The sequence below is a fragment of the Staurois parvus genome, unplaced genomic scaffold, assembly GCF_062004578.1.
Source record: "Staurois parvus isolate SC_StPar_1 unplaced genomic scaffold, SC_StPar_1.0 ptg000172l, whole genome shotgun sequence".
Classification (NCBI taxonomy): domain Eukaryota; kingdom Metazoa; phylum Chordata; class Amphibia; order Anura; family Ranidae; genus Staurois; species Staurois parvus.
Genome location: NW_028317968.1, coordinates 13,560,552 through 13,704,730, shown reverse-complemented (window position 1 = coordinate 13,704,730; position 144,179 = coordinate 13,560,552). Strand labels below are relative to the sequence as shown.

General features: G+C 43.4%; 1 protein-coding gene and 1 pseudogene across 1 annotated transcript; one reads left to right on the top strand and one right to left on the bottom strand.

The window, feature by feature from the left end:
• The first annotated feature begins 29,151 nt into the window (after positions 1–29,151).
• On the top strand, positions 29,152–128,830 carry LOC149462676 (protein phosphatase 1H-like). Its single transcript, XM_089676729.1, has 11 exons — positions 29,152–29,402; positions 38,788–39,369; positions 75,837–75,972; positions 77,569–77,886; positions 86,695–86,807; positions 93,658–93,742; positions 105,072–105,190; positions 113,431–113,494; positions 116,985–117,092; positions 124,785–124,936; positions 128,379–128,830. Exons 2-11 carry the CDS (start codon positions 39,113–39,115, stop codon positions 128,539–128,541), a joined length of 1,515 nt encoding a protein of 504 aa, XP_089532855.1. The 5' UTR covers positions 29,152–29,402; positions 38,788–39,112; the 3' UTR covers positions 128,542–128,830.
• Positions 110,164–112,453, bottom strand: LOC149462677 (uncharacterized; annotated as a pseudogene).
• Positions 128,831–144,179: the final 15,349 nt, after the last annotated feature.

Genomic DNA, 144,179 nt, shown 5'->3' with positions numbered 1-144,179 from the left:
ATAATGCCCTCTCTCCTCAAACTCTCTCTTCTTTACCCCTCCTCTCCACCCCACAACCTGTACATATCACCCTCACTTCTGCCCTCTCAATATCATTGCACTTATCTCCTGCTCTCTCTTAGCCCACATAATGTCACTGCTCAAAAAATCACTGCTGCAATTTCCCTCATATAAATCCTGCTCCCACCTCACCTCCCTCCCCCTCCTATTAATACTAACTTTCAGAGACATGGCCCCAAACCTTGTCCCTCCACCATCAAACTCCAACCCACAGAAGCAGCAGCCTCCCCTCTGGCTTCAGCCGCAGCCCTCGCTCAATTCTCCTGCTTCCACGCGCCAGCCCCTCCCTCTTATGTGCCCTCTGGGATGCCCCCTCAGTCTCTAACAAACTTTCTACTATCACTGACCTCTTCCTCTCCCACTCCCTCAACCTACAGTTGTGTTCAAAATAATAGCAGTGTGTTGAAAAAAGTGAATAAAGCTCAAAATACTTCTAATAGCTGTTATTTCCATACACACAAATGCATTGGGAACACTACACATTCTATTCCAAATCAAAACATGAAGAAAAATATATAAAATTTGTGTTGTTCCTCTAAAAAAATTGAAGAAAAGTGAATATTAGACTGTTCAAAAAAATAGCAGTGTTTGTATTCTTCTTTACAAACTCAAACATTCACTATATAAACTGAAAAATCTTTGAAGATTTTGTTTTCCTTTGAATTTCTTAATTAATATTTAGTTGTATAAGCACTGTTTCTGAGAACTGCTGTACATCTGTGTTGCATGGAGTCAACCAACTTCTGGCACCTGTGAACAGGTATTCCAGCACAGGATGATTGGACTACATTCTACAGTTCTTCTCTATTTCTTGGTTTTGCCTCAGAAACTGCATTTTTGATGTCACCCCACAAGTTTTCTATTGGGCTGGCCTGGGTCATAATGTCAATCTTGTTGGTCTGGAACCAAGATGTTGCACGTTTACTGGTGTGTTTGGGGTCGTTGTCTAGTTGGAACACCCATTTCAAGGGCATTTCCTCTTCAGCATAAGGCAGCATGACCTCTTCAAGTATTCTGATGTATTCAAACTGATCCATGATCCCTGGTATGCGATAAATAGGCCCAACACCGTAGTATGAGAAACATCCCCATATCATGATGCTTGCGCAACCATGCTTCACTGTCTTCACAGTGTACTGTGGCTTGGATTCAGTGTTTGGGGGTCGTCTGGCAAACTGTCTCCGGCCACTAGACCCAAAAAGAACAATCTTACTTTCATCAGTCCACAAAATGTTGCGCCATTTCTCTTTAGGCCAGTCAATGTGCTCTTTGGCAAATTGTAACCTCTTCAGCACATGTCTTTTTTTCAACAGTGGGACTTTGCGGGGGCTTCTTGCAGATAGCTTGGCTTCACATAGGCGTCTTCTAATTGTAACAGTACTCACAGGTAACTTTAGACCTTCTTTGATCTTCCTGGAGCTGATTGTTGGCGGAGTCCTTGCCATTTTGGCTATTCTTCTATCCATTCGAATGGTAGTTTTTCGCTTTCTTCCACGTCTTTCAGGTTTTTGTCGCCATTTTAAAGCATTTGCGATCATTTTAGCTGAGCAGCCTATCATTTTCTGCACTTCTTTATATGTTTTCCCCTCTCCAATCAACTTTTTAATCAAGGTACGCTGTTCTTCTGAACAATGTCTGGAATGACCCATTTTCCTCAGAATTTCAGAGAGAATTGCACTGTAACCAGCATGTACAACATTTGCTGCCTTCCTTCCTTAAATAAGGGCAATAATTGCCACCTGTTTTTCAAAGAATGAATGACCTCACTAATAGAACTCCACACTGCTATTATTTTGAACTTGCCCCTTTCAATTAGTGATTCAATTACACAGAATCAGCAGCATGCATGTCATGACTGTTGGGTCTGTTGGATTTCTATTACTCTACTACACCTGCTAGTAAATTATTTGCCATGTAGAAATATCATTTCTACCAAAAACAGTGATTGATCAGGTTAGTGATGTCTGACTGCTATAATTTTGAACGCAACTGTATGTACTGTGCTTTTTGCAATAAAAATTCAAAAAAGTGTATTTTTCCCAAAAAATGCATTTGAAAAGCCACTGTGCAAGTACCATGTGGCATAAAAAATGCAAAAAACACCAATTTATTCTCTGGTCTCCACTTTAATAATGTTTAGGGGGTTCTAAGACATTTTCTAGCAAAAAATACTGATTTTAAAATGTAAACAAAAAGTGCCAGAAATGTTTGGGAGCTAAAGTGGTTGGAGAAAAGGCAAAAAAAAGAAAACTAATGTAACCACCACATCTCAGAATTGTTAAGTCACAATATAATTCTGCCAAGTTTTTGGTTTTAATGCTGCTTTTCAAAAAAACTGCCTGGAGTTAAGTTGAAAATATAGTATGTATATTTTAGCTGTTTCAAGTATTTTTTTTTAAGTACTTCTTTGTCTACCATCAGAATGTTCTTCCAAATAAAAGCAAAATAAATATATAATGAACATAGCCCTAAATTTAGCAGGAAGTTTCCAAACCATCTTCAATATCTTCCTGGGCTTTCAGTGGTATTGATTTGTAGTTTCTGTTGTAACACAGCCAATTTCCCTTAAATTAAAAAAAGGTGATGCTGATTTTGCCTTACATGAAACCTAAAATATTTTAGTAACAAGAGTACTAATTAGAATTATTATATTTTTGCTTTATTCACATGGGCACTGAGGCCTGTGCACGATAAATACGCTGGTTGTTTATGTGGCTAAACCCACCAGGTGCTGCATGCAGGAAACCTATGTATGTCATTGGGGACGCAGTGGCTGCAGAAACAGTCATTTGACCTAACTTGATAGGTGAGTTTATGAGCACCCCCGAATGCAGACAGCGGGGTTGAATTACTAAAGGAACATAGGCTGTAGGAAGTGCACTGCAAGTTGGCAACAATTCAGAAAAATATTTAGGGAAACTATTTTTTGTATGTCCAGAAACCCAGTGTAGGTGGAGGATTATGATAATTAGGGGTGGGGTATTCATTTGTGGGCGTGGAGAAACTGGAATTTTCCAGAAATGCAGTGCTCAAAGCATGACGAAACATGGGCATGGTTTAAATTACGCTAAATTTTAAAAAAAGTAAAAGATTAAATTTTTTTAAAAAGGCCTCCATCAGCCTTTAGTACCCATACCACCCACAGCTGCTCCCCCCCCCCCCCCCCAAAAAAAAAAAATGAAAATATCACAGACCCCCAGTGGCAGGCACAAAGCCCCTCCCCAGATCACATGAGCAGCTGCATTTAAATGACCTGACTTGGGCTTGGCAACAGATGGCTACTGGCCTCTATGCTCCATCCAGGTGGCTGGCTTGCCTCTGGCCTCCACAGTCTTCTGCTCTGACTCATGACACCCCTGCTTTAATTAAGACTCAGGCCTCTGGCTGCCCCACTTGCTCCGGGTCTCTCTCCTCCTTTGGCTGGGCTCTTAGGCCAGCCATACATGGGTCAATTTTCGAATGATTTTTTGTTTGAAAATCCGACCTAAGAATAATCGGCCTTGGGACAATGGCACCGACCGATTTTTTTTTTTTTGTGGTTCCTTCCCATTTCGTTTATTGGACATGCTGGAAAATTCCTGAACAACTACAGATTTTCGAAATAATTGGTGGCACCATTGCATTACAGAATGAACAATGTTTTCGATTTTCAGTGATCACATATATTGTAAAGCGCTGAGCAAACTATTGGTGCTATATAAATCCTGTATAATAATAATAATAATACCCTCTGTTCCCAGCTGCATAAGTAACTCAGGGAAGAGAAACAGCAGTATACTGATCTTCCAGGTGAATAGGCCGTGCGGGAGAGGGGGTTGGTCAGGACACGTCTGATCATTGGAGGAGAGCAGCTAGAGAAATAAGCACAGTGTGTTCTCCTGCTTAGTGTGGTTAGTTTTTTTTTATAAAAAAAACAAAGGGAATGGCACACCAGGGATTTCACATAAAGGAAGCAATACAAAAATAATAGGATACATTTTCATACAAGTACATGGTACAGCAGCCACATGTGTGGAACATGAAATGTTGGGTTTACATATTCTTTAAGGACCTGTTCACACCAGATGTGGTGGGGCTGCGCTAGCAGCTATTTCCATTGCAGCTCCAATGCATAGACAAGGCCTTGTTTCCTATGCTGTCAATTGAGATCACAGTGTTGTGACATAAACCGGTGTATCGTAGTTCAGTGTCCAGTCACACATAAACTTAACTCAGAGGAAGTTGGATGAATTTAGATGGTCATAAAAGCTGGCTAAGTTATTTTACCTTTTAATTGGTGGAGCAATAGTGGTGACGTTATCACGCACATTGGCAGACCAGAGCTGAGCTATTTTTAAATACTTGTTTTTAACATGTTTGTGAGTATCTACCATTTTATTAATAAACCTGGAATTTTAAACTATTACACTGTGGGCCTTTCCTCTTCTATTATTTGGCTCATCTATTGGCTGTGGTTTTGAATAGAGTTTGAGGTTACTGGAAAGATCTGCCAAATGGGGAGACAATAGAGTACAAGATGACCTCCATTACACTGAGTTCCAAGTTTCTGGTAAGAGGGGTTTTTTTTCAACGGTGGTGGAGACAGAACACTTTGCACAAGGATTGATTGAAGTCACTTTGGGACATTTATTTGCACTAATATAGTTCACTTATGATTGGATGGACTTTTTATTCATTAGAATAAGTTGTAATATCTCTACACTGGATTTTTGATTCTAATACTGGTATGATGGTTATTGAATAACAGCATAATGGCATACAATTTTACCTAAAGGTGTGGTGCAACACAATTTATTTTTATATTCTATTCATTTTTAACCTGCTATTTTTGGTTGAAATTCCATTTTTAATCTTCTCCAATTTAAGGCACAATCAGGGGCCATGTGTGTAAAGTTCAGGTTTGACTCAGCTATCATATACAATCACTGTGCAGGGCCATTCCAGCTGCAATTGCTTTGTACTTACTTGAGGCATGTGACTGTGGTTGGTGCTTCAGAGGAAACCAAGGCTCAATGGAGGAAGCTGCCCCTTTCTCTCCCTGGCTTTGTCCTTCCACCTCTTCTAAGTGTGGCCAGTATGGGGTGATAGATGAAATTAGCTACCATATTTGGAGTGAGGAAGGAATATTTTACCGCTCAGGGACATTTTATGTACTGTGTGTGTGGAGGTTGAGGTTACCTTCCACTGGATTCAAATTAGGTTTACTCCAAAAAAAACGCACATAGATAAGCATAACCCCTTAACGCCGAGTGCACACAAATATATGGCCTCTCGGTGTCTGGGCCTTGATGCCGAGCGGCCGTATATTCGCATACAATTTGAAAATACATATGTTCTGAGAGCCTGCCCTGTGCACTCCCAGCACATATGTCCGTGACTCACGGAAAGGTCTCGATCTCCCCTTGAGATCGGGACCTTTTCCAATCATGTGGCACCGGTGCAAATGGGTTAAACAAATTACGGTGCACTCTACGTTGCTGTGTCTGTTGCGTTGATGTGCTTAAAGTGTTGGTAAGCAACAATGCACAATATAGAGGGGTTGATTTACTAAAGGCAAATAGGCTGTGCACTCCAAGTGTGCTTGGAAGTGCACTGCAAGTGCACTGAAAGTGCAGTTGCTCTAGTTCTGAAGGAAAAATAAAAAAAAGCATATTTGCTTGCACATGATTGGATGAAAGAAATTAGCAGAGCTACGCCTCATTTAACAACTTCAACTCGGATATGAAGCACTGCACTTGCAGTGCACAGTATATTTACCTTTAATAAATCAACCCCAAAGGGTAATAAATGGTTTGTATAAGGGAGGAATACACTTATTACAGGATATATGCAATATTTCTGGTAGAACATATGAAGTTAAGGGATATACTTCAGGTTTTCAATCGCCTTTTTCTTTTGCAGTGTACAAATCAGATCCTGCACATTAGTGCACAGTAGACCCTGAAAAACAGGTGCCCTCAATGTGCCATGATGTAGGACGGGAGAGCCACTTTCCACAACATTGTAATTACATCTAGCTCACATTGGAGGTGATTGCACATTGGAGGTGAAGAATATTAACTGCTTTCTCATCTACCGCCATCATGTGGCCTCACATCATTCAGAAGACAGAAGTCAGAGTAAGAAGTCCTACTGAACTAATGGTAAAAACTTGAAGAATCTAGCATTTAGCCCAACGCAGTGGTCCAGTATGATCCATTGTAGGCAGGGCCAGTGCTAGACTATTTTGCACCCTAGGTACGACCAGCTACTTGCGCCCCCCCCCCCCCAAAAAAAAAATTATAAAAATGATTAAAAATAGTAGAAAATATTAAATAAACAGAACATAAAACTGTTAAATTTCTTTTACTTTGCCAAAATAGGTGTCATAAGATAGCTCTGACAGATCCCAGGCTGGAATTCCCCAGCCAATGGGGGGGAGATAAAACGCTGTGACAGCAGGCAGCCCAGCCCAGCCCAGCCCAGCCCCCCCCACACACACACACACACACACACACCTAACTTGAGCAATCCCACACAGTGACAGATCCGACACAACACCACCACAACCAACACTGACACAGATCAGCAGGCATTAGAAGAGCAGGCTGTGGGATTGTGATGATGTCATCACTCAGTGACACATCGCACATGTGATGGATGGCCAGCCAGGTCACACTCACCCAGACACAAGAAATCAGAGTCAGACATTACCTTCCTCCGCAGGCGCAGCTCCGCCTCCACTGATGAATGGGAAGAGAAGGGCTGGAACCCCACAGTGATCAGCAGCTGCCAGCCAGCTTGCACTAAGGGACTGAGTCTGAGAGGAACACTGGAAGGAGTGAAAGCTCAGCTGCTACACTGGCCCCAGACACCTAGCATCTTGCTCTGTTCTTTCTTCCTCCCCCTCTGCCGCCCCTCCCCTCAGCTGAAGAATAATTCATGATGGGCGGCATCCCACACAGAGAGATTGCTGGCCTGTGCTGCGTCCAGGCACCCCTAGGTGGCTGCCTACCTAGTGGAAGCACCGGCCCTAATTGTAGGTGGCCAAAGAAGGGACATTGAGACCTACACCCAGCAAACAGAACAATAGCTATGCTAGTGTGCACTGTTCACATAAAGAATGAGAACCAATGCTCAGACCTATGCCCAAGATTGTGATGTCTATTCATATGGAATGAGATCGAGTGCTGACACTCTATGAAGCACAATGCACAATTGAATCACCAATGTATGACTACATCTTGCATAACGGACAAGAGAATTGCTAGTGTGTAGTTTTGTTACATGGAATGAGATAGAAAACTGTGCTCATTATACAGGACAAGAAAGTGCTGGGGCACAGTGTCTTTTCTATGAGGAATTAGAATGAGTGCCAAGAACTGCACCAAGCATATAGAGCAAGGGTGTAGAGATCACTACACCCAGCACAAAAGGTAAACAGGCATCACTCATAGTTACACAATCCAAACTAAGCAGTACTGCTCCAGAAACAGAGCCTTCCATCCACCACAGCCACATCAGGTGCCAGCAAATCTATTTAAGGGACAGCTGACAATGGCTCTGAATTTCTAGCGCCATGAAACACCCATCAGCTCCTATTGCCCCTTCATTGTTGAGGCTTCCTCCTCTCCCCATGTAGCAGCTGCTCTCTGACATAGGGGACCATGTCAGAGAGCTAAAAGGTTACATAGAACCCTCAAATATTATATATTTTCTGAAAGCAGAAGAAGTAGAAGAAATAGTGGCAGTTGCAATTCTTTATGTCTCTGTGCTGCATAACTGCACAGCTGTTTATCAAATGCATATTTCTGGGAAAAAATTAAATAGCATGAATTTTAGTGCACGCAAACACAATATAAAACAAAATGTTTTGGCAAAATATGAAAGATAGGGTTTCATAGAGTAAATAGACACCAAACATGTCAAGACTCAAAATAGTGTGTGCCCATGCAATGGTGAAAAACTACAGTAGCTACAATTTTTAATTGGTGACACTTTAAAAGCCTTTAGACGAGGGTTGTACAAATCAAACTGGGACGTTTGAATTTATATAATAAAAGAACACATTTCAAAGAGTGGAAACATACTCCCCTGCTACATTTATACACTAATCCCAGCTTTTAACTACACCGTGTTCCAAATAATTATGCAAATTATATTTTTCTCATTTACCTAAATAACTGATGTAAATAACAGTCAGCATAATTCTCATGTTATCAACTATTAAGAGTACAATTCACATTTTATTGAACAAACCTCCTAATGATAACAGTATTTTTGTTAAACATAAAAAACTTACAATGCACTGTTCCAAATTATTACGCACAGTAAGTTTCAAAACACTTTATAGGTTGTAAAGAACTGAAAATTGTCATTTGTTGTGTTTGCAGCATATTTACTGAAATCAAAAGCTATTTCAATTAAACTTTTAACAACATTTTAACTTTTTAAACATTTTAACAGGTCATGTTACATTTTAACATAGGCCCCTTATTTGATAATGGCTTCACAAGTCTTGCATCCATTGAACTTGTGAGTTTTTGGACAGTTTCTGCTTGAATTTGTTTGCAAGATGTCAGAATAGCCTCCCAGAGCTGCTGTTTAGATGTAAGCTTCCTCCCACCCTCATAGATCTTTTGCTTGAGGATGCTCCAAAGGTTCTCAATAGGACTGAGGTCAGGGGAGGATGGAGGCCACACCATGACTTTCTCTCCTTTTATCCCCATAGCAGCCTTTGATGCAGAGGTATTCTTTGCAGCATGAGATGGTGCATTGTCATGCATGAAGATGATTTTATTACGGAAAGCATAGTTCTTCCTTCTGTACCAGGGAAGAAAGTGGTCAGTCATAAACTCCACATACTTTGCAGAGGTCATCTTTACACCTTCGGGAACCCTAAAGGGGCCAACCAGCTCTGTTCCCATGATTCCGGCCCAAAACATGACTCCACAAACCACCTTGCTGATGTCGCAGCCTTGTTGGAACAGGGTGGCCATCCACCAACCATCCACTACTCCATCCATCTGGAAAATGGAGCTCTGCTTAATAATGTGGAACACCCTCCTTTAGTAGTTTTTCCTTAAATTGGGCTCACCGGCCAATCTAATTATCACAGGTGTCCGAGATTGTTTTCAGTGATCAAAAGAGCCCTGACACACAATGTGATCCATGAGTTACACTGAAAAACAAAATATTTAATCTTTGTGACACTAAAATAGAATTTGCATAATAATTTGGAACAGGGTGTAATGTCTGGAAAGCTTTGGCATAGAAAGATTTGTCAGTATGCCTGAACCATCCTAGAATAGCCTGCTTCACTTCATCATCATTTTGTTCACTGTTCCCATAGAAAGATTTGTCTCTTGTGCAATTTTACGACAGCTTATACATCGATTATCCAGGATCAGGCATTCCACTAGGCAAACTAAGCAGCCACCTAGGGTGCACTGCCAAATAGGGGCACCTGGACACAGCACAGGACGGCACTCTGTGAGAGACGCCGCCACTTCATGAATGATCCTTCAGCTTAGGGGAGGGGTGGCAGAGTGGAGGTAGAAAGGTTAGAGGAAGATTCTGGGTGTCAGGGGCCAGTATAGCAGTTAAGTTGCCACTCCTTCCAGTGTTCCTCTCAGACTCAGTCACTTACTGCAAGCCGGTTGGTGGCTGCTGATCACTATGGAGTTCCAGCCCTTCTCTTCCCATTCATCAGTGGAGGCAGAGCTGTGCCTGCAGAGGAAGGTAATGTCTGACTGTGATGTCTCGTGTCTGTGTAAGGATGACCTGGCCAAACATCCATCACATGTGCAATGTGTCAATGAGTGATGACATCATCACGATCCCACAGCCTGTTCTTCTAGTGCTTGCTGGGCCTGCTGATCTGTGTCAGTGCCGGTGGTGGTGTGTTGTGTCGGATCTGTCACTGTGTGGGATCGCTCAGTTTAGGTGTTCTCTGTGTGGGCTGGGCTGCATACTGTCACAGCGTTTTATCTCCCCCCATTGCCTGGGGAATTCCACCCTGGGATCTGTCAGAGTGTGGATCCTTCATCCTTCACTCACTGCAACTGTCACCCTGCCACTGCCAGCCATAGATACAGTCCATCCGTGACACTGATTTTCTCTTTAATAAATGTGCTGGTGGCCTCTTATGGCACTTATTTTTGCAAATGAAAAGAAATCAAGCAGTTTCATGTTTTGGGGATTTAATATTTTATACTGTTTTTTTAACATTTTAATTAATTTATTTGTTTATTTTGGGGGGAGCAAGTAGTTGGTCTTGTCAAGGGCGCAAAATAGTCCAGCACTGGCCCTGCCCATGCTGAAAGTTCACAGGAATGACTGCTGTGGACAGGGAACCACCACAGCCGGAATCGTCACTGACAGACATACGGCCATCTTTGCAATGTTTACACCATTGAAATGTCTTACTGCAGCTGAGTCTCATCACCGTACTGTGCTTGAAGTCTTCTATAGATATCCATGGGTTTTAGACCTTCATTCACAAGAAACTTCATCATCACATGCTTTTCCATGCATCCACTAATACTGTTGTCTGCCATCTTGATTAATTGTTCCTGGACTGGCCCGCAACATATGCTCCACCTATCCGTAATAGGACACACTTGCCACTTTCTACTGCATATTGTACCAATGCCGTCACATATATGGGGGGGAGGGGTATGCTTCTCGATTTTTTTTTTATATGTTTATTTATTTTTAAACATTTTCTTTACCCTTAGGGCAGGAGCACACAACATGCAGTCTAGTGCATTTTTTCTGCATCCAAAATGCACAGAAAGTAGGTTACATGGTTGTCAATGGCATGGTTCACACCAGTGCGTTCCAGTTTCAGCAAAAAGAGTAGAACATGCAGTATTTTTCCTGCACTGAACTGTACTGAGACATGGTAAAATGCATAAAAAACACACTGAGACGCATCAAAACTCACCAGAGCAAACTGGAAAGCATAAAAAATGCATCAAAAACACAATGGACCCTGAATGACCCCAAAAAAACAAGGAAAATAAAACTTCTGAAACATATAAAAAATGCATAAAAAATGCACTGGAATGCGTCAAAATGCATAAAAAATGCACATACAGAAAGGCATCCAGACTGCATTTCTAGAGTGTGAACCAGCCCTAAATGTCTTCCTTGCCTTCCAATGCAACTAATCAAGCACAGATTAGCAGCCATTCTCACCAATATAAAAGAGATCAGGTGGCTGTAGAGCCACTTGGATCACTGTTACTGAACAGCTGTTCTTTGACTGAAAAAATTATACTAAGCTGCAGCTTTGAGCCTAAAAACATGAAGTGGTTACAGAATCTATCTACCATGTTATGTACTCTACTGAGCTAACAAAGTGTTTGCATTGAACCTGTCAGTGTTGCAAAACCTTAGAAGCGGTTGGTTCAGAGGTGGTGTATGTGCTTTACCATTACATTCAAGAAGAATGCTCCAGAAGTAAACAAGAATGGACTATAGGGGTACTTTTGAACAAGTGATCCACACTAGGGGATTCAGTAAACATCAGCTTTTCTAAATGTGTATATACAAGAAACACTGATTCAGCACAAGCATTTTATACAACTGCTACCAGTAAAGACTTTTACAGGTTTTACAGGTTTTGTTTGATCAGGAAAGACACAGGTATCAAAGCAGCAACAGAACTTCTAAGTTGTATTATTGATAGTAAAGCAGCTGTAATAAAGACGACATCAGAGAACTGACTTTTAAAATTACCATGCTACATACAGTACATCACAGAAAGCTCATTCCACTCAAAACTGATTTTATTAGTCTAAGGGCCCATTTGTACTTTTTTTTTTTTTTTTTTTAAAGAGGAGGTTTGACTTTTTACAGACTGTTTCAGGTTTGCATGCTTGTAATGGGATGTTAGTCTCCATTGTTTCCCTCTAGTGAGATTTTGGTGTAGTTTGATGTAGTTTATCCAATAGATGCATCCACATGTCTTTTGTTACCAAATTGGAATCATTTTGCAGGGGCAAGTGCTTCCTTTTTGTTTTATCAAAGGGAGAGCTAAGCATGGCAATAGTGTGTCCTCCACCATGGACTCTAGGGGCCAGGGGCGGACTGACAACTCATGGGACCCCCGGGCAATAGGGGATCATGGGGCCCCTGTGTCCTTGCCCAAACTCAAAAAAGCCTATGAAAAAGGTACCAGGGGCATCTCATGGGGCCCCCTACTGACCTTGGGCCCTCGGGCAGTGCCCGAGTTTCCAAATGGTCAGTCCGCCCCTGCTAGGGGCCATCCTGGGAGAGTCCATGTCTGATTGGACACTGAGCTCTCTCAAGAGTTGGGCAGACATCTTTGAGACAGGGATATATACAGGGCTTTTTTTCTCAGAGAATAGGTGCAGGTACTCCCCCCCCCCCTCCGCCCCTTCCGAGTCACTCCTCGACTCCACCCCCTACCCACATCTGAGCACTGTCCCTTGGTCCCACCCCTACCCACCTAATAGTACCACCCCTTTTAGAGAATTCAGAACAAATTCGCATTTTTTGGTGCCAAGTGATTTGAATGTAATTTGTTAATGATAACAAAAAAAACAGTAAAATATATCCCCTACAGCCAGCAACAATAGATCCACCAAGCAAGAATAGGCCCCCCAGCAGCAGTAGACCTGCCCAGCAACAACTGATCCCCCAGCAGCAATAGACCCCAAGAAAATATAGGCCCTCCCAGCAACAATAGATCCCTGTGGCAACAATAGACCCCCTGCAACAAAATACCACCCCACCAACAATAGATCTTCCAGCAGCCAGCATCAATAGAACCTCTAGCAGCCAGCAACAATAGATACCTCCCTCAACAGTAGTTCCCTCCCAGAAACATAAGAAACCCCAGCAACAATAGATCCTCCAGCAACTAGCATCAATAGACCCTCTAGCACCCCTTGCCATTACATAAATTCAGTGCTGGAGGTGCCGAAACTATGTTCACCCACATTCTTGATAAAAAAAAAAGCCTGGCACACTACACAGCAGAGAGGGACAAAACACCCGCTGCGGCTATTGTGTGTTGACAGCCAAGCCTGAATCTACTCCACGTTCTGTCAGGAAACATGGAGAAAAAAAGAAGCTATAATAGACAGTGCCTGAATTACACTTACTCTCCTGGCAGAAGCTAGAATGACTAACAATATGTTTTTCATTGTCCTATGGATTCAAAAAAGGCCCGTTGAAATGCTTTTTCAACTGCTGCTAGGTCCCACTGTGGATAGGCCTTGGGGCAGAGAATAGATGTTAGAGAGGGATAAAAATCTTTTGAACAAAGGATGACTGCTAATCATAGATTCATAATAGAAGATAGAGCAGAAACCTGCACACTAATGTACCAGCTGAAGGGTGTTTGTCTGCTCCTTGCAGGAATTCTAAAACCAGGTTACAAGGGCCTTATTATAACAATAAGTGATATAGATCTGCATTACCCTTTCCTATCCCCTCTAATTGATATATGTAGCACTATCCCCTTAGGGGCTTCTGGATTTGATTTGGGTCCTCCTATGCTCTGCACAGCCAAGCATCACGCATTTCCCACACTATGCACACTGGAATCAAAGAACAGTCCTTGAGCTTGGTTTTGTGATTTACTTAAGGGGTTAAGAACTTGGATGGGGTCTAGGAGTATATGGGATGCCCCAGGAACTTCAGAACCATTTGCCCTCCTGAGGATTTACCCCCCTTCCTGACCAGGCCATTTTTTGCATTACGGTGCTGCATTACTTTAACTGACAATTGCATGGTCATGCAACGCTGCACCCAAATTAAATGTACGTCCTTTTTTTCCCATGAATTGAGCTTTCTTTCGGTGATATTTGATCGCCTGCGTGTTTTTTATTTTTTGCGCTATTAAGAAAAAAAAAAAGGCAGAGGGCGCACACCTGGTGATGTCCGTGATCGCTGTGTCCTATGGTCCTATGATGTGGTAAAAGGCTAATCACAGCGGCATTTTACCACGTGATCAGCTGTGTCCAATGACACAGCAGATCACCAGTAAATGCAGTTGCAGGTTATCGGCTGTACTTTCCTCACGCTGTGACAAAGTACTGCCGATAACCGGCAATTGTCAGAGGATGGATCGGCACCGATCATCAGGGCACTGATCATCAGTGCCCTGATGATCAGTGCCCAGCAGTGCTGCCCACCTGTGCCCAGCAGTGCCGCCCATTAGTGCTTTGTAGTGCCACCCACCTGTGCCCAGCAGTGCCACCCATCAGTGCTGCCCAGCAGTGCCACCCATCAGTGCCCAGCAGTGCCGCCAGTCAGTGCCCATCAGTGCTGTCTATCAGTGCTGCCTATCAGTGCCCATCATTGTTGCATATCCGTGCAGCATCATCAGTGCCAGCTCATCAGTACCCACATATCAGTGCCCATCAGTGCTGCCTATCTGTGCCACCTCATCAGTGCCGCCTATCAGTGCCCATCAGTGCTGCCTATCAATGCAGCCTCATCTACGTACATCAGTGAAGGAGAAAAATGACCTGTTTGCTAAATTTTATAATAGAAACAAACAAAAACTTTTTTTTTCAAATTTTTTGCTCTTTTTTCATTTATAGTGCAAAAAATAAAATACCCATCAGCGAGTAAATACCACCAAAAGAAAGCTCTATTTGTGTGAAAAAAGTTATACAAATTTCATATGGGTACAGTTTTGCATGACCGCACAATTGTCAAAGTGCGACAGCGCTGGAAGCTGAAAATTGGCCTGGGCAGAAAGGGGGCATACAGTCAGGTCTATAAATATTGGGACATCGACATAATTCTAACATTTTTGGCTCTATACACCACCACAATGGATTTGAAATTATGTGCTTTAACTGCAGACTGTCAGCTTTAATTTGAGGGTATTTACATCCAAAAAAGGTGAACGGTGTAGGAATTACAACAGTTTGCATATGTGCCTCCCACTTGTTAAGGGACCAAAAGTAATGGGACAATTGGCCTTACTTTTGGTCCCTTAACAAGTGGGAGGCACATATGCAAACTGTTGTAATTCTTACACCGTTCACCTGTTTTGGATGTAAATACCCTCAAATTAAAGCTGACAGTCTTCAGTTAAAGCACGTCTTGTTTGTTTAATTTCAAATCCATTGTGGTGGTGTATAGAGCTATAAATGTTAGAAATGTGTCGATGTCCCAATATTTATGGACCTGACTGTATATATATATATATATATATATATATATATGTATGTGTGTGTGTGTGTGTGTTTGATTTTGCATACCCATGCCACCCTGTAGCAGTATATCTGTGTGTTGTACTAAACCCACAACAGTGAAATCAGTCTGTATGTGCATTAAAGCATGCTTGTTATACTTGTGACGATCGCGGCGTCAGACCCCCAGCTCTTCTCACCAAACTCGCGACCGAAGGACTAGCCAATCTAAAACTGCGCTGTCACATGCGTAACAATGCCACGCCCAGCTGCACCCTGCACACAGATCTTCCAGCTAATGGACCACAACCTGTGTACCTGCAGCCTGAGAGCGATTGTTACTGGGTCAGGTTAATTACGCAATTAACCCTTCACACTGCCACCACCTCCTTTTTGTACAGAGAAAGAGGAAACTCGGCAATATCAGCAATAACATTGAACATTGAATAAGCATCGGTATAGCACTGTCACCGCAGGCAGCGATATACCGAAGTTTAAAACACACACAATAGAGCTTTTCAGAGGCAGGAGTTCTTTAGTTTGCATTAAAGAGATTTAGAAACAGTTCAACACTTTCAGAAAGTAAGATTTATTACTAAAAGATCAAAAGGGTGCAATAAAAATTTTTACAGAAAAAGATGTAGCCAATATATATAAATATACAGAGAACAATAGCACAGCAAAGAGATAACAGAAAGGAATTTAGGGAGGTAAAGTACTTGCCAAACGTTCTGGTTTAAGCAGATCAGGTTTCATGAGCCAAAAGGATGCTGTATCTCTCAAAGTTAGTTCCGATGTTAAAAAGGGAGAATTTAAAACTTTGCTCAACTCAGCTCAGCTTAGCTTTTTCTAGGAACTCCACAGGGTGTCTCCCTGAAGCAGAGAACCAATCGCCTCATTTGGGGAGGGGGTTGTGTAGGCGGGGAGCTTAGGCTATGACCAAAACTCTCACAGTTGATGTCATGGTTCATAACTTATTCTCGGTGCATTTAGCAGCATTTCCACTAGTAGATTAATATGCAGACGCATCTGCTGAACGGTTAGATATGAAATATGACTGTCAGGGATGCGGGTGTGACCAGAAGTGTGTGGACTGACACAGGGAAACATAGGCTTCAGATATAGTAAATAATATAATTTATTGAGACTAACAATACAAATATAAACGCAGTGCACCAAACCCCAAGCTAACACAAATACATACAACAAGGTGAAACAAACCCAAACCTAAACTGATATAGATACACAGGTACATACACATATAGAGCACAACGTAGTCAGGCAGGCCAGGTCGATAACTATTGGGCAGGTAGGTATAGGAGGAGCAGGCGGAGAGAATGGTCAGGGTCACAAGCCAGGAATCAAACAGGAGAAGTCAGCAGAGGTCAGGATCAGGCAGGGTCGGCAACAAGTCAGGCAGAAACAGGAACAGGAACAGGAATGCAGGTTACAAGATACAGGGGCCCATGGAAAAACACACACCAAGGCCCTGACTGTGAGTCTGGCCATTCCTTAAATACAACCCCTGCAATCAGCTTCATGTGTTTTGGCTGGCTGCAGGGGTGAGTCTCTGATTGCTGAGAGCACCCGCTGGCCAGCCCTGGTACTGCAGCCCACAAGGCAGGTGAGTCCCACCGTTATTGGCAAGTCCATTCCTGACAATGACATATCTGCTTGAATGGTTCAGGAGATATCATTTTCTGCTCTCCTGTATATGCCAGCTAGGGGGTGTAATATACCAGGCAACGTGTCTTAAAGTGAGCCGTCCGAATATGTGCTCCCTGTTTATGTAATTATGTCCTATTTGAAGATTATATAGAAAAGTGAGTTTTTAAATGTAAGTGCATTTTTACGACTACCTGGAATGCTTTTGAGCTCAGTGAAGGACTTGGTTTATGGCTTTACGATATCCCAGATTGAGAAGTTAACAGACATCTAGGCCCCAGCTCGGTTGGAGGTTTTATAGCCAGGACGCCCTCCCATTGAGTTTGCTTCCTGTGATCTCTGCAACAAACAGACCACATGTCACTCAACAGAGAGGGAGGGGGGATGTCAGAGGAATCTGATTTGGGAGAGAAAATGATACAAAATGGAAGATTCTTAACAAGAGGGATGACCGCGTCCATCTCTGTATGCACAATTGCTACAATACTCACTGTGGAACCTAAGCGGTTAATCATCTGCATTGTGTAAAAAGGCCATTGATCCTGACTTCTCTGCCCTTCCTCTTGTTCAGATGTCCACCTGAAAAGACAAATTGTACCCATAGCCATTCTGCACATGATCAGTTTGCTAGAGAGGTTTTTTTTTTCTTGGGAGAGTGCATGTGATCAGCACAGGGCCAATCAGCACTGTCCAGACAGAGGTCAGGGTTCTGCATCCTTCTAGAGCAGAAAGAAAACTCCTCCTACAAGCTTTAACCAGTGCTCAGCTGAAGTTACAAGAAGCTCTATACTGCTGATGAGGAAAGGTATTTATCAGTTTATATTTACTAAAATAATTGAATTTCCATGTTGTGTGTACTGTGGGAGACCGGATACAGTGAATGCAGGGTCATGGGTTTAGTAACACTTTAAGGACAAACTCCTTAGCAACTATGTACAAAAATGTGTATAGCAACAGCCTATCCTTGAAGTGCGCCAAAGTCTTTTTGGTGTACCTCTTCAGACCCCGGATGATTCCTCTTCTTCACCCACCTACCTGAAAGGGGGCCCAAGAGCTGTAAATATAGAACAGTCCCAGATGAGAAGCTAGTTGGGTCTTGCACTTGACTGCCCTCTCCCCTTATCCTGCCCAGGGGGTGTAAGAGTATTTGCACTATCCTCCCCTGTTGGTTTGGCAGGTTGGTAGCTGCCTTTAGGCCTTACACTGGGCTGGCTCCTTATCTGCTACACAAGCTGTCTTCCCTGAGAGACGTTGAGGCAGTGAAGATCCTCTTTTCCCTTGACCTGCCTGTAGGTGTACTCCAGACTCCTTCCTCAATCAATCTTCCACCCTACACTGCACCCCCCTCCCCCAGGTTCTGCCACATTTGAGGGTTGCCCTGGTCATCATGCTCAGCCTCCTACCAGGGGATTGACCAGGGTCCCAGGTTTCTGGAAAGGTGGGAGGGCTTCAGAAGCCCTGACCTAATAGAGCCTCCTAGTCTGTCCTGAGGTAAACTCACTACCTCACTCCCCAGGCTGACTCATCCCCAGGCTGCTACTCAGCCTCTATCTAAAAAAAAAAAAAACTATCAAACTAAAATGGAGGACGTTACATATTACTGCTACAATCCAAACATATGCAGTGCTCCCCTACCCAAAATATATAACATACCCTAATCTATAATATCCCATCAAATGCCAAATAGTGTGTGCAAATGTATATTCAACAAATAAACAACATTTCACAGTAACATGCTAACATATACTATACATAAATCAACAAATAGAAAAAAATCAAAGCATCAAAACATTTCATATGCGAATAGTGTGCAAAGGTTATACCACATAGCATACATAAGTAATTATCTGCGTCAAGTCAACACAACTGACAGATGTTCCATAAAGTGCAACAAATATAATTGTGACAGATCTTCCATAAAGTGCAACAAATATAATTGTGACAGATCTTCCATAAAGTGCAACAAATATAATTGTGACGGATCTTCCTTAAAGTGCAACAAATATAATTGTGACCGGTCTTCCATAAAGTGCAACAAATATAATTGTGGCGGATCTTCCATAAAGTGCAACAAATATAATTGTGACAGATCTTACAAAACAATGCAGTTACAAGTATGTCAGACATCTTCAATCTCTGACTCCAAACTCAGCTGGTAACACTTCAACTCCTTTGAGGGATCAACTCAACAAAAATCTAATTCAAGAAGCAACCACATTTATGGGTATTTTCATATTTATTTATTACAAGTACTTATATAGCACTGTCAATTTACCCAGCACTTTACACATATATTATTGTACATTCACATCATTCCCTGCCCTCAAAGAGCTTATGATCTAAGGTCCCTAACTCATATTCATACATACACATACTAGTGTCAGTAAACCTACCACTAAGTCTTTGGAGTGTGGGAGCAAACCAGAGCACATGCCAACTCCAGGAAGGTAGTGCTGTGGTTCGGATTCAAACCGACAACCCTAGTGCTGCTAGGTAGAAGTGCTAACCACTTAGCCACTGTGTGGCCTTGTATGACAGACAATAGGATTCTTGTCCTCTACTTATTTTAATCTACCAGCTTCAGCGGTATGCATGTGTAGTTATTATAACTAAGAAGGGGGAGTCCATCATAATGCTAACTGCTGGACCTGCCCGATTGTCCATAATTTGTAGATCCAGGTTTAGATTGTCAAGTATGTTTAAGGTAAAATTTCTGGCAACCCCAGGTGAAGCTCTACTTTTTTAAAAAAATAGATGCAGGAACTCCCCCCTTCTGAGTCACTTCTTGTCTGCCCCTCCCACCTCCAAGCATGCCACTTGGTTCCACCCCCTACCCACCTCCCAGTACATCTCCTTTTAGAGAATACCGTGCCAAGTGTCATTTTATGGTACCAAATAATTTGGGATTTGTTAATGATAACAGGAAAAGCAGAAAAATAGATCCCCCGCAGGCAACCACCATAGCAATATAAGACCCCAGCAGCTACAACAGATCTCTCAGCAGCCAGCATCAATAGATTCTCCAGTAGCCAACAATAGTCAATAGACTCCTTTCTCAACCGTGGATCCCTTCCAGCAACAATTGGCCCCCATCAACAATAGATCCATCCCCAGCAATAATAGACCACTACACAAAATTAGGTCCCCTTCAGTAACAATATATCCCCAAGCATCCAGCAACAATAGATCCTCCAACACACCCCAGCACTCATTACCATTACATACATTCAGTGCTGGAGCTGCCGGAAATGCATTCCCCTGTGTTCCCGCTGAAAAAAATGCCCTAGTTATCAGATTCTCTCTCTTTAGCAGCTGTAAAGCATAAGATACAGTTGGGGTTAATTTACTAAAGGTAAATATACTGTGCACCGCAAGTGCAGTTGCTTTAAATCCAAGGGGAAACTCTGAAATGAGGCAAAGCTCTGCTGATTTCTTTCATCCAATCATGTACAAGCAAAAATGCTGCTTTTTTTTTCCTTGCATGTTCCCCTCAGATCTAGAGCAACTGTACTTTCAGTGCACTTGCCTATGTGTCTTTAGTAAATTATTATTATTATTATTATACAGTATTTATAAAGTGCCAATAGTTCGCTCAGCGCTGTACATTACAAAGGGGGACAGAACATGTGACAGAACAATACCAGTACAATTCAAAACATGAGGGGATCGAGGGTCCTGCTCTTTCGAGCTTACAATCTAGGAGGGAGGGGATGGTGGCACAGGAGGAGATAGCTGTGGGGGATGGAGTGGTAGGAAGAGTGGAGGAGGTCGGCAAGTTAGCAGGGGGTGGGGTAGGCTTCCCTGAAGAGATGGGTTTTCAGGGTGCGCCTAAAGGAGAGGAGAGTAGGTGATAATCTGATGGGTTGGGGCAGGGAGTTCCAGAGGATGGGTGACACCCTGGAGAAGTCCTGGAGGCGGGCATGGGAGGAGGAGACCAGGGAACTAGAGAGAAGGAGGTCTTGTGAGGAGCGGAGTGTGCGTGCTGGGCGGTACTTGGATATTAGGTCAGTGATGTAGTTCGGGGCAGTATGGTGGACAGCTTTGTACGTCAGCGTTAGGATTTTGAATTTGATCCGTTGCGCAATCGGAAGCCAGTGGAGGGATTGGCAGAGGGGGGTGGCGGAGACAGAGCGGTTGGAAAGGTGAATGAGTCTGGCAGCCGTATTCAGGATCGACTGAAGCGGGGATAGCCAGCGACGAGGCAGGCCAGTGAGGAGGGAGTTGCAGTAGTCGAGTCGTGATATGATGAGGGAGTGGATGAGCTGTTTAGTGGTTTCTGGGGTTAGGAACGTGTGTATTTTGGCGATGTTGAGGAGGTGGAGTCTGCACGAGTTTGTTAAAGATTGGACTTGGGGTTGAAAGGATAGGTTGGAGTCCAGAATTACACCAAGTACTCTGGCCTGCAGGGTGGGTTTGATGGTAGCGTTGTTGGATGTGACGGAGAAGTCAATGGGGGGTGGTGTCCGGGCTGGGGGGAAGACAAGAAACTCGGTTTTGGAGAGGTTCAATTTAAAGAAGTGGAGCGACATCCAGTCTGATATGTCGCTCAGTAGGTGTGTGATTCGGGCTGAGACCAGGGGGGTGAGGTGGGGGGTTGAGAGATAGATTTGCGTGTCGTCAGCATAGAGGTGGTAGTTGAAGCCGTGAGAGTGTATGAGTTGGCCAAGGGAGGAGGTATAGATGGAGAAGAGAAGGGGCCTGAGGACAGAGCCTTGAGGGACCCCAACAGAGAGGGGGAGTGAGGGGGAGGTGGTAGCATTATAGGTAACGCTGAAAGAGCGTTGTGACAGGTAGGATGAGAGCCAGGAGAGAGCAGAATCTCTGAGGCCGAGGGAGTGTAGTTTTTTGAGGAGGAGGGGGTGGTCGACTGTGTCGAAGGCTGCAGAGAGGTCAAGGAGTAGGAGCACTGAATAGTGGCCATTAGCTTTGGCGGTTAGCAGGTCATTGGAGAGTTTGAGTAAGGCAGTTTCGGTGGAGTGTAGGGGACGGAAGCCAGACTGTAGGGGATCGAGGAGGTTGTTGTCGTTGAGGTGAGAGCATAGGCGGGTGTAGACTAGGCGCTCGAGGAGTTTAGATGTAAATGGGAGCAGGGAGATGGGTCTGAGGTTGTTCGGGTCATTGGGGTCCAGGGAGGGCTTTTTAAGTATGGGGGTGATGTGTGTATGTTTCAGAGGGGAGGGGAAAGTGCCGGAGGAGAGGGAGAGATTGAAGATGTGGGTGAGGGAGCGTAGGATGGAGGGGGAAGGAGGTCGTAGGAGTTGTGAGGGGATAGGGTCGAGGGGGCAGGTGGTGAGGCAGGCATCAGAGAGGATCTTGGAGACTTCCTCGATGGTAGTAAGGTCAAAGGTGCGGAGTGTTGGGGTAGCTTCAGTATGAGGAATGTAGGGTGGGGTGGAAGAGGAGGTCAGAGCAGTGGTGGGGCCGTGGGAGAGGGGTGATGAGGGGGTAGCTGAGTGAGGGTGAAGGGGGTTGGAGAGAGTTTGAGCAGCGATGAAGTCCCGGGGGGTTATGTCGAGGGGGAGGGGGGATAAGGGGGTAGCTGTGTGAGAGGGGACGGGTTGAGAGGGTGTGTGAGTTGCGGCAATGTCCTTGCAAATGGTGTCAATCTTGTTTTTGAAGTGATTGGCAATCTCAAGGGCAGTGAGTGAGGTGCTGGGTGGAGGTGGGGGTGGAGAGAGTAGAGAGTTGAAGGCGGAGAAGAGTCGGCGAGGATTGGAGGAGAGGGCCTTGATGAGGGTCAAGAAGTAGGCCTGTTTGGCAGCATGGAGGGAGGAGGTGTAGGTGTGGAAGGCAGATTTGTAGCGGGTGAAGGCTTGTTGGGATTTGGTTTTGCGCCATAGTCGCTCCAGGGCACGACTGTGTCGTTTGAGGGTTTTGGTGTGATCAGTCTGCCAGGGCTGGAGCGGTCGGGGTCTGATATTGCGTGTGGTTAAAGGCGCTAGTGAGTCAAGGGCTGTTGAGAGTGCGTTGTTGTAGGCAGTCATAGCCAAGTCGGGGCAGGACAGGTGGAGGATGCTGTCATGGGGTTGATCAGCTGCAGAGTGGAGGGAGGCAGGGTTAAGGTTGCGGAGGTTACGGCTGGTAGTAGTGTGACATTTGGAGGGGTAGGCGTTGGAGGACGAGGAGATAGAGAAGGTGATCAGGTTGTGGTCAGAGAGAGGGAAGAGGGTGTTAGTGAGGTTGTGGGGAGCGCAGCGGTTGGAGAAGACGAGATCAAGGATATTACCGTCGGAGTGGGTGGTGGATTGTATGCACTGTGCAAGTGTAAAGGAGGAGGTTAAGTGGAGGAGACGGGCTGTGTCCGGGTTGTTGAGGTTGACAGGGATGTTGAAATCCCCAAGGATGATGGTGGGTAGCTCGGAGGAGAGGAAGAAGGGTAGCCAGAAGGAGAAGTCATCCAGGAAGCGGGGTATGGATCCAGGAGGCCGGTATATCACAGCAATCTTCAGGGGGGTTGGGGAGAATAGTCGGACGCAGTGGGCCTCGAAGGAGGAGAAGGATAGGGAGGGGGGGTTTGGGAGGACTCGTAAGGTGCTCTGCGGTGAAAGGAGCAGACAAACCCCACTACCTTTACGACCGTTAGGTCTGGGTGAGTGGGTCCAGGTGAGACCTCCGTAGGAGAGTGCAGCAGGGGAGGTAGAGTCAGTGGGCTGGATCCAGGTTTCCGTGATCGCTAGGAGGTTGAGGGAGCGGGAAACAAAGAGGTTGTGGATGGCGGTAAGCTTGTTGCACACCGATCGAGCGTTCAGGAGTGCACATGAAAGCGGGGGGGAGATTTTAGGGAGCAGGGGGACAGATACTAAGTTGCAGGGGTTGCGGCGGGATGTGGAGGCGGGAGGGTGTTGTGCGGGTGAGGGAGGTGGTGGAGGGCCAGGATTTGGGGAGATGTCCCCCGTGGTTATGAGGAGGAGAAGGGTGAGAAAGGTGGCATGGGAGCTGGATGTGCAGGAGCGTGAGAAACTACTAGTGGAGGTGTTCGGGTCAGTGGGAGAGTGGAGTAATAGGAGGAGGTGGTGGGTGCCATAGAGGGGCGAAGGAAGCAGTGAGGACACAATATACAATTGTTTGGGAGGAGCAGAGGGATATAGTGAATGGATTTTGGGAACGGAGGAGAGGAAAATGAGAAGGAGGAGTGGAAGAGGCATTTTGGGGAGGTGAAGAGAGCAATCAACCCCAAAGCATGGATCTCATGCGTGTCCTGTGTTAGCTCTCCTTCTCCCGTACCATAGTTAGGCTGAGGACCTCTGTAATGCTGGTCTGCCCCCAGGTGCTATGGGAGACAGACCACTAGGAAGGGAGCCCGAATAGTGACTGGAGGGCACCTCACCTTGCCCAGGGACCACACCTCAACTGGTTGCTTCATGTCCTTAACTTATGCTTGGTTACTCTTAGCAACGGCATTACTCTTCCTTAGTATACTATTAAACATGTCCAGTAAAAAAAAATAAAATTTCGTCATACATTTAGGCCAAAATGTATTCTGCTACATGTCTAGTTTACGTGAAAGTTATATACAAATGGCGGTATATATTGGAAATTTTTTTTCTACTAGTAATGGCGGTGACTTATAGTGGGACTGCAGAGGGCATTCTGACACTGGGGGAAAATGACTTGGTGACACTGATATCCCCAGTGACACCAATACAGTGATCAGTGCTAATAAAAAGCACTGACACTGTACTAGTAGCACTGGGCAGGAAGGGGTTAACATGTGGGGCGATCAAAGAGTTAACTGTGTGCTGTGTGTGTACTTTATACTGTAAGCACACTGCTTTGTATGGCTCTGCTATACAGAGCCATACAAAGCAGTGTGCAGGAGCTGACAGGGGAGATAGTGTTGTTTACACACAGGTCTCTCCCCCGTCTGTGATACTCGTCGATCGCCAAGTGCCGGAGGGGAATCACAAGCCGAGATCGCTGATTGAACGTTGAGGCTGCGAATGGCCGGAATGGCCAGAACAGCCAGAACTGCAAAATCACATATATATATATATATATATATATATATATATATATACGTAATTTTGCACACCTGTGCCGCCCTGTAGCAGTATTTCTGCTATAGGGTGGTACGGAAGCGGTTAACTGATAATTGTGCAGTCAAGCAATGCTGTACCCAGATTAAATTTATATAATTTCATTCACACAAATAGAGCTTTCTTTTCGTGGTATTTGATTACTATTGTTTTTCTTTTTACTTTTTTGCGATATAAACGAAAAAAGACCCAAATTTTGAAAAAAAACCCAAAAATATTTTCTACTTTCTGCTGTAAAAGATATCCAATAAAAAAATCAAATTTTTTCATAAATGTTGGCCAAAATGTATTCTGCTACATGTATTTGGTAGAAAAATCGCAATATGTGTATATTGATTGGTTTGCGTGAAAGTTATAGCGCCTACAAACTATGGTATAGATACTGGCTTTTCTTTTATACTAGTAATGGCAGTGATCAGTCACTGATTCATAGTGGGAATGCAGTAATGCGTGTGTGCAGACCCAGAAGAAAGCCACAATGTCCTGGTACATGATTGTGTCTGTATGTACTGCGATGGGTCAGCAAATGGTTAAAGAATAACTAAACTCAACAACAACAGTGCTATAGATTGCAGCTTCCAGTCCTTAGGCTTTATGTACACATGAACTCTCCTAGACATGAAGCTCTCCTGGCACCAGAAAAATGCTAAACACGGCAAAAATGTGTGTAAACGCATTTACCTGCATTTAGGGCTTGGACGTTTATTCATTTGATTGGCCAGAGTATTTTCCACTGACATGGATAAATGCCCAAGTGCTAAACACGGCCTCATTTACACGTGTTTTTGCTGTGTTTAGCATTTTTTGGCCAAATATTCCTCTTTGAACGTGATTCTTCTGTGTTCAGGAGAGAAATGTTTACCTGCCCCTAAACTCTGGTAAAAGCCTATAGGCTTTCATTGAGTTGCGTTCAGGGGCTTTGGCAAAAAACAAATGCCAAAAGATCCTGAGTTTAGGAGCATTAGATGTGGTGGCTGCATTTGTTTTCTATTTTTTTTTTTAATGCTAAGAGCATTTTCTCCTAGATTGTAAACTCGAAAGAGCAGGGCCCTTGACCCCCTCATGTATTGTATTGTTTTGTTACTTTATTGTTTCATGTTCTGTCCCCCACTATAATGTACAGCGCTGGGCAAACCTTTTAGCACTATATAAATACTGTATAATAATAATAATAATTTTCTTCAATTACAGAAAATACCCATTGGTCTTTCCAGACCAATCCCAATCACTTCCTGTGATCTTCACTGAATAATATATTCCTTCCTGATTATCTTCTGTAATCTACCAATTGCCCTTTCATGTAATGGTGATGAGGAGATACAGACATGTTTGTAGCTCATATCAGGAAAGCAGCTTAGGGCAGCGTTTTTCAACCACTGTGCCGCGGCACACTAGTGTGCCGTGAGATATTGTCTGGTGTGCCGTGGGAAAAATTCCAATTTCATCTGTAACATGTGGCTTCGGCTCACAAATAGACCAATCATTAGAATCTAATGATTCAGTGGTCGGCAAGCCGCGGCTCGCGAGCCACATGCGGCTCTTTACCCAGTCTAATGCGGCTCTTCTGTGTGCCGGGCGCCTGCTCCCCTCCCTCCTCTCGGTCGGCCGCTCCCCTGCCTCCTCTCGGTTGGCAGCCCCAAAAGTCCGCGCGGACCTTTTAATCCGGCTTGCGGATGTGGCTGTCAGGATGTGTGTAGGCGGGGCAGCGTGCCGAACGTGAGGGGAGGGGAGCTAGGCTCCTCTCACAGTCCACCCTGAAGACCCGAACGGCGCGGGAAGACAGCGAGAGGAACGCAAAAGGTAAGTGAATTGACACGGGGGACTTGGCTTACTAGAAGGGGGGGGGGGGAATAGTACTGTGGGGGATGAAATACTATATGAGGGATGAATTACTTTATGAGGGATGAAATACTATATGGGGGGATGAAATACTATATGGGGGATGAATTACTATATCAGGGATGAATTACTATATGAGGGATGAAATACTATATGGGGGGATGAAATACTATATGGGGGGATGAAATACTATATGGGGGGATGAATTACTATATGAGGGATGAAATACTATATGGGGGGATGAAATACTATATGAGGGATGAAATACTATATGGGGGATGAATTACTATATGAGGGATGAATTACTGTATGAGGGATGAAATACTATATGGGGGGATGAAATACTATATGAGGGATGAAATACTATATGAGGGGATGAAATACTATATGGGGGGATGAAATACTATATGGGGGATGAAATACTATATGAGGGATGAAATACTATATGAGGGATGAAATACTATATGAGGGATGAATTACTATATGAGGGATGAAATACTATATGGGGGGATGAAATACTATATGGGGGGATGAAATACTATATGGGGGGATGAAATACTATATGAGGGATGAATTACTATGGGGGATGAATTACTATATGGAGGATGAATTACTATATGGGGGATTAATTACTATGCTTACTATGGGGGAATATTACTATACTTACTATGGATGACACATACACATCATTCATCTACTCTTGGTCCGGCCCCCGGGTCCAATTATAAAATACTTTATTATTTCATAATAAAGTAATTATAAAATAATTTCTTTGTGTTTGATTCCTATTCAAGAGAATTACTTTATATATAGTCAATATAGGCACAGAGGTAAATTTTTTTAACATTTTCTAATGGTGGTGTGCCTCGTGATTTTTTTCATGAAAAAAGTGTGCCTTTGCACAAAAAAGGTTGAAAAACACTGGCTTAGGGTGACAACCATGGTTCCCTTCATAGATACAGTGAAGGAGGGAGGTAGCCACCCAGGGTCTGGAAATGTATTACTTGCAGGATTACCAGGTGAAAATAAAGCAAAAGAAGCTTGGAAAAAAAAGAAAAGGAAACAAATGCAGCCACCACACCAAGAACTAATAACCGTGCATTATCTTACATTTTTGATTTGAGGCAGGGGCGGACTGACAACTCATGGGGCCCCCGGGCAATAGGGGATCATGCGGCCCCTGTGTCCTTGCCCAAACTCAAAAAAGCCTATGAAAATAGTACCAGGGGCATCTCATGGGGCCCCCTACTGACCCCGGGCCCTTGGGCAGTGCCCAAGTTTCCAAATGGTCAGCCCGCCCCTGGTTTGAGGTTTAATTTTTTTTTGGGGGGGAGGAGGGAATTAGGCTCCATGTACACTGCAGCTGATAAACTCACGTTTTGGAGTTTTTCTGTGTTTTTTTCAGCAGCCCCTGAACTCTCCCTAATGTTTTCCTATGTGTCCATATACACTATGTTGTTTACAGTCATTTACAGGCAATTGAGTTTACAATCATTTTTTTGAACGCACCAAACTTGCGTTCAGGAGTAGATTTTATCAGCATTTCAAACGCTTGTAAACGTGGCTAACCGCGTTTATAAGCATTTGCGTTGAGAACATTTTTTTTACCTTTCCATTTCCAGATGCTGTCCAGAGTCTTTTTTCATCTTGAAAAATGCATGCAAAGTGTTTTCCCGGTACTCAAATGGACCTGGTACACCATACTTTGAGGTTTCGCATGAAAGAAAATATGTTAGACACTGCTGCAATAATTTCTGCAGCGAAATGAGCTGGAACACATCCAAACACCACAAAAAAAAAAACACAGCTAATTTCAACAAATACTGTTATCTCTGCTTCTGCTCTCTCTATTTCTCTCAAAATGTCTGAAATAGTTAATTTTTTTTTACTGTTTTTCAGTGCATTCTGGGCATTTTGGAAGGTCTCCTGAGGTTATCTTTAAAAAACGCTTCTAAATTCAAATGCGCATAAATGCGGTATGGAAATGCGGCTAAACAGACGTTTTTTAACCTACGTTTTCCAGCAGTCGGTTTCCATCGTTCAGAAGTGTCCTGTGTACATGGAGCCTTACAGGGGTTGTCGATGTCACGCAATTCAGACACGCTATGTATTTGAAATAAGCTAGTGCCCTGCGTTTGGATGAGCAAACTGGAAGACCCCGCGCCATCCAATGAATATTATCTGAATATATATTCTCCAAAGGGTACAGTAATATCCCTCTGTGAGCTGCCAGAAGCAATCAATGACTATGTTTTTGCTATGAAGGTGAAATGTGTTTGTCAATATTTTCGGTGACTTTACAGTACATTTCACCTACAGTTTTCCTGTGCTATCCAACTGCAATTAGCTTGCTGGAGGAAGGAGGAGATAAGAGTGTGTTGGAAGCAGCAAAGCACAGTATAGTGCAGTAGTGGGGGCTGGTGGCTAAGCTCCTCCAGCCCAAGGACAAGCAGAGTGCTGCAGCTCTGCATGCAAGTGCAGTGCTGGTCCCAAAGCACTCAGCAGAAAAACACAGAGGTCATTGGACATCAAATCAGAGAACGCTGAAATCGGACGGATTGCGGCAGGGTGACTCGTCAGCCATCTGTATTTCTGCTGGAGGTCTAAAAAGTAGGCTGCAGGACAGGGAGGAGAGGACAAGGTGAGTCAATGGTCACAAGCCATTCCAGCTATAGGACATGGGCAGAGCCATGTATAGATAAGCTAGGTGTCACCTAGCAGCATATCCGGGTGTCCTTATGCAGAATGCGTGGTCAGTGCAGTTATGTCCCTCTGTGTCAGGTCCCACAAGCTACGCAGATAAGGTTCTGACTTCTCGCACTTCCTATGCACTAAAGTGGTGAAAATTCACTTTGCAAAGAATATCCAATTGTACGTGAGTTATTATAAAACAGGATTTTTGCTTGCATATGATTGGATTTTTTAATAGCTTCAGCTTATTCACTAAGCTAAGGAAAAATTCCCTTGCAAAGTGAAAATTTGCTTTGCAAAGTCAACATGCCTTTAGTAAATCGGGGTCATTGTGACAGCCCTACAAACCCCCCAACCCCCCAATCAACTCCCAGGCTGTTCTTCTATGTACAGAGGGGTCCTGCAGCGTCAGTGCACGCTTGTCGCTCCTTGCAGCCCTTCATCCCTACTCCAGGCAAGGGATCAGATACAACGACGACACCTTCTTCTTGTAGATTTAAAAATATACACACAGATACGCATCACATTCGTCAGCCCAGCCCGACATGTTTCCTCAATAGACTTTTTCAAAGGCTGTCATGTGACTTTCTCTCCTTCATTTAAAAACCCCTTTCAGATGCCCCTCCCTCCTCTGTAGAATTAACCCCGTCTTTACTCTTCGCAGTAAGATGATTGTAGCTGTATCTGTGCGCTATTGTTGAGTACTGTCTGTGATAGCTAACTAACCAGGGGCGGACGGACAACTCATGGGGCCCCCAGGCAATAGGGCCCCTGTGTCTTTGCCCAAACTCAAAAAAGCCTATGAAAAAGGTACCAGGGGCATCTCATGCGGCCCCCTACTGACCCCGGACCCTCGGGCAGTGCCTGAGTTTCCCAATGGTCAGTCCACCCCTGTAACTAACTAAATAGCTAACTAAAGTGGTTGGAAGTCCTCATGCACACTGGACGAATTTACAGCGGCTGTTTTTGGCTTTTGATGGTTTTGATGTTTTTTTCTACAGCCAGTAAACCCCCCAGCATGTTATCCTATGTGTCCATGCACATATAGACTGTAATCAACGTTTTTTGGCTGGAAAAAAAAACAGGACTAGTGGGTTTCTAGAGGAGTTTTTTAGCGGTAAAAATGCTCTAATGCTGCAAAACACGGTAAATCGCTGTAAACTATCGCAAACCGGCGTTTTTGGATGTTTTTTTTCACCCCCCAAATTTTTGGGTGGTAAAAACCACTAAAATATGCAAATGCAGAAAAACGTGGGAAAACGTCACTAAACGCAGCAAAACACCACTAAACGCTAATGCAAAAATGCTAAAAAAAAGCTGAAAAACTCAAGTTTTTAATGTGACTTTACACAGCTAATGTTACCAGCGTTATCAAAACATCCAGTGTGCATGAGGGTTCAGTCATCATGCACACTGGATGTTTTTACAGCTACAGTTTTTGGCTTTTGACATTTTTCTACAGCTAGTGACCCCCCCAGCATGTTATACTATGTGTCCATGCACACATAGATTGTAATCAACGTTTTTGGCTGGAAAAAAACTCAGAACTAGTGGGTTTCTAGAGGAGTTTTTAGCTGTAAAAATGCTCTAATGCTGCAACACACGGTAAATCACGGTAAACTGCCGCAAAGCAGTGTTTTTGGACGTTTTTATTACCCCCCAAATTTTTTTTTTCTAAAAAAACGCTATTAATTGCAAACACGGAAAAACGTGGGAAAACGCCACTGAACACGGCAAAATGCCACTAAACGCTAATGCAAAAATGCTAAAAAAAAGCTGAAAAACTCAAGTTTTTAACGTGAGTATACACAACTAACATTTTGTCGTGGTAAACCACTGTAAACCAGCATTTTTGGATTTTTTTTTACCCCCCCCCAGATCCAGCGATATGAACGACAGCCTCGGCTGTCCCGGGTCTCTGCCTCCTTGTTGGCTGAGACAGCAAGTGAGAGCCATTGGCTCCCACTGCTGTCAATCACAGCCAGTCAGCCAATGAGGAGAGGGGGCAGGGCCAAGCCGCTGCTCCATGTGTGAATGGACACATGGAGCAGCAGTAGGGTTGCCACCTCATCCCTTTAAAACCAAACACATATTAATTACACAGGTTCTGAGGCAAATTTATTTCAGATAAGGCACTATGTGAGTTTAATTACCACCTTAATCAGCCACAGAACCTGTGTAATTAATATGTGTTTGGTTTTAAAGAGATGAGGTGGCAACTCTAAGAAGCGTGTGCCCCCAAAGCAAGCTGCTTGCTGTTGGGGCACCCAACAGACAGGAGGAGCCAGGAGAGCCTGTGGGGGGCCCGAGAAGAGGAGGATACATGCTGTTTCATGCAAAATCACTCCACACAGCAGGTAAATATAGACATGTTTGTTATTCCCCCCCAAAAAAAATGCACCTTTAAAATTGCTTTAAAGTGTATGTAAACTCTGAACAGATCGAACAATAAACTGGATTAATGTTCACTGAATAATTTATTTTTCAAAATTTGGTCACTGCATGGCGGTAGTATCTTTAATACTGCCAAACATTGTTTTGTTTTTCGAAAGCACCAGCAATTTTTGCATAGTGTATGGCCAGCATAACAATAAACATCTCTTATTTGCTCCCTGTCGGTCTAAGTCACGCTAACAACTAGTTTTGACTAGTGTTAGCAGTCTGATGAGTAATACATTTATTACAGGCATTTATATAGTGCCGTAAATTTACGCAGCGCTTAACATATATATTGTACATTCACATCAGTCCCTAACCCTCAAGGGGCGTACAATCTAAGGTCCCTAACTCACATTCATACATACACATACTATTTTATATTTATTACAGGTACTTGTATATCGCCATCAATTTACGCAGCGCTTAACATATACATTGGACATTTACATCAGTCCCTAACCCTCAAGGGGCGTACAATCTAAGGTCCCTAACTCACATTCATACATACACATACTAGGGCCAATTTAGGCTCCGTTCACACCAATGCAGTTTTTTTAGTGCTTTTTGCAGAAACGCACTACAGTTCATTTAACATGCTTTCCTATGGAACATGCTCACATCTATGCTTTTTTTGAGCTGCTGCATTTTTGGAAATGTTCAGGGACTTTTTTAAAAGCAAAAAGCAGTGTTTTTTCGACAATGGAGAAGCTGCTCAAATGCATGGTAGTGCATTTTTGCTGCATTTTGCATTTTGCACTTTTATTCTGCCCAGCAACAATAAAAATTCCACTTTAACAAAAAAAAAGAGCTGAACAAAGTGCACAACACAGTAAAAACTCAAACACGCATCAAAAATGCATGCAGAAAAATGCAAAACAAACTTCAAAAAGCACTGGAAAAAGCATTAAACTCAAAATGCATATATGTGAACCAAGCCAAAGGCTGGACATACATTATACAATTTTCTTGAGAAATTTGCTTTAGATTTACCAAAAAACATATAATAGGAGGTCAAACTTAAACAACACTTTCAATTGTATCCAATTAGGCCGGCCCTTGCACTACTTGAAGGTAAATATAAAGGAAATTGAGCAGACATTGGACAGAAAATTGTATCGTTTATGGTCAGCCTTATGCAGGACATAGACGGGTCGAAAACCGTCCGTTTAAAAAAAAATATATATATATTGGTCGTTCAATAGGCCGACGTTACCACCAATGGTAAAAAAAGTCGGCCGATTTTCATCCCGTCTATGGCCGGCATTTAATTACTTCTGTCCCTTGCAGAGAGCTCCGCTATTACTATATTTGACATGAAAAAGTATTGCGGTTGTAACAATGTATCTATTTGTATACATTTCGGATACAGATCTTTTTATTCAGATACAAATAGATACATTGTTGCAACCACAATACTTTTTCATGTCAAATATAAAAGCGGACTGGAATTCTTATTTTTCTTCTTCTCCTTCTTCTTCTTCTTTTTCTTCTTTTTGCAGGTCACGGCTCATGCGCAGATTTAAAAAAAAAAAAAACGATTGGCCGATTTGCCCATCATTGCCGGGAAAATCGGCTGATCGGCAAAATTGGCCGATTTTTTCCAACTTTACCGATAAAAAAAATGTGCCAAAACCCCGAAAAATGGCCGACCAATTAACCCACTAACGGTGCAAAAATTGGCCGTTTTTTTTTTTCTTGGACGATTTTCGACCCATCTATGGCCTGCATTAGACAGGAGCCAATTAACCTACCAGCATGTCTTTGGAGTGTGGGAGGAAACCCATGCAGCCACAGGGAGAACATGCAAACTTGGATTCAAGCCAATGACCCTAGTACTGCCAGGTGGAACTGCTAACCATTTAGCCACTGTGCTGCCCATAAGTCCCTGCTTACACTGGATGCGAATTGGCATGTGATTTACAAGTCATGCGACTTGCAAATCACATGCCAAGTCACGCCCTATTGTCCGCAATTAGACCGGTCATATCAATGAGGTTCCAACTTGGTCAGAGCCACACCGATTTCTAAAGTAGTACGTGCACTACTCTTGGTGCGACTTGCATAGACATCTGATGTCTTGCAAATCGCACCTGAAATCGGCATGTCATCCAACGTTGAAATTGTGCGACTTCACTGTACGCCACATGATTTCAAAGTAGGTTTTGTTGTGACCAGGGTGTTAGAAGGCCTGTTTCTAAACAGGGCTGACTAAGCCCTACACATACAGCCACTCACAGTCCCATGCAGGCTGTTCTGCAGATGGTAGGGAGGTGTTATGTCACCTCCTGTTTTAACCCCTAAAAATCTGCATTGCACCTAGTTGTGGTGTGGCCTCATTCACTTGAATGGGTCGCATTCAGCAGGCAATACTGCCTTCCAAGAGCACGAGGGGGTTTAATTCTTCATGATTTAAATCACTAGTGAAAAGGCTCAATTTAATTCATAATTTTTAAAAAGCACCTGTCATCTCTGTCCTGCAGTGGCTCCTCCTCTGACCCACTGTTGACTCACCAACAGTCCCATTCACTTTAATGAGACAGCTGGTGCTGCTGCAGTGACACAACAAGGTAAGGGACATGGTGGCAGCAGGTGAGTGCATGCCCGCTAACAGGCGCTGCCATGATGGATCTAAAATGACAGGTGCTCTTTAAATGTAAGGAATCCGACTTATTCTTGCTGGCAGTTAGAACCTTTAATATTTTCAAACCAAATGAAGGTTTCCTTTTTAGAATATAAGCTGTCAGGTTAGTAAAACAGCGATATCAGAACCAATTTTAGGTTAATAGGTTATTCACACATAGCTGGAGAACTACTCAAATTCTTTTATTTCATGTTTTTTTCCCATGGTTACTAATACTATGAGATTGTGTGAATGCATCAATGCAGTGCATGTTATCTCAGCTTGCAGAGCTTGGATTCATTGAATGAGTTTACCAAAAATGTAAATATTGCAGAATATACAGCCTCATGCTACATAACTAAGCTCCATTTCATGCTGAGTAAACTAAATTATTAATGTAGCTTAGGCGGAGCTCCACCCAAAAGGGGAAGTTCCGCTTTAAGCTTTTGTCCCCCACTCCCCATTAAGGATTGGCACCTTTGGGGAGCAGGTACCAGAATTTGCAGGTACCCGCTCCCACTTCCGCTGTGATCACCTAGGCGATTGGAAGCAGAAGTTCTCCTCCCCCCCCTCCCTCCACATAGTCTTCTGGGACATGTGACAGGTCCCAGAAGACTACAGGGTCATTTACAAAGCGCAGCGCTTCTCGCACATGCGTTTTGTGAATGCGCTGGCATCTTCAGTGTGGGCGCCCGGCTGTGACAGCTGCAAGCTGTTGCAGCCAGGTGCCCACACTGAAGATGCTGGCGCCAGGGATAGAAGACAGCCGGTGAAACCAGCCATGGTGAGGACACCGCTGGGCCGAGGGACAGGTAAGTCTCTGTATTTTAAAAGTCAGCAGCTTTTTGTATCTGTTGACTTTTATTAATTTTTTTCAGGTGGAACTTTGCTTTAAATAGAAAACTATCTTTAGATTTTTACTCCAAAAGCATGTTATTAAAATAAATTTGATAAAAATAAAACAAATCTGATTTAAATAAAAAAAATCTATTTTTTTTAATACAACAATTTTTATCAACCCTGCAAAGAAAACATTGCATCTGTGTTGTGTACACCCCTATCTGCTGCCTTTATAGTTTAAGGTGGGGCAGTTGTGGGTCGGTGTTAAAAAAAATGCAAGCTCCTGAACCTCTCCATTTCCCACTCTTTTCCAATTGTTTGGCATAAACAGTGCATGTTAGTTGTTGTCATGTACAGGGGCGGACTGACAACTCATGGGGCCCCCGGGCAATAGGGGATCATAGGGCCCCTGTGTCCTTGCCCAAACTCACAAAAGCCTATGAAAAAGGTACCAGGGGCATCTCATGGGCCCCCTACTGACCCCGGGCCCTCAGGCAGTGCCTGAGTTTCCAAATGGTCAGTCCGCCCCTGGTCATGTACACTGCTTTATGCACACCAGTAATACCATAGTCCAGGGGTGGCTAACCTGTGGCTCTCCAGCTGTTGTGGAACTACATTTCCCATGAGGCATTGCAAAGATGGGAAGTTACTGACTTGCAGAGGCATGATGGAACTTGTAGTCCTGCAGCAGCTGGAGAGCCGCAGGTTGGCCACCCCTGCCATAGTCTATAGTGAATCTTTGAAGCAGGCAAGAGGTGATAGCTATGTTCCTACATACAGCGGGACCATGGCATACAAACATAGCCACCGTCTAACAGGAAGTCAGGTCACAGCAGCAAAAAAAGGGAATTAGGAGGAGGCTGAGAGCAATAGAAAGACTTTTTTTTTTTTTATTTAAGAATACCAGTAAGTTGCAGTGCTATCACATTTTGTTCTTGGGTTTACATTTTTGGACATGCTTGGACCTAAGAAAAAGGGGAAATGCAACCCAAAAGCATGAAAATGCCTGTAAAGTAACTGCAAAATTAAAAAACGTTCACAGAGTACATGACTGTGCTCTTAGCAATAAACATCTTTTCTTTGCCATTTTATTTATGCAACAAAGTTTCTTTTTTCAAAAAAAACATCTACAAATGGTAACCGTTCTTCAATCATGGAGTCAATTACTTTGTAAACTATTACAATACTTACATGTCCGCTACAAAATACAGTATGTGATCTACAAATACCCCTTACCATTCTTCACACATCATGCTAGTTACTTTTGAATCTGTAACAAGACTTATAACTGACAATATTTGCATTTTCTTTAATACTTCTGCATCTAATATACCTAGATCTACTGTATATTTGCTCAATAAAGCAACTGAGATCCAGTTCCATATTTAGACTGTTTGGGGTTGATGTAATGATCTGTGTATCCAGTCCATCGCTTACCTGCATTCTTTTCATACGTGTCCCTCGCCAATGTTTTTCCAAATTGTAAACTATGCTTTATGTTCAGCCAGGAGGTGGTAAAAACAGGCAGTTGAGCCAAGGTATTACTGCCACTGACTTTCCACCTAAAGAAGAATAGCCACTCAGAATTGTACAGATGCTGTGATGCTTTGCTTTGGAAAAAATCATCATGCATCACTTTTCAGAGGGGAGGCATGTCTAAAGGAGGTCACCTCCTCTACGCCAGGGTTAATACAGGCTAGAGGAGGTGACATCAGAGAATAATGGATCACTTTTCAGAGGGGAGGTATGTCTGAAGGAGGTCGCCTCCTCTACGCCAGGGTTAATACAGGCATAGAGGAGGTGACATCAGAGAATAATGGATCACTTTTCAGAGGGGAGGCATGTCTGAAGGAGGTCACCTCCTCTACGCCAGGGTTAAAACAGGCGTAGAGGAGGTGACATCAGTGGATTATTGATCACTTTTCAGAGGGGAGGTATATCTGAAGGAGGTCACCTCCTCTACGCCAGGGTTAATATAGACGTAGAGGAGGTGACATCAGAGAATAATGGATCACTTTTCAGAGGGGAGGCATGTCTGAAGGAGGTCACCTCCTCTACGCCAGGGTTAAAACAGTCCTAGAGGAGGTGACATCAGTGGATTATTGATCACTTTTCAGAGGGTAGGCATATCTGAAGGAGGTCACCTCCTCTACGCCAGGGTTAATATAAACGTAGAGGAGGTGACATCAGTGGATCATGGATCACTTTTCAGAAGGGAGGCATGTCTATAGGAGGTCACCTCCTCTACGCCAGGGTTAATACAGGCATAGAGGAAGTGACATCAGAGAATCATGGAACACTTTTGAGAGGGGAGGCATGTCTGAAGGAGGTCACCTCCTCTACGCCAGGGTTAATACAGGCGTAGAGGAGGTGACATCAGTGGATCATTGATCACTTTTTAAAGGGGAGGCATGTCTAAAGGAGGTCACCTCCTCTACGCCAGGGTTAATACAGACGTAGAGGAAGTGACATCAGAGAATCATGGAACACTTTTGAGAGGGGAGGCATGTCTGAAGGAGATCACCTCCTCTACGCCAGGGTTAATATAAACGTAGAGGAGGTGACATCAGTGGATCATGGATCACTTTTCAGAAGGGAGGCATGTCTATAGGAGGTCACCTCCTCTACGCCAGGGTTAATACAGGCATAGAGGAGGTGACATCAGAGAATAATGGATCACTTTTTAGAGGTGAGGCATGTCTGAAGGAGGTCGCCTCCTCTACGCCAGGGTTAATACAGGCGTAGAGGAGGTGACATCAGTGGATCATTGATCACTTTTCAAAGGGGAGGCATGTCTAAAGGAGGTCACCTCCTTTACGCCAGGGTTAATACAGGCGTAGAGGAAGTGACATCAGTGGATCATCGATCACTTTTCAGAGGGGAGGCATGTCTGAAGGAGATCTTAAAGCCCAACTCTGGGTGGAATAAAAAAAAAAAATTTTTGTAGTGGATTCCTCGCATTACAAGTACTTTTTACAACTAGGAGAAGATGAGAAAGCTGCATTACGTACCTTAGCCCTACTCTGGCACTGTCATGCTCTCCCCCTGGCTCCCTGGGCTGTGAATAGTCCTACAACATCATTGCGCACGATGTGCTATTAACCCTGCATTGTACCAGAGGAGGCAGGCACGTGACAGCAGCCATAAGTGCCTTAGAGATGAGCATTTAACCCCTTCAGTGTGTCTGGGCCTACTGCAAGTGTAGTATTTCTTTTGTGCCTAAAGTTGGGCTTTAAAAAATGTGCTGAGAAACGAATTCTTTTTTTTTCCTGTTTTTAGTAATAGTAGTTGTGGTTCTTCCTACATAATACTTCCCACATGAGCATTCCACATACTGCATGTTCCATGTGATGATGAATTGTTTCATTTCTCTTTCCTCATCCCCATCTTGAACTGCAATGATCTGCTTTCCCTTGTCTTTACATTGACTTTGCAGGACCTGAGAGTACACAGAGGAACAGCCCAGGAGCTGACAGAGGAGGAGTTTTATCAGGCTCTGTATGACTGACACTGGGTGTGCATCCACTACTGTTGGTAAGCTGACTTGCTTTGAGCAGTGCGGGAGCTTAGGACATCTCAACCAGCATGACTTGTGAGAATTAACACTGTGATCTGAGCTGGAGCATTAGTATACAGCTGGGAGCCTGCTGCTGGAGGAGACTTCATATAGACTGACTGTACACCTGTGCCTGCGTCTCTAGAGCACAGCTGGATGTCCCATTCTGCCCCCAGCCTTCCTTCTCCACTCTTACTGCCTGGTGATGATTAGTAAGGTCAAAGCGGCTGTATCAGGGCTGGTGGGGTCACTGTCCAACAAGCCCAGTGCATTGCCTGGCCCCTCTACCCCTGAGAAGGAGCCCCCCGTGACTGCTGTTGTTGCAAAACCTCAGCCCCCCTGCAGGCCCCCATTCTTAAAGTTGTCTCCGGAGGAGATCCACAAATTGGGCGACCACAATAGTCGGATTGTTCTGTGTCTGAAATCCCCTGAAGAGCTGTACTGGGGCACTGGCTACGCTGAGTAAGTACACCTTCAATATATTATTTTATATGCTTGTGTTTCTCAATATTATAATAGCATGTGATGATGATGATGACGATGTTATCTGATAAGTCGTGTCTGAATCAGGTGCCACATTGGGGCCACAATTTTTGATCTTTTTACTGCTTCTTTTTTTATGTATGATTGTTGAGTACACCAGTCACCTATTGTCATTAGAACTTGACATTTGCAGCTGTGAGTGTCTAGGTGCAGCCATAGGCCACGTCCAGGTCTCCGGCAGCAGCAGGTATTCATGGCTGTCCGCACAGCCAGCGAATACCTGCGGTGATCACTGCTGGACCCACACAAAGGGGTTGATTTACTAAATGCAAATAAATGACGAATGCCATGCATCTCTGCCAGCGGAACCTGTTAAATATGTTTATCAAGTACATATTGGGACTGATTTACTAAATGCAAATAAATGACGAATGCCATGCATCTCTGCCACCGGAACCTGTTAAATGTGCTTATCAAGTACATATTGGGGCTGATGTACTAAAGGCAAATAGGCTGTGCACCGCAAGTGCACTCTAAGTGCACTCAAAAGTGTACTGCAAGTGCAGTTGTTCTAGATCTGAGGGGAACATGTAAGGAAAATAAGAAAAAAAAGCATTTTTGCTTGCACGTGATTGGATGAAAGAAATCAGTAGAGCTTTGCGTCATTTCAGAGCTTCCCCTTGGATATAAAGCAACTGTGCTTGAAGTGCACAGCCTATTTGCCTTTAGTAAATCAACCCTAAAGTGTGTCCAGCAGCAGTCGCTGCAGGTAACCTCTGGCTGTACAGAAAGCTGCAAATAGCTGTGGCCAACAGCGACCTCTCATTATAATGAACAGTGCTGTGGTCCGCACCTAACCGATTAGAGCTGCAGCCTAAATTGCCAGTGTGAAGGTGGCCTCAACCTCACTATACAGGTGAAACTCGAAAAATTAGAATATTGTGCAAAAGTTCATTTATTTCAGTAATGCAACTTAAAAGGTGAAACTAATATATGAGATAGACTCATTACATGCAAAGCAAGATAGTTCAAGCCGTGATTTGTCATAATTGTGATGATTATGGCTTACAGCTCATGAAAACCCCAAATCCACAATCTCAGAAAATTAGAATATTACATGCAATCAATAAAACAAGGATTGTACATAGAACAATATTGGACCTCTGAAAAGTATAGGCATGCATATGTACTCAGTACTTGGTTTGGGCCCCTTTTGCAGCAATTACTGCCTCAATGCGGTGTGGCATGGAAGCTATCCACCTGTGGCACTGCTGAGGTGTTATGGAAGACCAGGATGCTTCAATAGCGGCCTTCAGCTCTTCTGCATTGTTCGGTCTCATGTCTCTCATCTTTCTCTTGGCAATGCCCCATAAATTCTCTATGGGGTTCAGGTCAGGCGAGTTTGCTGGCCAATCAAGCACAGTAATCCCACGGTCATTGAACCAGGTTTTGGTGCTTTTGGCAGTGTGGGCAGGTGCCAAGTCCTGCTGGAAAATGAAGTCAGCATCCCCATAAAGCTCGTCTGCGGAAGGAAGCATGAAGTGCTCCAAAATCTCCTGGTAGACGGCTGCGTTGACCCTGGACTTAATGAAGCACAGTGGACCAACACCAGCAGATGACATGGCTCCTCAAATCAACACAGACTATGGAAACTTCACGCTGGACTTCAAGCATCTTGCAGTGTGTGCCTCTCCATTCTTCCTCTATACTCTGAGTCCTTGGTTTCCAAATGAGATGCAAAAGTTGCTCTCATCAGAAAAGAGATCTTTGGGCCACTGAGCAACAGACCAGGTCTGTTTTTCTTTAGCCCAGGTAAGACGCTTCTGACGTTGTTTGTTGTTCAGGAGCGGCTTGACAAGAGGAATACGACATTTGAAGCCCATGTCCAGGATCCATCTGTGTGTGGTGGCTCTTGATGCACTCACTCCAGCCTCAGTCCACTCCTTGTGAAAGTCCCCAACACTTTTGAATGGCCTTTTCCTGACAATCCTCTCCAGGCTGCGGCCATCCCTGCTGCTTGTGCACCTTTCTCTTCCACACTTTTCCCTTCCACATAACTTTCTATTAATGTGCTTTGATACAGCACTTTGGGAACATCCAACTTCTTTTGCAATTACCTTTTGAGGCTTTCCCTCCTTATGGAGGGTGTCAATGATGGTTTTCTGCACAACTGTCAGGTCAGCAGTCTTTCCCATAATTGTGATTCCTACTGAATCAGACTGAGAGACCATTTAAAGGCTCAGGAACCCTTTGCAGGTGTTATGGCTTAATTAGCTGATTAGAGTGGGACACTTTGAACCTAGAATATTGCACCTTTTCACAATATTCTAATTTTCTGAGATTGTGGATTTGGGGTTTTCATGAGCTGTAAGCCATAATCATCACAATTATGACAAATCACGGCTTGAACTATCTTGCTTTGCATGTAATGAGTCAATCTCATATATTAGTTTTACCTTTTAAGTTGCATTACTGAAATAAATGAACTTTTGCACCATATTCTAATTTTTCGAGTTTCACCTGTAGAAGCTCTGCAAGCCATGTAGTGAGCGGGCATAGCAGCCCTTTCATTTGAATGAGTTGCCGGGCTCCTGAAAATGTAGTAAAAAGGTCCCTGCATCATTTTTGGAATTGCAGCCTGCACAGAAACCACAAGTTAGTACAGGTTTAAATCTGAATTCTGTGAAAAAGGAAAAGCCTTCCCTTGCAATGGGGTTGAATCTGCACTGGATGCACTACTTACCTCATTTGCTGCTCCCACAGATTCCTTCATGTTGCAGCCTCTGGCTGTCTAAGGTCCTCTGATGTCATCAAGATTGATGCAAGTACCATAGCCCTGCATTGGAAGTGAGAATGCCAGTGGACAGCCCACTGCTAGAGCATAGGGGATAGGGGAACACTGTTTGCTGGGGAAATGAGAATCTGGCAATTAACCACTTTAGCACTGCCCTATAGCAGAAATACTGCTACAGGGTGGCAGCTGTGTGCAAAATTATGCATATGCATGTGATTTTGCATTTCTATTCGTGGCCGCAGCTGTCAATCACCGGGTCCCAGACGGTGATTACTTGCCAGCGCCGGTGATTGACGAGCATATATAATGGGGGGGGGAGAACTGTTTGTAAACAAAAGAGTTCTCTCCCCTGTCAGCTCCTGCACACTGCTTTGTATGGCTGTGCATAGCAAAATGCACACAGTTAACCCTTTGTTTGCCCCACATGTTAACCCCTTCCTGCCCAGTACCATTAGTACAGTGTCAGTGCTTTTTATTAGCACTGATCACTGTATTGGTGTCACTGGGGATGTCAGTAACAGTTAGTCAGTTCCCCCCCAGTGTCAGAATGCCCGCCGCAGTCCTGCTATAAGTTGCTGATTGCCGCCATTAGTAGTAAAAAAAAAAAAAAAGCCCAGTATATATACCGCCATTTGTAAACGCTATAACTTTCACCTAAACCAATTAATTTACACGTATTGGGATTTTTTTAGCAAGGACATGTAGCAGAATACATTTTGGCCTACATTTATGAGGACATTTGATTTTTTTAATTTATTGCTGTTTAATAGCAAAAAAGTAAAAAATATAATTTTTCTCTCAAAATTGGCGGTCTTTTTTTATAGCGCAAAAAAATAAAAAATACCCAGGTGATCAAATACCACCGAAAGAAAGTTAAATTCGTGGGGAAGAAAGGACGTAAACTTCATTTGGGTGCAGTGTTGCATGACCACGCAATTGTCAGTTAAAGTAATGCAGCGCCTGAACACAAAAAATGGCCTGGTCAGGAAGGGGGGTAAATCCTCAGGAGGGCAAGTGGTTCTGCAGTTCTTTGGGCATCCCATATTCTCCTAGACCCCATCCAAGTTCTTAACCAAGCTCAAGGACTGTTCTTTGGCTCCAGTGTGCAAAGTGTGGGAAATGCGTGTTGCCTGGCTGTGCAGAGCATAGGGGGACCCAAATCAAATCCACAAGCCCCTAAGGGGATAGTGCTACATATATCAATTAGAGGGGATAGGAAAAGGTAGTGCAGATCTATATCACTTATTGTTATAATAAGGCCCTTGTAACCTGGTTGCCTGAGATTTAGAATTCCTGCAAGGAGCAGACAAACACCCTTCAGCTGGTACATTAGCGTGCAGGTTTCTGCTCTATCTCCTATTATGAATCTATGATTAGCAGTCATCCTATCAATTTGTGGGGAAAAAAGGACGTAAATTTCATTTGGATACAGTGTTGCATGACCGCGCAATTGTCCATTAAAGTAACGCAGCGCCGTAATGCAAAAAATGGCCTGGTCAGGAAGGGGGGTAAATCCTCAGGAGGGCAAGTGGTTAAAAGGGCTTTTACTGTCCCCTAGCCTAGACCAAAGAAGTAGTTAACCCTTGCAGTGCGAGGGCAGTCCCACTGCAAGGGAAGACATTTAGGCTCCATATACACAGGCAGAAGCGGCGGACTGACAACTCATGGGGCCCCCGGGCAATAGGGGATCATGGGGTCCCCGGGCAATAGGGGATCATGGGGTCCCTGTGTTCTTGCCCAAACTCAAAAAAGCCTATGAAAAAGGTACCAGGGGCATCTCATGGGGCCCCCTACTGACCCCGAGCCCTCGGGCAGTGCTCGAGTTTCCAAATGGTCAGTCCGCCCCTGACAGGCAGTTACACATACTGCAATTTCTAGCGGCAAGAATCTGTGGATTTCTGCAGCTGGAACTGACAGATGTGTCCGAATAGCTGTGTACAATGTGTTTCCAGCCAAGATCATCACAGGTAATCATTTGCCGCGTGAATAGTTACAAACAGCTGCAGACACCAACAGTCTGTCATTGCATTGTACCTTCTCAGCTGCCGAATCTATTCTCATGCATTTGTCAGTTCCAGCCGCAGGAATCCGCAGATTCTTGCAGATGGAAATCAAAGCATGTGTGCGAATAGAGCCTTAGTCTTCCTGGAGTTCAGCTTTAAAGGGATAGGTCACCTTCACCAAAGACCTGCATATGCAGGTAAGGGGTGCCTGTGGTTAAAAAAAAATTCTGTGTCTCTGACTAAAGTTGAATAATGTCTTTGCTATAGGTGTAGGCCATTTACGTACCTCCCGAAGCCTGACTGGAATACACCCAGGACGTTGCTAAGTACTTCCAGGATGTTGCTAAGTGAGGCCTAGTCATTACCGTTCACCCACACCATCACAGGAGTGAGCTTTTGTTTCAGATTCAGACCCCCTCGCATGCTCTTTCTCTCCCCTGATGTAGTAGCTCTCTCCCAGGGGCGGACTGACAACTCATGGGGCCCCCAGGCAATAGGGGTTCATGGGGCCCCTGTGTCCTGGCCCACACTCAAACCACACCCAAAAAAGCCTATGAAAAGGTACCAGGGACATCTCATGGGGCCCCCTAATGACCCTGGGCCCTCAGGCAGTGCCCAAGTTCCCCAATGGTCAGTCCGCCCGTGCTCACTCCTGTGATGGTGGAGGTCTGCAGTCATGACTAGGCCTCACTTGGCAACGTTATGGAAGTATTACAGTCAGACTTCAGAAATGGCCTGTACCTATAGCAAGGGTATTATTCAACTTTAGTCAGAGCTGCACAGTTTGTTTTTATCCCTTATCTGCATAGGCACCTTTTGATAAAGGTGAACCATCCCTTTTATATAATTCTAGTGTGCACTTAACTGGCTGTTAAATCTATCATAGTTTTGAACCACGCAAATACCTTATGACTTATCATTTACTAGAATCTCTAAATTGTCATGACAAATTTACGGTTAGAAACAGAAGTACCCATCAAGGGTAGGTCAGTAGGGGGCCCCATGAGATGCTCCTAGTACCTTTCATAGGCTTTTTTGGGTGTGGTTTGAGTGTGGGTGAGGACACAGGGGCCCCATGGTCCCCTATTGCCCAGGGGCCCCATGAGTTCTCAGTCCGCCCCTGGTACCCACCAAGAGTACTCCCTTTGTACGTGTTAGGCTTTATGCACACTGCTCCTAGGGCAGTGGTTCTTAACCTTTTTGGAGGTACTGAACCCCACCAGTTTCATATGCGCATTCACCGAACCCTTCTTAATTGGAAAAATAAAATATGATTTTTAAAATTCAAAACATAGGTATATATTTATACATAGGTGCACAAAATGAACAAAACCATTAAGAACAAAGAACAAAACCATTAAAACATGATTTTCACACAAAAACAAAATAATGAATATTTACCGCAAATCAGTGTGACTTCTGCTGTTGTCTTTCAGAGGCCAGTTCAGAAATGCGCGGCATTACCTTGGCAAGTGCCACTCTCATGTCATTTTCGCAACAAAGTCTGTTCCTTTTCTTCGTCTTTATGTCCAGCATCCTCGAAAAGGATTGCTCGCAAAGATATGTTGTAACAAACGGTATGAAAATTCATCCCCCATAGTAATTCATCCCCCATATAGTAATTCATCCCCCATAGTAATTCATCCCGCATATAGTAATTCATCCCCCATATAGTAATTCATCCCCCATAGTAATTCATCCCCCATATAGTAATTCATCCTCCATATAGTAATTCGTCCCCCATAGTAATTCATCCCTCATAGTAATTCATCCCCCATATAGTAATTCATCCCCCATAGTAATTCATCCCCCCATATAGTAATTCATCCCCCATAGTAATTCATCCCCCCATATAGTAATTCATCCCCCATATAGTAATTCATCCCCCCTATAGTAATTCCTTCCCCATATAGTAATTCATCCCCCATATAGTAATTCATCCCCCATAGTAATTCATCCCCCATATAGTAATTCATCCCCCATAGTAATACATCCCCCATATAGTAATTCATCCCCCATATAGTAATTCATCCCCCATATAGTAATACATCCCCCATATAGTAATACATCCCCCATATAGTAATTCATCCCCCATATAATAATTCATCCCCCATATAGTAATTCATCCCCCATAGTAATACATCCCCCATATAGTAATTCATCCCCCATATAGTAATTCATCCCCCATATAGTAATACATCCCCCATATAGTAATACATCCCCCATATAGTAATTCATCCCCCATATAATAATTCATCCCCCATATAGTAATTCATCCCCCATATAGTAATTCATCCCCCCTATAGTAATTCATTCCCCATATTAATTCATCCCCCATATTAAGTCCCCAAGTCCCCCCTGTGTCAATTCACTTACCTTTGCTCCGTGCGTTCCTTTCGCTGTATTCCCGCGCCGTTCCGGTCTTCAGGGCGGACTGTGAGAGGAGCCTAGCTCCTCTCACGTTCGTCACGCTGCCCCGCCTACACACATCCTGACAGCCAATCACTGGCTATCAGGATGTGAGTGGCAGCGAGACTGGCCAATCATTGCATTTGAGTCCCTGCCGCCCGAGAGGAGGGAGGGGAGCGGGCGCCCGGCACACAAGAGCCGCGGCTTGCCGACCACTGGGCTAAGCGATGTTGCGTGACCACCTGCAGCCAATGATGGACAAGCGGGACATGTCATCACAAATCATATGAGTCGGGTGTGGGTCACCTCCGCCGAACCCCCGAGACTGACTCACCGAACCCCTGGGGTTCGATCGAACCCAGGTTAAGAACCACTGTCCTAGGGGCATCTGTCATTTTTATTTGCAGCCTCTAAACACCCTTGCATGTTAGCCTATGTGTCCAGGTTTAGAAGCAAGGGCATCTAGAGGCAGAAAAAAACACTGCTAGCATATCCAGAGCAGCAGCATTGTGTCAGAAAAAAAGCGTTTTAGTCACCTAAACACGTGTAAATGCAACTAAGCACATGTTAACGCAGGGCGCATTTAGCACTTGAGCATTAATTCACTTCAGTGGCTGGAATAAATTATTATTCTGCCCAATGCACAAGCGCTTGACGCATCTATATGCTTCTAAACACATTAAACATATTTACAAGTGTCAAACATTTATTCTGCCAAAACACTGCTGCCAGGGGAAAGGCATCTAGAAGAGCTGGCAAAACATCCCATGTGTATGAGGCCTAAGGTGTGCTATATTGTTTACTATGTAGCCGTGTTCTGGTCTCTGAGCACTGTATATATTCTGTATGCAGAATGAGTTTTCTAGTTCTATAATTCTACCCTGTAGTGATAACAGTAATCTGTATTATGTGCAGTACATCATGTTACATTTATAAGACTCAGATCTAACTACATTATAATCTCACTTAGTCAAACTGAAAGGTAAGTGAGTGCAGCGTAACAGGACTTGTTTACAATACATTTGTAGCAGATCAGTGTAAAAAAAATTTTCTTTAACTATTTATTAAAAGTAATCCAAATGTCAAAGTATTGCTAGTACAAATATTTGCAGTCAGCTCAACAGATTTAATAAATCTCCGGAAATCTGCACAAAGGGGATTTATTGAGTTTGATTAGGTGTATGTATGAAATATTTTCTGTGTTAAGCCTAACTATAAACGATAGAGTGGTGTTTATTAACCACTTGCCCTCCTGAGGATTTACCCCCCTTCCTGACCAGGCCATTTTTTGCAATACAGTGCTGCGTTATTTTAACTGACAATTGCGCGGTCATGCAATGCTGCACCCAAATGAAATTTATGTCCTTTTTTCCCACAAATAGAGCTTTCTTTCGGTGGTATTTGATCTCCTGTGTGTTTTTTGTTTTTTATTTTTTGCGCTAGAAACGAACAAAGACCGACAATTTAGAACTTTTTGCTATTAAACATGTCCAGTAAAAAAAATTTACAAAATCACATTTCCTCATAAATTTAGGCCAAAATGTATTCCGCTACATGTCTTTGCTAAAAATCCAAATACGTATAAACTAATTGGTTTACATGAAAGTTATAGCATTTACAAATGGCAGTATAGATACTGGAATTTTGTTTTTTTTTTACTAGTAATGGCGGCGATCAGCGACTTATAGCGGGACTGCGGCAAGCATTCTGATACTGGGGGGAACTGACTTGGTATCACTGACATCCCCAATGACATCAATACAGTGATCAGTGCTAATAAAAAGTACTGACACTGTACTAATGGCACTGGGCAGAAAAGGGTAAACATGAGGGGCGATCAAAGGGTTAACTGTGTGCTGTGTGCTGTTTTACTATGAGGCTGTATGTGTGTTTGCCTGTAAGCACAGGGAATCACCAGCCAGGAACCAGTGATTGACAGCCGAGGCCACAAATGGAGCTGCAAAATCATGTATATATATGTGATTTTGCACACCTGTGCCGCCCTGTACCAGTATTTCTGCTATAGGGTGGCACAGAAGCGGTTAAATAAGGCAGCATAATTTTAATGTTGTGCACATTTGCCCTGACACCCTTGTCAACTTTATAGTCTAGTGCCTGTTCTGTCCTTGCTACATGTTTCCCTGTGTATAACTCGACATGCAGCTAAACCTTCCTATTCTGCAATAAACCAGACTGAATGTAATGTTTAAAGCTTTAGTAAAAAAACAGAGTGGGGTGAAACTATTAAGAAAAAACAGATAAGAAGTACATATTATCAATGTAAGAACATACAGAAAACACAATGATTAGTTAGGCTATAGATGGCAAGCCTACCAGCGATGCTGACTTTAGGGGATGCAAAGTGATCCAAGTTCCAGTCCAACATGTGCTCTAATAGCTGGCTCCTTCTCTCCCAGTCTCTAAAATGGAGTCTGAGCTCCCAAGAGGCATCTCTTTCCTTTCTTTCAGAATTATGAGAATTTTTATTAACACTTAAAGCAGAACTCTGGTAGAAACGTATTTATATGTTCTTATGGCTGATTTCCTACCTTCACTGAATATGTCATCTTCTGGTTCACTCAGTAGTTGCTCTGAAATAGCCTATTCATTTTCAAATTAAACCGTTTATTCTCTTTGGTTTCTTGTGTGTAAGACCAATGGCTGCTATGCCTCATATTCCCCCAGCCACTGGTTTTGGCACATCCCTTCTGTATTTCTTTCTCCAGGAAGCAGGGATGTAATTCAGCCCCACTTACAGTGGTGGGCAGACAGAGACTCTCAGACGCATTCCACATGTGCAGGCCTAGTGTATCCACTAACATACACTACAATTCTTTGTGGTTGATGGGAACTGTAGTTTCCTTTTACTGCAGAGAGAAGAGGTTATGATATAATCCCTGCTGTTACACCTCCTCCTTGGTAGAGCAGACGCTGTTATCTTTCAAGTACAGAGATGAGGTCATCAAAATTCAATTAGACTTTTTTCCTAAATGGTAAGGATTTTCAAAATTTTATTAACTGTCTAGTTCTTCTTTAACTCTTATCTAAACAGTCTCTAGTATCTGTAAAACAGAAAATTTATTACTAGTTCCATCTAGTGGGCAAATTTGATATTGCAGGCAGGACAGGTGTAATATATTCTCCTGCTGGGCGCAGAACAGTGTCAATGGATTCCTGGATATCAGAAGATCAGGTTTGGTAGGGTTCAAACATGATAAGCACATCTGTATTTTATGCTGAATATTTGAAGTAAACAAAAACATGAGCTTAAAAAAAAACCTGTAAAAATCTGTTTATTAAAGAATAGCTATTAATAAATCCTTTATAAATCTAGTGCCTTCAGATCCACTGTATTCCTTGTTTAACCGCCTCCCGCCCACCATATAAGGAAATGACGGGTGGGCAGCGGCTCTCTTGTTCTGGGAGGATGCCATATGATGTCCTCCCACTCTAACAGCGTATGCACCGTGATCATCGGTGATGCACTGTGTCCCTGGGACACAGTGGATCACCGATCAGCGCAAAGAGCCAATGACTACGCTGACAGCTTGTGAGGAGAGGAGAGCTGGTAATCGGCATTACTCAGAGTAGACATGTACACTGATCATCAGGGCACTGATGATCAGTGCCCTGATGATCACTGTAGCCCCATCAGTGCGACCTGTCAGTGCCTACCAGTGCACATCAATGCCACATATCAGTGCCCATGTGAGCTGCCTCTCAGTACCAGTCAATGCCACCTATCAGTGCCAGTCAGTGCCGCCTATGAGTGCTGCTAATAAGTGCCACCTATTAGTGCTAGTCAGTGCCACCTATCAGTGCCGCTTATCAGTGCCCGTCAGTGCCGCCTAACCGTTCCAGTCAGTGCTGCCTATCAGTGCCAGTAAGTGCTGCCTATCAGTGCCATATATGAGTGCTGCCTTTCAGTGATGCCTGTCAATGCCCATCAGTGCCACCTACCAGTGCCTCCTCATCAGTGCCCATCACTGCAGCCTCTTTGCGCACATCAGTGAAGGAGAAAAATTACTTATTTACAAAATTTTATAACAGAAACTAAGAAACAATTTTTTTAAAAAAAATTTCAGTTGTTTTTGGTTTGTTTAGCAAAAAATTAAAAACCCAGAGGTGATTAAATGCCACCAAAAAATGCTCTATCTGTCTAAAAAAAATGATAAACATTTCATATGGGTACAGTATTGCATGACTGCGCAATTGTTATTCAAAGTGTGACAGTACTGTAAGCTGAAAATTGGCCTGGGCAGGAAGGGGTTGAAAGTGCCCAGTAAACCCACACAAAATACAGATTTATTAAACTTATGCCTGGGCTTGGTAACAAGCATGTTAATGTATGTTAATGTACCCTGAGGGTAGATTTAGATGTGCATCTAAATCTCCCTTTCCTCTGAAGCCTGATCTGCATTTGGATCGCACTTCAGAGGCTACTGATAGTTGGTGAGGAAGTGATGTGACGCCTACTCACTGGCTGTTTTAACCCCATTTTTGCTCACACGGCTCCAACACGTATTTTTGCTGTCCCCAACCACAAGTATAAATGAAGCCTAATCATAGACCATTTATTTTAACAAACACCTTCCCATAAGATTATAAATACTGTAGATCTGACTGCGTCCAGGCTCAGACACCTCTCCCTAACCACAGGTACCCACAGTTACATGTGAACAGTGACAGTCGCTGTCAGCCTGTCATTACTATGTATAGGGTCACTGCTGTTCACATGCACCTGTCATTCCAGCAGCAATAGTCTGCTGATTCTTGCTGCAAGAATATGGCGGATGCAGCTAAACATCCATGTAAAGGAAGCCTTGCTCTGGGTGAAATAATGATGGGCTGAAAATATAGCACCTGAGCACATCTGGTTGAGATGTGTGAACCAGTCTGCTTATATGTATACAAATGAATCCATTCATGTCTCTGGAGGTCTTTTTTTTTTATAAAGGACTCATGGCCAGAAACTAAACGAACAAAAGAAATACATATATGTGAAATGTTTTGCTGGTAGAATGGTTTGTAATTCTGTACAGCTAGCTTTGTGGTTCACTCACCACTGCCACACTGCACAGGCAGGCAAGAGCCTTCTTTATAGCCTGGGTAAGGTTATAGATTCCACTTCCAGCCTTTTTACTGAATGCTGAATAGGCATCACTACACTGGTAATCCATTGTCCAATGAACTGGAAGGTGACATAGGAAGCTGAAAGCTGCAATAGAAAACAGTCCTTCTCTTAGTTGTGTGTCAAAGGTGTGTGAATCACAAGACTGACTGGACAAAAAGTCATAGATCCTTTGGTAGTAAATTAAATGTGCATGCGTTTATTGTAACTGTGTATTGATCTGCTTGACTGGACTTTGCCATTAAGGGCCAGTTCACTCCAGAATGCGGTGCAGGAAACCCACATTCCAAGCGTATTTTCCACACTGCATTCAAATTACACTGCACTTGTAATCTTCAGCGGGTGTCATTGTTATCCCCCTGGCGCTGAGCGTTCGCAAATATGTGGCCCCACTGGACTAGGCTTTTTTCCGTGGGGCCACATATTTGCATATCTATCTTTGTGCCAAGAGTGGCGTGTTCCCAACACAGAGACTGAGGTCTCACTTAGACCCCCGGGTCCTGCACTAACGATCGGGACCCAGAACTCCTGATTCCGGGTCACCTGATTGCTATGATAGCCTCTGATTAGCTATCACAGTGATCAGTCACAAGGAAGCCCGCCCCCGTGTTTTCTCTCTCTGAATAGAGGAGAGATATACATTGTATCTCACTCAGCTTGCAGAGAGAAAAAAAAGACAACAGTGTGTAAAAAAAATAATAGATAATAATATTAATAATAATAAGAAGAAGAAGAAGAACTAGAAAATCTACAATTTCTGGGGAAATTGTGTGAAGTGTTCTTGCCTCCATCAGTAGTCTACAACTGGAGTGAGCGGAGTAGCTTTTGTCACTCTGCTGGCTGCTCACACACCTGGGTTCTTATGGCAACTCACTCTACAGCAAGGGGAGAGAAGAGCAGTTAAAAACAACTCACTTCACTGGCGGTTGCCATCTTCAAACTGTTGTAGTTTTAAAACTATAAATCCTACAGTGAAGAATAACAAGACCCAGACCTACATTTTGATGCATAGTATGTCTCTGAAATAATAAAAATGAAGGCACAGTCGCAGTTTAGAAATTGCCCTTCAAATTTGAGGTGGCTAGAGTGGAGTTTCAATGAATGTCAATGGGCGGCATGAGTTGCAAACAAATGGTCATATTGTGAAAACTATCAGGACTATGGCTTAGCCGTGGACATTTTTAGTGGCAGCAGGGATAGCTGAACATTTTGATGTAAGATTTGTGTAGGTGGGCTTGAAAATGAGGGAGTGATGGCAGTTTAGAAATCATGTCCTGATTTTTCAGCTCACACGCTAGCTTTTGTCAGCTCCAACTCTAGTTTTGAACATTGCACCATTCATTCCTATGGGACCAATTTCACCACAAAAACGGCGATATTTCGTGAACCATTCGGCAAAACGTTCCACAAAGTAATAGCACACCAAACAATCCGCACTTTTTGGTATATTACTGTCTATGTAGTGTAAAAACTGTGGGAGGAGTTAGGGTGGTAAATTTGGCTATAATAATAAGAATATATATGTGAGATAACAATAAGTGGTCTTGCCATGTGAGATAACAATAAGTGGTCTTGCCATGCAAGAACACTTAAATAGAAAAATACCTAGATCAAGGTTTGATATAGGTCAGTGCCAGGGTTAGTGTATGGGTTAGGTCAGGGTGGGATTTCATTTTTTTTTTTAAATTAGTATCAGTGTTGGTGAGTGTCAGTGTGTTTTAGGTAGGATAAAAATAAAAATGTGCACTATCGTTTCTAGGCTGTACTACAGGTACAAACAACAACTAAGATACACATATGTGGTATCACTGCGATTGTCAGGAGCAGGATAATTTTTTGGGGGTTGTTCTTTGGTAGTAGGTTATGGTGGTAGCAAGAAATATACAACTAATTGTAAAAAAAAATGTTTTTTACTATTTTGGGCCAGGTTTTCTTTGATAATAGAAAAATTGCAAAATTGTGCTTAGGCTTTAAGATATGCTTTACCCTTAGACATGAAGGGGTTAAGTTAACACCGCAAATGCGGGTTGCAAACACAGTAATACCAGGCAAACCGGTTGTTGTGCATTTTCAAAGTAGTGCATGCACTACTTTTGGTGCGGTCAAGCGTGATTTCAGCGTATTCATATGAATGGGTTGAAATTGCACAGCACCCAGATCACATGTGAATTGCAAAGGAGTGCACACTGCGTTCCTGTGCGATTCATGGTGTGAACCAGCCCTAGAAAAACACATAGTAACCAATAGGAAAGATTTTCTTAGGTCTCATTTACACGTGCACTAAGGCCTGTAGACCATGAAAGTGCCGTGTGTTTATGCAGCTGGAGCTGCCAGGCAGCCCATGTAAGTAAATGGGGATGCAGCTGCTGCACGGACACAGCTACTCGTCCTAATTGGACTGGTGTGTATGGGTGGGTGAGCGACCCCGCATGCTGACAGTGTGTGTTTGGGGCTGTTCACCTGTGTGTCTTTCAAATGAGGGAAAGCAGCTGTGTCTGTGCAGCAGCTGTGTCAGGAATGGACTCACCACTGGTGGTGGGACTCACCTGCCGTGTGGGCTGCAGTACCAGGGCTGGCCAGCGGGTGCTCTCAGCAGCCAGAAGCTCACTCCTGCAATCAAGTCATCACCTGAGGCTGATTGCAGGAGGCATATTTAAGGAGTGGCCAGGCCTGCAGTCAGTGCCTTGGTGTATGTTTCCCATGAGCCCCTGTACCTGCATCCTGTCTGCTTCCTGCCTGATCCTGTTTCTGCTTTGATCCTGACTCTGAACGAACTCCGCCTGTCCTGACCTCGGCTATTCCTGACCACTCTTCTGCCTGCTCCTTTGTGTCTTGTCTGCCTGATGGTTCCTGACCCGGCCTGCCTGACCACTCCACCTCACCAGCCCTGACTGCTCTTGTCTGTGTTCATTCCGTTATCAGTTGGAGGTTTGGTTTTGTTATATTGTGCGTTTTATATTTGTGTATAACCTTTAATAAATTATATTGTTACACCATACTTGAGCCTGCGTTTCCCTGTGTCAGTTCACACATCTCTGGTCTTACTGGGAGCCCTGACAAGCTGCATCCCCATACATTTACGTGGGCTGCCTGCATGCTGCACCTGGTGGCTCAAGCTCCATAAACAAACAGCTCTCTCACAATCTACAGGCTTCAGCATCCATATGAATGAGGCCTTACTGCTTTTTCAGATACTGGAGAAACAGAAGGTTCTGTTTTAAATAAGTGTTTCTGGGTTTTTTTAGACATCCGCTTCCACTTTCATTGATGTTCCATATTGTAGAAGGTGGAAGTATTTTCTGCCACCAAAACACATTAGTAAACTTTGTATGCAGTAAATTCTGTTCTGTTGTTGTGAGCTTCCTCTTTGGTTTTACTGTATTTGTTGACTTATGCAAGCTTTCCTGTAGGTTAATGGATATGCCTTAGCCAAGGACTCTAATTAAAGTAGCTCTGTCATGTTGTACATTCAGGACAAAGTGGCAAATTATCTGGCTGGGCCTCAGCCTGACACCTATACTCCACCTTGCAATGCTCCCAGTGTGCACCTACCACTCTCACAGCCACAGCTACAGTAAGTGCCCAGTACTTCCAGATAGAGGAGAGTATGTGACCTCCTCCCATGGAGCAGTGCTCAAACTTCAACGATCTGGCCTGAATACTGTCACATGATGAAGTGGATGACATAATTAACCCTGTGTACGCTTCTAAACTATCCACATAGAGTCTATACAGGGTAATTTTCAGCTGCTTCTAATGAAAAAAGTAGTGGCAAGGGAGCGCTATAAAGGCGCTTATAAGTGGGTTAGAGGGCGGCCTTGAAAGAGAACACTTAACCACTTGCCTACTGGGCACTTATACCCCCTTCCTGCCCGGGCTAATTATCAGCTTTCAGCTCTGTCGCACTTTGAATGACAATTGCGCGGTCATGCAACATTGTGCCCATATGAAATTTTTATCATTTTTTTTCACACAAGTAGAGCTTTCTTTTGGTGGTATTTACTTGCCACTGGGTGTTTTATTTTAAACAAAAAATTTTAAAAAAAAGTTATTCTTTGTTTCTATTATAACATTTTGCAAACAGGCAATTTTTCTCCATCACTGATGTGCGTTGACGAGGCTGCACTGATGGGCACTGATGAGGTGGCATGGATAGGCAACACTAATGGGCACTGATAGGAAGCACTGATAGGCGGCACTGATGATGCTGCGCTGATAGGCAGCACTGATGGGCGGCATTGCTGGGCAGCACTGATAGGTGGCACTGATGGGCACAGGTGGCTGGCACTGCAGGGCACAGGTGGGTAGCACTGATCATCAGGAAAGTGCAGCCAATAAACGGCAACTGTATTTACCTAGTGATCTGCTCTGTCATTGGACACAGCTGATCATGTGGTAAAAGGCCGCTGTGATTGGCCGTTTACCGTATCACGTGATCAGCTGTGTCCATAGGATACAGCGATCACCGGCGGCGCTGGGGGCGTGCAGGGGGGCGAGTTCTGAAATGACGTCCATGGATGTTGTCCCAGGATTACACAACCATGCTGTAGCTGTCCTTCGGCTATAGCGCAGTTGGAAACTGGTTAAAGTGGTTGCAAACCCTTACATATACCCAATGAAGTGACTGGCATCAGGCGATAAACAGATATGAAACAAATCCTCCGACATAAGTTGGACCTGTCTATCTGCAGCTGTCTGTCCTGTACATCCATTCAAAGTCCAGAATTTATACATTTTGTCTGAGTTTTCAGAAAACAGGGGGCGGAGAACAGAGGACACACACTGCAGAGCTCAGGGAGGAGAGCTATGAGAATTGATTGGAGGGAAGGGACACACCTCCCTCCACACAGCTCACAAGAACAGACCTGAGGCTGTCAATCATAGGCTGTGTGCTGCTGTGCCTTCACCTTTTTTCTCTTGGAATCAGGAAAACCTGTCAAAAATTATTCATGCTGATAGCAGAGGAATGCAGCAGTAGACAGAAATGACAGTGATGTTAATTGAGACAAGTTCACACTATAGAGGGATATGCTTTGTTTATATTTAATGTCTGAGGTTTACAACCACTAATATTTCCTCACAACAGATGCGTGTAGGCAGGTGCGGTTTTCCTTTCCCTCTGTAGATGGTTCTATGCCATTATTATAGAGTAAGGGGAATCTCATAAGGGAACTGATTGGACCCTGAACTCTCAAGAGGCTTTTGTGGCCATTTTGGGTGAGGGACCTTGTAAATAAGGGAAGCCACATACTTTGTTGTGCTTCTGGCGAGTGGATGGTCAGGGACAGGAACATGTTTGGGAAGGAGAAAAGAGTGTAAAGCATAGAGGAAGGTTCCTGTGGAGAGCGGACAGTTCAGGGCAGACTCCTTAGTTATTGCTGATATTCTAATTTTCAGAAAGGTGAAGGAGTCTTTCGGAGATGGTACTTCAGCCTAAATACCACTTCTTATGTATCGCTACCACTGGTATCTAAACCCATCCTCTGGTAACGAAGTTGGTGAACACAATACTACATATTGTTGCAGCATTCTGCATATTCTGTCCAAATCTATAGATCTGTGCCAAAGATTGCTTGCCTGGGTATACTGCATATTAACAAGAACTAAGATAAAGGATGCTCTGCTTTTATGAACTGTGCAGTTGATTACTCCCAACTCAAGGTACCTAATTGAGGCCTTGCCTACATGGGCCTGCTGGAAGTGCTGCATAAACTGTATGTAGCATTAACTACAATATACAGCACTGTGTCTTCTGGGGGACTTCCCATTGTGCGAGAGAAGGAGAAGAAGTGCCTCTAAGTGCAGCATAACACTTTATTCAGGTTAAAAGGTAGGAACACTCACATAGATGAGGTAAATAATGGCATGAAAACCGTGGTACGGTGTGAACATCGATCAGGTGGGTGTACAGGGTGAAGAGCTGTCATCAGTATGGAGTAGTCAGCGTGCCACTGGAGCAGCGTGGTGGTTGGAGGGGAACAGCTGTGGAGCCACCCGGCTCAGAGGGAGGACATGCACGCCGGCTGGCTCCACAGCTGTTCCCCTCCAACCACCACGCTGCTCCAGCGGCACGCTGATTACTCCATACTGATGACAGCTCTTCACCCTGTACACCCACCTGATTGATGTTCACACCATACCATGGTTTTCATGCCATTATTTACCTCATCTATGTTAGTGTTCCTATCTTTTAACCTGAATAAAGTGTAATGCTGCACTTAGAGGCGCTTCTTCTCCTTCTCTCACCCTACAGAGTCTGCTACAGTACTTTTTTGAAGCTTTGCCCTTGGTGCCATACGGACCCACTCCAGTGTATCCACAACACCACTAACACCCCACACCAGGATATCCCAGGACTTGGAAAAGTTTTTGCGCTGATCACCCCCCACCCCCTTCATTTCTTCTGACTTTCCATTGTGCTCCTGGAGAAAAATTGAGTTGGGCTGAGTTCCGCTGAGGTGGAGAGGTGACCAGATGACATCACAATCTTCACGTTAGCCTTTCATAGGAAGCCTTGTATCCATCGATGAAATACAGTACTTCCTGTGAATAGCTGAGCAGCGCTCAGCCTGATTTGATTGTGTTCCGGAAGCAGGATAGGAAGTTTCCATCCCACTGCATGTACACAGCGCTGTATACTGTATGTAGCTGATGTTGCGCTTTTTGAATAGTCTCAGAACCTACTGGGAGTTTCAAGGTGTCCCAAAAGGTTTCAGGCAGGGAGTGAGGAGAGTGAACTTCCATTGAAATTGTTTGGCAATTCGAGTGGAAGTGGGTACCTGTCAAAACTAGTTACCCACTTCCCCCAAAAAATTGTGTTCCAAAAGCAGAGGAGGAGGAAGAAGAGTGGAACTTCTGTTTTTCAGTGAAGTTCCACTTTAAAGTCAGAAGAAACCTGGAGTTAGGCTTTTAAAGTTAGCCGTAGGAAAAAATTTTAATCATTACTAGAAAATAAATCTTATCCACTGGTGATTTATGTACATTACCCCTATAGTCCAATGGGAATACCCAACAGAATTTGCACTACAGACATTAAAGTAAAGTGGGGATTTCAGAAAAAGCATAGAAGAAATGTCCCCATTGAGTTTCCATAAACATCACATTTCTTTTCTTTGAGAGAGAAAGAATTACAGTGTATATGTGTAGAACCACTAATGGGAAGAAGCTAACGGGAACAAAAAGCACTGCAATTTTTTTTTTTTACGAACCAATGCTAATTCACTAAATCAGCAGAACTGTGTGGGAAAGGATGCTGGCTGTCATCATGACTAAAGCTGGATATACATAAGTAGGTTTTTTTTTGTTTGGACCTACTTCTCCTATGGATCACAGGAGTGCAGTTAGCTCTGCTTGTGACTTGTTTACAGCCCACAGGAGGCTAAAGTCTGTTGTAGGCTGAAATCATTGAGATGGTCCAGGATCTGGAGGGATCCCGAGTTTACTGCGGGGATCCACCTAGAGGCCTGGAGCAGCAGCTGGCTTAGCCTCTTAGTGACCCACTGGGAGAATGACCCAGCCATTCCCACCCCCTCCACAGCCCAGTGCTCTAGTGAGCACTGGAGAGGCAGAGCAAAGGACCAGTGACTGATAGTCACTGGCTCTCTGCTCAGTGAAGATTCAGAACTGAGCGATCAGCAGTCTTTGATCGCTCAGTTCTGTTAGAAGTGGCGGGGGACAACTGCAGCTTCAGGCCAAGATGTGTATGTTTGCTATTTTACATTACCATACTTCTCCTTTCAATAAAAGTATTTTTGCATGGAGTTCAACTTTAAAAAAAAAAGTGCTAGTTTTGAAAAAAAATGTTTGGGCCTTACTTCTTCTTTAATGATTTTAGTACTTTTCTGAACTCGTCCCTCTTTATAGTATAACTCCTTGCCACAACTATATTTTAGAGGAACATCAAAAGCCACTGCTGTTTTGGCTTACAAACATTGGGACTAGACACAAATGGAGTTACTGAGGAAAAGATAAAACTTACGCTTCCTGGTGAAGACCTTTTGGTGTAATTGGAAAGATGAAAATTGAGTGGTGCTTTGACTCCGTGTCAGAGTGTCATAATCATAAACCTGCTAAAATTGTGAAAATCAACAAGCTTTTCAGGGGGCAGCAAAGTCAAATGTTTAAGAAGAATGACTGATCTTGCTGATTCAGTGTCACCTATTAGAAAACAGCTTTTGGTCTAGGAACCAGAAATTGCAAACTGAGCCCTGGGTTATGCTTTGTTGAATTTGATACGTTAATAGCACCACTTTGTAAAACGTGTTGCAGGGACTTTTGTATCTGAATCAGGCCATTTTGAAGAGCTAAGAAAAGTGTCAGCAGAGATTTAATAGGTTCCCACAATATTCTTTATTCCTTAAACCACGGCTTGATGCAAATTAATTATACTTTGCATTGTATTTATCATACATTTTCTGAAAATATACAGTAAATCTGCACAAGAGGAAGTAGAAATGTTTGCTACTTGAAATATTCATGTTATGACAGGTATACAATGCAAACTAACCGCATGTTGCAGTTGTTGCCCATATCACCAGACAGCAGGGCACATAATACAAATCAAGCTTCAGTAATCTAATTTGGCAGCTGCCCAGCTACTGCACATATACTGTCCACAACTCACCTTCAATTCTGCTGCTGGGAGTTAAAGTAGTTGTAAAGCCTAAACATTTTTTTTACCGTAATGCATTCCCTGCAGCATCTTTCTTCATTCATCCCCACTCTCACAGGCTTCCATTGGCTCATGCTGCTCTTAGTCAAATCCTGTGATGATGGAGCGGGGCCAAGCTACACTGTGTCTATAGACACAGACAGCGCGGTTCACGATCGAGCCTGTAGGTGTGCATAATAGGAAGTGGCTTACTGTGGTGACACACTGAGAAAAGGAAGAGCCAGAAGCACTGGTGGGGAACCTGATAAGAGGAGGATAAGGGACGCTATGTGCAATACCAAAAAAGAACAAATATTTGACTCTACAAACACTTTAGGTAACAATTGTGTGAACCACAAGACACAACTAGCTATTTGTTGAATATTCTCTCCCGCCCAATGCTGGGTATTTGAGTGACCAAGCTTCCCATTACATGAATAACCAAATATTTTTCTTTGATAAAGGTGCTAACCCAAGCGGCAGGGGAGATAAAAAAAGGGAAGGAGAAGCAGGGCCATCTTAACACCATCATGGGCACCTGGACAAAGCCCTACCAGCCTGCCCCAATTTACACACCCAGTCTCAAGAATTAAAGTATAAATAGTTTATAGAATTAAACATATATGTAATAGTATTGCAATAAAATTGATTTTAAAAAGATGCCTTAAATCAAAAAATAATCAACACAAAGGGGACTGTATGAGAAGGGGGGCTAGAAGGGTACAGTACAGGACGTCAGGAGGGCACAATACTGGGATCGGGGGGCACAGTACAGGCTTTGGGACGTTGCCTGGGCCATCATGGGAGAGCTTAGAAAATCTGGGACAGTTGGCAAATATGACGATGCAAAAATGCACGATTATCATGGGGCCCCCATCCTTGAGGAGAGGGCAGTATGCATAACAAGGGAGGGAGGCAGTTAGGTAAACTTGCATTGCCAAAGCACTATTTCACTTCAAGGTAAGGTCAGCTTTATAAAAATCACCTATGACATCAAGTTCATACAACGGGGCAGTTTTCAAAGTCAAATCTAATATAGATATGTCAAAACAGCCCAGCTACAACTCTGGGCAAATTAAAAATTATCCATTGCAACGGGGCTATGCCCACACTTGCAAGGGTTATTTGTTTGTTTATGTCTTGGAGAACAAAAAAAAGGAGATTTGCTTACCTGATCCTCCGCTCCTCCCCAGAGCTAGACCACCCCCACAGTATCTGCACTCCCACACTTCAGCAGTCTAGATGTCACCAAGACCAGAGGAGGGTACATAGTCCTGCATTGAACGCGAGGACGCTGAGGGAAAGTCCACAGCTGGATTGCGAGGGAGTGCTGTCTGCTGGGGGAGGAGAGGATCATGTAAGTACTCTAAAACTGTTTATCCTCTCCCCTAGAAAAAAACGAGCTAGGATCATTATACAAATACAAACAACTCAGTTATAGCCAGGGGCGGACTGACAACTCATGGGGCCCAAGGGCAATAGGGGATCATGGGGCCCCTGTGTCCTTGCCCAAACTCAAAAAAGCCTAAGAAAAAGGTACCAGGGGCATCTCATGGGGCCCCCCACTGACCCAGGGCCCTCGGGCAGTGCCCGAGCGTCCAAATGGTCAGTCCGTCCCTGGTTATACCTGTGGCTGCCACTGAAAGCAAACAAAAAGAATCACAAGGGAAATGCAATGGGGTTGATTTACTAATGATAAATATACGGTGCACTACAAGTGCAGTTGCTTTAGATCCGAGGGGAAGCTATGAAATGAGGCAAAACTCTGCAAATTTCTTTCATTCAATCCTGTATAAGCAAAAATGTTGTTTTTTTTATTTTCCTTGCATGTTACCCTCACATCTAGGGCAACTGCACTTTCAGTGCACTTGCAGTGTACTCCCCAGTGCACTTGGAGCGAACTTGCGGAGCACAGCCTATTTGCCTTTAGGAAATCAACCCTAATATGTACATGATAAGCACATTTAACAGGTTCCACTGGCAGAGAGGCATTGCATTTGTGCGCATATGCCAGATCTTATTTCAAGATGGCAGCACAGGAGCCTAGTGGAGCAAGTGCAACTTTTCCTGCAAGAAGGCAATGCTGGAATCTATGGATTAGTAAGTATTTTGTTTTTATTCATTTTCATACAACATGTAATTGTGATTTCATATTGAATTTAGGATAGGATAGGTACGGAGAAGTTCCTCTTTCTCCACAAATGTAAAGGAAAACTAGACATTTTAAAACAAATGATCCATCTGATTTCTACATTCATGTGCTCAGTGAATAAGATCCAAGAAGCATGCAACAGCAAAGAAAAAGAAGACAGGAAACTTACATATTGAGTAATTGGTCAGGCCAGTATTGCTAAGTATGATGAGCATAATGACCAACATGTCGTGAAGTATGATTAGGAGGATGGCCAATGGAGTTTAGAATGGGGTAGAAATCATAGTTAGATACAACTCAGCAATTTTTTTAAAGTTAGTGAGAGTGAAAGAGAATTAGCAAATCTGTGAAGAATGACATCATAACCTAAGCTTTTGCTGATATCCCTCTCAATGTTCAGTAGAGTAAGGATTCCTGTAAATGAGCAGCTCCTAAACTCGAGTTTAGGAGCTTTTGGCATTTTTTTACCAAAGCTCCTAAACTCAACTCCATAAAAGACTGTGTTCATATACACATAGGCTTTTAGCAGAGTTTAGGAGCTGCCACATTTTGGTGCGGTTAAACCTCCCTCTCCGTAATGAGGAAGAATCGCATTCAGGTTAGGAACGTTTTGACCGCCAACCGTGGGAATACGCAAAACGTTTTGCCACAGTTTTGCCGCAGTTTTGCCGCAGTTTGCGTTTTCTCACGGCCGGCAGTTAGGGTAGGCTCGTGTACATGGAGCCTTAGTGTTGGACCAGCTTGGAGCAATGTAAGTATACATATTTCATATCTGTTGGACTACTTTGAAAGCTGATAATTTCTGTAGTAATTGCCTCTACTACAGTGATCGTCATGATTTTCTGGGTCCTGTGCTGAGCAGCTGTCCCACTCCATATTGATCAAACAGGTTGCTTTCACCACCTACATTCACGGAACACCTATTTTTGTCAACAAATGCAAGGTGTTCTCTGATTGGACAAGCGGAGGAGCAAGGAAATAATGTCACTATTTTGTCTAAACCTGTTATTAATTGTAATTATTTGATCCTTTATAGAATCAAGAATCTGTGCTTGGTAAACATTTATCATGCAACTTTTGCCTACATATATCATGTAGTAGGTCTTACAACTAGTCTAGGGCTTCACTGACAAAAATACTTCCTCCTGGTCATGTAACCAACATAATTTGTGGTGTGAGAGTGGATTTGGGCAGTTATCTCTGACCAGCCTGCTGTTAGCGAGTTGCCACAGTGGCCGCAACACAAATGTTTATTATTCATAGATGAGGCTTAAAGAATCAGAGGGGGCCCAGAACATACACAAAAGGGCCCAAACAAACTGAACAAACCTGACTGACGCTAATGCATGCCAATGTATGAACAGCATAGTTCTCCTAACTTTGAATTTCAAAATGTTGAGATGTATGCTAGGACCACTTACCTATAAACAAGAAAGACACAGGATTACATTTAGGCCTCCTTCACACAGGTGTACCAATCTCTTCACCCACATGGGATGCACAAGTGTTCCATGAAGGGACATGCAAGCAGCCTGTTCAAATCAATGACAGGCAGCTGACTTGTATGGATCTCCAAGTACATCATGGAGTGTACATCCAGTCTATCTGTGTTCTGGACTGTACATGGGACCCACACATATGTACTGTACACTTTGAACAGGCTGCCTGCACTTAGTTGCATAGAACACCTGGGCATCCCGAGGTGGTGAAGACATCTGTGCATCCTGTGTTGGTGAAGACACCTGTGCATCCTGAGGTGATGAAGACACCTATGCATCCTGTGGTGATGAAGACACCTGTGCATCCCGAGGTGGTGAAGACACCTGTGCATCCCGAGGTGGTAAAGACACTTGTACATCCCAAGGTGGTGAAGACACTTGTACATCTCAAGGTGGTGAAGACACCTGTGCATCCTGCAGTAGTAAAGACACCTGTACATCCCAAAGTGGTGAAGACACCTGTGCATCCTGCATTAGTAAAGACACCTGTGCATCCCCAGGTGGTAAAGACACCTATTCATCCCGGGGTGGTGAAGACACCTGTACATCCCAAGGTGGTGAAGACACTTGTAAATCCCAAGGTGGTGAAGACACCTGTGCATCCTGCAGTAGTAAAGACACCTGTACATCCCAAGGTGGTGAAGACACCTGTGCATCCTGTAATAGGAAAGACACCTGTGCATCCCCTGGTGATGAAGACACCTGTGCATCCCCTGGCGGTGAAGACACCTGTGTATCCCGAGGTGGTGAAGACACCTGTGCATTCCAAGGTGGTGAAGACACCTGTGCAGCCTGAGGTGGTGAAGACACCTGTGCATTCCAAGGTGGTGAAGACACCTGTGCAGCCTGAGGTGGTGAAGACACCTGTGCAGCCTGAGGTGGTGAAGACACCTGTGCAGCCTGAGGTGGTGAAGACACCTGTGCAGCCCGAGGTGGTGAAGACACCTGTGCATCCCGAGGTGGTGAAGACCCCTGTGCATCCCAAGGTGGTGAAAACAGCCCTTCGCACCAATGTATTCATTGTTACACCTGTGAGAATGATGCCTTACAGTGACATTTTTCCTTGTAAAATGTTTAAAATGTGTATGTATCCATGTTTTTGTGAGAGTGTCAAGTAGGTGATAAATCTTTAAGTAGCTAAAAAACTGTCAATCATTTTAATGCGCTTCAGTGACTAAATGGCAGTAAAAACTTGCTAAGAGAAGGAAACTGGTGATCAGAATCATGTGTGATTACTAATTCGTAAAAGAAAGCACAGACAGGAATGAAATAAAGTAGATGTGTTTTTCCGCATTCACAGAGACCTCAAACATCGCTGACCTCAGTGCTTGATAGAAAAACATAATGCAAGTTCTAAACAATCAAGACTCCTATTGCAAAGTGCTTTAGAAATCAACCACAAACTGATTGTAATGGTTATTCCTAAGGCAAGGTCTCAATATTCTAATTCCTTTTCCTTTCTATTATATACTGTACATAAGTACCCGGATCTTTCCTCTGAACACTCAAGAGTTAGACTTGATGCACACTGCACGTTTAGCCCCCTGTAAATGAGACTCTGCTTTTTTTGCGCACGAAGGCACAGATGCACCATCCAGCCCATCTCCCAGAAACCTTTAAAAATTTATGAGAGACAGAATGTAGCTGTGGCTGGATGAGGCTGGACGGTGCATCAAGTGCTACTAACATTTCAGGCAGTATGCACCCAGGGACAAATGCCAGAATGCAGACTTCTTGCATCAGAATTCGTCCCTGAGAGCATACTGCCCTAAACGTTAGTGCCACTGGATGTACTATCCAACCTTTTCCAGCGACAGCACCTTTCATCCTCTCATAGACTTTTGTAGGCTGCTGACAGTGTGGGCGGCAAGTGCACCAGGGCTTTCCTCCAGCACGAAAATGTCAGAATCTTATACATAGGGGCTAAACACCCAGTGTGCATGAGGCCTAAGTAGATGTCAATTGACTCACCTTGCCAGCCTCTACCATTGTTAGTTTTGGATAGAACAACCCTTTAATATCATTCTTATTCATATTCTAATTGTCATAATTACACAAGGTAATTCCATACCATTGCATATTATACACTAGCCCGTGAAATATTTTAGGCATACTGGTGTAGATTTACTAAAACTGGAGCACCCAGAATCCGGTGCAGCTGTACATGGTAGCCAATCAGCTTTTAACTTCAGCTTGTTCAGTTAAGCTTTGATAATAAAACCTGGAAGCTGACTGGTTTTTACAGTGCCTTGAAAAAGTTTTCATAGCCCTTGAAATTTTCCACATTTTATCATGTTACAACCAAATACGTAAATGTATTTTATTGGGATTTTATAGACCAGCACAAAGTGGCACATAATTGTGAAGTGCAAGGAAAATGATAAATGTTTTTTAAAATCTTTTACAAATAAATAACCATAGCTGAGAGCACTGACAGGAGTGTTCTGGTTGGGGGGGGGGGCATCCCCCCTGTCAGAGCACAATAGCACATCAATGGAGATCGTTGTACTAACATCATATCGTTAGTACAGCGGCTCCTCTTGAACTGTGTTGAACAAAAAAAAAACTAGTGGTGTGTACCAGGCTTTAATTCTAGTAACCAAATTTCAGACTGATAGCTCCAGGCTGAATGACCATCCCCCACTACTAAAACCACAATGGAAGCAAATTGTACTAAGTGCAGGCGGAGGAAGCTCCACAATGAGGTGAGGATGAAGGCTAAGCGGAGCAGGCAGCACCAGTAAACTGCGGACTATCTGCAGAACTCACTCAAGCCCAGTAAATATTGCTGCAAAAGACTCTGCACTCCAGTCAGCCTATGTGTTAGATGAAGATCAAAAACTCTCTAAGCCTTGGCTCCTCCCAGGCCACACCCCCTGAAGTCATGGCCTGGGAGGAGCCAAGGCTGAGACCCTTCTCGAGCTTCACCTCACACATGGAATGACTTCAATTGCAGCATTATTCAGCTGTACATGTTACTCTAGAAGACTGTGTAGAGGCAGTGAATCCATTCTCTCCACTCAAGTCTCAGATTACACTCAGCTATTTGCTGTGCAGAGTGTAAAAAACAGATTCCCAGCTCCCGTCTACTGGAGGCTGAGAAATAGTGTTTGATGTGTTAGCTTTGAAGGGATCTGGAGAAGAAAGGGCTACAGATACACAGGTACAATATATAATTGATTTATTAAAGCTGGAGAGTGCAAAATCTGGTGCAGGTTTGCACAGAAACCAATCAGCTTTCGGTTTTATTGTCAAAGCTTAATTGGCCAAGCTGAAGTTAGAAGCTGATTGGCTACCATGCAGAGCTGCACCAGATTTTGCACTCTCCAGTTTTAGTAAATCAATCCCTATATGTTTATTTGTTTCATCTCTGTGTATCGCCTGAGGCTAGTCACTTCACTGGGTATGGTTAGGGGTGACAATCACTTTAACCCACTTACTGGCCTGTTTCCCATGGTATAGAGCTGTGTGTTTCTATTGCTGCACACAGTGTAGGGAGACACAACTCTAGTCCCCTGCATGCAAGGGTGGCTCCATAGGATGCTGCAAAAGAAAGGAGCCACCCTGGTGCAGTGGTCACGGCACCAGCTTAAACAGGAACATAGGCAAGGATGTAGCATATTCAGTAAATTATTAAATCAGCTGCTCAGAAGTGCTTAAAAACTGAAGGTTTAATATCCATTTAAACAGTGTAACAGCAACTACTGTGACTATTATTACTATCAAGGATGGATGGGTTATTTATATCTTTTGAAATATACATTTTGTTTACCTGTGGCCCTGTGAACAAATTGAAGAACGTGAGGGTCCTAACATCTAGTAAACTGCTCTAGACGGTAAAATAATAGTAGTACTTTCAGAAGACCAAAATGTTTGAGTGTAGGAAAACACATTCATCATCACACTATAGAGCTACAGTGCCTATGCTGCAGTGGTAAACTTTCTATCTAAAAGCAAAGCCTCTCAGACTTCCTTTGTGGGTAGAAGGGAAGCAACATGTAGCTGTACGAGGTATTACACATTTAGTCTTGTGACTGATCTAGGAGGCCCGGAATTCTTTCTCAGTAGAATGTGTGTTCCTGTAATTATCAACTTCCCTTCTCTTTGGTTGTAGTATACAGTATCATTATCTCATTTGTTTATTTATAACAGGCATATACACTCACCAGCCACTTTATTAGGTACACCTTGCTAGTGCCAAGAAAAAAATAATCCCCCACACTATTACACCACCAGCCTGAACCGTTGATACAAGGCAGGATGGATCCATGCTTTCATATTGTTTACGCCAAATTCTGACCCTACTAGCTGGATTTTGCAGCAACCAGTCTGCCCATTCTCCTCTGACCTTTGACATCAACAAGGCATTTTCATCCACACAACTCCCACTCACTGGACATTTTCTCTTTTTCTGACCACACTCTGTAATGCAGGCCATACATGGTTCGAAATCTGAATGATTTTTCGTCCGAAAATCGGAAATGTCGTTCACTCAGTAATCCGATGGTGCCATCATTGATTTCGAAAATTGGCAGACCAAGTCATAAAGTTCACCCCATATACAGGTGAAACTCGAAAAATTAGAATATCGTGCAAACGTTCATTTATTTCAGTAATGCAACTTAAAAGGTGAAACTAATATATGAGAGATAGACTCATTACATGCAAAGGAAGATAGTCCAAGCCGTGATTGTGATGATTATAGCTTACAGCTCATGAAAACCCCAAATCCACAATCTCAGAAAATTAGAATATTACATGCAATCAATAAAACAAGGATTGTACATAGAACAGTATCGGACCTCTGAAAAGTATAAGCATGCATATGTACTCAGTACTTGGTTTGGGCCCCTTTTGCCGCAATTAATGCCTCAATGCGGTGTGGCATGGAAGCTATCAGCCTGTGGCACTGCTGAGGTGTTATGGAAGACCAGGATGCTTCAATAGCAGCCTTCAGCTCTTCTGCATTGTTCGGTTTCATGTCTCTCATCTTTCTCTTGGCAATGCCCCATAGATCCTCTATGGGGTTCAGGTCAGGCGAGTTTGCTGGCCAATCAAGCACAGTAATCCTACGGTCATTGAACCAGGTGTTGGTGCTTTTGGCAGTGTGGGCAGGTGCCAAGTCCTGCTGGAAAATGAAGTCAGCATCCCCATAAAGCTCGTCTGCGGAAGGAAGCATGAATTGCTCCAAAATCTCTTGGTAGATGGCTGCGTTGACCCTGGACTTAATGAAGCACAGTGGACCAACACCAGCAGATGATATGGCTCCCCAAATCAGCACAGACTGTGGAAACTTCACACTGGACTTCAAGCATCTTGCAGTGTGCCCCTCCATTCTTCCTCCATACTCTGGGTCCTTGGTTTCCAAATGAGATGCAAAAGTTGCTCTCAACAGAAAAGAGGACTTTGGATCACTGAGCAACAGACCAGGTCTGTTTTTCTTTAGCCCAGGTAAGACACTTCTGACGTTGTTTGTTGTTCAGGAGCGGCTTGACAAGAGGAATATGACATTTGAAGCCCATGTCCAGGATCCGTCTGTGTGTGGTCGCTCTTGATGCACTGACTCCAGCCTCAGTCCATTCCTTGTGAAAGTCTCCAACACTTTTGAATGGCCTTTTCCTGACAATCCTCTCCAGGCTGTGGTCATCCCTGCTGCTTGTGCGCCTTTTTCTTCCACACTTTTCCCTTCCACATAACTTTCTATTAATGTGCTTTGATACACCACTTTGGGAACATCCAACTTCTTTTGCAATTACCTTTAGAGGCTTTCCCTCCTTATGGAGGGTGTCAATGATGGTTTTCTGCACAACTGTCAGGTCAGCAGTCTTTCCCATGATTGTGATTCCTACTGAACCAGACTGAGAGACCATTTAAAGGCTCAGGAACCCTTTGCAGGTGTTATGGCTTAATTAGCTGATTAGAGTGGGACACTTTGAGCCTAGAATATTGCACCTTTTCACAATATTCTAATTTTCTGAGATTGTGGATTTGGGGTTTTCATGAGCTGTAAGCCATAATTATCACAATTATAACAAATCACGGCTTGAACTATCTTGCTTTGCATGTAATGAGTCCATCTCATATATTAGTTTCACCTTTTAAGTTGCATTACTGAAATAAATTAACTTTTGCACGATATTCTAATTTTTCGAGTTTCACCTGTATATGGGGTGAACTTTATGACTTGGTCGGCCAAGTTTCACCTGTAACGTGCAAAACGTCTGTTCCTTCCAGGTCACGGCTCATATTCTTTTCGGAAAAATGATCATACGATTTAACCATCATTGCGTCGAAAATCAGTAGCTTTTCATGAATTTTACAACATGCCTGATCACCGAAAAGGGAAGGAACAACGAAAATCAGCTGGTGCCATTAACCCACTAACAGAGCGAAAATTGGCAGATTATTCTTAGGTACGATTTTCAGACAAAAAATTGGTTGAATTTCGAATCATGTATGGCCAGCCTAAACCGTAGAGATGGCTGTGCTTGAAAATCCCAGTAGATCAGCAATTTTTAAATACTCAAACCAGCCTGTCTGGCACCAACTACCATGCCACGTTCAATGTCACTTAAATTCATGTTCTTCCCCATTCTGATGCTCAGTTTGAACTTCAGCAAGTCATCTTCACCATGTCTACATATGCCTATATGCATTGAGTTGCTGCCATGTGATTGGCTGATTTGCATCTAATAAAGTGGTCGGTGAGTGTATAGCACCAATTTATCCAGCACTTTACAAAATGTACATTCACTTTAGTCTCTGCCCTCCAATCCAAGGTCCCTACCTCATATGCATACATACGCATACTAGGGCCAGTTCACACCACAATTTCAGCGTTTCGGATACATTTCTACATGCAACTTTTTGATGATTTTGTTAATGCATTCTGGTGAGTTTTTGACTCATTCCAGTGATTTTTTTTTTTCTCCATCACAGTTTAGGACATATGCATTCATGTTTCTGATGCATCTTGCTCCATTCCAGATGCATAACATGCAGAAAAAAATGCAATGCATTCTACTTTTGTTGACTGCACTGAAACACAATGCACTGGTGTGAACTAGGGCCATTGAAATCCATGTTAAACATTGTCAATGCATTTTTGATGCAGAATAAAAACACACTGAACTGCATCTGGTGTGAACCAGCCCAGGGAGGGGCCAATTAACCTATCAACATGCCTTTGGAGTGTGAGAGGAAACCGGAATACCCAAAGGAAACCCATGCTATCACAGGTGAACGCCATTCAGGTCAAAACTTGATCCAGGGACCCTAGTGCTGCTAGGTTGAAGAGCTCACCATTAACCAATTCAAGTCTGGACACTTTCACCCCTTCCAGTCCAGGCCTTTCAGAAGCTTTCAGAGCTGTCACACTTTGAGTGCCAATTGATCAGTCATGCAACACTGTACCCATATGACATTTTTATCATTTCTTTTCAACAGATATAGCTTTCTTTTGGTTTTTTTATTTGTTGCTATATAAATGAAAAAATACCAAACATTTTGAAAAAAATTTTTTTTGGGTAAAAATAACCCAAAACTGTTTGTTATTTAGTCTGTGTGAAAGTTATAGAGTCTACAAACTATGGTATATACAGTGCTCAGCATAAAGGTGTACACCCCTTTTGAAACGTAAGCTTTTAATCAATATCTCAATCAACACAAGAACAATTTATAAAAGTTTGACAAAACTGAGTTTTATAGAAATTTGTTCAGCTCATTACATGAAAGTAAGGTTAATGGTATAACTTAAATTACAAAATCTTCAGTTTTACTCAAATGAGTTGATGTAAACATGAATATACCCCACAACAAAAACTACTTCATCTAGTATTTTGTATGACCTCCATGATTTGTAAGGACAGCACCAAGTCTTCTAGGCATGGAATGAACAAGTTGGGAACATATTGCAACATCTATCTTTTTCCATTCTTCAAGAACGACCTCTTTTAGATCCTGGATGATGGATGGAGAGTGATGCTCAACTTGTCTCTTCAAAATTCCCCATTAGGTGTTCGAATGGGTTCAGATCAGGAGACATACAGTTGTGTTCAAAATAATAGCAGTCAGACATCACTAACCTGATCAATCACTGTTTTTGGTAGAAATGATATTTCTACATGGCAAATAATTTACTAGTAGGTGTAGTAGAGTAATAGAAATCCAACAGACCCAACAGTCATGACATGCATGCTGCTGATTCTGTGTAATTAAATTACTAATTGAAAGGGGCATGTTCAAAATAATAGCAATGTGGAGTTCTATTAGTGAGGTCATTCATTCTTTGAAAAACAGGTGGCAATTATTGCCCTTATTTAAGGAAGGAAGGCAGCAAATGTTGTACATGCTGGTCACAGTGCATTTCTCTCTGAAATTGTTCAGAAGAACAGCGTACCTTGATTAAAAAGTTGATTGGAGAGGAAAAAACATATAAAGAAGTGCAGAAAATGATAGGCTGCTCAGCTAAAATGATTGCAAATGCTTTAAAATGGCAACCAAAACCTAAAAGACGTGGAAGAAAGGCAAAAAACTACCACTCGAATGGATAGAACAGCCAAAATGGCAAGGACTCAGCCAACAATCAGCTCCAGGAAGATCAAAGAAGGTCTAAAGTTACCTGTGAGTACTGTTACAATTAGAAGACGCCTATGTGAAGCCAAGCTATCTGCAAGAAGCCCCCGCAAAGTCCCACTGTTGAGAAAAAGGCATGTGCTGAAGAGGTTACAATTTGCCAAAGAGCACATTGACTGGCCTAAAGAGAAATAGCGCAACATTTTGTGGAATGATGAAAGTAAGATTGTTCTTTTTGGATCTAGTGGCCGGAGACAGTTTGTCAGACGACCCCCAAACACTGAATTCAAGCCACAGTACAATGTGAAGACAGTGAAGCATGGTTGCGCAAGCATCATGATATGGGGATGTTTCTCATACTACGGTGTTGGGCCTATTTATCGCATACCAGGGATCATGGATCAGTTTGAATACATCAGAATACTTGAAGAGGTCATGCTGCCTTATGCTGAAGAAGAAATGCCCTTGAAATGGGTGTGCCAACAAGACAACGACCCCAAACACACCAGTAAACATGCGACATCTTGGTTCCAGACCAACAAGATTGACGTTATGAAGTGGCCAGCTCAATCCCCGGATCTTAATTCAATAGAAAACTTGTGGGGTGACATCAAAAATGCAGTTTCTGAGGCAAAACCAAGAAATAGAGAAGAACTGTGGAATGTAGCCCAATCATCCTGGGCTGGAATACCTGTTCACAGGTGCCAGAAGTTGGTTGACTCCATGCAACACAGATGTACAGCAGTTCTCAGAAACAGTGCTTATACAACTAAATATTCATTAAGTGATTCAAAGGAAAACAAAATCTTCAAACATTTTTCAGTTTATATAGTGAATGTTTCAGTTTGTAAAGAAGAATACAAACTGCTATTTTTTTAAATAGTCTAATATTCACTTTTCTTTAATCTTTTTAAAGGAATAACACAAATTTGATCTATTTTTCTTCATGTTTTGATTTGGAATAGAATGTGTAGTGTTCCCAATGCATTTGTGTGTATGAAAATAAAAGCTATTAGAAGGATTTTGAGCTTTATTCACTTTTTTCAACACACTGCTATTATTTTGAACACAACTGTACTTGGCCACTGAATCACTTTCACCTTGTTCTTCTTCAGAAATGCGACAGTAGCCTTTGATGTGTGTTTTGGATCATTGTCATGTTGGAAAAGTGTACAACGACCAAGGGCATGGAGTGATGGTAGCATCTTCTCTTTCAATATTGAGCAGTACATCTGTGAATTCATGATACAATCAATGAAATCCAGCTCTGCAACACCAGCAGCTGCTGTACACTCACAAGCTGCAGTTATGGTTTTCTTTGTTCTTACAGATTATCTGTGTGAGAGCAAACAGAACTGAGCTTTACTTTCGGTTTCTATTGTTTACCATGTGATTGCTGTGATTGGACACAGCAATCACCTGGTAAAACACCATGTGATCACCCGGACACAGTGGTAATGTGATCCACTGCGACTGGTGATTCGTGTGTCATCCAGGCGCAGCGGATCACATTACCGTTGTGTCCGGGTGATCACATGGTTTTTTACCATGTGATTGGACACAGCAATCATATGTAAAACACCATGCGATCACCCGGAAACAGCGGTAACAGGATCTGCTGTGCCTGGGTGACACACGAATCACCAGGCTCCCAGTCCGCCTGGTACATTAACCAACCTTTAGAGACTGTGAGAAGACGGGAAGCAGTTAAAGTATCATTAAACGCATAATGTAAAAAACTGTCATGACATTAAATATTGCATTATTACAACTCAACTTCAGCATCCTGACATTTGTTTTATGTAAAGTATAAAAAACCCTTTTTTGTATAATTCTAACTAAAATAAACCTGGTTGATCCTGCTGTTCAGTGGCATTACCTCATTGCCCGTGTCCCAGCCTTTAATTCTATGGAGCGGCTGTTGCTACCATTGGTGCATATGCTCCTGCTTCAGGGCACAGGCAAGCCGTTCACTTCCTCATTTTTTTAGACACAAGTCATGTGTCTACTACTAAGTGGACCTGAATTCAAAAAGTGAATATAAGCATTTTGTGATGAATTCCTCCTGAGAGGTATCAGTTCCCTTCCTGGTAAATGAGTGTGCCTAGGCCCTGTGTTCCTACAGCCTTCTAGCTGTGCATCTACAGTGTAAGATACAATGTACTTCTGTCTCAGGAGATTTTCAGTGAGAATTGGTAATGTCACTATCAGGGGCGGACTGACCATTTGGAAACTCGTGCAGTGACCGAGGGCCCGGGGTCAGTAGGGGGCCCCATGAGATGCCCCTGGTACCTTTTTCATAGGCTATTTTGAGTTTGGGCAAGGATCCCCTATTGCCCGGGGGCCCCATGAGTTGTCAGTCCGCCCCTGGTCACTATTGTGTTGCTCACTGTTCTCCTTGCTGGAGGCCTGAGGAAGAAAAACCCTTTCTCTGCCAAGATGATTGCCTCCACACAGATTAGTAATGGGGAAAGGTCACCTGCAAGGGGATCACAGGCAATGTTGGTGACTAGTCAGTTGCCTTTTTTTGGTGGCACAGCTTTCAGAATTCAGTTCCTCTAAGGCCTCATGCACACAATGTGTTTGTCCAACTCTCCTAAATGCCTTTCCTTCTGGCAGCAGCATTTTGGCCAAAAAAAACTGGGCAGAATAATAGTTTATTAAGTGTATTAATAATTTATTTCTGCCAAAACACTGCTGCTCCTGAATGTGATGGCAGTGGGGATTTTTTTGCCTCTAAATGTCTCCACCTCGAAACACCTCCAGACCCCTCTGTGTATGGACACATACTGTGGGTTAACATGGAGGGGTATTTAGAAGCAGTGTGTATAAGGCCTTAATCTACTTCACTGCCAGAATAATTTTTGAGTTTTTTGCATGCATGTTAAAATACACATTTTAGGCCTGCATATTAGAGGTTGTGTCCGCTTTTAGGTCGTAAGCTCTCAGGGGCAGGGCCCTTTGACTCCTCCTGTATTGAATTGTATTGTAACTATACTTTTTGCCCTCAAGTCTCCTCCTGTCAGTCTGATGTCAGCTCCTCTTGATGTTTAATTTGTCTCCCTCATCCCCCTATTGGGGCCCCCTTCCACCCATCTATGGCCTACATCTTGATATATCGAAGGGTTTGCTAATCTAAATTATCCTTAGTGGTTTGCTGTTGTCAGTTATTTTTTGTAAAATGCTTTACTCTTTGTATAATTTTTTTTTGAATTTTCTATTTCACTTGTGTAGGGTGATTAATGCTGGGAAGAGTCAACACAACGAAGACCAGGCTTGTTGTGAATTTGTGACGGTTGAAGAAAGAGACAGTAGATTAAACAGCAAATGCAACGAATCAGAGAACTCTGATGTGCCTACAGATACTAAGGTTTGTTGCAAACATAAATTATATGGCTGAACATTCAGAGATTTAAGCCTCTAAATACCAAATGTATTGTTTTGATTAAAATTGCTGATAGGTGCTGAGCAGAACATGTACAGTTAATAAAGCCGGGTATCTGTTGACCAAGAATGCAGTGAGGTACAGAAGGGATGGATAAGTCCACAGCTGTTTCATGCATTTTTTTACAAGACCAAATTCTCAATTCCTTTCTTTTATAAATCCCTTTAAAGCAATAAATTCCCCTCTAAATAGTAATTCATGATGCAGTATGTGTGTAAGACAGATACCGCAGCAAGGTTGGATGTTTACGAGTTGATATGAAAAAAATTTAGCTATTTATTTATTAACCACTTGACCTCCATGTTTTATCCCCTTCATGACCAGGACATTTTTTGCTATTCAGCACTGTGCTACTTTAACTGGCAATTCACTGCACCCAAGTGAATTTTTTTTTTTTTCACACAAATAGAGATTTTTTATTATATAAACGAAAAAGACTGAAAAGTTAAAAAAACAAACAATATTTTCTACTACAACATATCCAATAAAAAAAATGATTTCTTCATAAATGTAGGCCAAATGTATTCTGCTGTCCTTCTCCATTTACAGGATTTCTTTTAAAATCCCAGGTCTTGTTGTTTCCCCCAGCCTGTAACTGAACAGTACAATGGAAACATTTCTCTGTCACTCTGCTCTTCTTTCCTATGAACATGTCCCTTTTTAGGCCATCATTCTGCCAACAAGAATGACACAAAACAGGGTTATTTACTAAAGCTGGAGAGTGCAAAATTTGGTGCAACTATGCACAGAAATCAGTCAGCATCCAGGTCTTACTGTCAAAGCTTAGTTGAGCAAGCTAAAGTTAAAAGCTGATTGGCTACCATACATAGCTACACCAGATTTTGCACATTCCAGTTTTAGTAAATTAACTCCATACACTCCTTGCGCTAGTTTTCCCTCTCCCAGTCTAAAAACTCCTGCAAGAGGCTGTCATCAAGTAGAATTCAAGTACTTACACCGCTTGCATTTAAAGGAATGTAATGATTTATGAATCAATACTGTGCTGCATTAATTTGTGTATTTATATCTGCCCAGAGCTTGATTATACAGTTCAGACTGAACATGTGAATTAAAAATGTATAAAAACAGGTAAAAATAAATATCAACAATCAGTAGATATATAGATTTATTATATATACTTAATTGAAAACAACATCTTAAAACATAAGTCGAGATATGGACAGCTAATCATGTACACTTATTTGTAAAAGTTGCACTCTGCTCGGCCTGCTCCTCCTCCAGAGCATCCAAATTGGCCGGTGAAGCTGTTCATCATTAGGGTAACCAATAGGATGCTTTGTTAGCTGGGGTGGGTCTAAGCTTGACTTTTAATGGAAAAGTCAAGATATGCACATACTGTAAATGCAGCTGACTTTATCTCTAAATCCTCTATTGCTTTAACTTGTCCATTTCACTGAAGTAAATTTCAGTTTGAATTGGCCAGTTTAGGTCAGATATACTATAAGGGTGTATTTTTACATGTCATGTTAATTAATTTGTTTTTTGTTTGCCATACTTTAGATCAGCAATGGATTATCTTTCTATTACTGGGGACTTTTTGATGGTCATGCAGGATATGGATGCTCTTTAACAGCATCAAGGCTCCTTCACCTTCACATTTGTGATCAGCTAAGAGACCTTGTACATATTCTCCAACAACCTACAATTGCTGCTCCTCTGTGTCTAGGCAGTGGCACAAGAAATGAGAGTGCTTCAAATACACCGACTCAGGAGAAAACAGAACCCCCTCTAGAGACTGCATTACGTTTCCACCTTGAAAAACAAGTATTTCCTGAAAGTCTTGTAATTGGTGCACTGGAAAATGCTTTCAGGCACATGGTAAGTCCCAGGGTGACATTTGCACTGATTAATGTTACTGTGTATATCTGAAATGCCATTTTTTAAAATACAATTGTCAGCCAATACTCAATACAGGCAGACTGTCAGGTTCATCAGAAAAAGTTCATTCATTGCTATCATATTACAATAATGCCTGTTTATTGCCACCAAAAAAGTTTTAAATTGCTCTTTATACATTCTCAGCATTATAAATCAGCATTATCCTTAAACCCAGGAAAAGGTTTTTCTGCATAGTGTTTTTGAACAAACATTTGTTTTAGGATTAGATTCATTCATTTCATTATGACGTTAAATTGTTTATAAAGGGTTTTTTTTCTTTAAAATAATAAACACATACTTACCATTGCAAAGAGCAGCCATGATCCTCCTATTCTGTGCCCCCCCGTACCTCTGGTCTCTCGCCCCTGCTGAGTGCAACCAGAGCAAGCTGCTTGCTCTAGGGCATTGTTTCTCAACCTTTTCCCAGTCAAGGCACCCTTTAAAATTATGGACAGTCCCGAGGCATCCTTCAAACTTATGGACAGTCTTTCAGCACCCCATTCTAAAATGGGGTGCCTCTAGACTGTCTGGAATTTTAAAAGGGCACCCCATAATAAAATGTGAAAAATAATTTTAATAGTTTTATATAAGGCAGCAAGATCCATACATGTAGGACAAACAACATTAGAGTTTAATATATTCTTCCAAAGCATATACACTTATACTGAGTAGTATTCCAGTGTTTCTCTTCTCCCTCAGTTTTTATCCATCACTGGGCTAATGAACCCAACAATGATTGAGCGGGGCAGGGGAGGGTCAAACTGGGATGCTGTGCAGGCAACTGACATCCTCCTTATCAACTGATGATGTCATTGGTTGTCAGGATGCTGGTGGCTAGAAGATCAGAATGGTACAGAATGAAAACCTGAGGCTTTGTGTAACCATAAGACCGGCTTGTTCCACCCGCTGGCTTGGATAAGAGTTATGGGCAAATTTTAGACATTTTGCCAAGGCACCCCTGAAGAAACCTCAAGGCAACCTGGTTGAGAAAGGCTGCTCTAGGGCACTCATGTGTTCTCACTCCTGAGTTCCCTTTTTTTCCTCTATGGGACACACAGAGCATGGCTCAGCCCCACCTCCTGCTCCCTCCTTACTGGCTGTGATTGACAGCAGCAGGAGCCACTGGCTCAGCCAATGAAGAGAGAGTGACCCAGGAGAGCTTCAGCTCTCATGCACACTGCTGGATCGGGATTGGATTCAGGTATGTGTTGGGGAGACTGTGGGGGGAGCTGCACACTGAAGGTTTTTTTACCTCAATGCCTAGAATGCATGAAAGTAAAAAACATTCAGTCATTACAACAATTTTAAAGGGGTTATAAAGGCAAAAGCTTTTTAAACTTTAAAGCATTCTCCGCATTAGGGTAAAAACCTTTAAAAAAAACTGCTCCTCCCAGGCCTCCTTTAAACACTTACCTGAGCCCAATCCTTATTCAGTTCTGTGCCTGTCTGCAACAGCTCTTCTTCCCTCTACAACTGCTTTAATATTTACAATACTATTGCATTACTGAGCATGGTACATTGATACAACCAATACCAGTACTATCCAAATCCCAACCCAAAAAAACTACTTTGATTCAAAAAGTAAATGATTGCACCCTAAAAGAAAAGGTAACTAAATAAGATACCATTACCCTGAACCCAAAACTCAAACACAACTGTTAACCTCAATGTAACCTATAACCTAAATATTGGTACACTAATGGTGCTTAAGGTTTTGATATTAGGATCTTGGCGTCAGAACAAGTGACCTTTCTAAATATGCTGTAAAATATCCCCTACACTAAAGCACCCCCTAGCTACCCCTTTTCTACTTGAACATTTAAACCGACCCCTGAAAGGAGCCTTTAACATGTAGCCTACCCTAATACCTAACCTCTAGCTTGGCTCTTACGCTTAACCAAACCCTTAAAGTAAGCCCTTAATGCTTGATCCCAAACCCCCAACACTTAAGGCCTTAACACTTAACCTCCCTGCTGTTCCTTAACCCCTCTCACCTGTGCTTGAAACTAACCTACCTCTAAACTAAGCTAACCTTTGCTTCTGCCACTTCATACTATGATAGACACCTCGTAGCCAAACGTATACAATGTCCATGCTGAATATTTAGTCAGTCTGTTAGTGCTGAAAATTACCTAGTTTCCCTATATCTAATGCTAAAGTAAAACAATTTTGACACAATGAGGAAGAGTTAACATTATTCTTTTGTATGTGACCCCTATCAGAACAAAAAAACACAGCATCAAAAACATTTCAGACATTCTTAACATTCCTCATTCTCTTAAATATGTTTGTTTTTTTGTCTGTGTTCCAATTTGAGAGATTTTCCATCGCTTTCTGTCTTAACAAGAAATGCAAGGAAATTTCCCCAATAGGAAAACAGATGGCAGTACAAATCTGTAGTTTTCCTTTTCTGGTGCCAATCCATGGCAGCATACATGTGGTAGTGGTACATGTTGGCTTCAGGAAAAATGGTGTATTGTAACACCGAGACACAGAATAGCAACAAAAAAGTCAAAAGAAATGTATGTCTAACAAATTATGCACTGATTTGCATGTTCATGAGGGAAATAAGTATCTGATCCCCTATCACTCAGCAGGATTTCTGGCTACCAGGTGTCTTTCATACAGGTAACAAGCTGAGATTAGAAGCAGTCTCTTAAAGGGAGAGCTGCTAATCTCATTTTGTTACCTGTATAAAAGACAATTGTCCACAGGAGCAATCAATCAGATTCCAGACATGCATTTCTTTTGAATTTTTTGTTGCTATTCTGTCTGTCAGTGTTACAATACACCTACCATTCAATTTTTAGACTGATCATTTGTTTGTGAGTGGGCAAACATTCAAAATCAGCAGGGGATCAAATACTTATTTCTTCACTGTCTCTGTGGGTGGGGCTGTAGGTTCCAAACATCAGCAGTATGTTACATCAGTTTCTGTACATTATATAGCAAGCTAATTGGAATTAGCCAAAGTGACTGTCAGTCAAGGTTGGTGGAGGGGTTGTGGAGGACAAAGGCACCATATGCTGATGCTGTGTATGGTGTCACACACATTTGCACTGCATCTGCAGAAGCATAGAGAAGGGTGACAAAACTCTGCTGAATGGGAGCCAGAGTATTAAGCATTGATACCATTAGAACCAGTAAGTTCAGCAAGTAATATTCTGTAGATTCAGAATTAACAAAAGGCTGTGATTTACTCCTGTACCACTATCCCCTCCCTCCTAGATATTAAGCTCGAAAGAGCAGGGCCCTTGACCCCCTCGTGTATTGTTTTGTTACTGTATTGTCTCATGTTCTATCCCCCATTATAATGTACAGCGCTGAGCAAACCTTTTAGCGCTATATAAATACTGTATAATAATAATAATTTACTGTTTTAAAGAACATTTCCCTGCAATATATGTATTTTTGGGGGTTACATACAGTTAAACATAAGCATACAGTATGTGGTGATTTGAACACTGAATGATATTACTGACACTGGATATATCTGTACTCATTCTGGATCAGGAAACAAATTACATGTACTTTGCCCTTTGTAAGGTAGTCTTGCCTGATAAGAAATTAATACCATGTCTTAGACTCAAAAAGTAAAGTCCCGCTTTTTGCTCCCCACCCTCAAGCCTATAATTGAGTTAGCCCCCCTTTTACAAAGGACGGACTCCTTTATGATCAGCAGAGGATCTGTCTGCTGATCCCCTGCTTATCAGAGTGGATGACAAGTTCATTCAGTTTATGGAGAGTGGACATGGACCGAGCCCATTCTGCTCTATGAACTGGTGGGTGTAAATGGACTCCGCTGTTTGTTTACACCCAACTGCTATCCAATTCATATCACCTAGATAGAGGAGTTATGGATCCCCTTCCATTTTTTTCTTAACACACCGGATCAGATTGGAGGTAAGCAGGTGTAAATGAACACAAGTCATGCATCTGTCGGTCCATGGGGATAACAAGCCAACAGGTGGACCTGATCAAACCCTTTGTGTGAAAAGGGCCTTAGAGGTTTTTTTTGGGAGGAGGGGAGCGAATACCAGTTTTTCTTTTGGTACCCTCTCCCACTTCCAAAATCCTCACTTAGGTGAGGATGGCTTCCCTTTCCCTGCCCCCTCCCTTCCCGCAGCCTTCATTCACACAGTGGTTCACCTTTTGACTGCAGTCAAATTTTACAGTGACAGAAGACAGCAGCTAAAGATTGTATCCATCGGCTGTGAGGTGGCACAAGCAGACTCCTCTAGCTAATAGCTAATAGGATAAGCAACATTACACGTGTACAGGGGTTGGGCAAATGAATGGAAACACTACATGATATGCAGGTGTGAAAGTGATGATATGTTTCGTGTTGAAAACGGAAGTGATGTAACATTCTTTTGCTTCCACTGTGTGATGAGACACCTACTGTAGCTACCAGGTGGGAAGAAGCCTCACTTTCATCATTCACTGCTTACTGAGCTTCAAACAGGGCACATTGTTGGTGCCCGCTTGGCTGGTGCCCCTGTGACTGAAGTTCACAATTTATTTGTCATGCCAGGAGGTACAGTATGAAAGGTTATGATGGCATATACAGTTTCCAGGTAAACATCATTTGATAAGCATAAGCATGGTCCATGTGGTCAACTGACCGAAAGAGACAAAAGGACATTGCGTAGGATTGGGACCCAGAATAAGAAAACAATTGCTGCAAAAGTGACTGCAGAGCTCAATCTCAGTCTTCCACATCAACTTCACTTATGCTTATCAGATGGTGATATCCCGGAAACTGTATATGCCATCATAACCTTTGATATACCTTTTTGAAGCTCAATAAGCTTTGACACAACTCCGTATTACTAGCAGCGCACATATTGAATGGTGAACGTTAGGCTTCCCACCTGTTACCTAGGTGTCTCATCCAGGGCTGGATTAACATAGAGGCTATTGGAGCTTCAGCTGCTGGTCCCTACCTTAATACAGTATAGACTCAGCAGCTCAAAAACGTCCACCTTTTTTTAGCTTTTAAACAAGTCCTGCCCTCTGACACCGAGCCGCCGTTGCCCACCACGGCTCAATGTCCACCATTGTAAAAATGATTGGTTGCTAGGATCGCCTAGTATCCTAGAAACCAATCAAGTGCAAACACAGGCCCTGGCTGCTTCTGGCTCATGACCTGCAGACAGCAGTGACCAGCCAGGAGTCGGGACTCGGGACATATCACAGTCTGGTAAGGAGAGAGTGGGAGAGGAGGGGCACAGACTCTGTCAGTGTGTGCGTGGCACTGCAGCAGCCATGAAGACAGGGTGTCCTCTCGTGCAGTACTACTTAGTCATCCTGTGCGTGGGGCACTGGGGAGCAGCTGCGAAATGGGATCCCAGTCTGCCATGCTGGAATTTTTACTCCATGGAGGGGAGGGCAATGCATACTGGGGAAGAAAGGGTGGCTGGTCATATAGGGTGAAATACTCTGTGAGGGGGCTGCCATGGCTGACCTGCCCCCCTTCTAGAAATACTTATTGTCTGGGACTCTGATTTAAAGAGGAACTCTGCAGACTCGGGTAGAGGGGAACTCTGATGTAAGTGGGATCTCTGTGGCAACTAGAGACCCCCTTACATCAGAGGCCCCCTTTACATCACAGTCCACAGAAATCCCCCTTATGTCAGAGTCCCCTTCTTACACATTTTTTATAAAGGGAACACTGATGTTAGGGGGGTCTCTGGTCACCTGAGTCCCCCTTACATCTGAGGTCCCAGTGTTCCTCCTTACATCAGAGTCCCCCCTTACATTTTATATAAATCAGGGACTCTGATGTAAGGGTAAACGCTTCAGACTGTGATGTAAGGAGGGACTCAGGTGACTAGAGACCCCCCCTTCAGAGTTCCCCTTTACACCAGCGTTTCCCCTTTACACCAGAGTACACAGTGTTCTTTACATCAATTTCCCTGCGTAGAGGGGAACTCTCTGAGAACCCAGATTTAAAGGGGGAGCTCTAATTTAAAATGTAACACTGTGGACTCTGATGTAAAAAGGAAATTCTGGAAAGAATCTGATTTAAGGGGAACACTGTGGACTCTGATGTAAGAAGCAACTATATGTTTTGTATGTTCCTGACTCCTGTACTCTAAACATTATGCTGGCCATGATGTTCATTGTCCCAACAGTTGCTGGTTTTAATGAAGTTTAAGGCTGCAACTTTTTCATAATGGATTAGTTGGCCAGTTATTGTTTCAATTAATTAGATAAAACCTAACAAAAAGGTTTGTTGTATAATTTAGTTAATATGTAAAGTAATTTATTCTTGAATATCTATAGGCAGTGGTAAATATAAATAACCAGCTATATTGTTGAGAACAAAATATCTAATCCACTAATATCTAATTTGAATTTGAAGGAGCAGAATAGAAAACTTTAATTGTAATGCCTTATATTACCTTCAGTCTATCAGCTCTGGGTTTCTGATGCTGATCTTCCCTGCACAGAGCTCTGAACTGAGCTGTATGTGTACTGCACTGTATTTTCTGACAAAAAATGCATTTTGTATTCAGGCCAACTAATCGGCTAACAAACTAATCAATTTTGAAAATAATTGACAGGTATTTTTATAATTGATTATGTCAATTAATTGTTTCGGCTCTAATGAGGTTCTTCTTTAAGATCAGCTCAGTCGGTCACTCCTTTTTGTGTGCATGAAAGCATACGAAATGGAAACGTTTAATTTTTTTTTAAAATGATCCTTTGTCCTGAGGATTATTTGTGTCTGTGAGGCTGTCAGTTGTGGTTCAGGGACTGTGGTATATGTGTGTAGTATATATAGTGACTAGGCACATATTCTGTTTATTGTTCCCCCTTTAAGTGCCTTTACTGTTCAGCAAAATCTGGCCATGCGTACCATTTGCCATGGCGTGCTTAGTCTAAACATAGCGTAAACTTAATTTAATTTATATTGTTTGTTTTGTTTCATTTTGTTAAATATTTTCTTGTTTTGCAATGACACGCTTTCATAAAAACCGGGTAGATTGCTTTTCATTTTATTTATTTCCATAAAAAGGCCCACCAAAATGCTTAGCACCAGGCCCATGATGCTCTTAATCTGGGCCTGGTCCTATCACACAGTGAAAGCAAAGGAATGTTACTTGACTTCTGCTTTCAAAGCAAAAAATGTTGTCACTTTCACACTTACAAATCATGTAGTGTTTCTATTTTTTGTCTAACCCCTGTATACAGTATAACTAATGTATATAGTACTGTATCTTAAAGAGAAGTTTATCCTTAACTTCAGCTTTATAGTAGGTGATTTTTTTGTCACTTTCACACCTGCAAATCATATAGTGTTTCTATTTTTTGTCTAACCCAGCAATGGGCAAACTACGGCCCGCGGGCCGTATACGGCCCGGCGGACCTTTTAATCCGGCCCGCGGAGTGTGATACTGTCAGGATGGCTGTCAGGATGTGTGTAGGCGGGGCAGCGTGATGAACGTGATGGGAGCTAGGCTCCTCTCACAGTCCGCCCTGAAGACCGGAACGGCGCGGGAACACGGCGAGAGGAACGCGCGGAGCAAAGGTAAGTAAATTGACACAGGGGGGACTTGGGGACTTAATATGGGGGATGAATTAATATGGGGAATGAATTACTATAGGGGGGATGAATTACTATAGGGGGGATGAATTACTATATGGGGGATGAATTACTATGGGGGATGAAATACTATGGGGGATGAATTACTATATGGGGGATTAATTACTATGGGGGATGAATTACTATGGGGGATGAATTACTATATGGGGGATTAATTACTATGGGGGATGAATTACTATATGGGGGATTACTTACTATGGGGGATGAATTACTATATGGGGGATGAATTACTATGGGGGATGAATTACTATATGGGGGATTAATTACTATGCTTACTATGGGGGAATATTACTATACTTACTATTGATGACACATACACATCATTCATCTACTCTTGGTCCGGCCCCCGGGTCCAATATATGAACCCATTGCAGCCCTCAAGTCAAAAAGTTTGCCCACCCCTGATCTAACCCCTGTATACAGTATAACTGATGTATATGGTACTGTATCCTAAAGAGAAGTTTATCCTTAACTTCAGCTTTTTAGTAGGTGATTTTTTTTTTTACTGGACTTTTATAAAATATAATTTGTGTCTGGAGATAAACTTTAAGCTTGAGCTATTAACCTCTTTAAACATAAGGCTTTTTCAAGAGAGCATCAAGAATAGAAAGGTACTATAAGACCTATGGGCTGAAAAAAATACAAAATACGATATGCAATCATTCCTATTTTCCTGCCAAAAAATAGACAAAAATATTGGTACGTTATTTACTTTAGATGCTAAAAAATAAAATATGCAAGAAAACACTGTATATCACTATTGAGCCCTGATTTACACTGATGCGGTGCAGAATTTGCATAGTTTCCTGTGCTAATTCTGCACCGCATCACAATTGCACTTCGATCATGGGAACAGCTGCAGATGGGTATGTTAAGTTAACAACACCTCGAAGCGGTCCACAAAACGTTGTGCAGAATCGAATCGCATAGGTGTGAATACCCATGCGATTTGATTCTAGTGCACCTTTTTGGTGCGGGTGAGGTGCGATTAGAGCCATACAAAATATATGGCTCCAATCGCGCCTCACACAAATCGCATGTGATTTGCACAGGAATGCGGTGAATCCAGGCTAAGAGTTTACAATTCCACAAACGTCCTGTCTTTAATAAGTTTTCTGTTTGTCTTTGTTTTACAGGATGAACATATTGAAAGAGAGAGAACCTCAAATAGTATAGATGGAGGATGCTGTGCACTTGTTGCTATCTGTTTGCTGGACAAACTGTATGTAGCCAATGCTGGGGACAGCAGGTATGATTTATGATTTATTTAAAAAGGGAAAGGCTGAATGAAGGCAGGGCTATCCATTTTGTTCATATCAGTAATGCATTGTATGTCACAAGAACATCAATGCAAAGTGCAGGATATTGGCACAAAAAAAGATAGTTTTGCCAAAAGAAAAATGATAAAAATATAATGGGCCGGATCTATTAAGGTGGTAAGGCTTGCACAAAGAATTTAAAAATGTTAGTTTATGTTATACCCAGGGTACATTAAGTCTGCTAAACCATTCTAAAGTATAAACAATTAAATTGTACACCCTAGTTGAAAGCAGAGTAAGCAATTTAAGTACAGGAGAGGAGCTTGCACAACTGTGCAAGACTGAAGGTAAGGGTGGAGCTGAACTTTACATAAATATAGTTTTTGCTCCCTCCACTGTGTAAATTTTCTAGTCTTATTTTACAAAATTACAGTTCAGCATTTAAAGCAGTATTGTGACTTCTATCAGTGTCACTTCTATCAGCCAGCCCTAGTTAAACTTGTAGGAGGAGTTTTCATTTTGGTCTAGGAGGATGCAGAACCCCTGACCTCTGTCTTAACAGTACTGATTGGCCCTGTGCTGATCGCATGCTGTCAGGAATGGACTGGCCAGCAATAGTGGGCCTCGCCTGCCTTATGAGCTGCAGTACCAGGGCTGGCCAGCGGGTGCTCCCAGCAATCAGAGACTCAACCTTGCAGCCAGTCAAACACCTGGAACTAATTATACTGGTGTATTTAAGGGACATTCAGACGTGCAGACTCTGCCTTGGTGTTGTGTTTCTCCTGGGCCCTGTTTCCTGTTCCTGTCTGATTCTCTGCTGACCCTGCTCTGATCCCTGGCTTGTCTGACCATTCTCCTGCTCCTGATCCCTTGCTTGTCTGACCATTCTCCTCTCCCTGACCCTCTGTACCACGCTGCCCGCTACCTGCTGAACCTGGCTTGTGACCCCGACCATTCTCCGCTTGCTCCCCCTGTACCTACCTGCCCGATTGAAATTGACCCGGCCTGCCTGACGACGCTTGCATTGTATGTACTGTTATCTGTGGGTGGTTGGTTTGGGTTGTTTGCACTGTGTTATGTTTTAGTATTGCACTGCGTTTATGTTTGTATTGTTAGTGTTAATAAATTACATTGTTTATAACATATCTGAAGTCTGCGTTTCCCTGCGTCAGTCACACACCTCTGGTCAAACCCGGGAGCCCTGACATTACACCAAGGCCAATCCTGACCAGAAGTGGCTGCACAGGGAAGCCATCTTGGCTTGTTGATGGGAAGGATGGATCTTGATGAGGTTGTGTATTTATATCTGCTAGTGTTTGATGACAGAGAGTATGCTTATCAAACTCTGAAGGAGTATCCCCGGGATCAACTACTAGAATGTATATGGCTCGCTCATGTTCTAGTAGATCAGGGCACAGAATTCTCTGAGGTGCAGCCATTGATTCAGATTTGTGCGGAGTTGGTTTCATCTGGTACCCCTGAATGCAGGGATGAATTTTTGCCGCCATTTAGTGCCGACCAGGTAGAGTCCCTGGTATGGTTATTAGAGGATGATGTGGATTGCTTCTTGGAGCATTATGCTGCATGTTCACCACAGATACTAAGAGATTGTATAAACGCAGTGCAGTCTTTAGTCAGACAGGCTTTGTGTAAGCTCAGCTTTGTTCAACCCATACTGCAGACATGGACAGATTTGTTGCACCCAGCCTCAGTCAGCTTACAAAAACCCAGTCCTGCTTCTAATCTATTTCCTCAAAGCTCTATTCCTGCATTCCCAACAGCTCCTCCTGCCCTGCTATCTACCGCATGTCAGTACCCTGTTCCCACTCGCTGCACCTATCCTGCCTTTAACCCTGTAAAAAAGCCCTCTGTAGCAACTGCTCCCTCTCCTGTTCCATCCTCCAGCTCTTCTCTGTCTCCAGCTGCTCCATTCGTTTGCAGACCTGCGTTTACTTGCAGTGCTCCAGTAGTTAAAACCAGAAAAAAGCGAAAATTCTTTCCAACCAATACCATCCTGCCAGTATCCAAACCGGTGAACCTGCCTTCCGTGGTTCAGCCTGAAGCCTCTACTCAGCCTGAAGCCTCTACTCAGCCTGAAGCCTCTACTCAGCCTGATGCCTCTACTCAGCCTGATGCCTCTACTCAGCCTGATGCCTTTACTCAGCCGGATGCCTGCATTCAGCCTGATGCCTCTACCCAGCATGATGAACTGATCCAGCCTGACGATCCTATTAGGCCTGGTGACCCGATGCCCGCTGTCGAGCCAGACAATCCGGTACCTGATGACCCGGTGCCCGCTGTCATGCCAGTTGACTCAGAGCCCGCTGTCGTGCCTGGTGACTCGGTGCCCACTGCCTTGCCAGATGACGCGGTGCCCGCTGGCGAGCTAAATGACCTGATGCCTGGTGACCCAGTGCCCGCTGTCATACCTGGTGACCCGATGCCCGCTGTCGAGCCAGACGATCCAATGCCTGGTGACCCGGTGTCCACTGCCTTGCCAGATGACGCGGTGCCCGCTGGCAAGCCAAATGACCTGATGCCTGGTGACCCAGTGCCCGCTGTCATACCTGGTGACCCGATGCCCGCTGTCGAGCCAGACAATCCGGTACCTGATGACCCGGTGCCCGCTGTCGTGCCAATTGAGTCAGAGTCCACTGTCGTGCCTGGTGATTCGGTGCCCGCAGTCTTGCCAGACGACTCGGTGCCCGCTGTTCCGCCAGTTGACTCGGTGCCCGCTGTTCCGCCAGACGACTCGGTGCCCGCAGTCTTGCCAGACGACTCGGTGCCCGCAGTCTTGCCAGACGACTCGGTGCCCACTGTTCCGCCAGTTGACTCGATGCCCGCTGTTCCGCCAGACGACTCGGTGCCCGCAGTCTTGCCAGACGACTCGGTGCCCGCAGTCTTGCCAGACGACTCGGTGCCCGCTGTTCCGCCAGTTGACTCGATGCCGCTGTTCCGCCAGACGACTCGGTGCCCGCAGTCTTGCCAGACGACTCGGTGCCCGCAGACTTGCCAGACGACTCGGTGCCCGCAGTCTTGCCAGACGACTCGGTGCCCGCAGTCTTGCCAGACGACTCGGTGCCCGCTGTTCCGCCAGTTGACTCGGTGCCCCCAGTCTTGCCAGACGACTCGGTGCCCGCAGTCTTGCCAGACGACTCGGTGCCCGCAGTCTTGCCAGACGACTCGGTGCCCGCAGTCTTGCCAGACGACTCGGTGCCCGCTGTTCCGCCAGTTGACTCGATGCCCGCTGTTCCGCCAGACGACTCGGTGCCCGCAGTCTTGCCAGACGACTCGGTGCCGCAGTCTTGCCAGACGACTCGGTGCCCGCAGTCGTGCCAGACGACTCGGTGCCCGCTGTTCCGCCAGTTGACTCGGTGCCCGCAGTCTTGCCAGACGACTCGGTGCCCGCAGTCTTGCCAGACGACTCGGTGCCCGCAGTCTTGCCAGACGACTCGGTGCCCGCTGTTCCGCTAGTTGACTCGATGCCCGCTGTTCCGCCAGAGGACTCGGTGCCCGCAGTCTTGCCAGAGGACTCGGTGCCCGCAGTCTTGCCAGAGGACTCGGTGCCCGCAGTCTTGCCAGTTGACTCGGTGCCCGCAGTCTTGCCAGTTGACTCGGAGCCCACTGTCGTGCCTGGTGACTCGGTGCCCGCCGCTCCGCCTGGGGGCCTGAGACCTGTCGCTCCGCCTGGGGGTCCGGCGCCCGCCGCTCCGCCTGGGGGTCCGGCGCCCGCCGCTCCGCCTGGGGGCCTGAGACCTGTCGCTCCGCCTGGGGGCCTGAGACCTGTCGCTCCGCCTGGAGGCCTGAGACCTGTCGCTCCGCCTGGGGGCCTGAGACCTGTCGCTCCGCCTGGGGGCCTGAGACCTGTCGCTCCGCCTGGGGGTCCGGCACCCGCCGCTCCGCCTGGGGGCCTGAGACCTGTCGCTCCGCCTGGGGGTCCGGCACCCGCCGCTCCGCCTGGGGGCCCGAAACCTGTCGCTCCGCCTGGGGGTCCGGCGCCCGCCGCTCCGCCTGGGGGCCCGAGACCTGTCGCTCCGCCTGGGGGTCCGGCGCCCGCCGCTCCGCCTGGGGGCCCGAGACCTGTCGCTCCGCCTGGGGGTCCGGCGCCCGCCGCTCCGCCTGGGGGCCCGATGCCTGTCGCCCCGCCGGGGGGCCCGATGCCTGACGCCCCGCCTGGGGGCCCGATGCCTGTCGCCCCACCTGGGGGCTCGATGCCTGTCGCCCCGCCTGGGGGCCCGATGCCTGTCGCCCCTCCTGGGGGCCCGGTGCCCGCCGCTCCGCTTGGGGGCCCGATGCCTGTCGCCCCTCCTGGGGGCCCGGCGCCCGCCGCTCCACCTGGGGGCCCGATGCCTGTCGCCCCGCCTGGGGGCCCGATGCCTGTCGCCCCTCCTGGGGGCCCGGCGCCCGCCGCTCCTCTTGGGGGCCCGATGCCTGTCGCCCCGCCGGGGGGCCCGGTGCCCGTCGCCCCACCTGGGGGCCCAGTGCCTGCTGCTCCACCTGGGGGCCCGGTGCCTGCTGCTCCGCCTGGGGGCCCGGTGCCTGCTGCTCCGCCCGGTGGCCCGCTGCCTGCTGCTTCGCCTGGTAATCCGATGTGCCTCTGCCCGGAGTCCAGCCCGATGTGCCTCTGCCCGGAGTCCAGCCCGATGTGCCTCTGCCCGGAGTCCAGCCCGATGTGCCTCTGCCCGGAGTCCAGCCCGATGTGCCTCTGCCCGGAGTCCAGCCCGATGTGCCTCTGCCCGGAGTCCAGCCCGATGTGCCTCTGCCCGGAGTCCAGCCCGATGTGCCTCTGCCCGGAGTCCAGCCCGATGTGCCTCTGCCCGGAGTCCAGCCCGATGTGCCTCTGCCCGGAGTGCCTCTGCCCGGTGTGCCGCTGCCCGGAGTGCCTCTGCCCGGAGTCCAGCCCGATGTGCCTCTGCCCGGAGTCCAGCCCGATGTGCCTCTGCCCGGAGTCCAGCCCGATGTGCCTCTGCCCGGAGTCCAGCCTGATGTGCCTCTGCCCGGGAGCCCTGACACATGCACTCTCCCAAGAAAAATAGAAACCCTCTCTAGTTGAGGCCCGTCTCCTCAGCTAGGAGTTTTCCCTTAGTTGTGATTATCTGTCCTGATCTAAAACAGCACGTTGATCCTTGGTGCCCTCCCTGTGATATTTGGTTTTGACTTTACTTTATCTAGCCTTTTATTCAGACACTGATTCATTTCATTGGCTGTTGCCCACTTCTCAGTTGGATTTCTTTTGGATATTTTGACTGTGTAGGATTCCTAAATTCTTGTGTTCTACAATAGATGATAAAGAAAATAAGATGTTTATATACTTTATACACAACTTTCTGTAGACATTTATTCCCCACCTGACTGCAGTGCTGTTGCTGTGCTAACCATTTCTGGGTTTAGAGCTTTATTGTGCTAGTGGCTTTAATCCTTTTGCTCATACCTCCCAACTTCCCCTTCTGAGATAGGAATAAGGGACACCTATTAGCAAAAGTATGTAGGCATAGGACACACCCCTGACACACACACACCCTAGTTAAAGGAGAATTGCAAAAAAAAAAACCACAAGTGCTTTTTTGCCACTACAATTCCTTTATATTGGCTTTTGGAATTTCCAAATGCAGCAATTTAGAAATTAGATGAAAGGTTTCGCAATGGGAAACATTTTTTGATAGATAACTAGTGCATTTTATATACAACTATATACAGTAGTTCAGACCAAAGTGAGGGACAAATAAGGAGGAAAGAGGGAGACTTTGTTCCAGATGAAGGACAGTCCCTCGAAATCAGGGACAGTTGGGACCTATGGTTTTGCTGCTACCAATATTGCTGCACTGCAGCAAACATATCGCTTGTACTTGCAGCAACTCCAGTATGTACACACAAACCTGGCAGCTATAGCAGCATATAGTTTGTTTTTTCCTGGCTTCCAGCTATGTAGTGGAAGTGATTCTGGTTGCATACAACGTAATTGTCTCTGCAGCCTGTACACTCGTTCTTCCAGCAGCCTGTGCCAGTTATATAAACTTGTTGTACTGGACTCAGGCTCAAAAACCTTTCATGAGTTCTAGCACAAAGGATCTAGGTTACATAGTGCTTTTCCTTCTTCTGTGTTCCATTGAACTTTAAAGTAGAACTGCATACAAACCTTTTGTTAAAACTTTAACTTTTGTTTATAACTGTTAACACTTTTTTTTTTGTATTTTGTGGTTTCTTTTTTTCCCTATTGAGATTTATCTTCACTTCCTGCCCCATAGCCACAACAGAAAGTGAGAGGAAATTCCTCCAAATTGAGGGAAATTCCTGGTAGTCACCAGAACTAGTGTTCCCATTAGATTTCTCCTCTGTTCTTGTTCCGGTGATCACTTAAAATTTGGATTTTCTTTTACTTTCGCTGTCAATTATAATAGTCACCAGGACAAAAAAAAGAGAGGGCAAATATCCTGGGGGCACAGACAGCAAGAAAAATCTGATCTAGTGTTCTAATTATACCTAAAAAAATGTTTTGCCTTCAGTTACACTTTAAATTTACATTCTTAGATATATCCACATGTTGGGTTTATTAAAACGCACCTGCTGCCTGCATGTCAGGGCTTTTACACTCAGAAGCAAGGCCATAAAAAAATATCAGAAAATGAAATACATCTGTTTTATCTAGATAAATCTTGAATATTGTTTTTATGAAGCAGTTGTATCATGCAGTTTCATTCATGGGTGCATTCATGTTCCGAACACACACCATATGCTGCGTTTTCAGGAATAACTATGTGGCTGTTGTTTTACTATTGCTTTATCAGTCCTTTTCAGATGAAAGCTTTACTTGTTTGACTTCGACATTTTATGCAATTTCAGAGCCATTATCATCCAACAGGGGAAAACCATTCCGATGTCGCAAGAGTTTACTCCGGAAACAGAAAGGCAAAGACTGCAGTTCCTAGTAAGTAACATCATATGGTTATCTTAAGTCACCCTTCTTCCTCAGTGGTTGGTTGCAAAAACTGTATAATAAGGCTATTTTTTAATACATGCTTCTCATAAGCTGTAGCTGATTATAATAGAATGTATCATAAAACGATCTCATTATTTATCATAGAATGTGTTCTTTTTTTAATAATTGTGCTTACAAACAGTATGTTTAAAAACCCACAATACTACCATTACAGAAAATGTAACCTGACTGTATCAGAATGTTCTTTGTGTTTAGAAGACAGAGGCAGTAACCTATATATTCTTTCAGGAATTCTGCCACTGTTACATCTTCCATTGTTTAATAAATACTCATACATGGTTAAAGTGTATGTAAGGGCAAAATAGAAAAAACACATACTGCATGTGGAATGTCACTGCAATATATGCACATCTCCTCTTCTTTTATCCCTTGCAAGTACATAAAATAACCCATTGATGTTCCAGAAATGCACTCATCTCCTGTTTTGTGCTGGGTGGTGTCAGCCTGTTGTCTTTTGCTAAAAAAAAAAATGAGTTCTTTTTTAGGATTTACATACACTATATACAATATATTTAAAAAATTGTAATATTTATTTGGGGGAGATGGGAAGGTTAACCTTGTTAAAGATATAAGTAACAACCTATTAGTAGCATCTGTCATCCCAACTTTTTTGTGTCAGAATCGTAATAAGGTCTATAAGTCCTGGAACTCAGAGGCTTTGTAGAGCTTTAGGTGAGATAAAGCCTCCATTCCCAGGTCCATATCTCACCTTTTAATAAGACCTCATTTTTAGTCTGAGACGAGCACAGACCTTTATATATGCTAGCTGATGCTCAGGGCTCTTTTTCTTCCTCTCTCTCTGCTGCAAGAGCATACTGCCATGGTATAAAGGCTTCGTGTTTGATTTTGGAAACCCATTAGGGGATAACCTGATAGTAAGCAACTGACATGAGTTTAGTTGGTGCAGATGTTTTGATTGTTTTAAGCTATGGACTTGCTGTACAAAGCTATCTTGCCTTACTGTTCAAATTCCTTGCTGCCTTGTTGAATGAAAGTGCAGAACAGAGCTGCTTTGACTGCTGCTGGATGTCCGAATCTTGCGCATAATAACTAGAGATGAGCGAATCGAAGTAGGCGAAGTGGAATTCGTTTTGAATATTAGGAAAATTTCGATTTGCGACGAATCCGAAAATTAGCAGACTTCGGATGCGCGAATCGAAATTTTTCCTAAAATGGCGGCGACATGTGCGGCGACGGAGCGGGGATCTCTGGGAAGGCGCACAGACAAGGGGCGCTGACCCATAATGCATTCATTCATGACATGTGATCGCATTAGCCAATCAGCAGCCAGCCAGCCAGCACTGTGTAATGGTCGAGCTATAAATTGCGGCCATTTTAGAATTCTCCATTTGCCTCCAGTCATTCAAGAGAGGCAGACCTGTCTGTATTGAGGGAGAGAGTTAGGGCCACAGAATCGTTACTTAGGGACACAGAACCGTTACTTAGGGACACAGAATCGTTACTTAGGGACACAGAACCGTTACTTAGGGCCACAGAACCGTTACTTAGGGCCACAGAACCGTTACTTAGGGACACAGAATTGTTACTCAGGGACAGACACAGAATTGTTACTGAGGGACACAGAATTGTTACTGAGGGACACAGAATTGTTACTCAGGGACAGACACAGAATTGTTACTCAGGGACAGACACAGAATTGTTACTCAGGGACACAGAATTGTTACTCAGGGACACAGAATTGTTACTCAGGGACAGACACAGAATTGTTACTCAGGGACAGACACAGAATTGTTACTGAGGGACACAGAATTGTTACTGAGGGACACATAATTGTTACTGAGGGACACAGAATTGTTACTCAGGGACAGACACAGAATAGTTACTCAGGGACAGACACAGAATTGTTACTCAGGGACAGACACAGAATTGTTACTCAGGGACAGACACAGAATTGTTACTCAGGGACAGACACAGAATTGTTACTGAGGGACACAGAATTGTTACTGAGGGACACAGAATTGTTACTGAGGGACACAGAATTGTTACTGAGGGACACAGAATTGTTACTCAGGGACACAGAATTGTTACTCAGGGACAGACACAGAATTGTTACTGAGGGACACAGAATTGTTACTGAGGGACACAGAATTGTTACTCAGGGAAAGACACAGAATTGTTACTCAGGGACAGACACAGAATTGTTACTGAGGGACACAGAATTGTTACTGAGGGACACAGAATTGTTACTCAGGGACAGACACAGAATTGTTACTCAGGGACAGACACAGAATTGTTACTCAGGGACAGACACAGAATTGTTACTCAGGGAAAGACACAGAATTGTTACTCAGGGACACAGAATTGTTACTGAGGGACAGACACAGAATTGTTACTGCGGGACACAGAATTGTTACTGAGGGACACAGAATTGTTACTCAGGGACACAGAATTGTTACTCAGGGACACAGAATTGTTACTCAGGGACAGACACAGAATTGTTACTGAGGGACACAGAATTGTTACTGAGGGACACAGAATTGTTACTGAGGGACACAGAATTGTTACTCAGGGACACAGAATTGTTACTCAGGGACAGACACAGAATTGTTACTCAGGGACAGACACAGAATGGTTACTCAGGGACACAGAATTGTTACTCAGGGACACAGAATTGTTACTCAGGGACACAGAATTGTTACTCAGGGACAGACACAGAATTGTTACTGAGGGACACAGAATTGTTACTGAGGGACACAGAATTGTTACTGAGGGACACAGAATTGTTACTGAGGGACACAGAATTGTTACTCAGGGACAGACACAGAATTGTTACTGAGGGACACAGAATTGTTACTGAGGGACACAGAATTGTTACTCAGGGACAGACACAGAATTGTTACTCAGGGACAGACACAGAATTGTTACTGAGGGACACAGAATTGTTACTGAGGGACACAGAATTGTTACTCAGGGACACAGAATTGTTACTCAGGGACACAGAATTGTTACTGAGGGACAGACACAGAATTGTTACTGAGGGACACAGAATTGTTACTGAGGGACACAGAATTGTTACTGAGGGACACAGAATTGTTACTGAGGGACACAGAATTGTTACTCAGGGACACAGAATTGTTACTCAGGGACAGACACAGAATTGTTACTCAGGGACACAGAATCGTTGAATTAAAGAGTATGTCAGACAACATGCAGCGGAGTGGCAGAGGAGGCAATGTTTTAGGAGCGAGCAGACGTGGCAGCAGAGGAAGGGGTCGAGGCAGCACTAGTCACAGCCAGAGGCCAGTGCTCTCGGTGTCATCCAGCGGTCGTGTCTCCACCGACAACCCTGCCGTCATCGATTGGTTGGCTCGGTCGTCTTCCTCTTCCCAGGTCACCTCTGACACCTACAGCCAACGGTCGGTGGGTACGTCAGACACAACCGTTAGTTGGCATGGCCCGGGAGCAAGCCCACTGAAATCACGTGTCCTCTATCTGCCCCTGTCCTTTGGTGTTCCCTCACCAAGCGAAGTATCGCATGCTGTGGGCTCAGCCCCACTGTACAGTGAGGAAGAGCTAACAGAGGGCGGTCAGGAACGGGGGGAGACATCCGCCTCTTCAGCAGCCAGGCGAAGAAGTACTGGCGAGGAGAGTGGCTCGGTAGCCGGTCTAGAGACAGGTCTGTCTCCTGACCCACATGCAGCTGAGGGGGCTAGTAGTGAGGCGGAGACCCTAATTGATGATGATGAGGCTGATCGCACTTGGCAGCCTCGTCGTCATCAGGCTATTGCTTCCGCATCATCAGGAGAAGAGGGTGCCAGCTTGGCAGCGAGCAAAACAGTCGGTGGGTTCCCCAGGAGGCAGCAGGGTCGCAGCAGTGTCAGTGGAGGCAAACGGCCACGGAGTATAGCACTAGCTCCACTGCAGCCTACCACCACGGCCAGTAGTGGTGCCGGTGTGCACGGAGGAAGTAGCAGTCAGCCAGTGAGGAGTAGCGGGGGCAAAGTTTCCTACTCGGCGGTGTGGCAATTTTTTGTCAAGCTGCCCGAGGAAGTAAACGTAGCCGTATGTCGACTATGTGGCCAGAAAGTCAAGCGTGGCCAGGGGGCCCATGTTGGGACTACAGCGTTGCGTCAGCATATGCAGCGTCGCCATTTGGTGGCCTGGGAAAACCGTGATAAAAATACGGCGGTTCTGCCCGCCCCAGCCCCCGCTCCATCACCCGCTCCGTTACTTGCTCCGTCACCCGACGTCAATCGCCCTCTATCAGCCAGTCAAGGCTCCAACACCTCTGCTGAGGGGAGTTGTCGCTCGTTGGCATCTTCCGCTCGTTCAGATGCTCCTTCTCCTGCTACTCCTCTTCACGGATTCCGTCAGCAGTCTTTCTTGGAATCCGTTTCCAAGAGACAACAGTTTGCGAGCACGCACCCGACGGTGCAAAAGCTGAACGTCCTCCTGTCCAAGTTGCTGGTGCTGCAGTCCCTCCCTTTCCAAGTGGTGGACTCAGCACCTTTCCGAGAAATGATGGCTTGTGCCGCGCCGCGGTGGAGAGTGCCAAGTCGTCATTTCTTCGCCAAAAGGGCAGTGCCAGCCCTGCATTCACATGTAGAAGAGATGGTGGGCCAGTCTTTGAGCATGTCGGTCTCTGCCAAAGTGCACGGCAGCGCCGACGTGTGGAGCTGTAACTACGGTCAGGGACAGTACATGTCATTTACAGCCCACTGGGTGAACGTGGTGCCGGCACAGCCGCACCAGCAACTTGGACAGGTCACGCCGCTTTTGCCTCCACGTTTGCACGTCCTTGGTCCACAAAAGATGTCCGCCTCTACCACCTCTTCTTCCGCCGTGTCCTCAGCCGCCACTCCCGTGCCAAGTCCCATTACCCGACCGGCATATCACATGTGCAGGGCGCAACGGTGTCACGCTGTGCTGCACCTGGTATGCCTTGGCGAACGTAGTCACACAGGGGAGGAACTTCTGAGTGTAATGAACAGAGAAATCGACAGATGGCTGTCTCCGCGCAAACTGAAAATCGGAACCATGTTGACCGACAACGGAAAGAACATGGTGTCTGCTCTGCGTCAAGGAAGGTTGTGCCATGCGCCATGCATGGCTCACGTGTTCAATCTGGTTGTCAAGCAGTTCCTAAAATCCACCATCCCACTGCAAGACATCCTTAAAATGTCACGTAAACTTTGCATGCATTTCAGCCATTCCTACACCGCAAAGCACACCCTCCTTGAGCTGCAGCGGCAGAACGGAATTCCACAGCATCGCCTGATCTGCGACGTTGCAACAAGGTGGAATTCAACCCTACACATGTTAGACCGCCTTTACGAACAGCGAAAGGCCATCACCGATTTCCTGATGTTACAAGCGGATAAAGGTACTCCCCTGTGTAACTTCGATGTCAGCCATTGGCAGCTCATGCGTGACACCTGCCGCTTGCTCAGGCCCTTTGAGGAGGCCACGCTATTCGTGAGTCGGCAGGACTATGGGATGAACGACGTCATTCCTCTGTTGCACATCCTGGAACAAATGCTGTTAACAATGGCTGGTCAGGGTGCGGTAGACGTGGCGCACAGATCTCAACGCCACATGACCCCTGTGGGGGCAGGACAGGAAGAAGAGGAGGAGGTAGAGGAGGACATTGGTGCTCAGGAATTATTGAGTGAAATGGGTGGTTTTTCCACTCAGCGGACAGGAGTGGAGGAGCAGGAGCATCTGGTAGAGGAGGAGGAGGAGGAGACAGAGGACCCAGACGCACCGTGGCAGTATGCTGTGGAGATGGAGGCAGGGAGTCCCTCGCATTCCTTGGCACAAATGGCCCATAGCATGCTCGGTTGCTTGCGTAGCGACAGCCGAATAATAACCATCAGACAGAGGGATGACTTTTGGCTGTCCACCTTGTTGGACCCTCGCTACCGTTCAAAAATGGTGGCCTTTTTCACACCTGCTGAGAGGGAGGCCAAAATAACGTACTATAAAAACCACCCATGTAGTCAGTTGGTCTCTGCCTTTCTGCGCCAACGTCTATCCTCAGACACTGTGGGCCCTGTGTGCTCGCGTTCCGCTGCCATGGCAGCAGGGGAGGGGTGGGGTGGTAGGAGCAGTGGCAGCTCCACCAGCAGCGGCTGCCTCAGTCTGCAGTCGATGATGAGTAGCTTTCTTCACCAGCGCAGTGAGGAAACTACTAACCAGCCGCAGCAGCAGCAGCATCAGGTGGACCTGGAGCAGGACCTCAAACAACAGGCTTGGGCCTACTTGGACAGCACCCTGCCAACCGAGGTAGACAATCCCCTTGACTACTGGGCAACGAAACTTGACCTTTGGCCCCAACTAGCTGAATTTGCCCTTGAAAGGCTGTCATGCCCGGCCAGTAGCGTGGCATCGGAGCGCGTGTTTAGTGCGGCAGGAGGTATTGTAACTCCGCGGAGGACACGACTGTCCACCCAAAGTGTGGAGAGACTCACGTTTGTGAAAATGAATCAGGCGTGGATTAGTCTGGATTTCAAACCACCAGTTCCTGACACAACTGACTAAATCCGCCATGAATCATGCCCCAAACATGTGCCACTTTCAGGTCTCCTCACACTGCTGGTGGGTTCCATTTTGTCATAGGGTGCTGGCAGATTACGGGCCTCCCATTGCTGCTGCCAGGCCTGTAATCTGCCATGGGCCCCTGTACCGCCTCCTCATGCTGCTGCCAGGTCCAGAGTCTCTCATGGGTCCCTGTACGGCCTCCCATTGCTGCTGTCTCCATCGCCACACTCTGCCATGTGCCACTTTCAGGTCTCCTCACACTGCTGGTGTGTTCCATTTTGTCAAAGGGTGCTGGCAGATTACGGGCCTCCCATTGCTGCTGCCAGGCCTGTAATCTGCCATGGGCCCCTGTACCGCCTCCTCATGCTGCTGCCAGGTCCAGAGTCTCTCATGGGTCCCTGTACGGCCTCCCATTGCTGCTGTCTCCATCGCCACACTCTGCCATGTGCCACTTTTAGGTCTCCTCACACTGCTGGTGTGTTCCATTTTGTCATAGGGTGCTGGCAGATTACGGGCCTCCCATTGCTGCTGCCAGGCCCGTAATCTGCCATGGGCCCCCGTACCGCCTCCTCATGCTGCTGCCAGGTCCAGAGTGTCTCATGGGTCCCTGTACGGCCTCCCATTGCTGCTGTCTCCATCGCCACACTCTGCCATGTGCCACTTTCAGGTCTCCTCACACTGCTGGTGTGTTCCATTTTGTCATAGGGTGCTGGCAGATTACGGGCCTCCCATTGCTGCTGCCAGGCCCGTAATCTGCCATGGGCCCCCGTACCGCCTCCTCATGCTGCTGCCAGGTCCAGAGTCTCTCATGGATTCCTGTACGGCCTCCCATTGCTGCTGTCTCCATCGCCACACTCTGCCATGTGCCACTTTCAGGTCTCCTCACACTGCTGGTGTGTTCCATTTTGTCATAGGGTGCTGGCAGATTACGGGCCTCCCATTGCTGCTGCCAGGCCTGTAATCTGCCATGGGCCCCTGTACCGCCTCCTCATGCTGCTGCCAGGTCCAGAGTCTCTCATGGGTCCCTGTACGGCCTCCCATTGCTGCTGTGTCCATCGCCACACTCTGCCATGTGCCACTTTCAGGTCTCCTCACACTGCTGGTGCTGTCCATTTTGTCATAGGGTGCTGGCAGATTACGGGCCTCCCATTGCTGCTGCCAGGCCCGTAATCTGCCATGGGCCCCTGTACCGCCTCCTCATGCTGCTGCCAGGTCCAGAGTCTCTCATGGGTCCCTGTACGGCCTCCCATTGCTGCTGTCTCCATCGCCACACTCTGCCATGTGCCACTTTCAGGTCTCCTCACACTGCTGGTGCTGTCCATTTTGTCATAGGGTGCTGGCAGATTACGGGCCTCCCATTGCTGCTGCCAGGCCCGTAATCTGCCATGGGCCCCTGTACCGCCTCCTCATGCTGCTGCCAGGTCCAGAGTCTCTCATGGGTCCCTGTACGGCCTCCCATTGCTGCTGTCTCCATCGCCACACTCTGCCATGTGCCACTTTCAGGTCTCCTCACACTGCTGGTGTGTTCCATTTTGTCATAGGGTGCTGGCAGATTACGGGCCTCCCATTGCTGCTGCCAGGTCCGTAAGCTGCCATGGGCCCCCGTACCGCCTCCTCATGCTGCTGCCAGGTCCAGAGTCTCTCATGGGTCCCTGTACGGCCTCCCATTGCTGCTGTCTCCATCGCCACACTCTGCCATGTGCCACTTTCAGGTCTCCTCACACTGCTGGTGTGTTCCATTTTTTCATAGGGTGCTGGCAGATTACGGGCCTCCCATTGCTGCTGCCAGGCCCGTAATCTGCCTTGGGCCCCCGTACCGACTCCTCATGCTGTGACGTTGCAACAAGGTGGAATTCAACCCTACATATGTTAGACCGCCTTTACGAACAGCGAAAGGCCATCACCGATTTCCTGATGTTACAAGCGGATAAAGGTACTCCCCTGTGTAACTTTGATGTCAGCCATTGGCAGCTCATGCGTGACACCTGCCGCTTGCTCAGGCCCTTTGAGGAGGCCACGCTATTCGTGAGTCGGCAGGACTATGGGATGAACGACGTCATTCCTCTGTTGCACGTCCTGGAACAAATGCTGTTAACAATGGCTGGTCAGGGTGCGGTAGACGTGGCGCACAGATCTCAACGCCACATGACCCCTGTGGGGGCAGGACAGGAAGAAGAGGAGGAGGTAGAGGAGGACATTGGTGCTCAGGAATTATTGAGTGAAATGGGTGGTTTTTCCACTCAGCGGACAGGAGTGGAGGAGCAGGAGCATCTGGTAGAGGAGGAGGAGGAGGAGACAGAGGACCCAGACACACCGTGGCAGTATGCTGTGGAGATGGAGGCAGGGAGTCCCTCGCATTCCTTGGCACAAATGGCCCATAGCATGCTCGGCTGCTTGCGTAGCGACAGCCGAATAATAACCATCAGACAGAGGGATGACTTTTGGCTGTCCACCTTGTTGGACCCTCGCTACCGTTCAAAAATGGTGGCCTTTTTCACACCTGCTGAGAGGGAGGCCAAAATAAAGTACTATAAAAACCACCCATGTAGTCAGTTGGTCTCTGCCTTTCTGCGCCAACGTCCATCCTCAGACACTGTGGGCCCTGTGCGCTCGCGTTCTGCTGCCATGGCAGCAGGGGAGGGGTGGGGTGGTAGGAGCAGTGGCAGCTCCACCAGCAGCGGCTGCCTCAGTCTGCAGTCGATGATGAGTAGCTTTCTTCACCAGCGCAGTGAGGAAACTACTAACCAGCCGCAGCAGCAGCATCAGGTGGACCTGAAGCAGGACCTCAAACAACAGGCTTGGGCCTACTTGGACAGCACCCTGCCAACCGAGGTAGACAATCCCCTTGACTACTGGGCAACGAAACTTGACCTTTGGCCCCAACTAGCTGAATTTGCCCTTGAAAGGCTGTCATGCCCGGCCAGTAGCGTGGCATCGGAGCGCGTGTTTAGTGCGGCAGGAGGTATTGTAACTCTGCGGAGGACACGACTGTCCACCCAAAGTGTGGAGAGACTCACGTTTGTGAAAATGAATCAGGCGTGGATTAGTCTGGATTTCAAACCACCAGTTCCTGACACAACTGACTAAATCCGCCATGAATCATGCCCCAAACATGTGCCACTTTCAGGTCTCCTCACACTGCTGGTGGGTTCCATTTTGTCATAGGGTGCTGGCAGATTACGGGCCTCCCATTGCTGCTGCCAGGCCCGTAATCTGCCATGGGCCCCTGTACCGCCTCCTCATGCTGCTGCCAGGCCCGTAATCTGTCATGGGTCCCTGTACGGCCTCCCATTGCTGCTGTCTCCATCGCCACACTCTGCCATGTGCCACTTTCAGGTCTCCTCACACTGCTGGTGTGTTCCATTTTGTCATAGGGTGCTGGCAGATTACGGGCCTCCCATTGCTGCTGCCAGGCCTGTAATCTGCCATGGGCCCCTGTACCGCCTCCTCATGCTGCTGCCAGGTCCAGAGTGTGTCATGGGTCCCTGTACGGCCTCCCATTGCTGCTGTCTCCATCGCCACACTCTGCCATGTGCCACTTTCAGGTCTCCTCACACTGCTGGTGGGTTCCATTTTTGTCATAGGGTGCTGTATGGCCTCCCATTGCTGCTGCCTCCACCGCCACACTGTGGCTCCACACTCTGGTTTTGGCCCCGTGACTGCCCAAATGAGTGAAGTGTGCGGTGATTCTAAGATCGACGGCACTCATCTGCATGTCATACTGACTGACAGTATTATTTCTCTTCCCCAGCAGACTCCAAGGGCATTTAAATTAAAGGTACAGTGTTCTGCACTAATATAAAGGCTCTCTGAAGCCTAGAAACACCCTTTTATAAGTTAAATTCGCAGCGAATATATTCGACTCGAATCAAATTTATTCCTCGAATTCGCCGAATCAGCCGAATCGAATTTTTGAATACTTCGCTCATCTCTAATAATAACTTTCAATATATTTATATATATAAAAGATTTCTCCCTAACCTCATACTTTTAAAAAAAATGTCATCACATTTACGTTATTTCTGGCAGGTTACATGCCAATCGGGGACCTTCTTTTTTCTCCTCCAGCATCAGTGCAGACAGTCCTCAATGCTGGAAATAATGGCACTTGCATTTTGCTGGGGGTACCATCTTTTACAGCATTGTCCTTTGACTCCAGGCTGTGTGATGGCATAACCCTAGGGGATGTGTCCATGACAACTGGGCTCACGGGACATGAGGTTGAGTGATGCTGGCAACCTATATATTTCTTTCTGCAGAGGTTTTCTGTAAGATTTCTGTAGCGTTACGTTTACTACTACAATCAGCTACAACTTAGCTGACATAAGATTTAATTCCCCATGATGTTAAATTGACATTTATATACCAGCTTATATTCCAACCTAGGGCTTTCAGCTGAAATAGAAATGTAGGTGCTATGCACCTCAGATAGTTTGATATTACACACTTTAGTGCTGGATGAGCTAGACTTCAGGCAGTACCCAAAAGATCAGATACATATCAGATGTGTAAGAAGGTGGGTTTGAGCCTATTACATGAATAAATGCTGGCTTTAGGGAATAGAATCTGGTTGTCAGGCTAAAAGATGTGTATGAGGTAGTGGAACAGCAGGAACTTTGAAAAGCTGCTTTTTTTTTTAACTAGTTGTCTATTCAGATTTTGTTTTTGTACACTGAAAAGGACAGAAAGAACATTCTTTTATAATTACAATCTACATACAAATGAAATACATACAATACTGTCTTTTCTATCCTAGGCTTCCTTAAAGCCAGATCTGCTGGGAAATGAATTTACATGCCTTGAGTTCCCAAGAAGAATACAGCAGAAAGAAATCAGGAAAAGGATGCTGTATCGAGACCACACCATGACAGGCTGGTAATATACAGTCTTTCTGTCTGACTTTAGAATAAAGTAAAAAGAGTCATCAAAACATTCTTTTTGTTGTGAAAATGAATGGATGAGAACCACACTCCAATCTGTATTCTTCTGAGTTACTATAATGCCATGGTGTCTCCACCCAAGAAAAAAAAAATAATCTTTTTTGTGTTTCATCACAATGTAGCTTGATCACAAACCACATTTTGGTGAAATGTGTTAAAGAAGAGTTGTTATTTTGAATGGAGACACCATGGCTGTGCATGTATTATGGATGATTCAATAAAGTGATTAAGAAGATCACAGATTGGAGTGTGGTTCTTATCCATTTATTTTCATCCTATAATAAGCGAGGATGGGCTTCTTGAACCTGTACCTAGAGTCCGAGGATAAAATGGAAAAGCGAGTCTAGAGTGGTGCACAGGGATGGCTCATTTTGTTATATCTTATCTGGACAAATATAGTAAAATGTATATATTTTCTTATGGTTTTGCGCTCACCCACCCTCATATTACAGAGGAGGGCTATTGCCATTCCAGCCTATCTTAAAATGCTAAATCATTTCTCCCACCTTTAAGTAGTTGTAGACGGTCTGGCATTTTGTAGGATTAGAGGAGGCTAGCCTTTGCACCAGGAGGAATAGATATTGTAGAACAGTGAAGGCTCTGTGTACAGCCTGGGCCTAGAATCCTACAGGTTGAGCAAAGATAAGGGGATTGATTTACAGACTACCATCAGTACCTGTAGGAACACCCATATGCCTCAACTCCAGCAATTTTGTTACCTTAAACAGTTTTTAGACTAGGTTGTGTTCACTTGAAGCTTTTTTAGGTAAATCCGCTCATTCTGCTGAAAAATTATTTTTTCCAAACTGTCCTGATACGTGGCTGTGTATTTTATAGCATGGTTCATGATCTATTTCCAATTTAAAAGATTTATGTTGCACTTTGGCAACATTTTTACAGTGTCTGTATTTTTTGGCAGTATATATATTTTTTTTCAGTATAATCTATTCTATGTTAGGAACATTGTAAATCACCTTGTAATGCTTGTAGATCTTTTGTAAATGCATTTAAGAATCTGCAACATAAGGCCACTTAAATTTCGCTCATAGTGAATACAACTTCTAACCAGAACAAACTTGTGCTGAAAGGAAGATGTATCCAAGAATAAAAACAGTGTCAGTGGGAGTTGTTATTTTTTTGTCACTGAAGAGATCTGCAATGTCCGTGCAAACTTGCATTTTGTGGTCTGGTGATCTCATCCAGTGCTGACAGTGTGTACGTGCCCTTCTGTAAATTTACACTAGAAATATATCCTAAACCTCATATTATGTGTAATTTCAAAAAGCTCACATCTTAAAGGGCAATGGTCATAAAAGGATATTTATTGGAATCTGAATCCTCACTCTTGAATTTTTATAATAGTGCAATTTTACATCTCATTGACAGTTGTTTCTCCCTTTATTCACTTGGGTTCTCTACTTCTTAAAGCATGCCATTTCACAGTCCAATTGTAAAGCCACTATAGAGAATGCTGTATGCCCTCCCTCAGCTAACCGCTGATAAGTCAAATTGAAAAACAGTCAAAGAAAATGGCGCTCTTGGGGACTACATGAAACGGAAAATTGTCACCAAGACTAAATAAAAGAATCTGCATGAAGTAGTTAGACGTATTGGTTTTTTCTTGTTGTGTCCCACCCTAAATAGCTATGGTATATCCCAGGTGTGCTGATGTGAGGCTGGCCAGAAAAATGGAAAATTGTCACCAATACTTACTGTAATTCTCCTTTCCTGGCCAGTCCTCACATCAGCATACCTGAGTTTACTCCTCCTCCGAACCCTCAGGACCACCTTTCCTAGCAGAGATAAACTAAGAGACCCTCCCATCCCCACCTGTTCTCTGTTTGTAGCGACGACAGGTCACTAGGGGGGGAAGAAAAAAGTTGTGCTGAGGTGAGGACCGGCCAGGAAAGGAAAATTACAGTAAGTATTGGTGACAATTTTCCATTTTTCTGGCCAGCCTCACATCAGCACACCTGGGATATACCATAGCTATTTAGGGTGGGACACAACAAGAAAAAACCAATACGTCTAACTACTTCATGCAGATTCTTTTATTTAGTCTGAAAAGGTGCTGACATACCCACCGCTCCAAACTTAGCCGGACTGGCGGACCTTACGTCCAATTTATAGTGTCTGGCAAAGGTCTCATAGGAGCTCCAACTTGCAATCCTGCATATATCTTGAACTGATACGCTCGTGAGCGCCGCCCATGAGGCTACCACCCCTCTTGTTGAGTGAGCTCTTACCGTCTGTGGAGGAGCAAGGCCCTGTTGTCTATACGCTAGACTTATCATCTTGGTGATCCAGGTGGCTATGAGTCTTGTCACAGCTGCTTCTCCCTTCCTGGGTCTTGCTGGTAAAATTAATACGTTAACAGATTTAAGTATCCATTGGGAGCGAAGAAGATAGGTTGTAAACAAAGCAAACCTGTCCAGTGGTCTAAGGCCTAGGTCATCTGTCTGGTCTGGTGGCTGCATGAAATCTGGCAAGACAGACTTCCAGTCTGCATGGAATTTTGAGGCCACCTTGGAGGTTAAGGCTGATGAAGGTCGCAAAATAACCTTATCTGCCAAAACAATGCAGAATGGGTCTCGGCGGGATAGGGCTGCCAGTTCCAGCACTCTTCTCGCCATTGTAATAGCCATGAGAAAGGTTAACTTGACTGTTAGAAATCATAATGGGAATGAATCTTTGGATAAAAGGTGGCTGGAGCAGAGCCCTTAGTACTACCCTCCAAGTCCCAGGCTGGAAAGAGGTTCTTTCTAGGCAGCCGTATTCTTATTGCTGCCCTAATAAATAGTTTTATCAAGGGCTCATCTGCCCATTTGAAGCCTGTAAATGACAATATTGCTGAAATCTGTACCTTAATTGTGTTGTAGGCTAGGCCTTTATCCAGTGCGGATTGTAAAAACTCTAGCACATTTGCTACACTTGGAGTAAGTGGGGGAAATTTCCGTTGTTCAGCAAAGGATATATGTTTTTCACATATTCTGGAGTATGCAATGTTTGTAGAGGGTCTTCTTGCCTTTAACAGCATAGAAATTACCTCTTCCGAAAGGCCTTGTAGTCTGGCCGATTCAAGAGCCATGTCGCAGGTTGCAATCTCCCTGGATTGGGGTGAGTTCACTGACCTTGTTTCAGTAAATCTTTCCTCAGGGGCAGAGGAACTTGCAGGGCTGACGCCATCTGTAGTTGTAGTCTGGTTCTCATGATCAGTGGGGCCAGAGGGAAGAGATACACTAAGGGAAAGCTCCACGGTTTGGAAAATGCATCCTGTGCTATTGCTGTGCTGTCCCTGTATCTTGTGACAAATTTTGGCACTTGTGCAATCTCTGGGATTGCCATCAGGTCTACGGATGGCATCCCCCAGCTGAAAAAGATTGGTTGCAAGTAGCGCCTGTTGATTGCCCATTCGCTGTTGGTGGCAGGGGCGTATTTACCACAATTGGCTGCATTTTTCAGGGAGGGGCATGGGGATCAGGTGGGATCTGCAAGAGGCTGCAGGCTGCTTGACTGTGCATGCGGAGCCTGAATCTCGTTCTCGGGGATGCCCAGAAGGTATGATGCAGTGAAGATATGTCTGTCTCTCTCGCTGGGTGGGGTGGTGGCATTGTGGCAGGTGTGTGGAGGCGGTGGAAGGCTCTCTCAGCCGGATTGGTTTGTTGGTGTTGGTCCTTGCCAGGCTCTCCCCGGTGGGGGGGGGGGTTTGGGGGATGCAGGCTAATGTGGTGTTGGTTGGTGTCAGGCTTTCTCTGTGAGCAGGGGGAAAGCTGCTTTTTGTGTTGCCTAGGACAGCACAAACATAAATATACCACTGGTTGGAGGGGAATGTCCAAATGATCCGCAATGCTGTTTTGTTTGCCTGGAATATAGGCCACTGTTAAGGCAGCCTTCATGTTTTTCGGCCCAAGAAAAGATCTGGGTTGTTAGCTGTAAAGATCTGGGTTGTTAGCTCCACAGGAGCGTCATGCAGTCTCTTGCTGAGAGTGCCGCCAAACTCATCACGCCATTGACGCAAATTATTCATTCGGCTATCTTGCGGTCAGGCAGGAAGATTTGGCCTTTGTGTGTGTCGAGTATTAATCCCAGGTATTCCATCTTTTGGGTTGGAATCAGCTGGCTTTTCTGAGTGTTTATTAGCCATCTGAAATTGGACAGGTTTCTCACCACCAATTCGTGCTGATGTGCCACTTCCTTGTGTGATTGGACCACCATTAAGATATTGTCCAAATAGTGAAAGATTGTTACTTTCTTTAAACGAATGACCGCAATGGTGACTAGTAGAATTTTGGAGAAGATTTGAAGAGCTGTACTGATCCCGAAGGGCAAGCATCTGAATTGATAATGGTCTTCTCCTAATGTGAATCTTAGATATTTCTGGTGGTGCCTGTTGATTGGAACATGTAGATACGCATCTGCCAAATCGATTGATATTATCCAATCTTCTGGTTGTATTACAGATATGATAGTATATATTAATTCTATCTTAAACCATTTGGGATTGATGAATAGGTCCATAGATCTCAGGTCCAGGACTGGTCTGGGGTCCCCCAAGGCACTGGGGGCACTGGTGCAATTGCGTTTTTCTGCTGTTATTCAACTACATATTCGATTAAGCACTCCATCTTCTTCCACTCTCAAGGCCATTCTGTCTTGATAAAGATGTTCGGTGGTTTTTCGTGAAATAGTATCTTGTAACCATTTTTTACTGTGCTCTGGATCCATTGGTCCACAATATTTTTCGTCCACACCCTCCAAAAGGCTATGAGCCTTGCACCTACTCGGAGGGGTTGGATGGTTATACCATCAAAAGGAATTCTCATTTTTATTCGTTGTCTGGGCTGTCCTCGACTTTGTGCCCCTTAAGAAAGAGCTTTGGGTTCCTCTCCATTGGCCTCGGATGTATTCTCAGCCTGGTCTATATAATCTGGCTTCTCCTGTTCTTCTGAAGTCAGCCTGTCCCAAATGAAAAGCCTGCTGTCTCTTTTTATTCCTCTGTGGTAGAAGACCTGATTTTCCTCCCGTAACTCGCTTGATGCCCTCCTCTAGAGTCTTGCCAAATAACATCCTGCCATTTTATGGGATATTGCAAAGGGCCTGTTTTTGGCCATCTGCCACTCAATGACACAGACACAGGGCCCTCTTTTCTGTCACTGAGTGCGCCATAAGCATCTCTAGCAATGTTACTAGACCTACGGATGCCTCGGCTAGGAATGCTGTGGTTAGATTGAGTTCTTCTAATACTTTAATGATTCTGGTTGCCTCAACTCCTGATCTCAGGGCTGTTTTTTACGTTCGTGACCCACATCTATAATGCTGTTGAGATGGAGGTAAGTGTAATGGTCGGCCGACAGGCCGCACCTGCCACTGAATAGATCCTTCAAAGGTCAGCCTATGCCCGTGTATCCACTGGGTCCCTGAATGCAGTGGAATTCTCTAATGGAAGGAACATATGTCTTGCCAGGCACTGTAATGACGCATCTACTCCCGGCGGAGTCTCCCAAAATTCGGTGTCCGAGGTACTAAAAGGGTACAGCTTTGAGAAATTTGGGCTATTCGCTTTCTTTCCTGGCTTTTCCTATTCATCCTCCAATAGTTCACAGATTTCCATCATAAATGGAAACACAGCTCCCTTCTTCTTTAGGTTTGGGAAGCATCTCTTTACTTTTTCCGGGGGCTGAGAGTCCTGTTCCCGTTCTATGGCTTCCTTAATTGCTGTAATGTATGGTTCTATCAGTTGAAAATTGAACAAGTGTTTGGTGAATTCCTCCACTTCCGATGAGGTCTCAGAGGATATATCCTACACAAATGGTGGACTTTGTGTACCGGGGTACTTCTGGCTCTTGGTCTGCTTCTGGTGGTACCTGCGCTTGCGACCAGGTGTATACTGTTGGCCACTGCCTCATGGATATAATCCTTCCTTTTCTTTGTCTTTGGCCATATCCTTTATGTATTCAGTGCATAAGAGTTTTCCGGGCGCAGAAGAGGCCAAACTGGCCCAACATAGGCCTTCACTTACTGTCCTCTAAAATGATCAGGAAGTGAAAGAACATGTGAATGAAATATCCTTTTAGACAGTCATGGTAACAAGTGTTCCCATTGGAAGATTTTTCTTCTATTTCTGATCTGGTGGCTACTCAATATTTTGTTATTCTGTCACTTTCATTATTGGTGACATTGGTAATCAGAACAGTTAGAGATAACAATCAAAAAGCTGCTATTGGTTCTAACCATTTTTATCCCATCCAACTTTAAAAGAAAAAAAGTTTTGCCTTTAGTTATGCTTTAAAAAAATACCTTGACATTTGCACTCACTGACTGAAGGCATTCCAATGGCCCACAATAGGGCTCAGCAGAATTTGAAATGGTTTTCTGCACAGAACATTCAGACTAACTATGCATAATCATATAGTTTGAGAGAACTGACAATCAGGACATCGTACATTTGTTCTTAAAGGCAAAGCCAAGTGGAGGAGGAACAGTACATGCATTTCTATGCTGGTTTGCTGTAATAAACTTCTTGATGGTAGGATCAGCAGGTCAGCTGCTCATAAGCCAGCAGTTGTGCTCCACTCTGCAAAAAAAACCCTAAACAACATGGAACATTTTGTTGTATGTTCGGGTTCAATGCTAATAGATATAGTATACAGTGGTTTTGTCTATTTTTAATTTTTTTTAATTATTATTGTGGTCGGGACCAAACTTTTTTATTTTTTAATCAGACAAAAAGAGCAGCAAAGCAAGTAGCACCCTCCGTGCTGTCATGCAATAAATGTTCATTTGTAAAACAAAGATTATATATATAATAAAGCAGTTTAAAAACAACTGCAATAAAACTGGTATGAAATCATTATATTTTTAACTTTACTGTATATGAATTAGGTTAGATAAAGTACACAGAGCAGGAAGGACATGGCTTCTAAATTATGTAACCATTGAAAGTCGTAAGACAGATATAACCAAATAGAAAAAACTTTCATGGGTGATATATGCTGCACCATATACAGTTGTGCTTAAAAGTTTGCATACCCTGGCAGAAATTGTGATATTTTGGCATTGATATTGAAAATATGACTGATCATGTAAAAAAAATGCTCTTTTATTGAAGGATGATGATCATATGAAGCCATTTATTATCAAATAGTTGTTTGGCTCCTTTTTAAATCATGATGAAAACAGAAATCACCCAATTGGCCATTATCAAAAGTTTCCCTCCCCTTGAAGGTTTGGCTTTGTTGCAGACACACAAGGTGACACACACGGGTTAAAATGCCAATTAGAGGTTAATGTCCCACATCTGTGACTTTTTAAATTGCAATTAGTGTCAGCATATAAATAGTCAATGAGTTTGTCAGCTCTTACATGGAAGCACTGACTAGGCTAGATACTGAGCCATGGGGATCAGAAAAGAACTGTCAAAAGTCCTGCGTAACAAGGTAATGGCACTTTATAAAGATGGAAATAATGGATTTGATAATAAATGGCTTCATATGATCATCATCCTTCAATAAAAGAGCATTTTTTGGCATGATCAGTCATATTTTCTATATCAATGCCACAATTTCACAATTTCTGCCAGGGTATGCAAACTTTTGAGCACAACTGTATAGTTTGGATCAACTGTAGACATATACGGGTTTCAAGAAGTACTACATTTAGAATTTAAAAATACATAAGAATTAGAATTAATAGTAAGTACAAACAAATGCCATATAATAATAACAGCACATGTTAAGTGTCCGGTCTGGTGTCATTAGCATATATCTAATACCTGTCACTGTCATTTGTGTTCTTGCATTTGATATGAATAACCTTTCAAAACTCATTGATTAGCAGTAAAGATATGAAAGCGTCTATAGACATTTAGGGCCAATGTCCAAATGGTATATAGGGTTTATGGATCATGGGGTCCTTACATTTAGGATGTAGTATATTCTACAAACTGCACTCATTTTATACACTTTAGCCTCAGTAATTTTACATCCCTGCTGTGCATTGCTGCCTCTAATTAATAATATTATAAGATTGCATTGAAAGTCTACCTGCACATTTTCATTTATAGCTTTAATTATTAATGTTATAAGGGAATGAATATTTCTAACAACTTATTTAATTGTATAAATCAAAAAAGGACACTTTTTAATATTGTATATTCCCTTTTTTTTTTTTAACCAGGGCTTATAAAACAATTGAAGAAGATGATATGAAGTTTCCTCTTGTGTATGGAGAAGGCAAAAAGGTTTGGGGACTTAAATTTTAGCAATCTCTTTTTTTTCACTTTTAAATAAAATTGTGGGAAATCCCTTCTTCATGGAAGTCATGCTCAGTATGCAGAGACCTCTGTTTTTTTGTTGGTTAGGATTCACTCTGGTTATCTGTGCTTTTGACTCATTAGCCTTCTTCTACATCTTCTGTTCACCCCAGGCAGCTAAAGTGGGTCTTACAACAGAAACTCTGGAGGATTTGGTGTCCACCTCTGCATGACTACCAGGATGAACTGGTATTTAGATTTTCAGTGAAGAGTGAATGACGTAAAGTTTGTACCTGTTCATGTTGTCCTGGTTTCTGTGTATAATGAGAAAACCTCCCTAAGATTGTATGGCACTTGGTCTCTAATTAAACTAAAGTTGGCCATAGATGAGTAGAATTTGGACCCAAAAGTTTTGGGAAGAGAAGGTTCTAGGAAAGTTCATTCATTTTTCTAATCATTATTGAGTCAAATTGAAATTTATTTTTGACTGCTGTGATGAGAAAATTTGAAGAAGCAGGATGAATTTTTTTATCAAACAAAGAAATTTCTAATAGTGAATGTGGTCTTCATTCAGTAAAGTTTACTCTTTCCAAAATCAGATGTTAAAAGCAAACAAAATCTTTCAAACAACAAACACATGTTCTGAGAATTTTCATATGGATTTTTATAAGATGTTTCCTAAGAATTTTCATTTGAAATTCTTTCCGTATATGGCCAGCTTTGGCCATAAAAATAAATTACTGTTTTTTGATCAGCCAACGGGTTAACTGCAAGATGAACGGATCCCTCCATCCACACAAGTGAGGTGGATGAAGGAATCCTCTCTGCTCTGGTCTTGTATTATGACAACAGGGATTCCTCCACTGTCAGAATACACTAATTAGTGACTGCAAATAGCCGATCAAGAACATTTTTTCAAAGGCTCTGTCTAACAGAAGCCAATTGTTTAATCGATTTCTGTCGAGCTGGAATGGCCATATGTGACCTGAAATTGAGCCAGTGCCTGCTGAACCAACCAAATATCTATCCATCTCTGGCCAGGTTAAATGATTGCCATCAAAGACTGAACAACCAGCTTATTCATTAATACTGTAGTAGTATGCTTATTCTATAGAATAGCACAAAGGTTAACAATTAGTCATATTTAGCCAACCCCAAAACTACCCTAAAACATAAAAAAGTATAACGTAGGAAACAAAATAAAGTAAAAAATATATATATATTCAAGGATCTGCAAGTAAACATTGGTGTACTTCAGATGATTTATAACACAAATAGAACTTAAAAATAGAAATAAGTCAACATTTTTACAAGTATATAAAACACATATAATAACATGGCACTTCCATGTTTTTTTAGCCACCAAACATGTAAGAATAGCACAGCAGAAGTAAGTAATAGTGCACTCTTCTCTAAACTTTACATTTTATCATCCCAAACTAATTCATTATTTGTAGTGTTTCTGGTACCATGAAAAAATATTGTTTTTGTCGATTCAAGAATCAAGCTGCATAATTTAAATTTATTGTAAAACCTACAACTAAATCAAGAAGTGTTAACTATGAACACATTTTCTGTCTGGTTTGCTTTTGTTGCCTCTTCTAAAAGGATGCATTACCTAAATTAAAATGCAGGTGAAAATTCACCATGCACTTCAGTCGCAGAGCTATGGGAATTCATAGGATAAGAATGAGGCTGACTGAGTCTAAGTCCACTTTAAGTCCCAGATTTTTTTCAGGGATGTGTCTATTCTGAACCTAAACATATTGAGGGTTATTTACTAAAACTGGAGCATACAACATTTGGTACAGCTCTGCATAGAAACCAATCAGCTTCCAGGTTTTATTGTCAAAGCTTAATTGAATAAGCTGAAGTTACAAACTGATTGGCTACCATGCACACCTACACAAGATTTTGAGTGCACCATTTTTAGTAAATCTCCCCCATTACTAAAACTGGAGAGTGCAAAATCTGGTACAGCTCTTCACAGAAACCAACCAGCTTCCAGGTTTTGTTCTCAAAGCTTAAAGTGTTACAAAACCTACAACAGTAATATCTGTATATGCAGTTAAGCATGCTTGTTATACTCACTGTGGAACCTAAGGGGTTAATCCTCCCCTTTGTGTAAAAAGGATGTTCGATCCTGCCTTCTCTGATCCTCCCCTTCTTCTACTGTTCTCAATCCATCTGCTGATAGAACAGAGCCTTGGGGCAAGCTGCTCAGTTTGGTGTGTATTGCTAGAGAGTTTTATTTTTACTTGGGAGACAGCATGTGATCAGCACAGGGCCAATCAGCACTGTCCAGACAGAGGATCAAGGGTTTTACAGCCTCAAAGGACAATCAAGGGAGTATGAAAACTCCTCCTTCAAGTTTCAACCAGTGCTCTGCTAGACAATGATAAAAGTCACAAGACTGCTGTAAGTGCTTATGAGAAAAGTTATTTAGCAGTTTGTAGCTAATAAAATATTTGTATTTCCATGTTCTGTGTACTGTAGGAGACCATATATAGTGAATGCCTGGGTCCTGGATCCTGGGTTTAATAACAAGCTGAAGTTAGAAGCTGATTGGCTACCTTGCTACCATGCACAGCTGCACCCTATTCCTAGTGCACCATTTTTAGTAAATCTCCCCCATTATACTTATTTTTCTTTACACAGGGGTTTGTTTTTATAGCAGATCTTAGTACATGTACTGTATTTTATTTCCTGGTCTTTATTAGGATAAAAGATGGAAAAATTAAGAAAGATTGTCTTTTGCTAAACTGCTGAGTCCCTCCCGCTGTTATCATCTCCACAAATAATTGTAACATAGTAAAAAAAATGGAATGCTAATTACACTTCTTATATATGCTTTTATAACACAATTGACAGGCATTTGGTGCACTTATCAAACTGATACAATAAGATATTGTCAATGGTGAATTTAACAGGATAGCAAGCAAATAAGGAATGTTCATGGTTAGGGTTTACATACACTTTAAATACAATGCAGAAGCATTGGGTTGTTCTTTGCTACAATGTATTCATATTGAACGCTGTGTAGCAGGATTGCAAGTCCTGGATTTAAATGATTCTCTTGGGCTTAGTGTTGGATGGCTCCTGCAATAACGCCCTCTAGAGCAACTAAGACCGGGCACCATTTTGAATCAGCCCTGGGCTAATTATAGTTGAATTTTAATCCAGTACCTTGACCTCAAGTGGTTAATCTTACCTTACAGGAGAACATAAATAAAAAAAGGATAACATCTTTATATAATCTAAAATAGCACCCTTCCACACAGTACAGTAAATACAGCTGCTTGCTTCACATTATATATGGTTGCTTTGTCCACACTTCTGTAGAAATAAAAAAAGATGGAAATTAAAAAATTTTTAACCTGTTAAAATGCAATATACAGACACAGAAGGAAGTTAGTTGAAAAACTGAGTATGAAATAATGAGCTGTACATCTTGATCTCTAATACTTATTTTTTACAGGCTAGGGTTATGGCCACTATTGGAGTAACACGTGGATTTGGAGATCATGACCTTAAAGTATATAACTCAAATATCTACATCAAGCCATTCTTATCTTCTGTGCCTGGAGTAAGTATACTATTCTTAGCTTGTATGTTCTCCATACACTGTTTCCTCCGTGTCTTGCACAGGGGTCATACAGCACATAGAGTTTGCTGGACTCTAGGGAGAAAGTGCTAAAAATATCTAATGTATGTAAATTGCTAAAGCTAATTAAACCTGTCATTAAAAGGCACCAGCATGACTTTCACTGACATTTTGTATCCTTTGATCATTTCTTTAGAGTTTAATAAGAAATTATTAGCATTAAAGAAAATATTTTTAAAAATTTAGCTCTGTCATGTCATGAGTCAAAAAGCATAAACTGTACTTTTAACTGTTCATGGTACTGTTACCTGCCTTTGAATCTCTTTGAAAAGTTGGGAACAACCTGTGGGGATTGTACAAAAAAGTGGCAAACACATCAGCCTATAACTGGTCTTTCGTGTGCAGCACATCACAAACAAAAGAAAAGATTTCCCTGCGCACTTACCAGCCAGCCTGCAAAACAACTAAATGGGCTCTGTCTAATGCATACATTTTCAAATGTGTGCAAACAAAACCCTCTGCTTTTAATATAGACTGCTAGACATGGCCAAATTGGGTGTTTTGTAGGCTGGCCGGTAAGTAAGCTGGGAAATCCTTTGTTTGTTTGTGATGTGCATTGCTCTTCCATGAGAACCTTGCTGCAAAAGTCAGTTATAGTTTGGGGTGGTTGCCACTTTTTTGTATAGTTGGAAAAATTGGATGCCTTCACTGCCATTGTGCACTTGCTGGTCATCACATGCATCCCAGTACCTTTAACCACTAGCCTACTGGGCACTTATACTCCCTTCCTGCCCAGGCCAATTTCCAGCTCTCAGCGCTGTTGCACTTTGAATGACAATTGCGCGGTCATGCAACACTGTACCCATATGACTTTTTTATAATTTTTTTGTGACAGATAGAGCTTTATTTTGGTGGTATTTAATCACCTCTGAGTTTTTTTTATTTTTTCTTAAACCAAAAACCACTGAAAATTTTGAAAAAAAAAATTGTTTTTCTTAGTTTTTGTTATAAAATTTTGTAAATAAGTGATTTTTCTCCTTCACTGATGTGCGCTAACGAGGCTGCACTAATGGACACTGATAGGTGCCACTGATGGGCACTGACGAGGAGGCACTGGTAGGTGGCACTGATGGGCATTGACAGCCATCTTTGTTGGGCACTGAAAGGCAGCACTGATAGGCAGCACTGATAGGCGGCAGTGACTGGCACTGATAGGCGGCACTGACTGGCACTGATAGGCGGCACTGACTGGCACTGATAGGCGGCACTAACTGGCACTGATAGGCGGCACTGACTGGCACTGTTAGGTGGCACTGGCAGGCACTGATAGGCGGCACTGATGCGCACTGATAGGCAGCACTGACTGGCACTGATAGGTGGCACTGATTGGCAGCACTGATAGGTGGCACTGATTGGCATTGATAGCTGGCACTGATGGGTAACACTGAAAGGCAGCTCAGCTGGGCACTGATATGTGGCACTGGTGTGCACTGATATGTGGCACTGATGGGCACTGGCACAAGGCACTGACATAAGGCACTGATGGACACTGACAGGTGGCACTGCTGGGGCTACACTGATCATCAGGGCACACTGATCATCAGTGCCCTGGTGATCAGTGTACATGTCCCCTCCGCAGAAAGCTGATTACTGGCTCTCCTCTCCTCTCGAGCTGTCAGCGTGACAGCTCGTGGGGAGAGAAATGGAGGAGAGCCGGTAATCGGCATTCCGCGGAGGGGACATGTAGACTGATCATCAGAGCACTGATGATCAGTGTGCCCTGATGATCAGTGTAGCCCCAGCAGTGCTACCTGTCAGTGTCCATCAGTGCCAGCTGTCAGTGCTCATCAGTGCCATGTGCCAGTGCCCATCAGTGCCACATTAATGTCACATATCAGTGCCTACCAGTGCACATCAATGCCACATATCAGTGCCCATATGAGCTGCCTTTCAGTGTCACCCATCAGTGCCAGTCAGTGCCACCTATCAATGCCAATCAGTGCCGCCTATCAGTGCCAGTCAGTGCTGCCTATCAGTGAGCATCAGTGCCACCTATCAGTGCTGCCTAACAGTGCCAGTCAGTGCCAACTAACAGTGCTAGTCAGCGCCGCCTATCAGTGCCAGTCAGTGCTTCCTATCAGTGCCATATATCAGTGCTTCCTTTCAGTGCCCATCAGTGATGTCTGTCAATGCCCATCAGTGCCACCTACCAGTGCCTCCTCATCAGTGCCCATCAGTGCCACCTATCAGTGTCCATCAGTGCAGCCTATCAGTGCCCATCACTGCAGCCTCATTAGCGCACATCAGTGAAGGAGAAAAATCACTTATTTACAAACTTTTATAACAAAAACTAATAAAAAACTTTTTTTTTTTCAAAATTCTCAGTTGTTTTTGGTTTGTTTAAGAAAAAATAAAAAACTCAGAGGTGATTAAATACCACCAAAATAAATCTCTACTGTCGCAAATAAATGATAAAAATTTCATATGGGTACAGTGTTGCATGATAGCGCAATTGTCATTCAAAGTGCAACAGCGCTGAAAGCTGGAAATTGGCCTGGGCAGGAAGGGGGTATAAGTGCCCTGTAGGCTTGTGGTTAAGGAAAGGAGTAGTTAGATCCTACTGAGGTTAAGTCCTCAGTCCAGGGGAATGCAAGTGAGTGGCTGTCACTTCCACTGAAAGGAAGGTCAGTAAGGTTGACATTCATTGTAAGGAGATTGTGGGCAGGTTTTTGTTTTTTCCCAGCAGAATTTGTTGGTGGCAATGTGTCAGTTCCTGGTGAATAATGATAGTGGTCAGTTTTGGGGAGAAGGTCAACTGTTTCTAGTGGAAAGAGTAGTTTCTAGTCCCATGTGATATGAATCTCTATCAATGTAAGCCGTGTACCGGGGTAGCTCCCCAGGATACAGTGAAGTTACGAACGAGGAAAGCAACCCCAACACCAGGTTTTGCCACAACAGAATTTTACTTAGATGTGGCAAATAAACAAAACCACAAATGCTGGAAACATACAATAAATTTACATACACCCAGCCCAAAGGCTGAGACCCTTGTGCTGCACAGCACGGCACCTTCTGATGATGAAGGTAGAAAGTGTAGTAATTTACCTACTGGCGGGCACAACTAAGCTGCCACACCTTACCTGTTATTACCCTAAAAGAGCAGGAATCAGTGTATGGGTGTATGGTATGGGCTAGCCTGCGGTGCAGCACAACAGCTTACAATCTTACACAAATCTACAGTATTCCCTCTCCCATAACTGGTCCTGTAGCACGTGCCTGAGTATTCCTTCTGAACAAAACGCCAGTCTGGCTTGAGTTTGTAGGATTTTATCAGTTCTCCAATGTGAAATGTCACTTTAAGTTGTGGAGTCCTTCCAATAATCAGTAACAACACTTGTGGCCTGACACAAACAGAGACCCTAACTAACTAACTATAGGCCTGGACTCAGTCTCAAGGTGCCAACACTGAAATGAGGTGCGTGCACGATCTTACCGACCTGGGTCTGCTTTGCATCTGATGGTGACTCTGATCAGAACAAATGTCCCTCCAACAAGCATGCGGTCTCGCCGTATATGTTGCTTAGTTCCTCTGCTCTCATCAGCATTCCTGGCAGCAATCTCATCAGCTTCCTGGCAGCAATCTCATCAGCTTCACTTAGCTGCAGCTCTGGTTATGGAGGGGTGCTCTCACACCTGGATGTCATCAGATTCTCAGCTCACAGGGCCCCCCTCATTCACCATTCTCCAGAACATGGCTGCTCTCTCTTCTCTGTGTGAAAACTCCACCTCTTCATGAATATAGAAATCTCTATGCAGTCTGAGGCTGTGTTAGAAAAACAGTGACATCTTGTGGCTAAACTGCAGAATGTCAGTCAAATCATTTAATTTACTCCACACAAGCAGTATTCAAACAATGAGAGCTGTTTCCCCATCTCACATCAACACTGCAGGGATGGGTCCAGACTATTTTTCAGGTGAAAGTAAAGCTGGTCACCAATCAATTGGACATGGTCAGGAACTTTCCATTCGCATCTGGGTGTCCATCATGATGGGTGCCAGATAGTAATGGAGTGTTTAGCCATGAATTCCTAGATTACTAGGAGGTTAGGGTGTTTTTTTTATTTATGGAGATAACACAGTCTGTAGCAATTAGTTTCTAGAGCATAGCCGCAGGTCATTAGTCCAGAAAGATGAAGAGAGATGGTAGATTGTTGCTGAGGACTAAAGATTGTCATGAATATAAGGTAGAGGTACTGGCACATCTCCAAACACTTGTTTGAGCACAGAAATATTAAAGGTAAATGAGACCCCAGTGGTATTACAATATGTTTCAAATGGTGAATATAACAACAAGCTACTGGATTTATATTGCAGGACAAAAGCTTTACATAAAATAATGATTCATAGTTTAACAGGTAACCAGACTCAAACAATTGTAGCTAATTAATCAATAGGTTTAAATTACATAAGGGTGTGAGAAACAGCTGTTGACACAAACACTGTGCAAATTTGCATGTACTATTGTACATAAGGCTCCTCTTTCACAACTACAGAGAGACCTGTTTTTCAGCTGTTTTGCAGTTCACACAACATATCTTTAGAAATATGAATCTATTCAAACCTGTTTCCAAAAGACAGGCCTCATTTTGAGGACCGTGCCCCTGAGAAGCAAGTGTCCATGGCATTAACTCCCGGTGGTGCACTGTAATTATTGCACTGCACATGCACCAGCCTACTAGACTCTATATCCAGTACCAGATATGCCGCAATATTCAGGCCACGGGCCAGTTTATCCCTTTTGACTTTTGAAATTCAATTGGCACAATTGACTACAGAGTTTTGCAGCATTATATTGGGGTGGCAGAGGAGCTTGCGCAGTGTGTGTTAGACTACCATGTCAGGGATGAGAAGCATGATCCATAATGTGTAGGTAATTGTTCAAAACTACTAACATTGTGATTTGGCACTAATGCAGTTAAAGAATACATCCTTAGTAGGTGTTAAATAGACATGTGCAGAACGAAAAAATTAGTTTTGTTTAGTTTCGGATTCGTTTAGTTGAATTCATAATGAAATTTGTTTTGTTTCGTTTATTAATTTTCAACTGGATTTAAATTTGTTCAATCTATTCAAAGTATTTGAAACAAATTAATTGTGAAGAATGGCTGGTTCTAATATATTCGAAAGTAAAGTTTTAGAAGACGGCTATATTTTTTCTATTCTAATCTATTCTAGTTTTTCTATTCTATTCTGTTTTATGCTATAATTTTCCATTCTATTCTATTTTATTCTACTCTATTCTTTTCGAAATTCAAATTTTGGAAGATGGCTATATTCTTTCCATTTTATTCTGTTCTATTCTATCCTAATCTATTCTTTTTTTTTTTTCATTTTATTCTGTTCATTTAATTTCTATATTATTGTTTTTATTTTCTATTCTTTCGTTTTGTATTCTATTCTATTATTTTCTAAAATAACATTTCAGAAGTCGACTATATTCTTTCTATTTCATTCTATTCTGTTCTATTTTTTCTATTCTATTCTTTTATTTTAATTAGATTCTTTTCTATTCTATTTCTTTGTTTTCTATTATAATCTATTCTTTTATTTTTTATTCCATTCTTTTTTTCTATTCTATTCTATTCTTTTTGAAATCTGATTTTCTGAAGACAGCTATATTCTAATACACACAGTCTTTGAAGGAAATCAGCAGTAGTCAGCAATATATTTACATTATGAATTTGTTTTCAAATTTGATTTAGTTTTTTAATTTGTTTCAAACTTTATTTGCATTTGATTCAAATTTCGTTTTGTTATTTATGATTCGTTTAAATTCATTACTATTGTATTTTGGAAATATGGATACATCTGAATATTCGAATAATGAAAATGTCATCTGAATTTCGATTCACAACAAAACTAATCACATATGTCTATTGTTAAATGGATTTCATTAAATCTGGCCTTGTCCTTCTCAGACCTACTGCTAAGCTAAGCAGGATGAGCTGAACAAATTGTTACTGTTAATATTTTTTTTAATCAGGGTTGCATAAATTTCAATACTTCGATTAAAATATGCTGTTTGCATTCAAATGTACTAAACATATAAATACCAGATAAACTACTTTGTAACTCTACGTATTCCTGACCCCTGCCTTCTGTGCATTACTTGCTCTTGGCCTCTGCATTCTGTGCATTACATACTCCTGACTCCTACACTTGCTGCTATGAACCCTGAACTCTCTGGTATGTATTACTGACCACTGCACTGTTACTTACTCTTGACCTCTGAAATCTGTACGCTATATACTCCTGACCCCTGCAATCTGTGTGTTTGCATACTTATGACCCCTGCACTGTTTTATTTAATTGTATCCCTTTAAGCCTTTCCCACTGTTACTGCAGTTAGGCTACACACGCTTAATTTCTCTACTCAGGGTGCCAAGGGCATTTTGGCTTTACACTTGGAATGGCTGCTTCTTGTTCCAAAAGTCTTTGACCAATTGTTTCATGGTGTCTAGAAAATGAGCGTGTGATTTTGTGGATGTGTCTACAAATGGAGATGTGTTTTTGTGGGTATGGCAGGGTGCTCCTGGATTTCATTTTGAAAACCTGATAACCTTACCATAGCATCTAGTAAATCTGTGCATTGCCTTAAAGCACATACTGTATATACTGCATTTAGTGTAGCACTCTAGATTTGATTAAAAAAAAAAAAAAAGTAAACTGTATATAAACAAATGACAACTATTTTTTCTTTTCAAAAGATGTGTGAAATACAAAGTCAGTTTATCATTTCTCTATGTAAAAAAACATGGAATTACCCTTTTTTCCATAACTTTTTTCTTCTAATTACAGAGAAAAGTGATACTTAAGCCTAGTACACATGATCTGAAAATCGTAGGAAAAATACTGCTTTTGAAGCAACCATACGATAATCTGATTGTTAGCACACATCTTTCGTCTGAAATTATTTGAAGGGACAAGCATGTCAATTTTTCTCGTACGATACCAGATTGTATGGTTTTCGTTTATTCAGTACAGTTTTTGTCCGAAAATACAATACAAAAGCAATACAATACATTACATCACTTTAGAATTTTCATTCTGCCATGCAAGAATTTTTGTAACTTTAGTAACCTCTTCACTTTCAATATGAGACTAGTGTGCAAAAAAAAATGAACGATCATTCTTCTAATATTCTCATTGTGTGTTCAGGACTTTACACACACACACATACTGCCCTGGGCATCTAGGCAACGGTGATATCACACCCTTTCTGGAAACATCCTGGGTAGGCTGGGGATCCCATATCTCAAGAATAGATGTTCCTACACTGTGCCGGAGCATCTTTTCACAAGATTTGTGATCCTCAGGCAGATCCTGTGATGGACTTTGTCCTAAAGTTGGTAGCAATGCCACATAGGCTGGATGCTGCAGCTTCCATCCCACCATGGAGGGCACCGTGTAAGACACAGATATAGTGGTCACATGAGCCTTGAATAAATATTTATATTATATATAAAATCTAAGCATATATTAGGTATTTAGCTACGTTTTTAACAATAAATCGTTTGAATTGCCTGCATTACAGCCTGACTCTTTATAAACTTCAGGCTTCCAATATGCCATCTATGCACAAATCTACATAGCTTTATTACTTTCACTTTGTAGGTGGAAGTCTATGACCTCTCAAAATGTGAGCATGGTGCCGATGATGTTATGGTAATGGGTACTGATGGACTATGGGATGTCATTACTGACAAAGAAGTGGCAGAAATTGTTCAAAGAGTTTTTTCATCTCATGGGCCTGATGAACCAAACAGGTAAGCTGGAAGTTTATACGTAGTATTTTCTGGTTAGAATAGTAGGTTACACTTTGAATCCATGGTCAGTTTGATAGGTTGATGGGAAAAGCTACACGTTCCAACACACTTTTAATATGTTCTTGCCCCTTTTAATATGTTCAGATTGAAATATTAAGTAACATCTATTTGGCTAAGGAGGTTGCTAAATTATCATATCCCTTATTATTATTATTATTTATTTACTTTTTGGTGGAGGGGGTGCAGTATTCAAGTATGTGCTTCAGTTGGATGGATAAAGAAGAAAATAATTGAAATCAGACACTTTTGTGGTGGGGGTTCATGTCACTTCTGGTGGAATAAAACTTGCTTTGGGGGTATTTTAAGGGGAACAGCTAAAATAGTACCAGAAACATGTTAGTAGTGAAGCCAAAGATAAAAAATTAAATGTACCATGTTTTGTTATACATCTGTACAATTTCAATGGACGCAACTGTTAAAAAAAAAAAAGATAAAAATGAAAGAATTTGCATTTGGTAGGGCAGGAGCAGTACCTAGGCTGCAGCAAGCTATCAGGTTACAGAACATTTTTAGGGGGGGTAGTTGTTCCTGAGTCTCTAGCAAGCTGTAAAAAACACAGGTTCTGGTAAAAAAAAAAACAGGTAAAAAATATACTCCTACATATAAATCTGAAAGCTGTCATTATAACCATGCAGGTATTGTGAGTGGTAATGGTCAATCCTTTGTGGTGGTCTATATTTAGTATTTTGGAGAGAAACAGAAAGTGTCTTTTACCCAGGATTAATTTATTTTTGACAAAAGTTTCTGTCTGATGACTGCTGTAGTCCATTTTGTTGCATTTTGGGGAACCTTTCATACAGACAATTAAGGTTATTTAAGTTAATTTTAAATAATTTAGGTTTTGTTAAATGGCAAATTTAGCAGGTTCAGGCCACTGCTTCAGTTTGTACACCCAGTGATATGTTAGATTAGGATTGAGAATTTGTGTGTTTCATCTAGCTCCTGTGCCTTGATGTTACTTGGTTGGAAAAAGTTTCCAAACATGTCCAGTAAGCTATACTTTAGAAATTAGAGTTATTGGTTAGCTAATTATATAGTGGGAAGCAAAGAGGGGTGTCATTATTCAAGCTGTAAACTTGCAGCATCATGATAGTTGCCATCATCCACAGGCAGACTGTAGTCAGAAATTCTGATATCTGACTACTATATTAAGGTAAAGATTTCCTTATGAGACATGAAACCACATCTTTTTCAACAACCGCAAATGAAAAAATGTATTTTAAAAGACACACATTTAATTGTGAAATCTAAAATCACAGTTCTGGTCTTGTCTCTTCTGAAACGGGGAATAGAATAACACAAAAATCTCTTGTATGATAATTTTTCTAATTATCAAAAGATGAGTAATTTGGAAATACTTCGGAAAGACAGGTCAATTCACTAACATTTATTGCATGCGATATTTGTGCTTTATATGAAATATTGTGTGTGATATTTAAAATGCCAACTCACTTAAGTTAAAAGAGAGGTTTGGGGGTTTTTTTTTACAAATTATACTTAACTAGGTGGATGCAGCATTGGTCTGATGCTGCATCTATCCCTCGCCGGCTCTAAGTGATCACATGATCACTGAGTTCTCACCGCCGCTCTCGCTACCATGGCTAAATGTGACAGCTTCTGCTGAGGGCTACTGGTTGAGAGGGAGCTGAAGGCCACCAACATCCTAACTACTATGACTCGTCTCTGTCTGACCTATTCAGCTCTCAGCGTGGGATTCCCAGGTGAATATAAACAAAAAAGGCAGTAAATGTATAAAAAATTTGCAGCAAGGGTCGGGATTAGTTGTTTGCGGTGACAGAGCAGGTGTTGCTCATAGTGATTGATGAGAATCTGCAGTGCTAGATGTTGTGATTAATGGTGGATTAAAATTGTGGGATTTGTTGTCAGGAAGGGGGTTTACTAAAGGACGTGTCAAAATCTGTGCGTTTATTTATATTTTCTTTTTTTTTAATGAGTAGGGTTACTACCCCTTACTCATTCACATGGGAGAAGGGCGCTATCCAGGGGCCCCCTTATTATTAAAGATCCTGATAAGTCCTGTCCACTGATGCCCACAACCATTGGGACAGGATTGTGGGGAAGAGGTAATTGGCAAGTTACCTCCTCATGTTGAGGGCATGTGACCTGGTATGAATATTGGGGGGGAAGCCACACTTTTTTTCTTTTATTTGTGTGGGCTTCTCCCTTAAAATTAATTGCACAGACAAAGGTTCTGGTATGGAATTTGGGGAGAAACCCATGCAATTGTTTTTGCATTGTTTTGTATGGTCTGGTACGAAATCTTGAGGAATGGGGACCTGCACAGTTTTTTTTTCACACATTTACCCCTCCCCTCTTTGTATACATTCATCTGTCAGTTAGGTGGGGATTAGTTAGAGCCCTTTGACATGGGCGCCTTCCATTCCAATCAGCAGTTGATCTGTCCACTGGTCCCCTGCTGATTGGAGCAGAGGGGGGCTGCAGACAGGTCCATGTCTGCTGAGTTTATGCACAGTGGACATGCACGGACCCCGTTCTGCTCTATGAGTGACCCGGTGTAAACACCCGGCAGCCTCCATTCAGGTCTACCCAAATGGAAGAGAACACAGTCCTCCTCCATTTTTATAGCGGGCCTGATTGGGTAGGCAGGTGTAAACAGACATAAATCTGTTTACACCCGCTGGAATGCATGATGAGTGCTACTTCTGGAACACCTTATTGGAAGAAGATGCCGCAGTTGCTTTTCTTATTGGTAAACATGGTCATGGGGCTGTTCTGACCAAAGAATGTTTGCCATTGAGAGTGGGATATTGTATACTTACTCTGGGGCTGTGTACCTGGAAGGGTGGCCAGGGCATTTGGAGTTAGTTTACCTTTTAATTTTTTTATGAAAGAGTAAACTTACTATTTAAGGAAATTGGATGGCAATAGGTAAAGTCTAGTGTTTATAGCAAGGAAATAAAACCTTTCAGTTCATTAAATCTGGCCTAAATGGTTGAACAGAAGGCTCCCCTATATGACAGTCACATGCATGGGATATTTCTGTTTCACAGGCTTGAAGGACAACTAAAACATATTTGGAGTTCAAGTAAAATTGATACATATCAACTTTTTATATGTGGGTTTTTTTTGGTTTGTAGGAAATGGAATTGTAAAATATTAGCTCATATTTTATTATATATTTTATTATAATTATATGTGTATATTTTTATACTGTAAAAAATGTAATGAATATTTTATAAATAAAGGTACATTTAGCTACAATTTCCCTTTTTCCCTATGTATGGAAACTTTTGGGACAACCTGTATATTTTACTTTTATTATTTACTACACTTTTTAAAGCCAAAGAAGTCATTACACTAAAATAAATGCTTAGGTTTTACATGGCTCTGTGTGTTATAGATATAACCTCGCTGCACAGGAGCTCGTTCTTCGAACAAGGGGAGCTCGGAAAGAGAGTGGCTGGAGGCTACCAAACGGAAAGCTTGCCTCATTAGATGACATCTCCGTCTTCGTTATTCCACTAAGTGAACAGAACAACTGTACAAAGGAAAACAAAGGATGACATGTTTAATATGTTTATAGTGATTATATAGGGTACAAGAACGGTGAATTACCTCGAGAGCATATTCTGGAAGCACAGCAAATGCAAAGCACTTTAATATAAAACCCTTTTCCCAAAGACTCAGTTTTTCAAGCTTATATTTTCTTATTTAAATGTATGTTACAGGTTTGCAACTGCTTGCAGTCAGCCTTATTAAAAGCACATGGATTACATGGCAAATGTAAGTAAATTCTAAAAAGTAAAGAACAAGCTGACTTCATAATAAAGAATCATCTCATTTATAGTAAAATATTGACTTACTTGAACGATATTGTATCTGTCATAAAATGTCCAAGTACAATATTCCCTACGCACACGTTCCTGCAGTTGGCTGTAAATGTTAGTGAGTGCTGCAGTGCCCACTGGGCTGGAAACCGAAGACATTGAAGGCAAAGAGTATGTCATCACCACACCAAGGATCTCCAGAATGTGTCCAAAGCTTTATTCAGCGCTCATGATGTGCTTGAGGAATAAAGCTATGGGCCCAGTCTGGAGATCCTTGGTGTGCTGGCGATATACTTCTTGCCTTGAATGTCATAAAATGTCAATATTCAATGCATCTTCTCATAAGGGTGATAAGACCCACGTATCAAAACATTATCTTTTATTTATAACCAAACTCCACTTTTCCTTTAGCATTAAATAGTTTGTTTGGGCCAAGCTGGCCTAAATGAATTATTTCCTTTTTTTAATTGTTGTGGCCGCCTTTAGTGCTGTATAAACTGTGTGTAGCAACTACTTCATACAATATACATTACTGTGCTTCAGCAGCAGTATGGGGACTTCCCATCTTCTGTTGGAACAAAATTGAGTTGGACTGAGTGCTGCTCAGCCATTTACAGGAAGCCTTTGCATTTTTATCAATGAATACAAGACTTTCACTGGTTGGCTGGTGTGATGAGGCAGGCAGATGACATCACAATCTCCACCTTACAGAAAATTCCTTGTCACCAAAAAAAGCTACTAAAATACCACAAGTGGTATTTTTCTGAAATATGCGGTATTTAACTCTTGAAACCATACAGTATTTTATCTCCTGTGAAGTGGAGAAGGATTAGAACCCCTGTTTTTATTGCTAATAAAGTTCTAAAATGGTTTAAACAGTAGAAATATGCGGTCCCTGCAGCATATGTAATAATACAAAAGAGAAAAGGTGACTGGAATGTCAGTCAAAGGTAAGCTACTTTCACAGGACACACATGGTGTATCAAAAACAAGTTAAATTAGGTAAGTGCAAAATATCTTTCTAAATGTCAAATATTGAATGAAAAAAGTATAAAAAATCACACACATATATAAATACCCTTCTTCCACAATGTTGTCTTTTTTATTGGTGGAAGAAGCGTATTTATATATGTGTGTGATTTTTTATACTGTTTTGATTCAATATTTGACATTTAAAAAGATATTTCGTTTTTAAATACACAGGAGAAAAGGAGGGAATAACACTTGAATGTGGGACTTTGTGGGTGCAAGGTCATTCATTACCATACAGATTTGAACATAAAACCACTGAAGTTTTATTACACACATTACATTAAAATACAGTTTGATTTAAAAAAACAACAACTTTAGAATCAGTTCAGTACAATCTTACACATAATAGTTCCAAACAACGTGTATACAGTGTGATGAATCCCACGAAGTCCAAAATTCGAAGGAGCGTTATTATTAATTATATATGATCCTTTTCTCCTGTGTATGCAAATCCAGGGATGTGGTGCAGTGGTTCCTCCTTTAACTATTTTGCATTTACTTAAAGTATAATTCAAGGAAAAACTTTTTTTTTTACTTTTGGAGAGTGTGGAGAGGTATTAGAACACCTTACTACTGTCTGTTCCTATTAGGGAGATTCCCCCTCTCTGTTTGTCCTGTTTACCATTATTATTGAAATTTAAAGGAAAAGAAAATCCCAAATTTTGGGTTGTCCCCAGAAAAGTAATAGAGGGGACATCTTCCAATAGGGACGCAGATGGGAAAAAAACTGACATGGGTTATAACCCTCCATTACTCTATCCAAAATGAAAAGGAAAGTTTGCCTTTAGTTACACTTTGAAGCAGCCTTTCTCAACCTTTTCAGCACAGAAGAACCCTTGAAATAACCTTGCAGTCTCCAGAAACCCCAGCTAAAAATACTATATCTACAACTCATGATGCATTAGTGTGATGTTCAGTGGGAAGAATGCTTCCTACACTTGTGGTCATTGAGAATAATTATCCCCATACAGATAGCTAAAAAGATCAATTATGTCAGTGGGAATTTGTAAAAATTTTTGAAGTCTCTAAAAACAATTGTGAAAAAGTAAAGTATCCCCACTACATACGACAGATGTTCTAACTAGAGGTTAGACAAATGGTCTCCAAACTGCGGCCCGTGGGCCACATGCGACCCTTTACTTGCCACTATCCAGCCCTCGGGTTACTGTTCCTCCTACTGCTACCAACAAGGAGGCACCATTTCTTCCACTGACACCAACTATAGCGCATTTTTCCTTCCACTGACACCAATGATGGGACACAATTCTTCCCACTGATATAAACAATTAGGTATTATTCCTCCAACTAATACCAAGGATGGGGCACTATTCATCCAACTAATACCAATGATGGGGCACTATTCCTCCAACTAATACCAAGGATGGGGCACTATTCCTCCAACTAATACCAAGGATGGACACTAATTCTACAACTAATACCAAGGATGGGGCACTGTTCCTTCCTCTGATACCAATGATGGGGAAATATTCATTCCACTGACACTAATGATGGGGAACTATTCATCTCACTGATACTAATGATGGGGCACTATTCCTCCACCTGACACCAATGAAGGGGCACTACTCCCACTGACACCAATGATGGGGCACTATTACTCCCATTAACACCAATGATGGGGCACTATTCCTCCCCCTGACACCAATGAAGGGGCACTACTCCCACTGACACCAATGATGGGGCACTATTACTCCCATTAACACCAATGATGGGGCACTATTCCTCTCCCTGATACCAATGATGGAGCACTATTCCTCCCACTTTCAGCAATGATGGGGCACTATTCCTCCCACTGACACCAATGATGGAGCACTATTCCTCCCACTGACACCAATGGTGGGGCACTATTCCTCCCACTGACACCAATGATGGGGCACTACTCCTCCCACTGATACCAATGATGGGGTACTATTACTCCCACTAACACCAATGATGGGGCACTATTCCTCCCACTGACACCAATGATGGGGCACTATTCCTCTCCCTGATACCAATGATGGAGCACTATTCCTCCCACTGTCAGCAATGATGGGGCACTATTCATCCCACTAACACCAATGATGGGGCACTATTCATCCCACTAACACCAATGATGGGGCACTATCCCCCCCCCCCCACTAATACCAATGATGGGACAGCATTCCTCCAACTAATACCAATGACTGGACACTATTTCTCCTTCCTCCAAGCACTATGTCATTTTTTGTACTCCCACTGGGCACTCCAGCCCTCCTAAAGTCTGAAGGACAGTAAACCAGCCCTTTGTTTAGAAAGTTTTGAGACCCCTGTATTAGACCATTGTGATATGTACATTGTATTATGTTTGGATTAATTGGGAGGTTTTTTGCAGCAAATAATGTATATGCTTGTATAGTCACAAAAAAAGTCTCTGGAAATCTAGTGAAATGGCAGTAGAAAATAAATAGATTTTACTACATGTAATGGGGTGGATTTACTAAAGTAATGGGGTGGATTTACTAAAGGCACATAGACTGAGCAAGTAAAAATTCCGTTTTTTTTCCCTTGCATGTGATTGGGTATGTTTGTAAAGCGAAGCTTTACCTCATGTACTAGGCTCTGGAGCAACTTGCAAATTGCACAGTATAGCCAGTATAGGCAAAACCTTTTTTTCATGTTGGATAGAGTAAGGGAGGGCTATTACCCCTGTCAGTTTTATTTTTAAAATGTTTGCCATCTGTGTCCCTGTCCCCATGGATGATTTCCCCTCTATTACTTTTCCGGGACAACTCAAAATTTGGGATTTTATTTTACTTTCACTTTCAATGATAATGGTAAACAGGACAAATAGAAAGGGTGAATCACCCTAATGGGGGCACAGACAACAATAAAAACCTGACAGGTGTTCTAATACCCCTACACTCTATCCAAAACAAAAAAAAATGTTTTTCCTTTAATAAATCCAATGATTTCCATTCCATTTAGGTTTCTATGCATTTCTGTTGAGAGAACTGATCCAAAAAAGTCAGAAACTACACAAAATTGCCTATTATATTGTTACATTTCTAAAATATTGCATGCCTGGACCACTACTTCATTACCGCATGCATTTAATGAATTATTTCCTTCTGGTAATTGACTTTAACACCCTTTTATGCAGTATTTACCGAGCGTTTTGAGCGTTTTGTGGTAAACAGCAAAAAGGTATAGTGAATTGACAATTTCAGGATCGCATATGATATTTAGGGAAAATATGTCCTCAAACCTAAATACCACATGCGAATTCCTTTTGTGAATGGAGCCCATTGAACCTTAATTTTTAAACTACATTAACATGTTGGGGATTATATGAGATTTTTATGACTGGGTTTATATTTAGGCCTGGTTCACACTAATGTGATTTCAGATGTGCTTTGAGTTGCGCAAAATCACATGAAACTAGAAATCCCATTGTTTTCAATGGTGTACATTCACATCAATGTGGTGGGATTTCAGAAACGGTTCTTGTGCTACTTTGGTGCAATGAAATGAATTAACGTCCAATCTCTTGACGTGCCTAAACATGATACATGCCAAAAAGTTGCTGCCAAAAAAAGCCTCTAGGTGAAATAGCCAAATGTCCTGTGTGCCTGATGCCTTTCCATGAAGGTTCTTTTCACACTTGCAGACTGTTCGTTTCATCAGTTCAATCACATTTTTTCAAAGAAAAAATGAAGTTTACATCAGTTTTTCACAGTTTTCCATCAGTTTTTCATCAGTTTTTCACATCCAAAGCAAAGCAAAAATAGACCATTTGTTCCGTTGACATCGGTTTTTCGTCTGTTCTGTTTTTTAAAAGGAACAAAAATAGTGCTTTGATCCATTTAAAAAAAACAGATGTTGACAGAAGGGGATGTAAATGACTGATCATCTGCTTACATCCGTTTTTCCATAGAAATGCATTGAAGTCTATTTTTCATCCAACAGATGGATGAAAAATGAACAAACAGTCCCCAAGTGTGAAAGGGGCCAAAATGTGAACTCCAGCCAAACAGCTAAATACACAGATGAAAAGCATTTTATGGGGGCTCTTATACCTGGCAGTATAGCCTGTAAAGTGGAATTAAACTAAAACAAAGCACTGACAGGTATAATTTTTATGATGTATGAGACCCTATTGGGTCATCTCGGCCCAGCCTATCAAGCCCCCAAAGAGTCTGTACCCAGAAGGAAGACCAGAAGAAGATGGAAGATAATGGGTACACCAAGAGTCATGGAGGAGACACAGCTGGATGGGGTGATGATGGGGGGTAGACTGGGAGTCAGGGAAGAGACACAACTGGATAGCGTGATGATGGGGGGTATACTGGGAGTCCTGAGACCTTTTTAATTGTAGGCAGGTGCAGTCTACAGTCTCCACTGCAGGTGGGGCTTATCCGTAACGCCAATGCAGCTAAAGAAAGAAGTCAAGAGAAACTGGGTTTCTCTATGGTTTACTCGGTCCCCTGGAGCAGCTATTCAGTTGGTCACACTTGATCCAGATGACCCTGGTGGTGATCTTGGGTTACACAGAGTCTTTTTAAGTCCCTACCTCCAGGTTTTGGCATGCATTTTGTGAGTAGCTGGTGCAGAGACTGAACACTTGCCTGGCAGGGACAGCACTAGCAGTAGGGAGAGGTTCTGGAGCAGTAGAGAAAGCATAGGGTCTACGTCTGCATCTTCAGGAAGCTTCCCTTTTGGGTTGGACTGCCCAGGCCCCATTACGCTCTCTTTGACAGAAGCTGGGCCTACATACTGCTGACTCTCTCTCAGAACTGTTCTAAGTGCCCCGGATGGGTGAGCCTCCCCGCTGGGTCTGTTACACTATTTTCATATTTTGCAATACATTGTTTTCTGCAATCCGGGACTCTGTGTGATTTCTGCCACTGTAGCATGCTGCACCTACCCAACACACTCCTGACATGGACTATAGACTATGGACTATGGTACGTATAGTGTGCATAGAGCAGTTCACATGGCCGCAACAAACGTGCACTGCTCGTTTCAAACAAATGGAAAAAAGTCAGAATAGGAGAGGTTCGGGAGTACACAAAACAATGAGATACCTGTATACTTGGAAACTATTACATATTGTATGTATTAAAAATAAACACAGACCACGCTCATTGCCAATGTGAAAATATGAAACTATCCTTCTCCCACATAAACTATGTACAAACAGTATATATAACAGTCAAGACTCCTGATGACTTCAGACATTGCTGACGAAATGCATTGAGCAGGACTATCTTGATATGTCACTTCCGGTTTAGTGGAATGCAGGTGGAGCTCAAATCGGTGTTCTATTAGTATTTATGCAGATTTGTTATGCCAAAAAGTTTTTAATCCATGTAAGTGCAACTTTTAGAGTTTTGTTTTCTAATAAATGTGAATTACTACACCATGAGAGGTTCTTTTTTTCCTCTATGACGGATTTTCATGCAGAGTTTCATAAAGAAAGGATTGCTGGTGAGGATTTAGAGCCATATTTCTAGGTGTTTGATGCATTGGCCAAATTATCCTGTCCAATTGGAATATTTTATGCGCATTTGACCTTCTTTGTAAAAAGAAGTAATTTTAATCTGGTGAGTGCGGTATGATTTTATCTGGGAGAAGGAAGAGCACTTGTTAACTGAGTGTTTCTCATTATTCTTCACAGTGTGGCTGCGGATTATGGACACGGAGCACCTTCTATGGACATTTGTTATATATTAAGTTATGTTTGCTTAATAATTTGTACAATATTTTGCACAACATTTTGTCTATGTTGGAATCAGGCCCCTATTGTTGAGAAGAATATTTTTTTATTTAATAATTTTTTGCATATATTCTATATTGATCCCAAGGATTGTTGTATATATTGTTTGCACATAGTTTACGTGGGAGTAGGACACTTTTTATACACAAAACAATGAAAGGAATACTTTTTAATCAGAGTAGAGCATTAAGTCAATGAAACTCCTGGGATATTGATCTGGTCAGTTAAGTAGCAGAGGGGGTTGTTAATCAGTTTCAGCTGCTTTGGTGTTAATGATATTACCAACAGGGGAACTAGATGGGCAACAGTGAGACGATCCCCAAAACAGGAATGGTTATACAGGTGGAGGCCACTCACACTTTTTTCCTCTACCTGGGGCAGACTGACAACTCATGAGACCCCCGGGCAATAGGGGATCATGGGGCCCCTGTGTCCTTGCCCAAACTCAAAAAAGCCTATGAAAAAGGTACCAGGGGCATCTCATGGGGCCCCCTACTGACCCCGGGCCCTCGGGCAGTGCCCAAGTTTCCAAATGGTCAGTCCGCCCCTGTCCCCTACTCATCTTTTCTGACTGTTTTTCACTAGTTTTGCATTTGGCTAGGGTCAGCGTCACTAATAGTAGAATGAGGTAATATCTGGACCCTACAGAGTTTGCACAGGCAGTCCAACTCCTCCAGGATGGCACATCAATACGTGCCACTGCCAGAAGGACTCAAGAGCATGGAGGAGATTCCAGAAGACAGGAAGTTACTCTAGGAGAGCTGGACAAGCCCGTAACAGGTCCTTAACTCAGCAGGACCATTGTGCAAGGAGGAACAGGATGAGTACTGCCAAAGCTCTGCAAAATGACCTCTAACAGGCCACTGGTGTGAATTTCTTTGACCAAACAATCAGAAACAGACTTCATGAGGGTGACCTGAGAGCCCGACGTCCTCTAGTGGGCCCTGTGCTCACTGCCTGGCACCATAGAGCTCGATTGGCATTTGCCACTGAACACCTGAATTGGCAGGTCCACCACTGGTGCCCTGTGCTTTTCACGGATGAGAGCAGGTTCACCCTGAGCACATGTGACAGACATGAAAGGGTCTGGAGAAGCTGTGGAGTATGTTATGCTGCCTGTAACATCATTCAGCATGACCGTTTTAGGGTGGGTTAGTGATGGTCTGGGGAGGCATATCCATGGAGGGGCACACAGACCTCTACGGGTTAGACAATGGCACCCTGACTGACATTAGGTAACGGGATGAAATCCTTGGACCCATTGTCAGACCCTCTGCTGGTGCAGTGGGTCCTGGGTTCCCCCTGGTGCATGACAATGCTCGGCCTCATGTGGCGAGAGTATGCAGGCAGTTCCTAGAGGATGAAGGAATTGATACCATTGAATGGCCCCCACGCTTGCCTGACCTAAATTCAATAGAACACCTCTGGGATATCATGTTCGGTCGATCTGATGCCACCAGGTTGCACCTCAAACTGTCCAGGAGCTTAGTGATGCCCTGGTCCAGATCTGGGAGGAGATACCCCAGGACACCATCTGTCATCTCATTAGGAGCATGCCCCAATGTTGTCAGGCATGCATACAAGCACGTGGGGGCCATACATACTACTGAGTACCATTTTGAGTTGCTGCAATAAAATTTTAGCAAAATGGACTAGCCTGCTGCATCATTTTTTCACTTTCATTTTCGGGGTGTCTTTGAATTCAGTCCTCTGGCGGTTGATAATTTTATGTTTTCATTAAATGATGGGGCATCCTTACTTTCCTAACACATTACCCAGTCCATATCAGTATAGATATCCAGCATGATATGTTTCCCAATTGAGATCTGATGAGTTGTCAAAGTGTTCCTTTAATCTTTTTGAGCAGTGTATTTACACATTGGCGATGAGCGCAGCCTGTGTTTATTTTTATTTGTGATTTTTGGTCTATATATAGGCTGATTGATGTGCTGCTCTTTAGTTTGTTTTAAGTTATTTCAGTTTATTGCATTTATTTCATTTTTAGAGAGCATGGCTTTTTTCTATTTAGTCATATTGTATCTATTAGCAGTATTGCTACTTCCAGAATTTCCTTTCCAAGGCTTTATGAAGATTGGCCTGGCTGAGAGCAACCCAAGGTTTCCAGTATGGGGTTATGACTCTAAATTTTGTAAATGATGTTGGTTTACTTACATTTGCTGAGTGTTAAAAAAAAGACAACTGAAATAAGAACTAGAACGGGTGTCGGCAACCCGCGGCTCCAGAGCCGCATGCGGCTCTTTTTCACCTTGGCTGCGGCTCCGGAGCACACTGCCCACCAGGTGACAGGCAATAGGGCAGCAATGGGCAAACTACGGCCCGGCGGACCTTTTAATCCAGCCCGCGGAGCTACGTTCCCGCTAGGCTCCTCTCACAGTCCGCCCTGAAGACCAGTGTAGCATGAAAATCTGTCTCCTATGAGAATCTGTCCCCCTCGACGTATCTGCGCATGTGCCGGAGATCGCTGATCGGCTGCTAATGCCTGAAACTGGCACATGCGCAGATACGTCGAGGGGGACAGATCCTCATAGGAGACAGATTTTCATGCTACACCGGAACGGCGCGGGAACACGGCGAGAGGAACGCGCGGAGCAAAGGTAAGTGAATTGACACAGGGGGGACTTGGGGACTTAATATGGGGGATGAATTAATAGGGGGATGAATTACTATAGGGCGGATGAATTACTATATGGGGGATGAATTACTATATGGGGGATGAATTACTATGGGGGATTAATTACTATATGGGGGATTAATTACTATATGGGGGATGAATTACTATATGGGGGATGAATTACTATATGGGGGATGAATTACTATGGGGGATGAATTACTATATGGGGGATGAATTACTATGGGGGATGAATTACTATATGGGGGATGAATTACTATATGGGGGATGAATTATTATGGGGGATGAATTACTATATGGGGGATGAATTACTATGGGGAATGAATTACTATATGGGGGATGTATTTTCAGTTTTAAAAATGTGGCTCTCAAAATAAATTTCAATCGTGGTTTTGGCGAGATTTGGCTCAGTTGAAAAAAAAGGTTGCCCACCACTGACCTAAGGCTATGATTGTGATTATGATGATACACTGTGGCCCTGATTAACCCTTTGCTTACTGGGCCCTTAAACCCCCTTCATGACCAGAGCGCTTTTTGCAATATATGCAGTGTCGGATTTGTTTTAAATGTTGCAATGGTTTTGCGGCTCCCAGTCTTTTTTTCCCTCTCGGAAATGGGTCCAAGTGGCTCTTTATGTCTTAAAGGTTGCAGACCCCTGAACTAGAAGAAATGTGAACTAAAATGTAGGTAAAGTAGGCCACCTAGTGGTATGAAATCATATAGCATTATTTCTTATAAAATATGCTGTATATTTATTTATTTCAGGTACTTACATAGCACTGTCAATTTACGCAGCTCTTTACACATATATATTGTACATTCACATCAGTCCCTGACCCCCAAGGGGCGTACAATCTAAGGTCCCTAACTCACATTCATACATACACATACTAGGGCCAATTTAGACAGGATCCAATTAACCTACCAGCATGTCTTTGGAGTGTGGGTGGAAACCGGAGTACCCGCAGGAAACCCACGCAAGCATAGGTAGAACATGCAAACTCCATGTAGGAGGCGCCATGGTCGGGAATTGAACCCATGACCCTAGTACTACAAGGCAGACGTGCTAACCACTAAGCCACTGTGCTGCCAGTATATGCTGTGTAAGTATTGTATATACAATACCAGGAGTGGACTGAGCATTTGGAAACTGCCTGAGGGCCCGGGGTCAGTAGGTGGCCCCATGAGATGCCCTGGTACCTTTTTCATAGGCTTTTTTGAGTTTGGGCAAGGACACAGGGGCCCCATGATCTCCTATTGCCTGGGGGCCGCATGAGTTGTCAGTCCACCCCTGTACAATACTTAAGAAAATTTGAAGTGCAAGAATAATATCAATAAAAGAATTCCTCCAAAGTGCATTGCAGATGACATGACAGTACAGTTGTCCAATCATTTCATGGAAACTGTCAGATTTCTAATATTCTTGATGTGCATGGATGCTGTAAGAACATTTTTACATTACAAGGCTTGAGATAAAACTGGAGCCAGACTATAATAGCCTTATTGGTATGAAAAGATCGTGAGCGCTCTCTAACAATGTCAGCAGCTAGAACACTATAGGTAACCACAGTAACTCAGAAATATATCAATATGACCTTAAAACGATAAAGTGCAGCGCTTAACCAGGTGAAGAAGACAATGAATAGGTAATCACAGTGAGTGCTTAACCAAATAAAAAAGTCAATGTATAGGTATCCGCAGTAAATCACTGTATGGATGCGAATTCCCACGGCCTCCACTCTGTCAAAATGGTAGAAATGCGCACTCACTGGAAACGCATAGGATATGCGCATGTGTGATTATGCATCACAGGCAATGGGAACATCAGAGGTTAGGCAGCCAGGCATCTCCCTCATGGTGGGTCATCACAGACTCTTTGATAAGGTCCAGGGGTCCCCTTAAGGTCAGCCAGGTGTTGTAAAGGAATCTCCTCTCAGGATGGCAAAAGTGTTTTCACTGTGGGAATGAAAGCTCCAAATAGGAGCCCCAGAAACAGATGCCAGAGATAGTGTAGTATGTCCAAAAATCAGTGCTTTATTGATAGAGATAACAGGGCAGTAACAGGGCAGTATGCATGTAAATCATATAATAATGACATAGATATGCAGCAGTACTGACCCTTAGTAGTGATGGCCGCCGGGCCTCCTCGTGGCTCCGGCGGTGGAATGACATCACGCTCTGCACAGCTCCTCCTTAGGCCTTTCGTGCTACAGGCACATCATCAGAGGGGAGGCTGTACAGAAGCGTGACCGACGTCAGTGTTAAAAATAGGAGAAACGGCACATGCGCAGTTAACCGCGGCCATTTTCCCGAAGAAAGCGTGTACTGCGCATGCGCGAGCACGGCAGCGCCATTTTGCCGTGGATCCGCGATCGTACAGAAAGCAAGGGGGAGACACAGAAGTCTCATAGCACAGAATCCCAGTGCCGTTTGCTAACTATGCCGCAGACCCCAGGGACTCTATGTCAAACATTATTACCCTCATTAACAGTGACAGTGCAATTAAAATAGCAGTACCTGTGCGCATGATGTATGGGGTACAAAGATCCCCCTCAGTGATTGGCGTAAGGTTGCAATAACGGACCACGGCAAGATGAAGAACAACATAATGAATATAATAAATGATATCCCACAAAGACTTGGATAAAAGCAATGGAGGTAAAAACAAGGCATAAGATCTAGGCAGTAAGTGACATAATTAGTGATACACTACCCAATCAACCAGAGTGAATGTAATAATTATATACATTACAAATACTCATAATAAATATGTACAAAACAAAAAGGGGATAAAAAGAGATAAAAAGACCCTAAAAATAGCCCATAAAAAGCCATCATGATCATTCCTGCAACCGTCTTAAAAATTGGGAAGTCAAACAGGGCAGAAGGAAAAATCATAATAATAATAAGACCAATAAATAATAATCAGTTAAGCTGAATGAATGTCCGAATAAAATTAAAAGGTATTCAAACACATAGAGAAGAAGCACGCTAAGAGTGCAACTTAATACAGAGAATAGGATTATTCAGCAATATATGTCAGATAAAAGTAGGCTCAAAATATATAAAACAGAAATGGGAAAAAGACATAAACCAATCAACTGTTAGCAATGAAGCAGTTGACATCTACCTCAATGTTATGGCCTAAAGGGTGTAAAGTTTGGAGCTCAAACACCCATTTAGTCTCGGCTTGGGAAACCGCCCTGGTTTTGTTAATACCCCTCCAATGGTTATTAATCACATCGATACCAATGAATTTCAGTGAAGATGGGTCACTATTATGGTGAAGGCGGTAATGGTTCGATAATGAGTGCTCCCTAAACCCCTTCTTAATGTTTGAGACGTGCTCACGTAGTCGATCTCGTAGACGTCTTGTTGTCCTGCCAATATATTGTTTGCGACAGGGACACTGCAACAAATACACTACAAATTTACTATAACAAGAGATAAAATGCTTAATGTTGTATGTTCTACCCGTGATAGATGATTGAAATGTGCTGACTCTCCTTTTTCTAGTATTGTCACACTTACAGATAATGCACTTGTTACAGGGATGAAACCCTTTCAAATCTTCAAACAGAGATGTATTTTGAGGAGGGTCAACAACATTTGGTGCAATCATATGCCTAACAGCCGTTGCCTTCCGAAATACAATTTCAGGTTTATCTGGTAAACTTGTTGTTAAAACTGGGTCCATTTTTAGAATGGGGCATTCTAAAAATGGACCCAGTTTTAACAACAATTTTACCAGATAAACCTGAAATTGTATTTCGGAAGGCAACGGCTGTTAGGCATATGATTGCACCAAATGTTGTTGACCCTCCTCAAAATACATCTCTGTTTGAAGATTTGAAAGGGTTTCATCCCTGTAACAAGTGCATTATCTGTAAGTGTGACAATACTAGAAAAAGGAGAGTCAGCACATTTCAATCATCTATCACGGGTAGAACATACAACATTAAGCATTTTATCTCTTGTTATAGTAAATTTGTAGTGTATTTGTTGCAGTGTCCCTGTCGCAAACAATATATTGGCAGGACAACAAGACGTCTACGAGATCGACTACGTGAGCACGTCTCAAACATTAAGAAGGGGTTTAGGGAGCACTCATTATCGAACCATTACCGCCTTCACCATAATAGTGACCCATCTTCACTGAAATTCATTGGTATCGATGTGATTAATAACCATTGGAGGGGTATTAACAAAACCAGGGCGGTTTCCCAAGCCGAGACTAAATGGGTGTTTGAGCTCCAAACTTTACACCCTTTAGGCCATAACATTGAGGTAGATGTCAACTGCTTCATTGCTAACAGTTGATTGGTTTATGTCTTTTTCCCATTTCTGTTTTATATATTTTGAGCCTACTTTTATCTGACATATATTGCTGAATAATCCTATTCTCTGTATTAAGTTGCACTCTTAGCGTGCTTCTTCTCTATGTGTTTGAATACCTTTTAATTTTATTCGGACATTCATTCAGCTTAACTGATTATTATTTATTGGTCTTATTATTATTATGATTTTTCCTTCTGCCCTGTTTGACTTCCCAATTTTTAAGACGGTTGCAGGAATGATCATGATGGCTTTTTATGGGCTATTTTTAGGGTCTTTTTATCTCTTTTTATCCCCTTTTTGTTTTGTACATATTTATTATGAGTATTTGTAATGTATATAATTATTACATTCACTCTGGTTGATTGGGTAGTGTATCACTAATTATGTCACTTACTGCCTAGATCTTATGCCTTGTTTTTACCTCCATTGCTTTTATCCAAGTCTTTGTGGGATATCATTTATTATATTCATTATGTTGTTCTTCATCTTGCCGTGGTCCGTTATTGCAACCTTACGCCAATCACTGAGGGGGATCTTTGTACCCCATACATCATGCGCACAGGTACTGCTATTTTAATTGCACTGTCACTGTTAATGAGGGTAATAATGTTTGACATAGAGTCCCTGGGGTCTGCGGCATAGTTAGCAAACGGCACTGGGATTCTGTGCTATGAGACTTCTGTGTCTCCCCCTTGCTTTCTGTACGATCGCGGATCCACGGCAAAATGGCGCTGCCGTGCTCGCGCATGCGCAGTACACGCTTTCTTCGGGAAAATGGCCGCGGTTAACTGCGCATGTGCCGTTTCTCCTATTTTTAACACTGACGTCGGTCACGCTTCTGTACAGCCTCCCCTCTGATGATGTGCCTGTAGCACGAAAGGCCTAAGGAGGAGCTGTGCAGAGCGTGACGTCATTCCACCGCCGGAGCCACGAGGAGGCCCGGCGGCCATCACTACTAAGGGTCAGTACTGCTGCATATCTATGTCATTATTATATGATTTACATGCATACTGCCCTGTTACTGCCCTGTTATCTCTATCAATAAAGCACTGATTTTTGGACATACTACACTATCTCTGGCATCTGTTTCTGGGGCTCCTATTTGGAGCTTTCATTCCCACAGTGAAAACACTTTTGCCATCCTGAGAGGAGATTCCTTTACAACACCTGGCTGACCTTAAGGGGACCCCTGGACCTTATCAAAGAGTCTGTGATGACCCACCATGAGGGAGATGCCTGGCTGCCTAACCTCTGATGTTCCCATTGCCTGTGATGCATAATCACACATGCGCATATCCTATGCGTTTCCGGTGAGTGCGCATTTCTACCATTTTGACAGAGTGGAGGCCGTGGGAATTCGCATCCATACAGTGATTTACTGCGGATACCTATACATTGACTTTTTTATTTGGTTAAGCACTCACTGTGATTACCTATTCATTGTCTTCTTCACCTGGTTAAGCGCTGCACTTTATCGTTATAATAGCCTTATAAATACTTAGAAGGTTGCTTAGTCCTCAAAGTAAATCTCTATCCCAAAATAGCAAAATTAAAATAAATAGCCTGTTAAAAGGTAAAATAAAAAAAACTGCTTTTGATGTA

Coding starts and splice junctions, on each gene's coding strand:
- LOC149462676 (XM_089676729.1), top strand. CDS start 39,113: ATGATTAGTAAGGTCAAAGCGGCTGTATCAGGGCTGGTGGGGTCACTG. Junction 117,093..124,784: donor TCTTATCTTCTGTGCCTGGA/GTAAGTATACTA, acceptor TTCACTTTGTAG/GTGGAAGTCTATGACCTCTC. Junction 124,937..128,378: donor GGGCCTGATGAACCAAACAG/GTAAGCTGGAAG, acceptor TGTGTGTTATAG/ATATAACCTCGCTGCACAGG.